Source organism: Cynocephalus volans, chromosome 3 (genome assembly GCF_027409185.1).
Source record: "Cynocephalus volans isolate mCynVol1 chromosome 3, mCynVol1.pri, whole genome shotgun sequence".
Classification (NCBI taxonomy): Eukaryota; Metazoa; Chordata; class Mammalia; order Dermoptera; family Cynocephalidae; genus Cynocephalus; species Cynocephalus volans.
In genome coordinates, this window is record NC_084462.1 from 158,363,434 (window position 1) to 158,507,612 (window position 144,179).

Here is a 144,179-nt window from a genome sequence, read left to right on the forward strand (position 1 = left end):
GCCACACCTGGGGCCAATTTACCACAGCTGGAGTAGCCAAAGCAGCTGGGGTGCTAGTGCGGGATGCAGCTTCCCGAGATGGCTCTGGGCAGTGAGCCCAAGCCTGTTCCCCAAGACCATTCTGTTTCCCTAGGTCTTTGGGCCTGAAATGGAAGAGTTGGCCCCAGAAACTTCTGCAATGCCTTCAGGGCCTTTTTCTTTTCTTGATGATCCCTTTTTTTTTGTACTAATCTTCTTAACTAATGGTCTCTGGGCTGCACCATTGCATGCTCTCTGCTTCTCTACCACATGGCCAGGCTGCAAATTTCCCATCTTTACACTCTGCTTCCCTTTTATATTCTGGCTTTATATCACGCCTTTGCCACCATAACTCGGTGTAGGCTGTTGCAAGTAGCCATACAGCTTCCTGAGTGTTTTGCTGCTTAGAAATTTCTTCCACCAAATGTTCTCGTTCACAGCTCTTAAGTTCCAACTTGCACAAAGTTCTAGAGCATTGATACAATGAAGCCAAATTTCTTGGCAGTTTACAGCAAGGTTGATCTTTGCCCCAGTTTCCAAAAACTCCTTATTTCTATCTGAGATCTCCTTAGAATGGTCTTTACAGTCCATATTTTTATAAGAATTCTGGTCACTATCATTTACCCAATCTCTAAAACTTTCCCTGGTTTTCTTATCTTTTAAACTTTCACCAGCATCTAGGCTTTTTCTAGCTTGCTTTTTCAAATTCTTCCAACCTTTCCTGAAAACACCACGTTCCAAAGACAGTTCCACATTTTTAAGTATCTCTTATATGCAACACCCCACTTCTCTGGTACCAATTTTCTGTATTAGACCATTTTTGTTGCTTATAACAAAATACCTGAGACTGGGTGATTTATAAAGAAAAATGAAATTTATTACTTACAGTTTCCGAGGATGGGAAGTCCAAAGTCCATCTGGTGGTGGCAACAGTGAACCAGAGGTCTCACATCGCAAGATGGTGGAAGCAGAGAGAGCAGAGAGAGAAAGAGACAGACTCTCCTCTTCTTTTAAAGCCCTCAGAACCACATCGCTGACCACCATTTTTAATCCATTCACTGCTGCACGGTCCTGCAATCCAAACACCTCTTCAAGGCTCCACCTTTCAATTACCATAATGGGATTTCCCACCCTCTTAACAGTCACAGTGGGGGCCAAGTTTCTAATACATAAAACTTGGCGGACACAATTCAAGCTTCAGGGAGTTTTGGGGGGACATAATTCAATCCACTACAGTGGGGGCTGTATTATTCAACTCTATACCACTGCTATCTCTGTGCTGCAATTATCTTCTCCCAGTTTGTGCCTTGTCATTTCTTTATGGTGCCTTTCGATGAAGAGATGTTCCTAAATTAATGTAGTCTACATTTATCAAAGTTTTCTTTACAGTTGGTGCTTATGGCACTTAATAAGACCTACCCTGAGATCATAATGATGTTTTCCTTTATTTTCTTTGAAAACTTCTAATTTTAAAAGACTTTAAGTAAGTAAAAGGCAAAATATATCACATGGTCTCAATTTTTATAGCTTTACAATACATGTTGCTATATGGAAGGGCAAGTCCTTGAAACATGTTCTTCAAGAGTGCTTTGGCTATGCTTTGCCCTTTTTTTCCCCATACAAGTTTTTTTTTTTTTTTTTTTTTTTTTTAAAGATGACCGGTAAGGGGATCTTAACCCTTGACTTGGTGTTGTCAGCACCACACTCAGCCAGTGAGCTAACCGGCCATCCCTATATAGGATCCGAACCCGCGGCCTTGGTGTTATCAGCACCGCACTCTCCCGAGTGAGCCACGGGCCGGCCCTCCAAACACATCTTCTAAGTCAACATTCGATCAACAGAGGTCAATGAATGAGGGCCAAAGATAAGATTAACTAGCATATTCCTACCATTCAGCAATTGTCACTAATCCCTTATTTAAAAAAAAATCTACAAATCCACCACTGCACCCTCCACTAAACACCAATCTATGACCTATTTGGAACGACTACGGAAAAAAAGTTTTCAGTAAGATTCTGCGAAGCCCAGACGAAAAACCAAGGCCGTCTGACGCAGCAAGTGTCTGAGACCCCTGGTCTCCGCTACGGGAGCGCTGCAGCAGGACCGCGGATCGAGGAACAAGAACTACAAGTCCCGGCAGGCCAAGCGGCGCCTCGGCTGCCCCCAGCGCAGTCGGGGGGTGGCGCACAGCGCCGTTCCCTATTAAGGCCCAGCTCGCCGACGCCGCGGCTCTGCTGCCCTCGGGGTGAGTAGGGGCTGCCGAGGCCGTTGCAGAGCCCGGGCGGATCGGGCCGCCAGGAGCACGGTGCGTGAAGAGCGGGGGAGCCACTGTGGACGCACCAGCCTCTGCTCCGGCTCTACAGCCGCCCGGGGAGCCGCTAGGGAACACCTGCCCCGTGACCTTGTCACCGGGCCCCGGAGCGCGGCCACGTGGGCGGGGGTGACTCGCAGTGCACCGCCCCCTCTGCAGTGGCTCTCCAGCTGGGCGCACGCTGGTGCGTTAGTATGGACTGTCCAGTTGGGTGGCGCAGTCTTGGGCGCACCCGAGTAGGCGGAGCTGGAGGAGGGCCGCAGGTGACTCACCCAGACGCCTTCACCTCCAGGTGGCCTTATGGGCTCCGAGGCGGAGGCAGCTGGGGCTGGAGCGTGGTCTGGGCAAGAACGGGGGCGACGCAGGTGGCCTGGCCCTGCAGCTGGGCTTGCGACGTGCCCCAGAGCACTACTTATCTCCAGCACTTTGCAGGGTCCTGAGCTTCCGGATCACTTAAAAAATGTGTGCTGACAACAGCCGGTGGAGAGCAAGCAGCCTGTAGAAGATACCCAGTACAGCTCTCTCCCTGGGTAACTGGCATTTACTTTCTACTAACTAGGAAGTCATTCGACAAGCATTTATCGATTACCTCCATGGTGCGTGGCACATAGTGGGTGCTCAAGAAATATTTGCGGAACTGAAGTGGATTCGATTTTATCAGTGCCTTCACGTTTTCTTTAAGAATTTTCTTAACGCAGTGGGTCCCAAACTTTAGTGTACAGCAGAATTACCTGGAGAGCTTGTTACAACGCAAAATGCTGGAGCCCCATTCCCAGAGTTTCTGATTCAGTAGGTCTGGAATGGGGACCAACAATTTGCATTTCTGTCATGCATTCAGGAAATGCAGATGTTGTTGGCCTGGCGACCGTACTTTGAGTACCACTGGTAGGGAAGAAAGCCTGTGAGCTTGAAGCACCAATCTTCATGCCTGGTATGGGTCTTACTGTCCTTATTTGCTAATTTTACTCTTAGAGTTACAGTAAACATGTATATTACATTGTACACTGTTAATTCCCCCATTATTTTGTTTTGCTTTTTTTTTGGTGGCTGGCCGGTATGGGGATGCAAACACTTGACTTTGGTATCATCAGCACCACTCTAACCAACTTAGTTAACTGGCCAGCCCTCCCCACATTATTTTATATGCAGATTCTCATGTAGTCTACACTTGTCATTTTTCCTGGTTACATCGTATTCTATCTTATTGTGTTATTATTTCTCAACAGGCCTCACGGATGTGAGATTTGACCTCAGCTGGGAGAGTTTGCATTTTATTCCTTTCTGATATACATTCATTTACTCGTCAGGCAAGGGACCTGTAAGATTAGAAGAGTGTTTGGTTCATTTCCCCACCAGGGCCTTTCACTGAATACAGCTCCTGGGTTTAGATTTCCATGTCACGGGGACTCCAGTGGCCAACCCCAGAGCTCAGCAAGCTGCTTGTTCTCCTGTGCCTTTTGCTCTCTTGGTTGGAACAGACACACCGGATTTAAGTTCTGGTTCCATCACTTACTACCTCCTTGGCCAAGTGTCTTACCTTTTCTAGAACTACTTCCGTATCTGTAGAATGAGGCTCTAATAGTATGCACCTCAGAATCTAGTTCAATTACATGTGATATTTAAAGCCTCTGGACTGTACTCTCCTTTTGGAAGCTCAGTCACTTTTTTTTTTCTCACCTACTCCTTGCTCTTTACACTTGGCTTTCCACTGATCTCCCAAAGCCCTCTTCCTCAGGGTGAACTGAATGGAGAATTTCCACTCCTTGCCTGGGTGAGATTTATTTTCCTTGTCTACTCTGGGACCTTGGCATCGATCTGGGATTCCTTTATTTAATCAGTATTGATTCAGGCACCCCCTGGGCATCGAACACTAGGAAAGGGAGTATGATTAAAATTTGGTTCCTGCGTTGGAGTACATTGCCCTGTGCAGGGCAGGACAGACTTGTAAAGTCTGCTCAGGCCAACTGCACAATGCCTGGGCATTGACTCAGCATCTTTCCAAACTTGAGAGGTGATAGTATTGCCCACCTTGTTAGCTTTTTATCAACATCAGTGACCAGGTTTCCCTGAAGACCTGATCGCTCTCTCCATGGGTATTTGTGGGTCTTTTCCAGTCTTGGGGGAAGACTAGAAGAAATAATGCTCATTTGTCTAATAGTCTCTTTAGGAAATGGGAGGAGGTCACTTTTCGGGATTAATGGAATTGGAGCCCCAAATGCCTTTTCTGTATGGTATTCACTTGTGCATTGAGCAGGGAGAGGTGATTCCAGGCCTATAGTCCTGGAATGTGGCATGGGGAGGGGACTGCCAATGGGTGGTAACCGAAAGGTTTACCCACTTACTGACCTCACAAACAATAAGTGCTTGATTTCCCATTTAGTTCTGTCCAGGGCATAAACATTTCATGTGACCATCAACTTCCCATTTGTAGGACTTCCCAGACTCTCCTGTTGCCTTGTTTCATGACTCACAGGGGTGTTTTCTATGGTCCAACAAGATGGAGTCCATTCTTATCACTGATTTGACAATAGAATAGCTGTGTCAACTTCACAGCTCTCCTAAACAATTCACAGACTGAACTGGGTTGTTTCTAGTGAGGGGCATTGGTTGATCTTGTGATATGCTGTTTGTTTCCAGGGCTCCAAACAGCTCCTTCTGGTACTTTGTGTGTGGTAGAGGGTCAGAAATCCTAGTTCCTGCTGATGGTGATGCTGCATTTACCTTAGTGAATGGTGGGTCCGAATGTCCCTATCAAAGAGGTCACGTGCCACAAAGAGAAGGGCTGAACACTTGGAAGGCCGTGTTCAAGCTTGTACTCTGCCATTTTACTTGCTGAGCCACCTGGGGCAGGTCACCCTCTCTGCTCCCTGGTTTCCTCGTTTATCCCTGGGGATGGCTGGGGATGGTAATAATATTTGTCTTATCCCACTGGGCTGGGTGGAATATCTCATGAGATGAGTGTAAAGGTTAGTTGTTGCCAAAATGGTTATCTAGTGATTTGATGTTAGGCTCTTGATGGCCTCAGACCCCCTGCAAGGTATGAGTGGTTACAAGAGGTAACTCAGGTGAAAGTCAAAAAGGCAAGTAAACAGAACAGGGCAGGTGATTCATTAGCAAAGAGTTTAATAATGAAAGGTGTTTTTCATCGACAGACATATTTCACGGCTGACAGGGTCTTTAAAAATACCCCGAGGGAAGCAACTCATTTGCATGTTAAAGACTCACTCACACCTGATGGAGAACTCTGGCTCCTGTCTATTTAGACACAGTTTGGGTCTTATCTACTTTATATATTTCAATTTCCACCTCTTTTATTACTGAGGACATTTGCAAGGAAACCGGGTCTTGGGAGTTGTGTCTGCTTTGCTGCTACTTCCCACCCAGAGGTGGCCTCAAGGGTAGGGGTGGCTTCATGGCCTACTGGGGACAGGTGTGGAGGATGGTGCACTGGAGGATAGGGTTTTGGGGAGGCAAGGCCTGGGAGATGGTGTTGGGGATGACGGGGGAGCATGGCCATTGAGCTGTCAGCCCAGGGTGTGTAATTTTCACCTGGGGACCTGCCTTGTTCCTGGCTCTTTAAAGTCCTCATGGGGTGTAAGTTTATCCACTCAATAATTCAATCATTTAGTAAATATTTTAGGAGCATCTACTATGTGCCAGGCCAGGGTTTGGCAAACTACAACCTGAGGGCCAAATCTGGCCAGGCCCATCACTTGACATGGCTGTGCTACGATGTAGAATTGAGTATTTGCATCAGAGACATTATAGCATGCAAAGACAAGGTCTCTCAGGAGGCGGTTATATAAGGCAGATATCTGCATTGGTCACATTGAGGAGTGGGGAGGAGATGGAGAACTGGAAACTGTCTCAACGGTGACTAAGCGCTGCTTCTGGCAGGAGAGAGTTAAGCCTGTATTCAAACTGGATGCCAAGACAACATAAAATTATAGGAATTCACTACACTTATTTATTCATTCATTTATTAACAAATTCTGCCCATTGCATCTAGTGGAGGAGGCAGGTATAAGACCAGATCCTTAGTGATAAAAAGCAGTGCCTAAGGAGACCAGAGAGGAAAGAACATGAATTATGAGTGATTGGCTCACAAAAAGCTTCATGGAGGGATCATGAAGGATTAAATGTGGAAAGATATTGGGAGATAAAGCTGGAAAGATGGGTTAGGATGAAAATGTCTTGCTAGGAAATCTGGACTTTTTGGTAGGTGGAGGGGTGATAGGAGTGATATGAATACACTGGAAGATGATAGTGTAAGTTGAGCAGTGGAGCAAGGGTTGGATGGGATGTGGGAAAGTTGGTTTGGAATGGGGAATGGTTGAGTAGTTGAGGAAATATATGATGGCGTACCTCCACCCCCTTTATTGATTATTTAAGGTTGTGCCAAATCCTGGTCCCTGAGGTGTGAGTAGTTCTTCTGCTAAGCTCTTTGGCTTTTTAGAGACAAAGATATGAAATTTAAAATGACAAAAAGGAAAAGAAGTCTTATTCACTGGGCGTGTTAGGTGTTATGTTAAAGCAGCATTTCGTTTAATTCTCACAATGACCCTATGAGGTAGACACTCTCAAAGCTCCCCTCTATAGAGGATTACCCAGAGGCTTCAAGGGATTGTGACTTGCTCAAGGTTACACAGGAGGTGAGCAGGGGAGCAAGGCCTCTGTCCAGCTCCAGAGGCTGGTTCCTAACCACCAGTCACTCTGTGCTGCCTTCTTAACGTGGGCTTCTCTGGATGCCCTACAGGAAGGGCCCCTGGTTTACCCTGATGACCTTGAAGAAGGAAGGTATGTAAGGAGCTGAGGTCACTCAGGCTAATTTAAGGCCTGCTTCTGGGTCTGATTAGGAACCTGTGTCTTGGTGGAAACAAAGTAGAGGGTGAGCTGAGCCTTTCCACAGAAAATACTGCAAGCTAGGCCAGCCCGTGGCTCACTCGGTAGAGTGCGGTGCTGATAACACCAAGGCCACGGGTTCGGATCCTATATAGGGATGGCCGGTTTGCTCACTGGCTGAGCGTGGTGCTGACAACACCAAGCCAAGGGTTGAGATCCCCTTACCGGTCATCTTTTTAAAAAAAAAAAAAAAAAAAAAAAAAGAAAATACTGTAAGCTGAGGCTGTAGAGAGCAAGGTGAAAAGTAGGGTAAGGTGGGGGCCTGCTGGAATATTAGAAGTGGGCATGCAGAATTCTTCTGGGAGCTGATAAGGGATCATTTGCCAAAGCCTGGCAATGGGTGGGGAAATAATGATAGAGGGCAATATAAACTGCTACTATTGAGTTCTCACTGTGTGGGTGGCACCTTGCTAAACATTTTACATGTTTTATCTCATTCCTCACCACTCCATCAAGCAGATTCTGCTGCCATCACCCACATTTTATGGACAGGATCACAAGGATCAGAGAGTTTAGCAGTTTGCCCATGGTCACCCACTTTGTAAGGGGCCATGTTAGGACTCAAACCTGGGCCTGTTGGACTCTAGAGTGCTTGTTCTCAACCACCATGCCCTCCTGTCTGAAAGGAACCCCTGGCTTGTTAAAATATGGACAAAATGAAGTGGGGATAGGGAGATTTTTATAAAATATAATATTTTCATAAGATATTATGAGGCATGAGTCAAAGTGGACTTTAAAGAAGATGAAGACAAGGCTGTTTGTAACAATAGCTTCCATATAAAGGGGAAACAGAGGCACAGAGCAGGGAGGTGATGGCCATAGACTCAGTCCAGAGCAGAGGCACAGAAGGTGACCACTTGAGTCTTCCTGCTGTGTCTGTGGAGGGTTTGCACCTGCAGGTGGCTTGGTGGTTCACTTCTGTGTGGGACCACTCCCTTGGCAGCTGCAGCTGTGGTCAAGGATTTTAGTCTGATGTAGAATGCTCAGGAATTAAAGGGGAAGTAGCCCATTAGGTGCAGTGTCTTCAAAGAATGACTGGGCATCCAGTGAAGAAAGGTGTCAGGGATTGGGGAGCCCATTTGGTTGCACTGATTGGGAATGTGAGTTTGGCTAAACGGATCAGATCAGCAGGTAGACATTGAAGCCCTAAAGCACTCTGTAGGACTGTCAGTGGACAAAGTGGTAAGTCATGGTGTTTGCCCTCAAAGAGCTTACAGTCTAGACAAGGGCCAGGCTACTCTCACCAAAGTAAATATTGAAAATCAACCAAATGTGAGGGAATGTGATAGTCTGTTTTCTGTTACTTATAACAGAGTACCTGAAACAGGGTAGTTTATAAAGAAATAGAATTTATTTCTTATACTTTTGGAGGCTGGGGAGTCCAAGGTCTAGGGGACACTTATGGTGAAGGCCTTCTTCTTGGTGGGGACATTGTACAGAGTCCCATGGTAACACAAGATATCATAAAGTGAGGGCTGAGTGAGAGCATTTCCACATGCTTTCTTCCACTCCTTATAAAGCCCACAGTCTACTCCCTGATAACCCATTAACCCATTGTATTAGTCCCTTTCTGTTGCTTATAACAGAATACCTGAAACTGGGTAATTTACAAAGAAATGAAATCTATTTCTTATAGTTTGGAGGCTGGGAAGTCCAAGGTTCATGGGACACACCTGGTGAGGGCTGCCTTCTGGGTGGGAACTCTTTACAGGGTCCTGTGATGACTAGAGTGTCACATGGTGAGAATAGGCTGAGCAAGAGAGCTAACCTTCTCACTTGCTCTCCTTTTAAAGCCATCAGAACCACACCCATTACTCCATGAATGGATCAATCCATTCATAAGGGCAATCACGATCCAATCACCTCTTAAAGACCTCACCTTTCAAATACCATATTGAGGATTAAGTTGCAACATGAGCTTTGGAAGAACAAACATTCAGTCTATAGCAAGGGCTTACCCAGCTGCTTCTGACCAACTTCCATTTTGGCTCTGGCCTGACCTCTTTTGACCTGGGCATAGAGGGCTAGTGATACCTGTGCATGCATGATAGTATGATAATAGTTACCAGTAGCAATGGTTAATATGCTGTTCTGCTTTTCCTATCTAAAATAGCATCCTTCATTGCCCTGATCCCCTTGTTTTCTGCTGTGGAATATATGATAAAGCATATGTACTTCACAGGGCCTGGTTTTCCAAAGCCTTGCAGTTTCAAATATTGACCTGGCAAGGACAGGAAATTTCCCTCAGGCTATAAGTCTCTGTTGCAAGATAAGGATTGTGGCACAGCAGGTTTCTGGCTCAAAGACAGACGAGTTACTGATTGTTATGTAAAGATACTGAGAAATTGCTATAGGAAGGAATGTTTGCTAATATCAAACCGTTGTTGATAGGACCACTTAATTGTCTACTGGAATGTCATCCGGCTTGTTTCACTGAAAATTACCAGCCTATATTGTTAAACTATAACCCCACCTATGTCTCTTCCTGTAATTTCCTGATCTGGAAAATAAATGCAGGAAGAGAACCCCAATTTGGTGTTAATTTCCCAAGGAAGGGATCCCTCTCTCTTGAGAGTTCCTGTGGGAGATTAACCACTTCAGGGTCTCTCACTGCTCAGTAGAGATGGGCTTTGAGTAATCCTTTGCATCTCCGTCACCCAGGGGAAGTGGGGTGACAAATCTGTGGTGGGTGAAGCAACACAAAGCAGCACTCTGCTTTTCTTCTCAGCACTTAATACCAGGTGTGATATTCTAGTATATTGTATATATATTTGCTTATTATCTGTCATCCTCTCTCAAGTGTAAGCTTCTTGTGGGCAAGAACTTTGTTTTTTTCACTTTCTCCCATGTACATGCCTGGCACTGTTGAAGGAAGAATGACTTTGAGAATTGACTTGTGGCAGGTGCTATGCTAAGCATTTTATGCACATTATCTTATTTTATTCCAACAACTTTTGAAGTTGATATCATCTGTTTTACAATTGAGAAAACAGGCTCAATGAGAGTAAGAAAGAGACCCAAGGTCATACAGTCTATAAGTGACAGAGCTGGATTTGAATCCTGGATTGACTAACAATAGAACCCTTAACTGCTCCTCTTTCTCAACCTTCCTTTCTTTTGCAGGATCTGGGGACATGGCCAGAAAGGCTCTCAAGCTTGCTTCATGGACCAGCATGGTTCTTGCTGCCTCTGGCGTCTACCTCTACAGTAACAAGTACTTGGACCCTAATGACTTTGGCGCTGTCAGGGTGGGCAGAGCAGTTGCTACGGTAGGTTTTTCTCATTCGGGAGGTAGCAGAGGAACTGCAGTATTACATGCAAGTGTTCATAAATATGTGGAGAACACATGTGCCCTTACATGTGCCAAAGCTCCCTCTACACAGTGGCACAGATGTGGATGTGCACATAACCTCTGTTATCCTGAAGTTAAGTAGAATGGGATTGCATGGGGTCTCTGTCCTGAAGCCTTTTCATTTTAGGTTTCGTATTTCATTTTAGTGAAGCTCAGAGGGGTGGTGCCCCTCAGCAAACGTGCATGGAAGGAAGATTTTTGCAGCTCTGATGAAATTTTACCAGAAAACTTGATCTCTCTCCGATGAGCTGGTGTGAGTGATTCCTGATGCAGGATGCATACTCAGTGTCTAGGCCTCAGAGAACTTTAAGGATCCCTTCTAATCCCCAATCTGACATAGAATCTGAGTTGAATATTTGATCTTTAGAGGTTTTCTCCAGTGGCTCAGTAGGAATGTCATCCTGGTGTGATCATGTCCTCAACTTTGCTGACAGTGACTCTGCCAGACACTGCTGTAAATTGTCCCACTGGTGGGTAGATTGCCACATGCTCTTGCTTTCTGTCCTCCTTTATCTGCTGCAGGATGAGCTCATCCTTTCTTCCTCTTGATGTAGATACACTCTGATGCACAGTCTGTTTTGGTTGTTGTCTACTTCCTTAACTCTCAGTGTTAGGTGTTCTCTTGAGCCTGGCTCAGAGGCGAGGCCACTGATATGGTGCCTATCCTCAAGGGTAAACTGGGTCATGGAATCAAGACAGGCAAGTAGACTTTGGGATAAATAGGCTATGGAATATGAAACAATTCCCAGATGTTTACTGAGTGTCCTTTTTTGGGTCCTTCATTCTCTTATATGCTTTGAGGGGTAGAAATGAACTGTCCCACCTAGACCCAGCTTTGAAGGAGCTTCTGGTTGAGGTGTGCACACTCGAATGGGTTAAAAAACAATCTAAAACTATGCATTGAGTCAAGTTGAATGAGTTGGATGACTGCCATTATGGTCAGATACAGGAGTGAGCACTGTGACCTGTGAGTCAGGATGAATGTCCCAGAGGAAGCAGGGTTTGAATGGAACCTTAGGGATTTGAGTAGAGGAAGGGATTACCAGTGCTTTGCAAACCAGCCATTCAGCTATACATTCTTTAAAGGCCAGGGTTCTGGTCTTGATCATCCTGTACACTGCTCAGTGAACGAGGTCTTACTTGTGGTTAGTGTTCAGCAAGTGTATGTTGAATGGAATAAAACTTTGGGGGTGCAGACAAAGGAATAGACTCTTTTTAATATCAATCTTGTAAACTCCTTAATTTCTAGGGTCCTCAGTTGCCTGATTCTAGAAAGGAAGATTTAGGCTAGGTAATCCTCAAGGCTCCCATGCCTGGGATAGCTTGGAGCCTGTCATTTTCTGATTTGCTAAGGATAAGGGAATCTCTTCAGGAGTTTTGGCTAGGGAACCCAGAATCAAAGCTTATGGTATTAGAGCAAACGTAAATATACTGTTTATTTGTGATACAGAGAAGTGGGATAAGTTTATCTAATAGTGTTCATTCAACTAGTATTTGTTGAGCATTTACTTATATGTTTGGCAGTATAAAAGATGCTAGGGGTACAACGATGGACAGGAAGGACTAGCCCCTGTACACATAGAGCTTAAATTCTAGCAAAGGAGAGACAGTCCATAAATGAGGAAACAAATGAGCAAGATAATTTTGGATGGTGCTGTGCTATGATAAACAATTGAGAGTTCCTGGTGGGTGGGGAACCTTAGATTGGGCCTCTCTGCAGAGGTGGTATTTGCACAGAGCCTTGAATGCCAGGAAGAAGGCAGCCAGGCTAAGATCCAGGGGCAGAGTGCTTAGGGTGGGACTGGCCTCTCCCTTAGGCATAGCAGCTCGTGTCAGGGGCCTGTAACTGCAGGGCTTGGGCAGAGGAGTAATACTTGCTGTCTGGGTGCTAAGCTTTTCCCTCCCTTGGTTCACAGACAGCTGTCATCAGTTATGACTACCTCACTTCCTTGAGGAGTGTCCCCTACGGCTCAGAGGAGTATTTGCAGCTTCGATCGGAGGTAAGGGACCCATCTGAACCAGGCCAGGACTGGATAAGTCCTGAAGCAGCTGCACAGCCAGCAGGCTTCCTGTGTGCAGCTAGAGGTGGGCAGAGGGCAGTGTGGCGATTGAGGCTGGGGCCACTGGCCATTGGGAGTTTGGAAGGTAGGAGGGGAGGACCATCTCTGCCTTCATGGGGAGGCCTTTTAGTGCTGATTGGCGGGGCTGCCAGACCAGCATCAAGCTGGATCCCATGATACTGAGGTCATTAATCTACGAGGTGCTGTCACAGAGGCCGGAGTGTATTCTTGGGCAGTGCCAGTACCTGAGATGACTCAGGAGAGATGTAGGCTCTGTCCCTGAGATAACTCAGCTGGCTTCTAAACTGCTTTGTCAGGCACAACCCAACTGAAAGAGGTTAATTGCTTTCCCATCCTCTGAAGGCTACTCTTGGGCCTCTTGTAGGCCTCTCCGTGGAGCCGTCTACGCCAGCTCTCTGTCTTTATGAGGAACAGGGTAGTTTATGTTGATGCTACATCTAGATAACCCAGAAAGTTGGGGGATCAAGTGCAAGGGCATTTTGTACAATGTAGGTTGAGTCTGGGGTCAAGTGTAGATTCCTCTCCAGGGAGATGTTTGTGATAGATTGGCATGTCTTTGCTCAGGTGGTCCCGTCAGCCTGGAATGGCCTTTGCCCCTTAGAAAATTCCTATTCATCTTTCTGGACTCAGCTCAAATACCTCTCTTCTGTGATGCTTTTTTTCTTAGTCATCCTATGTGGATGGAATAATTAATTTTTATATTTTTATTTAAACTTTTCATTATGGAAATTTCAACCATCCACAAGAGTAGGGAGAATAGTATAATGAACCCTGTGGAACTGTCTTCCAGCTTCAGGAATGATCAACATTTTGCCCGTATTGTTACTCATCTGTTCCTCCGTTTATTTATTCATTCCTTCATTTATTTTTTTTTTTTCTGAAATATTTACATGCAAATATCAAGTATCATATTGTTTCATTTGTAAATACTTTGGTATGTATCTCTAACTGATAAAGACTTTAAAAAGAAACATAACCACAATAATATGTTTATTCCTAACAAAATGAACAATTCCTTAATAACCTCTAAGAGCTGGTCCATGTTCAAATTTCCCATGTCCTGAAAATGTTTTTTTTTTTTTTTTGTCTTTTTTGTGACCGGTAAGGGGATCTCAACCCTTGGCTTGGTGTCATCTGCACCGCGCCCAACCAGTGAGCGCACCGGCCATTCCTATATAGGATCCGAACCCGCGGCGGGAGTGCCGCTGCGCTCCCAAGCGCTGCACTCTCCTGAGTGTGCCACGGGGCCGGCCCCTGAAAATGTTTTTTATAGTTCGTTTCTTCAAATCTGGATTCAAACAAGGTACATAAATTACAGTTGGTTGACATTTCCTAAATTAAAAAAAAAAATAGAACATTTCTATTAACATTTCTACTCCCTCCTTCTTCTTCTTTTTTTTTTTTTTTTTAGTTATTTGCTTGTTGAAGGAACCAGATCATTTATCCTGTAGAATTTTCCACATTCAGGATTTGGCTGATTGCATCCTCAAAGTGTTGTTTAATGGGAAATACATTCAAATGGTACACAATTCAAAATATATAGTATTTGAAACATACAAAATGACCCTCCTACCCTTGTTTCTCAGGTACCTAGTTTTCCTGCCTGGAGCCAATCATTATTTCTTGTGTATCCTTCCAGGGACATCTCCCTATTTGAATGTAATCACTCTATCTTTACTCTGGCCACAGATAGGTGATAGTTGGTTACATGTCTTTCTCTCTTTTTAGACTTTCAGTTTATTTAGAGCAGGTATTGGGCCTTTCTTTTTTATATCTTCTACCTCTAGTGATGATGCCAGGACTGAGTCGACTTAATGTTTGTTTTAATTGCCAGGCTGCATCCTGCTAGCTCCTTGCCCAGAAATAGCACAAGGTTTGTAGTCAGAAGACCTGAGTTTGTGCCTTGGCTTAGAGAGGTTCATTTAGCTTTTCAGATCTGCCATTTTCCTCATCTGTAAACTGGGGATGGTTATATCACTTACTGAGGATTATATAGATAATATCTGAGTTCGTGCCTTGTGAAATGTAAAGCAGGTATCAAAAATAAGTCAGCTGTCTCATAGAGGGTATGCTCCATGAGGACAGAGACTTGTCTGTGCTGTGTCCTTCCATGTCTGCAGCAATTATACCAGTACCCAGGACATAGTAGGTCCTGAATAAAGGTTTGTTGAATGAATGAGTTTTCATTGGAGGATCTCAAAGGCCCTGCCTCTGAGACTTAATGCCCCCCTGCTTTCCTTCATACCCCCTTTCTCCACCAACCAGTGCTATGGGCCTTAGAACCCACCAGAGTGACATTCTCCAGAGAGGTCCAGGCCAGGACACAAGGGCAAGGCCTTTGCCTTGGAGAATCTCCAGAGCATGTGGGTAAAGAGTGTTGTGAAAACAGTTGCCCATCAGGAGTAAGTCTTCTGAAAGGCAGTTGTGTCACAGCTCCTGGAGAAGTTGACAGCTTTGGGGGATGCAGTAGGGAAAGCGCAGCGTGGCAGTTGACAAGAGGGCAGCACGTGGTGGCTGGCACCAGATAACAGGTGTAGGCTGGTCCTTGGGCATTGCGCCTAGGAAGGGGGACCTGGCTGGCACTATAGAGCACTAGTAAATACCTCAGGAGTGTGTTCTTCCATCCGAGCACTTATCCATTCTTGTCAGAGTGGCTGATAAAATGAAGGGTAAAACATAATTATCTCACCTGTCAAGCCAGCATCTCCAGGTCCCAGAGTATGTCAGAGCCAGAGGCTAGCTCGGCAGGCAGTGACTTTGAGAAGCACTTCCAAGGTTGGCGTTTGCAGGCTGGGATGACAGTGGCTCAGATCTGCATCGGGAGGATTGAGAGCCAATGTGAAGAAGCATGTTCTAGGGGCATAGTGGCACTTTGCTGGGCAGCCAAGGGGTTGGAGAGGGGCCCAGGGGCTTTGGAGGACCAGACTCCTGGCAGAATGCTTATAAACTGAGATGTGCATGAACTGGCCTATTCATAAAGCAGAAGGAAATCACTGCTGGTGTGGATATCCAGGCAATGGGCTGGAAGAGGCAGGATGGAGTAGACTCTGACCAAGAGGTTGGGATATAGTGGATAATTATTAATTTTGCAGCTCAAGAGCCAGTCTCATTTTGGGGAACAGCATCCAAACTTTCCTTTGTGAAGCCACCTTATCTTATTATACTCTACATGGTTTGAGTAGGGCTCATCCCACCCTCATTAGCCAGGCAATCAGTGGAGTCTATTCGCTGGCCCTAGGGATTGATTCAGGGATGAGCACATGCGCCAGTTCTGGCCACTGAGCATCAAGTCCAGGACTCTTTTTGGAATTAGCAGCTCTCTCTTTTCTGCTGGGATAGCTGAGAGTGTAGGATGTTGACTTAGAGCTGTTGGCAGCCATCTTGCCACCATGAGGGGAAAGCCCATTTGTGAATGGAGCTAGTATTGCAAAGAGATGCGTCATTAGGGTCCCTAGACCTAGCTGAGCCTGAAACCAGACTACCACTGGATTTTTGTTATGTCTTGCAGGAAATTCTCTTTTTGCTTAATGGTGGTTTGCCTTCAGTTTGTGGTTACTTGCAACCAAATGAGTCCTAATATACTGGGGACTCTTAGAGAAGCATGCCAGGTCTTGAAGTATAATTAGAATTTTGATAGGTCACAAAACTCAAAGGAAGAAATTAAATTCAGAAACTATATGGCTTAGGGCCGGCTGGTGGCTCACTCGGGAGAGTGCGGTGCTGAGAACACCAAGGCCCCGGGTTCGGATCCCATATAGGGATGGCCGGTTAGCTCGCTGGCTGAGCGTGGTGCTGACAACACCAAGTCAAGGGTTAAGATCCCCTGACCGGTCATCTTTTAAAATAAAAAAAAAAAAAAAAAAGAAACTATATGGCTTAAAAAGGGTAAGGAGAGATTTGGATGGAGCTGGATAGAATTCGAGCCATATTAGACCTGGAGCTGGGTCCTCAGGCTCCTAGTCCACTGCTTTCCTGTCTGCAAAGTGGTGGCAGTAGTCTTTGTCCCAGCTGAGTTTGTCAGAATGAAGATGCAAAGCTTTACTTAATTAAACATTTTTGGTTATTTAAATCAGCCAGAGAGGAGATCCGGAAGCACGTGGTTTGCCTTGATAACTCCTTATTGTTTTAATGAACAAGTTAATGATTTTCTATTTTCCTCATTTCTTCTACATTTATTAATTAGAATTCCTCTATAAAAAAGAGCTGTCGCTTCTCCCCCAGTTATTTATTTATTTATTTATTTATTTATTTAATCAGTCTGAACTCTTGGATATTTATTCTGTGGGTTATATATCCCTTATATAATCCAAACACTCCTAGGGGCTGGCCTGTGGCTCACTTGGGAGAGTGTGGTGCTGATAACACCAAGGCCAAGGGTTCAGGTCCCTATATAGGGATGGCCAGTTAGCTCACTTCAGAGAGTGTGCTGCTGATAACACCAAGTCAAGGGTTAAGATCCCCTTACTGGTCATCTTTAAAAAAAAAAAAATCCAAACAATCCTTATCCTTTATATCCAAAACAATCGTTATTTATTTCATTGCTCAAATGGTTCCAACTTGGGCCATTAAGACCTCCTTCAGATTGGCTCCTGTGTCATTCTCATATGCTCCCAGAACTTTTTGAGCAATGTTACTTTCTGTACCACAAGGTGCTCCAGGCTCATCTTGTATTTTCCTTGCTCTGGCCCTGGATTCAATCACTTCTCCAAGGAACTCAGGTTCTTTTTGTTGGAGAATGGTATTTGGAAACCAAGATGTGAAGGTGAGGTATGCTTGTTGCTACTGAGGTGCCATTGCTTTAGGTCCTTCCAGGAGACAGAGCGAGGAAATATATGTATGTATACTAACTCGTGTATATGCACACATTTAACTGTCTTCCTTTTTTTTTTTTTTTTTAAAAGATGACCGGTAAGGGGATCTTAACCCTTGACTTGGTGTTGTCAGCACCACGCTCAGCCAGTGAGCTAACCAGCCATCCCTATATAGGATCCGAACCCGCGGCCTTGGTGTTATCAGCACCGCACTCTCCCGAGTGAGCCACGGGCTGGCCCTTAACTGTCTTCCTTTTAAAAACCATGCATTCACACTGTTGTCTCCAATTCCACAGAATCTAATTTCAGGCTTCCCCCTTTCCTTGTATGTAACTTCTATCTCTGACAGTGAGAAACCTGCCTTTTGTTATCTACAATATATTTACTTATTTGTTCAATCCTAGTATAACCTAAAACAGTTAAAACCCCTGAGGCACACAAGAGCAGAGAGAGTGGCCTCAGATGGGTGAATGAATTAAGGTGGTTTTGGAGTTGAATTTGGAAAGGTGGGTAAGGTTGAAACATGTAGCATTGAGGGCAAGTTGATTTTGGCTGAGGGTGATGGGTAAAATTTCTGGGATTTTGTATAAGAAACAGATTAGTTCCGTGTACTGGAGACTAGGGTATGGGCGAGTGAATGGGGGGGCATACTGACAAACAGAATTAGGGCTAAGTCACAGAGGTCATAGAGACCAGGTTTTATACCATAGACATTAGGGAGCTGTGGAAAGTTTTTGAGTAAAGTTTTATTCAGCCTCCCATGGATGAGAATGCTTAAAGTTATCAGTTACTGAATATTTTTTGAGCTTCTACTCTGTGTGAGACAATAGTGAGACAATAGTTCTACTCTGTGTGTGTGTGTGTGTGTGTGTGTGTGTGTGTGTGTGTGAGTGTGTGAGTGAGTGTGTGAGAGAGAGAGCACGCATGCAAGAACGTATCTTTTCCTTCCTTAGTCATAGTTGTAATGTAGGAAGGGACCTTGTCTGCTGCTGTGACTATGAAGCTTAGTTGAGCTCAAATTATTATTATTATTTTTTGATTTTTTTCATTGTACATGTTTATGGGGTACAGCTTGTTGTTTCAGTACCTGTATGCATTGTATAATGAGCCAATCAGAATAGTTAGCATATATATCACCTAAACATTTATCATTTCTTTGTGATGAGCTCAAATTCTAGTTACCAAGTATGTCACTGGTGTCCTGCACTACCAGGTGCTTCAGGTGAGCAGTATGTGCGTGTGTCCTATTAGTTACTATAGTACGTAATATTTGAACTTGAGGTGATGATTAATACCCTTCTCTTCCTTCCCTGTGAAGTAGAACTGAGCAGGTGCAGGACTCTGCCAGGTGGAGATCAAAATGTCAGCTTTATTACTGATAAACACTGACCTGAAGCATGTGGTTTTAGTCTGGAGCAACTAGGCTTGCTGAACATCACCCCCGAATTAGGTAGACTTATCTACCAGGCACAGACCTGGCTGGACAAGCCTCCCAGATGGGGGCCTGCCTCTTAGGGCAAGGGAAGAGCTGAATTCCAGTGCTCTGCAGGTAAGCATATCCTGGAAAGGGAGGAAAGAGAAAGGGGGGGTGAGCCGATCATGCTCTGTTTCTTCTTCCAGACTCCGCAATCTGGTTGGTGATTCCTCTTCCTACAAAGAGAGAGGGAAGGAGGAGAGGTCAGGAGCATTATGCCTCTAATGGGGCTGTTCCCATGTGCACCCATGAAACTTAGGGACAGGAGGTTCACCTGTAGTACTTACTGTGAGAAGGGGAGGTAGCTGTAAATTTGCTATAAGAACCTTTCATGCCCACCAAATTCTGTGAACCTTTATATATCGTTTTGGGACATAGGCTGCTTTGGGTTGGAGTATAGGACAACAATTTCAGCATTACTGAAATCTGCATTTAGAGGGAGGGGTCAGATGCTTTTAATCTTTAAGACCATGGGATTGTTAGGGTGTTTGGGGGAAAAAAGGACTCCCTTTCTGACCAGTGGATTTGTTCAAAGGGTAGAGTAAGGGGCTAAGGTTGGGTGATGACTGTATAACTACTCCACTGAACTTGAGAAAGATATCTTGCATATCAGCTAGCTCAAGCCTATAATGTACAGAGGCAGAACTGGAGGTCCAGAGAGGTGATATGATTTCATCCTTGATCTTGACATCCAGATCTTTCCCAATCTCATGTTCTTTGCATTTTATGCTCTTATTTCTCTATTTATCTGCTTCCCACCTGGGAAAAAGCACCAAGTTGGACAGGGTGGAAACAAAGCCAATCAACTGCTGCTGCTGGTGTTGCTGTTCCTCCTGTCACCCCCCTGAGCTGGGGGCTGTGCTGCTGCCTGGGGACGGGGTTTGTGAAACACAAGGGAGGAGGAAGAAGGGCAATAGAGCCTCCTCCCTGGAAATTTCTTTACTCATTTAATCAATCAATCAACCAAACAAATATTTGGAATTTACATTTCCACATGGAGGTAAGTATAGACCCTCCAAAGGAATTGGTAGATGCTTTTACGCTTCCCCCTGTGTAATGGAGATGTAAAAAAGAATTACTCGATCACTCAAAGCACTGTGAATGCATTGAGAAGCCCTGAAGGACTGCACTTCAGTAATTTCTCCATTAGGAGGAGAAAGCTGAATGTGACAGCCCCGATTAAAAGTTAGCTTCTCCCTTTTATTGTAAAGACAAGGAAGTTTCACAGGAAAATTCAGTTGATTTAATCATTACAAAGAACACAAGGACATGGGCAGAGTTATGGCTAAGTATAGTTTTAAAAATGGAAACTAGTAACATCAGTGAAATAAAGTGACATTCCATAATGCAATTTGCAAAAGGTTAAGTTGATCCACCAACAAAAGCTTGTTCTTAGTAAACACTTTCTTTTCCTACAGCAATTTCCTCAGTGTGTTTACATAACAATCAAGTAACTTTCTCTAGGGTAACCTGCGCCAAGGACATCTGCCCTTTGAGCCAGCAATTTTGCTGTGTTACAATTCTTTATCTACAACAGAAACTTTAGCCTGGGGAAAGTTTCCTGTTTTTTGCAAGCTTAGCATTTCTATGTGTAATTTTAAAAAGTTAGGTCCTGTGAAATACATTTGTTTTATTAATGTTAGTACTCTCCACAAGATGCTAGCTTTTCTGCTTTGGGAAAGAGTTTCAATTCTTTAAGCTATTGGACAACTGTCAGTTTTGAGGATAACCAAACTACCAGCCTAGTGCAGGTATAATTCAATAAGCATTTTGAAGATCTTGGGGTCTGCAAGGGGAATTGTAGCAGTGTCTGGCTCTTCAGGAATATTCTCTGAAACCTGGGGACTGTCTCAGCCAAACCAGGACATTTCTTCACCATTCTTCCATCCATATATTATTTTAGCCAATTTTAACTGAGCCTGCTCTGTGCCATGTACTGTGTGAAGCTCAGAGGATATAAAGCGAAATAAGACTGAAGCTCTGCCCACAAGGTGCTCACAGTCAGGGGTGGGGGGTGGGAGGTGGGGGCAGTTAGCAGGCATGAAATCACTAGCTGCAGGACTGATTTGTCTTCATTACAGCTTTGGCCCCTGGTCTGGAATTACTGCTCCTGACCCTGACAGCACCTGACTTCCAGCCAAGAGGAGCAGGGGCTGGAGCCCTGCTTGTGGAGTGGGGTGCATGCTGGGGGAGGCTTGCTCTGGAGTAGTGGGATCTTTCTAATTGTGCCCCAGTTCTTTTGCATGTGCACCATCTGTTGACCTTGCAGGGAAACATTTCAGCAAGTTTCCTCCACTGTGCCCCTCAGATCCCCTTTGGCTACTTTTGTTTGTCATCACGGAATGCTTGCCTAGGAGTGTTCTGCATAGAGTAAGAAGGAAATTGAATCCTTGCTATCTTGGTGACTGGCTTTCTCAGAATTTGTGATAATTTTTGCAGGAGCCTGAGCTGCATTTAATTTGCTCTGGTTGGGTCATCTAAGGACCAGGCCTCTGTGTAGAGCTAGGGCTAGGGTCTGAAGCTCACAGACCCCTTGAGCCCATTCACAAACCCTTCACATGTAGGTCTTTGAGCTAGGTAACCAGCAAAAAGTTCTTTGGAGCCTTGGTTGAAGAAGGAATAGTCTTTATTCAGCACATACACATCTAGAAGCTAGGCAGTACAAAGGAGAAACTCGGAAACTCAGCTGCTATGGGCAAAGTCCACAGAAAAACTGAAACTGAGCAGCTGCCAGCAGAGTAAACATGCTCTATTGTTAGACGGGAGCTCTCTGAGGCCAGCCTGCTTCACAAACTGCAAAACACACAAAAGCAATAACTAGAAAGATACATGGGTGCACATGCACATTAACTCCACCCACACAACTTGTTTACAAGAAATGTGCTACTTGACCCTCCAGCCAGACCTGAGCCGAGGGAGCCTGACTAAATTATTCTATTTTCCCCACACTCTGGAATAAGGGAGATGGTCTGTGATTAAGTCTGGTGCCTCCTCTCTGACCCTAAACCTTTCTGAGTAATGCATTGCAAATCTGTGCCATTTTCTGCAGTGACACTGACCCCAAAACCTCTCTGATTCTGGGAGAGTTCCCTAGGAGTCGGTTCTTGGGCCTTGGTGTATTCTGGGGAGAGAATTGGTGGTGTCTACTCCCATCAGTGGGGGTCCTGGATAAATTGTGTGACTGGAGCTTCCCCTTGGAAATTGGGCTCACCGTGCACTGGCTTCTCTGTAGGTCCTAGGCAACCAAGGAAATGCAATTACCCTCTTAATTGGCCTAGATTTGTCAGTAACCTATGAACACAGCCAATGACAACATCCTATTTTGCCGTATCTGAATACACCTTGTATTTTAAAAATCGTGTGAAATGTGTAAGACCTAAGAAAAGGTATAAAAAATAATTAAGTGATCACTGCCCTATTTTGGAAATAATATGTTGCCAATAGTTTTTAGCCCCTGGGTACTTCATCCCTGATTCCAGCCTTCTTCTGATATAACCAGAACAAGCACTGTCTTGAATTCATTGTTTGTTATTTCCATGCACTTCTTTATAACTAACTATTTAGGTATTTCTGTAATTTTTCTTTCTGTTTGCTCTTTTTCCTTTACTTGGTTTTATTCTAAGTAAAAATATCTGTGAAATTACAGGTTTGATAGGCCTTCTCTCTTTCTCCCTCTGTCTCCCTGTCTACCTAATGTATATGCAAACAATTGTTCTGGATACCACCCAAAATTAACTCTTGTACCACTTTTTGTATAGAATCCCTGGGACGGAGTTACACTTTAAGAAAACAAGGCTGACCATCTGTAGCAGATGCTGGGCCAAACTCTGGCTTGCACCCACCATTGCCTAGGTCTTTCCCCTGCTGGGTTTAGCCACTCTCTCTTCAGCTGTTCTCTTTTCTCAGCTCACCCTGTTTATCTCCTGGGAATGCTTTGGGCTCGAAGATGCCTGATGGGATGGTATTTGCTGCTGCTGCTGCTGTGAAACAGTGATCCCTTTCCAAAGGCCACAGTTGTAATGAAATAAAACAACCTCCTGGGTTTCTGTTGCTGTGAGGCTGTTGCTATGTGTTGGGCATCTCTCCATTCTGACCACCATTAGCCAATTCCTCCTTGGGCATGTCTGTGGCTCCCTTGCCGGTGTGAGCTGCCTGGACACACAGGGCTGGCTTCTTGCTGCTACAGAGCTGCCCTCCAGCTGCCCTACCTGGTTCTGTAGGGTGGCTGGCAGCAAGCAGAGTGCCCTGCTCCCCAGGGACAGTGCTGCATGGAGGGTTTAGCCTGTACCTAATGCCAGGCACTCAGCGGGGTAGGAGCTGGAGAAACCCCAGCTTAAGCCTGTCCTGGCTCATCTCAGACCCTATCCCAGGCTAACCCTGGCTGCGCTTCCCACTGAAAAACCCTGCAGTTTCCTGCCCTGCCCAGAGCTGGGTGCTTCCACCACGTTTGAGCTGTTTCCACCTCTGCTGAGGAGAATGAAGGGAGACAGGGTGAAGCTGAATGATGAGGGATTCAGGGTGGATGTAAGCAAGGAACTCCTTGCAGCTGAGGTAGTTTAGTACTGGATAGGGTTACCAAGGACAGTTGTGAAATCTGTACCCGGGAGGGCAGCTTTCCAGAGACAGAAGAGATTCTATGTCTGGCATGGAGGTGGGAAGGCAATGGTACCCTGGTAATTCCCAACCTGTCAGATGATCGGAGTCACCTGGGGAGCCTTATAAAGTACAGATTCCTAGACCCAATACTCAATAAAGATTCATTGTCAGTGATGCTGGGGTGAGACCTAGAAAGCCATATTTTAATGAGTTCCCAAGGTAGGCTTCTGATGCTAAGAACAAGTGTTTACATTTACTGAATATTAATTATAGGACAGGCACTTTCTAAGGGCTCTCTGTTTTCTCATTTAACTCTCACAACCCTATGAGGTAGATAACATTGTTATCATTCCCATTTTACAGACGAAGAAACTGAGGCACAGACAGATTAAGTGATTGTCCAAGGGTATTAATTTCCTGTGATTGCTTTAACAAATTACCACAAATTGGGTGGCTTAAGACACTAGAAATTTATCCTGCTGCTTTTCTGTAGGCCAGAAGTTTGAAGTCAAAGTGCGACAAGCCCCCATGCTGCTTCTCACAGGCATTCCCTGTGGCTGCATGACTCCCATCTCTGCCTTCGTCCTCTCTTCTCTTTCTTGTAAGACTTGTCATTGGACTTAGGGCCCACCTAAAAATCTTACTTTAATTACATCTGCAAAGACCCTTTTTTCCCCCCAAATAAGGTCACAGTCACAGGTTCCAGCAGTTAGGACATGGCCATATTTTTTGGGGAGCCACCATTCAACTCCAATTATAGGAGTTAATTACAGGATTTAATCCCAAATGGTGTGGCTCCCAAGCCTTTGTCTGTAACCACCCTATTTCCCAGCTTGCTATTGTGGACTGGCTGAGCCCCCGGGGTTTTTCTAGTCCAGCTGTCCACACTGTGGATTTCCTTGTATCAGGGAGTTTGAGCCATTTGTCAAGGCTTGAGAAATCAGTGTTTTTCTCCACCTCTCTTCCATCCTCTCAGCCCTCTAACATTTCTCCTGAAACCCTTTGGGCTGTTCATCTTGGACTCAAAAATTCTCATACCTTAGTGTGTTCAGGAGGTTTGGCTGCAGGGGCTGTGAGGACACACTCACACTGGCTTGGATGAGATGTGTTTTTCTTGCTTCAGAGGCCATGTCTTCAAAATGGGCATCGCTGGAAGAGCAGGGGTAGATGGAAGGCCATAATATAACTAATAAAGTTGATGGAAAACACTCTGCAGCTGTAAGGGTGATCGAGATGCTTGTTAACAACAGTAATAATCTGATAGACTGTTCTTGATTTCCTGATTCTCACTGTCTTGGCCCCAAGCAGCTATTTTCTACCAAATTAAAATCCACTCAGCTCCCTTCCTGTCCCTGAATAAAACTACCCTCAAAGCTTTTCTCTGTTACAGCAAGACTTTTTAATAGAGTCTTCCTTGTAGAAGCATGAGACATATGTCCAATTAGCAGAATAATTTCACTTATCTATACAAATAAATTGTTGACTGATAATGGCAGGACATATGTGAGGCTAATTTAAGGCAAGGTGGTTCAGGAATTGGGGTGCTGCCCCCTACCGTACCCCCAGTCTGTCTATAGGCCTCTCTTCCCTGCCAGTTTTTTTGCTGGCTTTTAAAAAATTTCTATCATTATTATTATTTTTGTTGCTCAGGGGCTAACCGGTGTGGGGATTTGAACCCTTGACCTTGGTGTTATCAGCACCATGCTCTAACCAATTGGGCTAACCAGCCAGCCCAACTTTTTGCTTATGATACTGAGCTTCACCCTCCTCCCCCAACTCTGTGTGTTGAAGGGGTATGTCCTTATGCTGTGCCTGGTCATAGTGGAGTATCTAACCCACTATTCATACAGCCAATTGTGCAGCAAGTATTTATTGAGCACCTACTATGTGCCAGGCACTTTGTGGGGTGCTAGGTATGCAATGATCTATTCTTGAAGGGAGAAGAGATAATTAACAGTTGATGGAACTCACAAGAACGTCAGCTGCAGGAGGGTAAGGACTTAGTCTGTTTTGCTTGTAGCTGTGTCTGCAGCAGTTAGCACAGTGCTTGACACACAGTGGGCTCAGTATATGCTTTTCAGTGAGTAAATGAGATAAGTAAACAAGATAATTTCAGCTCTTGCCAAGTGCCCTAAAACATAGTCATGGGATAAAGAGTGATTGAAGGTGGGGCTGGGGAAGGGCATCTGATGTGGGTTTTTCAGTTGAAACTGAAGTGTGATGGAAGAACCAGCACAGGAGGAGCTGGGAAGACTGTTAGAGGAAAAGGCAGGGCCAGCTGTGTAACTTATGGGGCCAAGTGCAATATGGAAATTCGGGATCTGACTGGGGGTGGGGAAGTCAGTCTCCCCGTGATGCTGTTGTCTCAACCCATAGGCGATGGGCCGCTCCCAAGAGTTGGCAACCTCTGTGCTGTGTTGTGCTAGGGATCTGGATCAGGGATGGGTGAGAGGTTCTTGCCAAATTGCATGTTGAACTTGCTGTGGTAATTCTAGCCTGGGATGGGGATGAATACCACATGGCACCTGTAGGACCCTGACCCTCCCTATGCCTGTGTCCAGGCTCCCTGCAGGGACAAAGAGCAATAGCAGAATGCAGGGCTCCCCCTACCAGTGTGACCCAGTTGCCACCCTGGGCGGAGAACAGTAGTGATGGAGGGTGGAGGTTGGGAGGCTGGGTGGAGTCAGGGTCCCAGGGCCAGGGATGATCAGCCAAGAATCCATTCCAAGGAGTGGGGACTGCTCTTGAGCTGAATCCCTCAGTGCATGCTCCATTGTCCCATCAGACTTCACTTACAAATTACAAATTCAAAATATAATTAAGAATTTCCAGACGGCTACTGTATTAGTTTTCTATGGCTGCTGTAACAAATTGCCGCAAACTTAGTAGCTTAAAACAGTACGAATTTATTCTCTTATAGTTCTGGAGGTCAGAAGTCTGAAATGGTTCTCACTGGCATAAAATTAAGGTGTCAGCAAGGCTGAGTTCCTTATGGAGGCTCTAGGGGAGAATTCATTTCCTTGTATTTCCCAGCTTCTGGAGGCTGCCCACATTCTTTGGGTCATGGTCCCCTTTGTCCATCTGCGAAGCCAGCAACAAATGGCCAAGTCTTTCTCATGCTGCCACCTCTCTGGTTCTCTGCCTCTCTCTCCCACTTACAAAAGCCATGGTAATTATGCTAGGCCCACCTGGGTAATCCAAGGTAATCTTACCATCTCAAGGTCAGTTGATTAGCAACCTTAGTTTTTTCTGCAATTTTAGTTTCCCTTTGCTATGTTAGGTAAAACATTCATAGGTTCAAGGGATTAGGACATGGACATCTTCAGGGGGCGGGGGCATTATTTTGACTTCCACTGTTACCAGAGAGCATTGAACCACAGGTGTGGGGCCCTTCGAAGTCCAGGGCCAGATCGCATGCCCAAGAAGCTGGCCTTGGGAAGATAGAACACAGCCTAAAAGCCCTGAGCTGGCAATGAACTTGGCTTTTTCAAGGACCTGGAAGGAGGCTAGTGTTGTGTAGTAGAGCGAGTGACAGGGCATGTGGTACAAAATGAGAGGAGGGAGACCTAGCACAGGTGAGAACATAGGGCCTCCTAGGCCAGAGTGAAGTCTGGGCTGGGATCTGCTATTAGGGCTTTAAGAAAAAAACATTTCTATATGAAAAATTCCAAATATAATTAAAAAGTACGGAAAGTAATATGATGAACCCCTGTACCTGACACCTAGACTAAAATATCTTGCCACGTACCGGCCAGCCACCAAAAACAACAGCCACCACCCACTTCCCCGGCCATATCTCGCCATAATTATTTATTTATTTATTTATTTTTGCTGAAGCATTTTAATTTTTTTTTGGCAAGCTGGCTGGTACAGGGATCTGAACCCTTCATGCTCTAACCAACTGAGCCAGGTGGCCAGCCTACTGAAGCATTTTAAATGATAGATATCATGGTATTTCACCTGTAATTTTAGTGTGCATTTCTAAAAACTGACATTTTTCTAAGTAATCACAACGGGATGATCACAACTGATGAAATTCACAGGAGTTCTTTAGTTCCAGTGAATTCCCACATGTGCTCAGTTGTCCCCAGAATGTCCTTCCTGTTGAACTTCACGTTGCACCTGAGCTTTGTTCCTGTTCTAGCTCTCATTCTGAGGTTAGAGTGAGGATTTTGTTGTTTGTTCCTTCCCACCAGCCCCCAGGAGCTCATGGCTGTGAGGAAAGGAAAGAGGCTCCTGCCCCACATTCCGGCTGTGGCCTGAACCAGCCTGATGGGGAAGGGAAGGGAAGCAGGCTGGCTGGGTACGTCATTCTGCTCGTGGCTTAACATTTGTTTTTCTTGTCTATAATTGCCATTCCAGAAATGCCCCCACTCTTCTAGCCACAGAGCAACTGTTGAGAACAAATTAATTATGCATCTTCTCAGTGTGTGATTAAGGGGCAGATGGAGGGAAGGGGTCTCTTCAGCTTTCTTGGCAGCTAGGTTCCCAAATAGATGCTTTCCAGACCAAAGAGTGCTTGTCCTGGGCTCCTGTGGGCATCTGGGGTTGTCTGGGTGGTGGCAGGCTTGCTCACTGGCGAGCGTAGTCACAAGTTGCCAGCAATAATATTATCAATCCCTTGAATTTGCAGCCCATTTGCTGTTTGTGGAGGGTTTGCACAGTCACATCAGCTCATTTGTTGGGATTTCAGGGCCACTGGAACAACTTTCTCTGCTTAATATCTCCCTAAATCATTATTGATGCTTGTAATTTCACCATTAGAGAGTAATTCCTTTGGCCTAAAACTGTTTCCTATTAAAATGCAAGTATCCCTGGCATCTGTGTAGCATGTTTTATTCATTAAGTATTCTCTGCCACTAGCAACTGTCCTCCCCAGATATCCCTTCTAGCAAGCTTCCTTTTAGAATGGCCTTCTCTGAAATAGAAACTATATTTGGAACCTGTCCCATTCCATAGAACTCTCTGCTCTAGATTAGTTACTGTGGCTGGAAAAAGAGAGGTAAAGAAACTCCTGCCAAGGTGCCAATGACTGATCATAATTTCCTGTGTTACCACCTCTAGAAAGTGTTTTCATTTTGATTGGAATGTTCAGGAAACACAGTGCTAAATACAGACGAACCTGTGCCCCTTCCTCCTATCGTGCCTATGGCTCTGGTCTTAGATCTCCCCTCTATTTGGCTCTCTTAGAGAGGTAGCGGGTAGAGAGGGCCCTGGCAGGACCATGTTGGGTGTGGATCTAGTCTGTGTAACTCAGATTGATGTTGGCCAGGTGTGTGGTTCATTGGGGTTAAGGGAGAAAGTGGAGCTGACCGTATAATATCATAAGTTAGTAATATACTCATTTTGTAGAAAGAAGACTGAGGTGTAAGGACAACAGTCTACTTTGGGGCTAGAATTAAAATTTTGTCTTTAGAACTGTAGTAACAGAATAGTAGGTTTTTAGAATCAGAAGACACCTTGGAAACAATCTAGCTCTGGGAATGCAAGGACATTTCTTTTACCAACTCCAGTTGACAAGTAGTGGTTGTCTGAGTGCTGGATGCAGAATAAGTGAGCCTTCATCTGGGCTCAGTGAATGTGCGTTGTGGTTGGTGAGTGACGTCTGATGTGGGCCATGGGTGTAGTAATAGAGGTGGGGCATGTTTGCCACATACTTGCTGTTCCTGATTCTGCCTGACCTCTCAATTTACGAATGAGCCAGGTGAGATCCCAAAAGCAGGGATGGTTTGTTCAGGATTTTATAAGGAGGGCCAGCAATTGGCAGAACTGGCCAGAAATCTGAATCTCTTGAGTCCTGGTTCAAAACCTTTTCTTCTGAAGTACATGGTATTCTAAAAAGCATTTCCTTGTGGTTCAAGAGCACTGTGGTCTTGGAGTCAGACTGTGTTCAAATTCCAGCTCTGCTGCTAATGAGCTGTGTGCCCTTGGCCAAATTACTTAAACTTTCTGAGCCATAGCTTCTTCATCTGTAAAATAGGGGATAATTGTGCCTACTGTATAGGGTGGTTATGGAATTAAATGAGATAGTACATATATAAAGTGTTTAGATTGGGGCCTAGCACATAGTGAATACTTAATGTTAGTAGCTCAGTTAAAATGAGACTACTTTTTTTTTTTTATCATATTGTCCTTCTAAATTCTTGCTGGATAAAGACATAAAATCTTCCCATGGTCATTCTCTCTGTAGTATCCCTCGGAATTATCCCTTGGAGATACCTGCTTCTCTTTCTCCCCTATGGAATGCTATGGAATCTTCTGGGTTTGAAGTGCTTCTGGAATTTGGCGATGAAAGTCCCACGGTACTAATAACAAGTGTGAGATGGTGCTGGATCTGTTAACGCCTGTGGTTTGGGGGCAGCTTCTGCTGTCACATTTCACACTCCACGGAAGTTCATCTTAGTTAGGGGCATGAGGCACAGCCCTGGAAGCCTGAATGTCTTTCCCCAAGGACCAGCTCCCAAATGGGGCCACTGGCTCTCCTCCCAGACCATCCTAGCTCTCAAGCCAGTGTGTCTTCTCCTGGCCACCGCTGACCTGGTTTGCAGCCTGGACCTCAGTGCCCAGCTGGTGCCATCCCATCCCCTCACACCTGCCTCTCCAGTGTGTTTAGAAAGCAGGGCACAGACTGTAAAGCTGTGCTGTGGTCCTTTCCTGTCTTAGCCATGCAGGGCTCTCAGAAATGGTTCTCTATGGGTGACCCTGAGAGGGATCTAGGGAGGCCTTGGGAGCCAGGAATCCATGGTAGTTCTGGAAGCCTGGCCTGGGGTGATGGGCTTCTAGCTGACTCCTGCAGGATGAGTGGTCTGCCCCCTGCATCACTGAAGGCGGCGCGGGGGGGGGGGCTCTCTAGGTGCCATGTGATGATGGGTGTGTGGCTCTTGTTGAGTGACTCATCTGTGATTCCAGGTCCTGACTGGTTGTGGTGGTAAAGCCTCTGCTCTGGATCCTCAGATAGAGGTCTTCTTGGGGTCTGCCCATCTGTTCCCTGCTGAAAAAGGAAGGAGTAGGGGCTTGTGGGAAGAAGGCCCTCCCCAGTGGAGGATGGTCATGTCATTGTCCCTGACATTTGAAAGCTGTGTTGCTCTGGGCCTCTCACCTTGGGCCCCAGCCTAGTGTGGTTACAACCTGGCCATGTCTGGGCTTCCCGGCTTTTTCTTCTCTGGACCTGGAGCTCAGCAGGTGATCACAGCCACAGGGCTGCAGCATGGGCAGAAACCCAGTTTTCTCCAAGGGAGGTTCAGACAAGAGGAGGATTGAGTACCACATGGGGATGGAACTCCTGGCCCTGTCGTTAGTTCTGGGGTCACGGGAGGTGGTAGCATTATCTAGGAGAGGAGAGGAGAGGAAAGGAGAATGGGCCAGGCCAACACTAGGAAGAGGCCAGGGGATGGAGGCCTGGGTCCAGTCTGAAGAGGATTTTGACAGGTGGGTGGGGTTATGTAGATGCTGCAAAGGCCTGGGGGTAGGAGATGGTGCGGGAGGGGACTGATCACTGTGGTTGGAGGCTAGCGAGGAAGGTGGGGAGGGCCAGACATGAGACCAGAGGATGGCTGAGCTGCGTCGTGGCCGGCCTGGTAGCAGTTTGAACTTCATGCTGAGGGTACTGGGGACCTCTGAAGGGTTATCGTTGAAGATTGTTCTGCTTTTCCTGCTATGGCCAGTGTCCTGTTCCTTCCTGGGCCTGCCTCCTTGGCTGTACAGGCCTCTGGCCTTGTCCAGTTGCTTCAGTGAGAGACCTTGTGCTCCTGGGCCTCCCTTGCTTCAGTCTCCCAGTGGTTCCTGGTCTGTTTGTGTTGCTAATGCTTTCCAGGGTCCCTGTGTGTTCATGGATTTGTTCCTAATCTCAGTGTCATTTGCAGGCTAATCGGAACAGCTCTTGGGAGCCCAGACATGGCCAGGGCCATGACGGCTGTGTGGCCCAGCCCTGGGAATAGCTGAGGCTCGGCCAGGGTGGGTGGGTATTGTGACCAAGTGAGGAGGGCAGCACCGAGGGCCCACAGCAGGCACCAGCCACCTGGATGTTTTTCTTTTTGTTCACGAGGAACGTTTATTGTTGTGGAGGGAAGCAGAGTCTAGTAGAAAGACAGGGGTTTTGGAGTTAGAAGACAATGATTCAAACCCTGGGTCTACTATTTACCGGATGAGTAACCTTGGCAAGGTCCCTAACGTTTTTGAGCCTCAGTTCCCACATCTGTGCAATGGGGAGAATGATAGTTTCTACCTCAAGGGCTCTTAACCTGGATCAGGTGAGATAATGTGTGTGAAAGGTTTAATGCATTGTAAAGGTCTGTGCACTTACTACTCAGGACCATTATGACAGAGCATGTGATGAACAAGATTTTGTTTTCCAGTAGCTTATATCCTATGCCAGTATAGTGGATCAATAATTCAAATAGAAACTAATGATTATAGGGAAGAGTATGCAAAAAGTATAAATCAGGGACCTATTTGTAGTTGCATTGTGCTGACAAGGCATTTGGTTACTTAAATCTGATCCTCATTTTCATATAAAATTTAACTGAGTTGACTGTTAATAAAACGTAAGATAACAGGAAAGTCAAACATACCTGGACGTTCACAACATTTATCATCTATGAATGAGTACTGATCAATTTGAATGAAGACAAGGAACTTTTGTATCAAAGACTCAAGGTAGATAAAGTGTGACTAAAGTAATACAATTGATTAAAAAAATATAATTTATGTGTTCTGGAATTAAATAGTGGTGATGATCACAAAATCTAGTGAATATACTAAAACCCACTGAATTGTACCCTTTAAAATGGTGAATTTTATGGTATATGAATTACATCTCAAAAATCCATTAAAGTAATAAATGTATTATAAAAAATTAGGGATTTGAGAAAAAATGATCATTTCACCAGTTTGAACTCATTACAATTTTAATATACTCTTTTTAACCCTTTCTTCTTATATCCATTGTATTTCATCAATAAAATTAACTGTTTTTTCTCATTTAACATGTTATCCTTAGCATTTTTCCATGTTACATAGTCTTCATAGTCTTCACTGAAACTGGTTACTTAATACTCCATTGTGTGACTGTTCCATAATTTACTTAACTAATCCCTTTTTCCACTTTTAGGTTGCATCTACATAAGATGTTTTTCTATTATAATTAGCACTGTGATGAATGAACATATGCATATGGTTTTGTCCATGTCTTGGATTATTTCCTCAGGATAAATTTCTACAGTGATATATCTGAATCAAAACATTGCTGAGAGAAATTAATGAAGATCTAATAAATGGAGGGATATATCACGTTCCTGGATCAGAAGATTCAATACTGTTAAGAAATCTGTTTTCCCCAAATAAATCTATAGATTCACGGAAATCCCAATAAAAATTACAGCAGGCTTTTTTTGCAGAAGTTGTCAAGCTGATTTTAAAATTCATATGGGAATGCAGAGGGTCTCGAAAACAACACTGAAAAAGAAGAATGAATATGGAGGACTAGCACTACCTGATTTCAACACTTATAAAACTGCGGTAATCAAGACAGTGGTGGTATTGATGTAGACAGAAAAACCGATCAATGGAACAGAACAAAGAATCCAGAAATAGAGCAAAAAGATGTGCAGGCAATTCAGTGGAGAAAGATTAGCTATTCAGCAAACAGTGCTGGAACAATTAGATATTTATATGCATAGTTGAACTTTGATCCCTTCCTATAGTATGTATTTAAAAATTCATTCCTAGTAAATCACACACCCAAATATAAAACTATGAAAGTGCAAGAAGAAAACATAGGAGAAAATCGTTGAATTTGGGTTAAAGATTTCTTAGACACAACAACAAAAGCATAATCCATAAAAGAAAATGTGGTAAATTTTACTGTATCAAAATTAAAAACTTTATCTTTTTGAAGGATGTTGTTAAAAGAATGGGGAAAACATTTGCAAATATATATCTGATAAAGTAATTATTTATAGAATATATAAACAACTTCTGTAACTCAATAAAAATAAAAAAACAAGCAGCCCATTAAGAAATGGGCAAAAGATTTGAACAGACATTTCACCAGAGAAAATATGTATAGAGATGGCAAATAAGCACATGGAAAGATGTTCAACATCATTAGTGATTAAACAAATGGAAATTTAAGCCATGACGAGATACCACCTCACACCTATTAGAATGACTAAAATGAAAAAGATTTATACCAGGTATTGGGAGGATGTGGCGGAACCCTCATAGGCTGTTACTGGGAATGTAAAATGGTGCAACCCCCTCAGAAAACAGTTTGGCAAGTTCTTAAGAAGTTAAACATATACCCTGCCCTGGGACCCCGAACCTGCTAGGGGAAGCCGAACCCAGCCACAACCAGGTAGAGAGCACACCAAGAACACCGTTTTCACGTTGGTAGCCCACCGTAGCCACCGCAATTGCCACGACTGCCGCAAAAGCAGCTGGTCTCTATAGCAGCAGTCACAGCCACCGTGCAGGTGGCACACCAGACTCTCAAATGCATTGACACAAAGAGAGGCACCAGCAGAGACCAAAAAAAAAAAAAAAAGAAAAAGAGGTCCCCTCTCTTCACAAAGCACACTCCAGAGTAACAGAAGAAGCATCTGATTTACAATAATAGGGGAGGACTTGATCACACCTGTCTCAGTACTGGACAGATCATCTAGGCAAGAGATCAGCAGAGGAACAGTTAATCTATCAGATGGAGAGAACAAATCTATGGTTATTAGAGTGGGGAGGAGGAAGGGGAGGGGAAAGGGGAGAGTTTGGATAAGGGGCATAAAGAATGTGTGATTTGTAACAATGAATATGCTAATAAAAATAAAAAACCCTAAATATCAAAATATATATTAAAAAAAAGTTAAACATATACCTACCCTACAATTTGATCATTGCATTACTAATCTACTGTATTAGTCTATTTCTATTGCTTACAACAGAATACTTGAAACTGGGTGATTTATAAAGAAAACAAAATTTATTGTGTACGGTTTCTGAGTCTAAGTCCAAAGTCCATCTGGTGGCGGCGGCAGTGACTCAGGGGTCTCACATTGCAAGATGATGGAAGCAGAGAGAGAACATCCTCATTCACTCTCTTTTTAAAGTCCCAAGAACCACGCCCCTGACCACCATTTTTAGTCCATTCACTACTGCAGGGTCCTACAATCCAATCACCTCTTCAAGGCTCCACCTTTCAATTACCATAATTGGACTTCCCACCCTCGTAGCAGTCACAGTGGGGCCAAGTTTCTAATGCATAAAACTTAGGGGACACAATTCAAGCTTCAGTGAATTTTGGAGGGACAATTCAGTCCACTACATCTACCATAAGAAATTAAAGCATACGTTCATACAAGGACTTATATATGAATGTTTATAACAACTTGTATTTGTACTCCCAAACTGGAAACAATTCAAATGTTCAGCAACAGTGAATGATGAATAAGCAAATTGTGGTATATTCATACAATAGAATTCTGCTCAGCAAGGAAAAATAATTGACTACTGATATATGCAACAGCATAGGTGGATCTCAGAATAGCTATGTTGGATGGAAAAGGCCAGACCACAGAGGCTGGGCCGGTTAGCTCACTTGGTTAGAGTGTGGTGTTATACCACCAAGTCAAAGGTTCGGGTCTCTGTACTGGCCAGCTGCTGAAACAAACAAACAAATGGCCATACAACAAAAGGAATATATGCTATATGATTCCATTTATATAAAACTCTAAAATATTCTAGTTTGTTCTGATAGAAAGCAGATTAGTAGTTGTCTGGAGATGAGAGGTTTGTGGAGGGATGGGGCTGGAATTTCAAAGGGACTTGGGGAGCTTTTGGGGAGAGATGAATATGTTTACTGTCTTGATTATGGAGATGGTTTCATAGATGTATACATACATCAAAACATATCAGATTGTACATTTTAAATATGTGCATTTTATGTATGTCAGCATACCTCAATGGAGCTATTAAAATAAATGATAATAGTAATGGATTACTATCTGCTGAAAAAAGTAGAAGTCAGTGAGTCCAAACTGATGTAAATAAACAAATAAATTGAAAAATTGATAAAGAATGAGTTATTTACAAAATTTGGAAGTACTTCTCCACAAAATACTTAATTATAAAGAGCAAACAAATAACTTTAAGTGAGGAAGCCAGGTAGATAGCCATCTTAATGAAGTGATTAAAGTAAACATTGCCAGTAGGGAGACAAATCAAAATTGCATACCAATTTGAATATATTGAATATATTCAAAAAGCAGTCTTTGAATATATTGTTAGATTTGATTTGCCTTTTTTTTTTTTTTTTTTTTTTAGGATTTTTGCATCTGTTCACAGTGGATACTGGTCTGTAGCTTTTTTTCCACTTCGTAATGTCTGGTTTTGACATTAGGGTGATGATGAACTTATAGAATGAATTGGGAAATATTCTGTCTTTAATTTTCAGAAAGAGTTTGTATGGAATTGGTATTATTTCTTCCTTAAATGTTTGGTAGAATTCACCTGTGATGATATCTGGGCCTGGAGTTTTCGTCGTGGGTAATTTTTTATTTTTTTTAAAATTTATTTTTATTGTATCAAAATTGATTATACAAGGGCTGGCCCGTGGCTCACTTGGGAGAGTGTGGTGCTGATAACACCAAGGCCACAGGTTTGGATCCCTATATAGGGATGGTCGGTTAGCTTACTTGGGAGAGGGTGGTGCTGACAACACCAAGTCAAGGGTTAAGATTCCTTTGCTGGTCATCTTTTAAGAAAAAAAAAATTGATTATACATATTTTTTGGGGTTCAACATTGAGATATGTTGATCAAATCAATATTACTAGCATATATATTGTTACAAATTATAATTATTCTTTATGCCTCTTGTCCAATCTCTCCTCGTCCCCCTCTCCCTCCCCCTCTTCCCTCTAATTACTGTAGATTTCTTCTCTCCTTCTGAAAGAATAGTGGTTACTGTGTTGATTTGTTGCCTAGATGATCTATCCAACACTGAGAGGTGTGATCAGGTCCCCCAACATTATCATAGAACAGATGCTGCTTCTGTCACTCTGAAATGGGCTTTGTGGAGAGAGACATCCTCTTCTTTTCTTTGGTCTCTGCTGGTGACTCTCCTTGTGTCAGTGCACTCCAGTGGTTGGTGGACCATCTGTGTGGTGGTTGTGGTGTTTAGCCATTTCACGGCAGCCATGGTTATTGTGGTGGCTATGGTGGGCCACCCATATGGAGGTGATATTTTTGGCATGCTCCTTGGTGCTGGTGGTGTGCCTGTTTGTGGGGTGTGTCTGATCACCACTCCATGCCTCGGATCCCTGGGTGGGCCCCGAGGTGCTGGTGTGGTGTGCTTGGTTGTGGGAGGGGGGTCTAGTCCCCACTCCATGCCTTGGGTCCTCAGGTGGGCCCCAAGGCACTAGTGCAGTGTGCCTGGTTATGGGAGGGGGGGGTCCAGTCCCCTTCTCCATGCCTTGGGTCCCCAGGTAGGCCCTGAGGTGCCGGTGGTGTGCCTGGATGTGGGAATGTGGTCCAGTCACCTTCTCAATGCCTCAGGTCCCCAGGCGTGCCCTGAGGTGCTGGTGCGGTGTGCCTGGTTGTGGGAGTGGGGTCTGGTCCCTGGCTCCAAGCCTCTGGTTCCCAGGCAGGCCCCCAGGTGCTGGTGGTGTGCCTGGGATGGAACTAATTTTTTGTCCTTTGCTTACTTCTAAAATGGGGGAACTTCCTGTGGGCACCAGTACTTGAGCTGTGTGGTTGAGCTAAATTGCTGTTTTGCTGCTGTTTCCCTAGGGAAGGCTTTTTGTGCAGCTCAGGGTTTAATGGTTGACCTTATAGGTGCTTCCAGCTTTCCATAGAGCCGGTGGATCTGGGTTGTGTCGAAACTCTGATCTGGGCCTGAGTTTTTTCATCAAACTGCACCCCATGCAATTCTGCATTCCTGGCCAGTCTCCTCTGAGTGGTCCTGCGGTGATTGGGGGGTGGATCGGCTGTCCTTGCTGTGTCCCAGTGTTCTCCCAGTGGGCTTGTTTCCCCCACTGCCTGTGCTCCAAACACTTCCCATGGGATGGGCCCTACCCCGGTCCCTTGTGATGACTCACCGGCCTCTTAATGGCTCCCTTTTTTCAGTCGTTCCGGCTCCTTGCTCCTGCATCGGTCCATGGGAACCCTATTAGTGGTCTTGCCATTCCGGGGGCCACCAAGGCCCTCTTCTCCCCTGCCACTTCCAGGCAACTCCATCCGAAGGGCACAGCTGTGGGTTCTGCCGGCTCCTGATCCATGTGCTCAGCAGCTCCAGCATTAAAGCGGCCACGGCCCGAAATGCTCAGAGCAGTTTTTTCTTTCTCTTATCATGGTTTCTTCTGCCTTCATGCAGTCCGTAGGTCTCTCCTCCTCTTCCTTGGAGCTCCAGCAGCCCCGGCTTGGCTGATATTACATTTTTGTAGTTGTAAATTGGTTGATTTGTGGGAGAGAGTGACACTGGGAACTGTATATTCTGCCATCTTGACTGGAAGCCCTGTGGGTAATTTTTAAACTAGAAATTCAGTTCCTTTAATACATGAGTATAGACGGCTCTTCATGTTATCTGATTTTTGCATGAGCTTTGGTAGTTTGTCTTTCAAGGAATTGTCCGTTTCATCTAAGTTGGCAAATTTAATGGCATAGACTTATGGTTAATAGTACCTTATTATCCTTTTAATATTTGTAAAATCTGTAGCGATATCATCTCTCATTCCTGGAACTGGTCATTTGTGTCTGCTCTCTATTTTTCCCTGATCAGCCTGGCTAAATGCTTATCAATTTTATTGCTCTTCTCATAGAATCTGTTTTTGGTTTCACTGATTTCTCTCCTCCCTCTCTCTCTCTTTTTAGTTTTCTTCTCCACTGATTTCTATTCTTATCTTTATTATTTCCTCCTTTCCCCCTGATTGCATAGGGTTTAATTTATTCTTTTTCTAGTTTCTTAAAGTGGAAGCTGAGATCATTGATCTGAGACCTTTCTTCTTTTTCTCATACAGATGTATAGTACTATATGTTTCCCACTAAGTACTGCTTTATACCATCTCACAAATTTTGATATGTTGTATTTTCATTTTAACTCAGTTCCAAATACTTTGTAATTTTCCTTTTGATTTCTTTTTTGACCCATGGGTTATTTAGAATTGTATTATTTAGTTTTCAAATATTTGGGGATTTTTCAGAGATTTATCTATTATTGATTTATAATTTGATTCTATTGTGGTTTGAGAATATATTTTATATGCTTTGATCTCTTTAAATTTATCGATACTTGTCCAGAATATGGTCTCTTTTGGTAAATGAGGTATGGTCTCCTTTTACACTTGAAAAGAATGTATATTCTGTTGTTGGGCAGAGTGTTATATAAATGCCAATTAGGTCAGGTTTGTTGATAGTGTTGTTCAAGTCTTTATATCCTTATTCATTTTCTATCTATTTTTTCTATCCTTTATTAAGAGACACATATTGAAATCTCTGATAATATTTGTGGATTTTTCTATTTCTTCTTGCGGTTTCATTAGTTTTTGCTTCATATATTTTGAAGCTCTGTTATTGTGTCCTTTGTTGTTATGAAATGAGCTTCTTTGTCTGTGGTAATATTCTTTTCTCTGAAATTGATTTTTGTTTGATATGAATATAATTGTTTCAGCTTTCTTTTGATTAGTGTGGCATGTTATATCCTTTATCCTTTTACATTTAACTTATTTGTGTTTTTATATTTAACGAACATTTCTTATAGGCAGCATATACTGGGTCTTTCTTTTTTATCTAGTTTGACAACCTCTGACTTTTAATTGGGGTGTTTAGACCATTTACGTTTAATGGGATAATTGATATGGTTAGATATATGTCTTTCATCTAGCTATTTATTTTCTATTTGTCCTATTTGTTCTTCATTCCTTATTTCTTCTCTCATGGCTTCTTTCAATTGAAATTTTTTATGGTTCTGTTTTATCTCTTGGCTTATGAGTTATTATTTTTGTTACTTTAATGATTATTTAGTTCATAGTATACATCTTTGACTTGTCACAGTCTACACACAAGAGATATTATAGCACTTCACTGAGTATAAGAATCTTAAAATATTATACTTCCATTTCTTTCTTCCCTCCTCTTATGCTATTGATGTAATACATTTTGCTTTTACATATTACAAATTCCACATCACATTGTTATTATTTTTGTGTAAGTAGTCACTCATTTTTTAGAGACATACAAAATAAAAGAAAAAATTCTCGTATGTTTACCCATAGGGTTACTATTTCTGGTCTCTCTGTTCCTTTATGTAGATCCATATTTCCATCTGGTATCATTTTCCTTCTGCCCAGTGGAGGTCCTTTAACATTTCTTGTAGTGCAGGGAGATGAATTCTGTTGGCTTTTATATGTCTGAAAGAGCTTTTATTTTACCTTTGTTTTTGAAAGATGTTTTTGCTGGGTATAGCATTCTGGGTTTTCTTTTAGTGCTTTCAGAGGTGTTGTGGCACTAACTTCTGCTTGTATGGTTTCCAGTGAAAAATCTATTGTCATTCTTATTTTCGTTCCTCTGTTCATAACGTGTCTTTTTTCCCTGGGCGCTTTTAATATTTTTCTCTTTCTTACTGGTTTGAACAATTTTTTTATGTAGGTTTTTTCATGTTTCTTGTGTTTGGGGCTTGTTGAGATTCTTGGATCTGTTGGTTTATAGATTTTTTAAAAAATCAAATTTGAAAAGTTTTCAGCTACTATTTCTTCAAATATATGTTTTTTACCCCTCCTATCTCTTCTCCTTTGGGGACTACAACTACATATTAACTAGGCTGCGTGAATTTGTCCCACAGCTTACTGATGTTCTCTTCATTTATTGAAATTCTTTTTTCTCTGCATGTTTCATTTTGAATAGTTTCTATTGCTAGGTCTTCAAGTTCACTAACCTTTTTCTACAATGTCTAATCTGCCATTAATCCCATTCAGTGTATTTTTTTTTTTATCTCACACATTACGCTTTTCATCTCTAGAAGTGTGACTTGGATCTCTCTCTCTCTCTCTCACTCATATCATCCATGTCTCTGCTTAATGTTTTAAACATACAGAATGCAGATATAATATCTGTTTTAATGTTCTTCTCTCCTAATTCTAACATTGGTTTCAGTTCTGGGTTGGTTTTGCATTGTGTGTCATTTTTTCTGCTTCTTTGCATGCCTGGTAATTTTTATTAGGTGCCAGACATGGGGATTTTAGCTTTTTGAGTGCTAGATATTTTTGTGCTCTTATAAATATTCTTGAGGTTTGTTCTAGGCCAAAGTTAATTTACTTGCAAATAGTTTAATTTTTTTCAAGTCTGTTTTTTAATATTTGCTACATGGGAATGGAACAGTGTTTAGCTTGGGATATTCCCCATTACTGAGGCAAGACCTTTCTGGGTATTGTAATGAATGCCCCATGAATTATGAGATTTTCCAGTCTGGCTGGTGGAAATAGGCCCTATGTGAGTGCTGGGTACTGTCAACCCTAATCTTTTGGGTAGTTCTTTCCCTGGACTCAGGTAGATGTTGCAAATGCATGTGCTGACCAGTACTCAGCTGAGTACATGAGGTGGGCCCTCTACAGATCTTCTGTGTTCTTTCTCTGTACAGCACTCTCTTCTCTGGTAGACTGTCCTATGAATTCTTCCTGGACCCCCAGCTCCATCTCTTCACCTCGGGAGCCCTCTGGTCACTGCCTGGGTTCCCCTTCACATCACTGCACTCTGGAAACTCTCAATTCAGTAAACTGCGGCAGTCACAGGGTTCACCTTGTTTCTTTCTTTCCCATCTCTCAGGAATCACTGTCCTTCATTGCCTGATGTCCAGTGCCTTGAAAACCATTGTTTATGTATCTTGTCCAGTTTTTTTTTTCCTCCCAGATGGGAAAGTAATTTTAATCCCTGTTTTAGGGGAGATGTCAAGGATTACATCGAGATTTATGGCCTGAGAAACTCTAAGTTTGGAGCTGCCATTTCCTAAGATGGGGATGCCTGGGAGGAGCAGGTGTGGTGGTGGTGGGAATAGTGGGAAATTCATGCTAAGTTTGAGGAGCCTTTTGATCATTGGAGTGATGTCAGAGAGGCACTCAGATCTGTCACGCATGAGTCTGGGGAGAGGTCTGGCCAGGGGATACTCATTTGTGTGTCATCAGTATGGATGGTATTTACAACCGTGATACTGGATGAGATCCCCAAGGGATTATAGCTAGAGCATTGTATTAATCATGTTTTTTATTTTATATATTTTCGGATGCTTTGACATCTTGGAGCCTTGCTGGCATTGGAGGGACTGCCCTTCCCAGGATTAACTAATTCCTAGAGAGAGCAAGCAACTCTCCTGAGAGTGTGCCTTCATATGCAAACCAACCAATTCAGAGCCCATAAGCCCCAACCACCTCCTTTATCAGGTTCTTATACGCGGGGCCACTATCCCCTTCCCTAATTGCTCCAGGGCCAGGTATCAGCCAACTAGGGACAAATCCTGTGCTCCAGAGCCTGCTGAAATGATTCAAACCAGCCAAGCCTAAGCCGGTTTATCCTGCCTCAACCATTCCTTTCCATGGAATCCACAACAAAGATTCTGGCTCATGTCTCCCCCCTCTCCTTCTGCCTCCCAACCAACCCTAGCTTTCCCATGTGGCCCTGCATGGCATGCCGTGCCTCCTGCTTGTAGGGATTTGTGAGTCAACACTTCCTCCTTCATGAGCGTCATCTCTGTGTGTGTCTTACCATACCTGATTAAAAACTAATCCCAGATACCCTTGCAATAAGTATAGAAATGCCGGCTCTGGCTAAGGGGAGGACATATATTACCTTACCTCATTTATCTTCACAGCAGCCCTGTGAGATAGTTACTATTACTATCTTCCTTTCATAGATGAGAAGACTGAGGTAGAGAGAGGTTACATAACTTGCCCAAGATGACCAGCTTCTAAGTGGTGAAGCTGGGATACGGACCGGGGTGCTCTGACGCCCTGTGCTCTTAGTCGTGGAACTGTCCCACACATGGTCAGAGTGGGGTTTAATCTGGGGCCAGACTCCTTCAAAATGCTTGTAAAGTTCTTCCTCCGAGACATGGTAAGTTTTACTTCGTTGCTTAAATGACAACTTAAAGCAAAAGAGACCTTGGAGACAGTCCTAGTCTGGTTTCTTGGGGATGAAGGAAGAGTTACAATTGCATTTTCATGATGGAAAAGGCACACGTGGACCACAGCACCCTGCCAGATTAGGGAAGAGATGCTGGTTTCCTCCCTCTGACCAGAGCTGATCCAGTCTTCATGGTATTCAACGTTAAAAAAAATAATAAGTTGGGCTTTTCCATTCCCAGAGGATGCTGAAGGATGATTCAAAAAATTCTCCCACATTAGTGGCATAATATATATTAGTTATAAGGAATTTTGGAAATATGGAAAAACCCATAAAGAAGAAAAAAATACTCTTATTTCATAGCCTAGAGATACTACTGTTAAGATTTCAGTCTTTTGAAACTGCCGAAATAGCTCAGTTGGGAGAGCGTTAGACCGAAGATTTCAGTCTTTTGAGACTTGAGTTTTTGACTGGAAGAATTAATCAAAGGTCTGTTTTGGGGTCTGTCACCTTCTCTTTCACTGTCTCCCTCTTTTTCCCTGTGTTTGTGGGGTATATGTGTGTCTGTCTGTCTCTTTCCTCTCAGTCTCACAACGCCTCTAAACCCCACTGGAGATACTTCGCACTTCTGATGGGAAGCCCTGTTGACTCAGTCTGATGTTGATACCTTTCTGCCAAGTTTGGGGCTGGAGCTTCTGCTCTGGGGGATCTAGACATGAGTAAAGAATCGCCCTCCTTGGGCCTTTGCCCCTTCTGGCCCAGTCAATAACTAATCAGCTCTGAGTTGATCTTACTAGCTGTTCACCTCCCCTCCCACACCCCAAACCAAGCTGGCTAATGACAGTGCTTTCAATTAATATGAGGCAGATTGAAACTCATGACAGCAAGGTTATTGGTAACGAGATAATCATGAGGCAAGTTACTGAGCTGGGAGTGAAAATGAAGCTGGGTCAGGAGGACTATGCGAGCTGTGCCTGTGATATTTTGACAGGGATGCGATGGGGAGTGAAGATGTACTGTGGTGACACACAGTACAGGTGACACACAGACAGGGCAGGACTTGGGTTCGGTGAGCAAATGGGTGGTTGGTGTTAGGGTAGGAGCAGAAGGAGGGAGACCTTTGGGGAAGAGAAACTAAAGTCGGTATGTTTAGAATAACACTCTGTAGTTGTTGCGTTTCTTATGCACTGATGCTTTGTGATTTAGATGACAGAGTGGAATTAGCTATTGTTTCTATCAATTAGATGGTGGTCTACACCAGTTGGACTGAACCAAGAATAGGGAGTGGATGGGCTTGGAGTGTTTTTTTCTTTTTTTAATTTCATTTTTCTAGGAAGAGCGATTTTTTCTCTCCTTCTTGGTCTCTTTCCACTCGTTTATTGAGCATTGGCTATGTGCTGAGTCTTTTTTTATGCATTACTTCATTTAATCATCACAGGCACAAGTATGATTATTATCCCTTTTTTACTGATGAGGAAACTGAATTAATTAACTTGTCCGAGGTTATATGACAAGTGAGTAACAAGACAAGATTTGAACACGTCTTTCTGATTGCAAAGCCAGTGCTATTAACCATTAAGTTCTATGATTTCTCCTTGTTTTGTTTAAAGCCATCTACAGCTTGAATACACTTGATTTTAAACTGAATACGTTTGATTCAACTTCCATGGCCACCCAGTGCCTAGCCTGGTGACCACTCCAGCACATATCACATGTTGGAGTGACTGGGCAGCTACCTTTACTGTCTACTATTGGTAATTTTGGTTTTATGGGTGTGTGTCCACCTCTCAGTCTACACTGTAAACTCCTTGTACATGAAGACCATGGCTATCCCCCCCACCCCATGCCTTGTACATAGAGAGATTCACTTAATGCTTGTTCCCTGGCACATGTTGCACATTATACAGGGCTGGTATCTGACAGATCAAGGTTTGAGCACACTGTGGTCTCACCAATATTGGCTGTGGGACTTTGGGAATGTCAATGAACCTCTCTGAGATTATTTCTTTATCTTTAAGGACATATAATAAGATATCTTGTACAGAGATATTGGGCAGATTTAAAAACAAAAATCATCACCACCACCACCTATATTTGAGTGATTACTCTAGGCCAAAAGTAGTACTTAGAAGAGGGCACTAAATAAATCTGTATGCATTTGCTATAGTTGTTGCTAATTTATAAACCTGAGTTGTCTAATGTGGTAGCCACTAGTCATATGTGGTGATTTGAGTTTAAATTATTTGAAATTTAATTATTTAATTAAAAATTCGGTTCCTTAGTTACACTGGCCACATTTCAACTGTGTAGTAGCCACTTGTAGCTAACAGCCACTGTATTGAACAGTACAGAGCACTTTTCTCATTGCAGAAAGTTCTACTGGACGGCACTGTTACAAACTGACTCATTTACCTGCATGTCCCTCATGGTGCTTATGCTTACGTAGGTGCTGGAAGGTATGCATGACATGAAGGATGAGAATCAAGGGGATACAGAGCTCAGGAGATTCTGGAGGCTTTGCTTTTTTCATTGTGTACACTTGCATGGCTGGGGAAAGGATCCTGGGAGGAGGGGGTTGTGAAATTCCTGGAAATATTTCCTGCTGCCAACAGGCTTAGCCCCTTATGGTGCTGAGTGAAGGAAGTGCATGTTGAGAGAGGGAGTTTATACTGAGCCAGCAGTTTCTTGAAAGTCTGAATGGGGCCTGGCTTCTGATCCCAAAGGACAGTGAGCCCATACGAGCTGGGGTTGGAAAGGGACCCTGGAGGTCAGAGGGCCTACTCTACACTCAGCATTCATGTCTTTTGGCCTTGGAAGAACATGTTAATTTTTCTGATGAGTGGCAATGTTCCTCATCTGTGTGTGTGTGTGTGTGTGTGTGTGTGTGTGTGTGTGTGTGTGTGTGTGTGTGTGTGTGTGTGTGTGAGAGAGAGAGAGAGAGAGAGAGAGAGAGTTGAGTTAGAAGCTGGTTGGAGGTGACTTTGGGCTTCTTTAGTGGAAATGTGGGTGCTGTTTGCAGTTGATGCTGACTCAGTTTCATGGACGATGGTTTTGTGAGCGAATGACGCATAGTTGCTATCAATATACGTTATGGTGCCTGCCTGGCTTGCCCTGAGGTACGCAAGTGGACAGGGGACACTGTCCCAAGAGCTGATGTGCCATGTAACTGGTCAGTCAGGTGTAGACCGGCCTTCTTGGGCTTGTGTGACCAGAGAGGACTCCCTGCATTGCCCAGACAGTATCTCAAAGGTGACCGTCACTTTGTGTCAACAGACACCTGACCTGAGACTGGTTCAAGCCACAGGTGAGGGACAGTAGAGCCCCAGCTGTGGTCCCTGGTGTGAAGAATTGGCAGGATGAGGCTGATGCTTTCTGAGGGCTGCCAGCAGCAGAGACAAATGCAGATGTAAATCCAACGTATACAAAGTGGTGGAGCAGGTGTTTCAGCAGCACACACACAACACACGTGTGTTCACACACAGCAGCACATGCACACAGCAACATACGTACACACACAGCAGCATATGCACACACACCGATACATGTACAGCACACAGCAGCACACACAGCACCACATGCACACACACAGCACACACACACAGCAACACATGCGCATACAGCAACAAAATGCACACACACACAGCACACACAGCAACACATGCACACGTGGGCGCGTGCATCTTTGCTTACATTGTTCTCTTGATCTGAAGTGCCCTCCTTTTTCATCTTAATCCATTCAGATTCAGTTTCAAGGCTTACCCCTGTGTATCAGTCAGGGTGCAGTCACTCCAGCTATTTGAACAGGGAAAATTTAATATACAGAATTATTAACTAGTAAAAGGTGGTTGACTCCTGACAGGAGTAAAAGAAGATTCTAAGGCTACAGAAGCAGAAAACACATAAAGCAGCTACGCCTAGGGCCGAGGGATAGTGAGCAAGGATGGGACCACGGACACAGCAGAAGTCCTCCCACCTGCAAGGCTGACAGCTCCCACCCGGGGCTGCCTGGGACAGACTGCCACCGAGGGGACATGGTGGAAGGCCTGAGCCAGGGTGGGCCCCTGGGCAGTCTGTGGGTGGAGGGTGTGGGCCAGAGCCAGTGTGTACCTGCTGCCCCGGGCTGTCTCTGCTGTGTGAGTGACTCTGCTGGGTCTCCCCAGGAGGTAGAGGGCCTGGGCCTGGGTCCACAGTAGGTCCCCAGTGAGCATGTGGTGGTTGATGTCTTTACTGGGAGGGGAGGAGAACATGGGCATGTCCTCACCCCTTCTTCCTCCACTTCCTCTTGGTGTTGACTGTGACATCTGCCCAGCTGGATCCTGGCACAGCTTTGACATGGGGTTTGATGTGCCTTTTGTGTGAGTGGGCAGCAGAGACCAGTGCAGCCCCCACTGGAGAGCGTCTGCTGGATCTGGGCTCTGGTGGCATAGGAGCCATAGGACTGATGGACTGTGGATGCCTCTCTGGCTGCTCCTTATTCTGCTGTTGATGGAGCCTTTTCTCCTCTGCTGGGTTGGGGGTCAATTATTTGAGCTGCAAAATGTGGTTTGTCCCTAATGGCCTGAAGCCTTGTACTGACCACAGGGAGGTGACCAGCTCTGTGTTTGACCCTGTTTGTCTTCTTTCTCATGTCCTTCAGTGTGGCCTCAGCCAGCTGTGGCACTGACTATACCCAGCTCTTTGTGACCTTCTGCCATTGCCCAGTTTCAAATTCTTAAGAGAATCTCCCCCTTCTACCGTCAACCCTTTGGCTCATCTAGGGGCACTCTCACTCTCTCTCTCAATTAGGACTAATTTCCTTCTCGATGCCCCCTCCTGCCAGGGAGAAAAGACTCTCATTGGCCCAGCTTGGGCCAGGTGTCCACATCAAGGCTAGAGGACGCTGCTCAGGGGGGTGGAGTCTGAGAATGGGATGGGGTGGGAAGCCGAGATATCCAGCAAAGCCAGAAGTGGACAGTCTCCGAGGGCCTAAGGACAGACAGCCTGCTAGGGCCCAGAGTCTGGGGCATTGCTCTTCTGTGGTGGGAGGTGGGCCGATGGGCCCCCAGTTGCTAGGACAAGGGCATTGAGGGCTGCAGTGCTCTTAATTTCTAAAGTAACGATTTACGCTGCGGTTTGCTTGGCAGCTAATTATGTAGGATATTTGAACATTTCTTCCATCTTTGTTGCCAACTGTTATGTAATTCTTCGTGTGGTTTTATTGCCCCCAATATGTGCTTAATGACATCCACATTCTTTGTAGCTCTCAAGAGAGTAAACTGTCTATGGTCAGTGTTCACTCTCTTGGTTAACTTTGTTGGTGGAAGCAGGTGCCAGGTTCCCCCGGGGCATTGGGATCCCTTGTCTTCTGTGTGTGCCCATGGCACCATCCTGCCTCAGAAGCTGTAGCTCCTAGAAGACAGGACCCTCACAGTAGCAAGACCATCAGCTGGGCTTGGGATGATGACTAGGAATACACAGCTTGGGAGCAGTTGGGGCCACCTCTAGCTCTGGAAGGACAGGTGAGCATCAGCGTGTAAGTTCAGGCTGCCTTGTCCCAGATAACCTGCTCAGCCACCTACTCCATGTGCCCAATACCCTCAGTATAAGGATTCCTCTGGTTAATAGGAGACTGCTGCTGAAGTTTGCTGTGTTAAAAGAGCCTTAGATTTGGAGCCCTAGATTTTGGACCATCCTTTGACATGTGTTAGCTATTTCTTTATAAGCAAAACAACTGAGTTTCTCGTTCTTAAAAATACTGACACCTGCCTCCCTGAGCTGCTGTGAGGATTAAAAGATATAATGCATATGAGCATGTTTTATAAATTATAGAGATCCAGACAAACATAATGTATTATTAGTATGTCTGAGGGGTGGGTGCAAATGTTAACTCAGTGTACCCTTGAATGAGTCATAAGTAGATTAGAGTTGGTTGGTTATTTCTGAGGAAGTGAGACCCAGACCAGGTAAGCTTTGATGGAGAGGAGGAGATGGGAAGCATCAGGCCATGCATAGAGGCTGACCATAGTGTGAGGTTGGAGTTGACTGCTCTGGGTACCAGGAGACTGAAGGAGGACATTGAGAGGGAAGGTGAAGGGAGGGGTGCGTGTGTGTGTGTTTGTGTGTATGTGCTTGTGTGTGTGCATGCATACACCTTCCCTGGACACTAGGGAGTAAATGATATTCAAGCAGAGGGAGCAGGAAGAGGGACCAAGGTCCAGGGAACAGTCTGCACTCACACCTCTCTGGCCCTGGCCTATCTCCCTGCAGGTGCACCTCCGCTCTGCCAGGCGTCTCTGTGAGCTCTGCTGTGCCAACCGGGGCACCTTCATCAAGGTGGGCCAGCACCTGGGGGCTCTGGATTACCTGCTGCCAGAGGAGTATACCAGCACGCTGAAGGTGCTACACAGCCAGGCCCCGCAGAGCAGCATGCAAGAGGTCCGCCAGGTCATCCGTGAGGACCTGGGCAAGGAGGTACCTGCCTCTGCCAGAAGGGTGGACTGGGGACGGTACACTTGAAGAGGTCCCGGCAGAGTTCTTGCTGCCTGGGCCCAGGGTGCTGGGGATCTACCATTTATGTAGAACTAATGTCATAGCAACTCTCAGTGCTGAAATCAAAGAGCTCAGAAGAAACCTCAGTGGCCCTCAGTAAAAATATTAGTTGAACCATATGAAATTGTTCATATTTGATTGTTTTTGACCTGCAACCTAATATGATTCATATGGTTCAACCTAGTAATATCTATCAGTTATTGAGGGTTTACCACGTGCTGACAGCTGTGCTGTGTTCCCTGTTTTATCTCATTGAATGCTCATGGCAAGCATGTGAGGTAGGTGCTGTTATCAACCCCACTTTGCAGATGAAGGCTGAAGGCTTAGGATGGTGTGGTAATAGGGCAGTGTTGGTGAGTGTAGCCAGCACTGTGTTCTATGATGCCATCGGTCAGTGGTCCAAGGTGGCCCATTCTAAGTCAGTAATCTTTAATTGTTCCTCTGCAAGCCATAACATCTTTGAGGATGAAGACCATGACAATCATTTTACCCTGTGTCCACAGTACCAGGACAGTGAGGTATACATAGGTGCCCAGTGTTTGTTTAATGAGCATTAAACATGAACGAGTGACAGCTTCCTCAGGCTTCTCATGGGGGCCGAGAATGGTGGCAGATACTAGTTCCATTTTTATTGATCTTCATGGAGCAGGCCCTGACTGTCAGCCCTTCATGTGGAGCTGGTGCCAGGTGCCCAGCGCCAGCCAAAGATGTCTCCCTCCCCAGTAATAACGTGGCCTGGAGGGGGCCTCATTAACTGATGCTTGATGTTGGGGGGGCCCGCATCACACAGGAGGTGACTCCCTTGCCACCGAGGGACATTTCCTCCAAAGGGAGAGACTTTGAGTGAAAGGTAAACCCAATTTGGGGCTGGGGTCAGAGAGCAGGCTGCATGCAAGGAGGAGCAGGGTCAGGATGACAGGACCCCAGGCAGAGGGGACAGGATCAGCTCAGTGCTGGCCTGCATAGGTTTTTGCTTCTCACCAAGACTGTTGGCCTCTGACTTCCAACAGCATGAGAGTCAACCCCAAATTAAAACTAAATAAGTCATTGTAGTAACAGTGCCAAGTGCCACACACCCGCCCAGAGGGGGTGGATGTGAGGGAGGGTAGGGCAGGCAGCAGGAGATTGGGGGGGCAGGGCAGGAGCAGGTTAGGGGCTCCTCTAAGATCGGGGGGGAACAAGATGGGAAGTTTGGGGTGTCAGAAGTTGTGGGGGGCCCACCCAGCTGGCTGAAGGATGTTTGGGGTTCGAAGACATTGCCTGCATCTTCAGGGCCTCTTCTCTAATTCCCCCGGCCAAGTATCCTGAGCATGGTGGCCATGGAGCTCCTATCCCCTGTGTGTCTGGAGCTCCCTGAGAGAGGGAGCCTAATGTCAAGGACATGGTTCTGAGGGGGCATCCCTCCCAGCTGGGAGGCTCAGAAACCTCTGGTTTCTTATTGCGGCCCCCACAGGCACACAATCAAAGTCTTCCCTCCCCCCTTTTCCTCCCTCCTGGGAAGACAGCATTTGTCCCTGATGACACACTTTCTCAGCCTGTAGGTGGAGGGAGGGGAAAGGGGCTGTGTGGGAAGCAGGGTAGGTGGGCTCGGGGGCGTGAGGGCGGAGAAAAGTCACTCACTTTGCACTCCCCTCCTCTTCTAGCCCCTCCCATGATGCTTCCCGGGGAGCAGCTCTCACCCCCAGGACGATGTGGCTCCCTCACCCCGGTCTCTACACCAGCCCTAGGGCCTTCTACAGAAAGCTCCGTCTCATCCCTGGTTTCAGGACTGTGGTTAAAGAAAGTGGGGTCTGTCATGTGTCACCACCTCCCTAGGCCCCAGTCCTTGGGTAGGCTCTGAGGTTACCCAGCTCAAAGATTGCAGAGGAAGTGGGATGGCAAGAAGGGGCTCTAGAGGCATTCTGGCCTCTCGAGGACACTTCACACTGACAGAGGTCTGAGATGGTCACTAGTGTCCTCAGACCAGTCCCTGTCCCAGGCAGATGTCCCAGCTTGGGAATGGGGGATGAGATGGAGGTTGTAGCACTTCTGGACCCCTTTTTAGTTCAGGATTAGTCAGAATCCCTGGACATCTGCTGGCACCATCAGTGCAGAGGCAAGGGTGAGCAAAGGGGCATTATCCTCGTGTAGGGTTGGCTTAGCAGGGAGAGTGCCAGGGACCACACAGCTGAGGGGGGCAGTGACAAGCAACAGGACTAGACCTAGGCCTTCTGATTCCCAGGCCAGTGATTTGTCCTCTACATAGCAGAGCTTCTGTTTGGCAGGGGAAAAAAGCAGCTTTTGGTGTGTGTGTCTTGGAAGTTTCTCTGCTAGTATTACCAGAAAGAAACTTACTTTTTTCCTTTTCTTTTAATGTTAGGATTATGTCCCAAAGGACACGTTCTGGGAGGCAATCAAGAGGCCAAACTCTAGGGAGTGGGGTCATTTCTGCTGCCCCCAAAGTGACCTGGGTCTGCAATGGGTTGGAATGGTCTCGACCTTGATACCCTGAATGCCCTTGGGGCTGTGGGTTTGAATGCAGTGCTGACCTTGGCCAGCAGATGGCGGTTGAGCTTGGGAGTCAGGGAGGGATGTTGAAGGCCTGGATGTTCCGTGCTGAGGGGATCCTGACCAGGTGGATGGGACCCTGGTTCTTTCTACTCTTGGGCATGGCCCATGCTGTGGGTGAAGCCCAGGCTGATATCTCTACACCCTGAATTGGGCAGCTGTAGGCCTCAGCCCTGAGACTGTTGACCACGCTGGCCCCCATGATCCCTTAGCTCATTGTTGGAGGACCTGGCATGGTTCTTCACAGCAACTACCAGCCCATCCTTATACCTTCCTCAGCTGGGTTAGGAGTCCTCTGAGGCCCCCCGCAGGCCCTAACAGCTTGCATTTCTGTGGTTCAACACCTTTTCCTTCATTCTTTCATTGCTTCTCTTGTTTGTCCAAGCAGCAGCTATCTAGTGAAAAAGGCACAGTGCTGGACACTGTGGATGCAGCCAAGAATGGGTGCGACCTCATTCTAGCCCCTGAGTCTGGGGTCATGGGGAATTACACTCGTCGCAGTAACACCTGGCCATATAAGTGCCGAGGAGTTTGCAGGGGAGACAGAGGTTACATTTGATGGGTGGAGGCTTGCTGAAGCAGGTGGCATCTGACCCAGGCCCTCAGAGATGGGTGGGATTGGAGGAGGTGGGGGTTGCAGTGGGTGATTGCTGATTAATGAGATGGGCTCAGTACAGGAGCAGGGACAGGAAAGCATGAAGCAGGAGGGTGAACCATGAAGTCTCGTTGACTAGAATGGCCAGTAGTGGAACTGAGGCTGCAAAGTTGGGGCTGATACCACTTTATGAAGGGCATGGAATGTTCTTTTTGGAATGTAATCCTGAGGGAGGGGGAGTCTTTAAAAGGGACCTGAGCAAAGGATGGATGAAGAGACTGAGATATACGAAGTGGAGAGGGGGGTAGGATGGGGGTGGTTGAAAAAAAACAGGCCTAATAGCCTGATCATCTTAGTAATAAGGGAAGTGAGGTCATCTTTTACAAGTGTACAAAGATGTAGGTGGGTAGAGAGCTTGGGGATAGGGTTATGTTGGGACTTAAGAGATGATCAGTAGAATCGTCAGCTGCACTGGTGTAGTTATCTTTGGTCATGGAGACACACGCATGCACACATACACTCACACACCTATACCTGCCTTCCCTAACACATTCAGACAAATGAGATCTTGTTACAACATATTTTAAGAAATGATCCAGTTTTGTTCATTGTCCTGGAATATCATTGTAGCAGATAAGGTTCTTTCCACCTCTGAAATTCTAGGAGAAGCTGGAGGAAATGAGGGCAGCTGGTGGAGGGGAGCACAGCCATTCCTTTGCTAGGGATAGTGTGGTTTGGCTTGTGTACTCTGAAACATATTTTTATCAGTCTTTTACCCCCTGAACTCTCCTCCTGGGGTGGGTGGGGACTTAGACTCAGCCTTACTTTATGGCTTCCCATAGTACCCAGGACATTCAGGTGCTCAGTGTTCTTGATGGACCACCTGGCTGGAGTTTCCATGAGAATGCAGAAGAGAAGATGCGGGGGTACCACTGTGTGGCAGATGGAAGGACGTATACACTGTCCTTTTGTAGGAACCCACAGGTGCAGGGGGAGAGCGACTTTTTTGTCTCATTCAGCTGAAGGTTTAAGCAAAAGTTCAGAAAAGAGATAAAGAAGCTCTTCCCCCAAGAACACCAACTGTCTATCAAACTTGGCAGTGGTGGCAGAGGGAAGGCACTCACTGTGGGTGTGAGGACAAGCATGGGCAAGGGCAGAATGGGGGGAGGTGAGGCAGGAGAATGCCTGGTCTGGGCCAGGGGCACACAGCACCTCTGCTGGCACACAGAGAGCTGGTGAGAGCTAGGAAAAGGCAGCTGTACCTTCCTCCAGGCTGCGGCAGCCGTCAGGGCTGGGCTGGATTCATTCCTATATTAATCAGGGTTCTCCAGAGAAACAGAACCAATAGGATATGAATGTGTGTGTGTGTGTGGATGTACGTATATATATATGTATATAGAGAGAATGAATGATTTTAAGGAATTGGCTCATGTGGTTGTGGAGGCTGGCAAGCCCCAAACCTGCAGGCTGGAGACCCAGGAGAAGCTGATGCTTAGCTCCAGTCCTAAGCTGTCCGAGGGCCATCCACTGGCAGAGTTCCTTCTTGCTTGGGGGAAGGTCAGTCTTTTCTTCTGGTCAGGCCTTCACCTGATGGGATGAGGCTCACCACATTACAGAGGGCAATCTACTTTACTCAGAGTCCACTCATGTAGCTGTACATTTCATCCAAAAACACCCTCATGGAAACATCCAGAATAATGTTTGACCATATGTCCGGGCACTGGGGCCCAGCCAGGTTGACACATTAAATGAACCATCGCAAGTCCCCGTATGGCCCTCGGCCAGGACTGCACGTTTGTATCTTGGTCCTGCTTTCACACGGCACTTGCGCTTTGTATTGAGCCTTTGAGGTGGGCGGGGGCCAGACCGCCTGCTGGTTTGTTGCTTTGTGACCTTGGGCACATTACTCTCTGTCCCTCAATTTCCTCATCTGGCCTGCTGTGGGGCTGGAATGAAGTAATGAATGTGGAGCACCCAGAGTGTGCCGGGCACGGGGCAAATGGCCACTGAAAGTTAGCTATGGTTTCTGTGCGTTATGCCGGATGCTTTATGTGAGCAGGGAACTGGGATTCTGAGATTCTTGTAAATGGCAGAGTTGGGTCTTTAACTAGATTTTCTGATACCTAATGTGTAGTCTCAGCCAAGGGCCACCGGGGAATTGGGATGGTTCATTTAATGTGTCTGTATGGTTCTCTGTCCCATACGCTATTTTGCTAGAAGACTCCTTTCTCTTCCCCGTGAGGACGAATACTCAGCATTCTATCCATCAGTCAGCCCCTTCCCTCCCACTGTTGGAAATCTCTCACAGGCTGCCTGGGGAGCAGCCTGGGCTTCTAGCGTACTGTCCCCTACCTTGGGGGGCTGCTGGCAGCTCAGCTGATTGTGCTTAATTGCTGCAATTTCCAGAGGCCCTTCAGCAGTGACTCCTCTGGGTTAGGGACTGACTTTTGTGCTCTTGGCCCCCAGGCAGGGCTGACTCCATGGATGAGGGGGTAGAGGCAGAGGTCTGGCTATTGTCAAGGAGGAGCCACAGGTGCCCAGGTTCACGGAGTTGGTGGCTCTGCTGTATTCAGGACTCATCACCAGCCCTCCTTACTTGCAAGTTGGCAGCTGGACTCAGTTTCCCTTACTGTGTCCTGGTGGACCTGGGTGTGGGGTGTATGCAGGGATGAACATGCCCAGAGTTGGACTATGGCTAGAGGAGTGGCTGGGGCCTAAGGGGCTAGGGGAGCCCCTCCTACCCTGAGGGCCAACTCCACCTGTGGCCCGAGGCTGGCAGGAAACTCTCCACCCTCCCCCACTGGTGACAGACGCCTGCAGGCTCACGTATTCTTTACTGCCTCCTTTCTAGTGTTGACCCAACTTCTCCGCATCCTTCCTTACTCACATACGTATATTGAGCACTTCCTCTGTGCTACATACTGTGCCAGCCCCTGGAGTCCCTGCCCTCTGGAGCCCTGGCCCCTGCTTGCCCACACTGGAGGAGGTCAGCTCACCCCTCACCAGCACCAGGCTGCTCCACTGGCCTGAAGCCACCTTGAAGCCTTCCGCTGTCTTTAGATTTACTTCTTCTGATCCTGAGCACAGCCTTTGTTTATTCTGGTGGTGTTTTTTTGGTATCACCCAGACTGTCCCTGAGAAGGCCACCAAATGAGTGTTCTGGGAATGGAACAGAAGGATCTGGTGGCCATGAAACTGTGTATGGGCAGGACTGAGGGGCTGGGGAGAGACGAGCCCCCTCCCAGCTTGGTCTCGTCCTGCCTTCCCAGCAGCTCTCAATAAAAAGTACATTTATATTAAAAACATAAAAAAACATTTTTCCCCCCAATAACGCCAAACATCAAAAGGAGATCTTTATCAATTATGAGAGAGATTTTGGCCATAAAATGGTAATTTAACGAGTGGGAGAGGGATGGCGGGAAGCATTAATGTCAGCTGGGACCAATGGCCTGCCATTAGTCACCGGGGGAGAGGGGAGGCGGCAGCCGCGGTGGCCCTGGCTGGTTCTTGATCCCCACACCCCATCTGGCCGGCCCCCTCCCTGCGGCCGCTGCCCTCCCTCAGGCCTGCACACCTCTGCTGGCCCCCAAGGCTGTCCCGGTAGGGGCCCCCACTCCAGTCTCTGAGGCGCCTTCAATCCGATTGTTCTGCAGCTTCTGTATGAATCTTACACTGTTCAGGTCACGTCCCTCTTGTGCCTTGGAATAAAGCCCCACAGTGAGCACATCAGGAGCTGCTCCCACTTTCCTTCCAGCCTTGTGGCCACTCCAGGTTCCCGCCATTAACCTGCGTGTACACCTCAGGCCTTTCACGCTGTCCTCTTGTTTCCTCCTTTCCACTCGTGGGACCCATTCCCACCCTTTAAACTCCAGGTGTCACCACCACCACACACACATGCACATTCTGAAAGTTTGCCAGGGGTCAGGCACTGTTTCAAAAGGTTTCACATGGATCAAGTCATCACTGTCTGAGGTAGATGCTATTATTAACCTAATTTCACAGATGGGAAACTGAGGTACAGTTTCTGGTAAAATTTTCTTCCTTGGTTTTCTCACGTTTCCCCAAGTCAGGATGAATGGCTCTTTTGCATTTCTCCAGGATACTTCCTGTCCCCTAGTGTAGCTCTTACCCAGTTACTTGTTGCTATGGTTGGTCCTTTCCTCATCTTGAATCCCCCACAGGGCCCAGTTTGGGCTTAGCACATGGTAGGTAATGGTACATGTTGTTGAATTGAATGGCAGAACTACCTCGAATATCTCTGCCCTCTTGTAGCCTTTGATGGCCTCCGTGCCAGGTCGAACTGACCCTGTTGTGAATCCAGAGCACTTGGCTTTGATGGTGGTGGTCCTCTCACTTCACCCTGGCTCTGTGGTCATCTCAGGTGGCTTAGGTTCTCAGGATGGCAAGTCTCCTCCCCCTCTCTTGAGGTTCCCTCAGTGTACTGCTCAGGGTCTACACTCAAAAGGTGCTCCATGAAAGATTATCACTTGAACAGAGATACTCCATCTGACTCAGGGCATTGTGGCTGAGGCCCCAGGAGTGTTATGGGGCTTGGAATCCTCAGGGAGGCCAGCTCTGCCTCTGTCCTGGGTTCTGCTGTTCCCAGGGCATTCCTGTAAGAGTCTGTGGAGGGCTTTGTGGGGGTATGACTGGGACTATCTAAACTAGAGGCTGAGGGCAAGGCCAGGGCCTGGCTTCTAGAAGGAGCAAAAGGATCATTCTGAGGCACTGTGGCATACAGGTTAGTAAAATAGGCTTTGGAGTCAGAGAGTCTTGCTTGAATCGCAAATGCCATCATTTTCTAACTGTGTCATGCTGGGTAAGGTTTATGAACTTTCTGAGCCTTGGTTTCCTCATCTGTAAACAGGCTGTGGTGAGGATGGAAAGATACATCCCATCTGTAGAGCAGTGCCTTGTGTATGGCAAATGCCAGCAAATGTTAGCTGTGCTTGTTATGAGCAGAGTTGTCTTGAGGATGAAATTTGGCAGTAAGAACAGAACCCCCATATGACATCCAGCACCTCGCTCGGGGCCTCAATCTTCCATGGGTTTGACAACTCGTTTTGCTCATCTTCTAGTGTTTGGTGGCAAGTGTTTTAGACAAAAGTTATCCGGGAGAAATACTAACTCATGGGTTGTGAGGGTTTAGAAATCTAGTGCAACCCCTGCATTGCACAGGTGCGGAAACTGAGGCTCAGAGAGGGTGAGTAATGGTCTTGAGTGGCACAGCTGGTTGGTGGTAGAAACAGGATTAGAACCAGCTCTCCTGACTCCTGATCTTCCTCTTGGGGGGAAGCTTAGTGCCCAGAACGAGAGGGCCAGCACCTGGGGATCAGGCTGGCCTTGCTGTCAAAGTAGCTCTCATCGTCCTTGGAACCTTGTGGTTTCCTATGGACTTTGAGGAAGCCATATTTTCATAAGTCCACTCCTCAAGGCAATAGGATTCTAGGGTGTTCTTTATATTCTTCCACTCGCCAGTAGCTTGGGGTGATCAAACCAATGTGCTCAGCACATCACCCTCAATCCACAGACCACACTTGGGGTGCTTCCCCCTCTTTGCGATCCAATGTGTAAGGTGGTGCTCAAGCCCCCTGATCAGCTGGTGTGTCTGGGCTGTTCCGTGGGCACTTCCCACAGATAAAGAGCCACAGCTCATGGTGGCCCCATTCGCTAACTGCAGGAAGGTTGGGATCCACCACTTGCCGGTTTGCTTACTCAGAAAATACAGGTTTGTTGAGCAACTGATATGTTATTACCTCTGTGCTAATTCAGTGGGGGATATAGGAAATGCCAAAGCGTGCCTTTCCCTCCCAAAGCCAAGCAGAAAGAACAATACACAGAGAGAGTAATTAGAGAGCAATTAAGAGAAGTGGTGGACTAACAGGTACAAAACTATGCTGTCTACCCTAGGTGCATCATTGTGTGGTATATGCATGTATTGAAACAACATACTGTACCCCACACAAATAAATATAACTAAAATTGAAGAAGAAAAGTTCAGGGGAAGTTCAGAGGAGGGTTCCTGGAAGAGGTGGGCTTTGAGATGGCCCTTGAAGGGTACGACTGAAGGAGGGCACACACAAGGGTATGCAGGGCTGGCAGTGTGGTGGTGAGCAGGGAATGCAGTTTGCTCAGTACCCAGAGAGCAGACCAGCTGGGCTGGAATGGCAGCAAACTGTGGGTAGATGGTGTGTTCATTTGCTAGGGCTGTGGTTATAGAGTTCCACAAACCGGTGGCTTACATAACAGAAACATATTGTTTCACAGTTCTGGAGGTCAGAAGTCCGAGATCAAGGTGTCAGCAGCTTGTTTTCTTCTCAGGGCTGTGAGAGAGCATCTGTTCCGGCCTCTCTCCTGGCTGCTGGTGGTTACTGGCCATCTCTGGTGTCCTTGGTGTGTAGACACATCACCCTGATCTCTTCCTCCATCTTCACATGGTGTTCTCTTTGTGTGTGTGTCAGGATCTGTCTCTAAATTTCTCCCTTTTATGAGGGCACAGTCATATTCCAGTATTTTACTCCAGTGTGACCTCATCTTAACTAATCACATCTGCAATGACCCAATTTCCAAATAAGGTCACATTCTGAGGTACTGGAGGTTAGAACTTCGATATATGAATATTAGGGGGACACAATTCAACCCATAAGAGATGGGTGCATTAGGTCTTTTGTGGTTATAAGGATTATAACCCCATCTTGCACTAGCTGAGGCAAAAGGCAGGTGCACTGTCTCCTGCAACCGTATTTTGGACAGGACTGGGGTAGAGTCGGGCCTTAGAGGTGCTCTTCCAGGACTCTTCTCTCTGCAGGTCAGTTCCACTATCAGTCATTTCCCTCCATGACCAGCTGCCACTGGCAGCTCTCAGCCCCACCTCTTCCCAGCCTCACCTCCAGGAGGGACTGACCTTGCCCCCCAGTTTCATTTTATAAAATTGCAGATCAGGACTCTGATTGGCTTAGCCTAAGTCAGATGTTGTACTGGGACGAATAGTGTCCCCTGTACCCCCACCCCCTCCTTTAAATTCATGGTGACCTAGAACCTCAGAGTGTAAAATAAGGTCTTTGCAGATATAATTAGCTATTGAGATGAGGTCATACTAGAATGGAGTGGGCCTTAAATCCAGTGACTTGTGTGCTTCTAAGAAAACCATGTGACAACAGAGGCAGAGATTCGAGAGACAAAGCTACATACAGGGAACTGCAAAGACTGCTGGCAGTTACCAGAGCTGGGAAGAGGCAAGGAAGGATCCTCCCCAGAGGCTTCAGAGGGAGCGTGGTCCTGCCAACACCTTGATTTCAGACTTCTAGCCCCCAGGACCATGAGACAATAAATTTCTGTTTTAAGCCACCCAGTTTGTGGTAATTTGTTACAGCAGCCCTGAGAAACTAATAGAGAAGTCCATTCTCAGACCCCTCACTGGCCCAGAGGGTGTGTGGGAAAGACTGATTGGCCCATCCTGGAGCAGGTACCTGTCCCTGGACCAGTCATTGTGGCAGGGGGGTGGGGTCTGCAGGAAGATGTTGCCCCTCTTCATTAAATCTCAGGGTTAGAGCTGGAGTGAGGTGGGAATCAGCACAGGCAGAAAAAGGCATAAAGGTAAATAAAGGTGACAAAATCGTAGATATTCATGTCAGTGGATAATGTCACGGTTTCTGTTTATTTGGCACTTGCTATGTAGTACCCATTGGCTGGAGGTTTTAAATACATTGTTTCTCATCTTCTCAATAATTCTGCAAGGCTGGTAGATTTTACCATTTTAGTTTTCCATATGAGCAAGCAGAGGCCCTGAGAGGTTAAGTAATGGCTACAGTCATATAGCTAAGAAGCAGCAGAACCAGGATTTGAACTCTGATGACGAAATCCCCACCCCTCCTGCCATTTCAGCTGCTGGCTCTGAGGAGGGCTGGTTTCTGGAGGCTGTTAAAGGGGACCACAGGCCTTGGACCTTGATGTGGCAAGTTTTAGGGAGTTGTCTTAGGCCCCGGTAAATCAGTTAGTATTGTGTGTGTGCATGCACGCGGGTAAGCCCGTATGACTGATAAGAGACATTTTAGGCAGAGTCAGCTCTCAGTTCAGGATGGATGGAGGGGACCAAGGCAGTAGCCCTGCAAGGAGGCTCTTTCCATCATCCCGATCTGGCAGAGGTGAATTCTCCCTATGGAGCCTTTTCAGCTGTCTCCCTGAGCTGGGGCTGCGCCAGAGCCTGTGTGTCCCAGGCTGGACAGTGAGTCAGGAGGCCACCAGCTAGAGGACAAATGCCATGGTCACTGCTCTTGAAGGAGCTGCCCTGGCAGCTGACCCATACCTTCTGGGACTGCCAGAGGGGCCACAGGGTCCTCATCTCCTCCTCATACGGAACTTGTGGCCTTCCTTCCCCTCCTGGGAGAAGCGGAGTGGGTCTCCTCTTGCAAGCTGCTCAGTGCTGGGGTTTGCGGCATGGGCAGGGTGGATGTGATTCTGGTGGCTTTTGATGCCTTATCCCCGTCTCCTCATGAGCCAGAGGATTGTCGTTACTGGTGATGGTCCCAGTAGAAGGGATGATGTGGAGGAGTCTCAGGCCTCTCCAGTCTCACAACAAACATAATTGCCAACACTGACTGATTGCTTTTGTGACAGCAGCTCATCTTAGCTTGGGTTGTCCCAGAAGCAGACTCCAAGACAAAAATTGGAGTGAAAGGGGTTTTGTGGGAAGCTGAGGTGTTGCCAGCACGGAAGTGGGGATGTGATTCAGGGAAGAGGAGGCAGTTGGTGACTCTGTGCTCTTAAACCAGCTGCCACTGTGGGCGTAGGAAACTTAATGCCACTGTGGGAAAACTGGGAAATGGAGCCAAGTACTCACCTTAGAATTGTCCCACCCAAGGGAGAAGGTAGGGTATTTATATGCTAGTGTCCTAACTTTTTCAATTGATGGCTGCCCCTGGGGGCTGTTAATTCCCGAGACTATGGGGAAAGAGCCCTCGGGCACAGATGCAAATACTGTGAGTTGCAAGTCAGGCAGGAGCAAGAGGAAAGATCTGAAGGGAACTGGCAGGGCACAGCATACTCCACAGGCATCATCTCATATAATCCTCTCAACTGCCCTATGAGGGAAAGTACTATTATTCTCATTTCCCATTTTACAGAGGAGCGAACTGAGGCCAGAGAGGTTAAATTACATGCCTAAGGTCACACAGAGAGTACGAGGCAGAGTCAGGAGCACAAGTCAGGGCTGACTCCAGGACCCAAGTGCCTAACCCCAGCATCCCGTTGCTCTCTGTAAGGAGAAACCTTTCCCAAAGGTTCCCGACCTAGCAGCTTACAGCTCCTCTCAGTATTCCCAAATGGGAGGCAGACGAGGAACTCTAGCAGGTCAAGGAACTACATGTTTGTTGTTTCCTCCATCCCAAGTGTGCATGAGATGTGTTCAAATGCATGGTTGCATTTAGTCCACACAACAGCTCAGCAAGTGGGTATTCCTTTTCCCATTGTTTCCAGATGTAGAAACCAAGATTCAGAGATGTTAAGTAACTTACCCAGGATCACACAGCAGGACAGTGGCTGAGCTGGGAATGGAGCTCAGGTGTCATCAGAGACACACACCTTCAATTCCACAGGCCCTCTCAGAGGCAAGTTACCCAGGAGGAGGGGCCGGCACTGATCCTCTGACCTCAGCCAGTCCTCCATTTCACCTCCAGCTCTGGCAGTCCCTGACCGAGGTGGCCTCAAGCCAATCAGATGATGGGGAGGTGCTTTTGGAAGCAGGAAGTGAGGTTGTCAGGCTCTCCTTGGTCTCACCTCTGGGAAAGGTGCTGTGCTTGCAGGCCGTGGCCTGGCAGTGGGGCCAGCCTTCCCTCCCCGCAGAGCAAGGACAGGGCTGTGTTCTTGGTCTCCTGCTGACCTTCTTAGAGCTGCTCTGTCTCCTTCTGCCACCCCGGGTCCCCTCTCCCCCTCACTCTCTACCTGATGCTGCTGCTTGGCAGCCGAGGGAGGGGAGTCCTGCAGGTCTAGCTGATTTATGTTCACTGTTGAAACAATAATGTTTAATCTGGAAAGGGCTAATCAATTTTTTATGCTGATTAGGAATAGGCCAGCTGTGCCTGCTTCTTTATTCATGGAGCTTCAACAACAAGCCCATTTCCCAGGCCAGTCTCCCTTGGTGATTTATGCCACGAGAGGCCCTGCTTCAAGGAGAGCCTGTTGGTGGCTTTGCCTGTGCCACTTTGGAAGGGAAGCTGTGGTGACTCCTGGTGTGTGTGTGTCTCCAACCAGGGAGGGTAGCCTGACTCCAGTGGAGAACCAGACTTGAATACGTATGTATGTTTGTATGTGTGCACATGTGCGTGTGGAGAGGTTGGCTGGTATAAAGCTGGGGCACAATTTAGGGAGTATAGGATGGAAGGTCAGAGTTACAGGATCATGGAATTAGAAAGGCTTACAAGGACCAAGAACGCTGGGCCGGCCCGTGGCTCACTCGGTAGAGTGCGGTGCTGATAGCGCCAAGGCCCCGGGTTCGGATCCCATATACGGATGGCCGGTTCGCTCACTGGCTGAGCGTGGTGCTGACAACACCAAGTCAAGGGTTAAGATCCCCTTACCGGTCATCTTTTAAAAAAAAAAAAAAAAAAAAAAGGACCAAGAACGCTAACACTCTCCTTTTACAAGTGAGGAGTTAAGACCTAAGGAAGGTGAGAGGATTTCCCTAAGGTCACACAGCTGGTTGGTGGCAGAGGGAACTGGACCCCTCATTCCACTTCAGAGTGCAGAACTCTTTGCACAGTAGTGCGAACGGTCTGAGAGGGTCAGAGGAGGGACCACGTGGGCTGCTTTGCTTATCTTATTGGTTCATTACAACTCTCTGACATCTGTGAGGTGCTTATATTTTAGGTAAAGAATGAGCTGTAGACATAAGAGGTTAGGATAAAATGAGAGGAAGTTATTTGAAGTCTGGGCTGCAGCACTCAGGTGTTCTTGGAATCCATGAATAGGGTCATAGAGAGGGGGAATGAGGGCTTTCTGGAGGAGGTGAAGCTTGAGCAGGACTTGCGTGGTAAAGTGGAGAATGAGCAGAAAGGCATGGAGAGGGCCCTTTGGGCAGGAGGAGTGGCCTGAGCTGAGTGGGGCAGGACTAAGGATGTAATATCTGGTGGGTGCCACCTGGGAGGGTGTAAGGAAAATGAAAAATGGTCAGGCTCCTTCGGCTGTTCAGAATCTTGCCAAGCATGACTTAGCCTGTCAGATACAAATATGTTAACTGCGCATGTGCACCCAGGTGTTCTTTGGTTATCTGACTTGCACCCAGGTGTCCCTGGGTTATCTGACTTAAGTATAAAGGACAAACGGCTCTGATCCACAGCGCCCCCAGGACGCCCTGGGAGGTCACCGAGGTGGCTGCTGGATCTGCTGGAGACTGCTGTAAGCAGCTGCGGCTGCTGCTGAGGAAGCCAGGGGTTGAGCTCGTGTTCGAGTAAAGCATGTCAACCTTGTCAATGGCTCCCAGGATCTTTTCCAATTACCTAGCTAGCAACCTGCATGTGAGGGTTCTGTGACCCAGTCTGTACAATGGGTTTGAAGGGTCTGTGACCCAGCCCGACAGACGGGTATCTGAACCTTGTTCCTCCAGGCCCAGGGCTGGAAGCACGGCACCCAGGCTGGGGTGGGGTAGGTGCTCTGCCTGGATGGCTTTGTATCCCACAGGCAGGGGCTACTGGGTGTTTGGACTTTCTGCAGCCCTTCTCCCTTCGGAGACTTCACCAATCTTTGTTATTTATTTATTGACTTTGCAGGTGTTTATTGAACTTCTCTAGTGTTGGCCCCAGGGATTATGTGGGTGGACAAGCTGCCATCAAGGTGCTTTTGATCTAGTTGTACGGAATGGCAGCTGTTCAACAAGTGATCAGAAGAATAAAGCTTTAATGACACTTGGGATAAATGCCACGAGGAAAAGTATAGGGTGCTCTGAGTTTAGGGGGTTTGGGTGTCCTTTTTTGAAGATGTGGTGTTGAAGCTGAGACTGGAAGATCGTTAACTGGTGGGAGGGCAGGGCAGAAAACTGAGAATGCAGAGGTGGGAAAGAGCTTGGATCTGACCAGGGACAGGAGAGGGCTGGTGGCAGCAGGGTGGGGGTTTGGGCTACTCTGCAAGGTGAGGCTGGAGAGGTGAGCTGGGCATGTCAAGGAGATCTGAGGCTGGCAGCCACTGACAGGCTCTATGCAGAGAATGGCACAGTCCAGTCTGCAATGGGGATCAGGTATGGAACTAACTGGACCACTAGTTAAGAGGCTCTGGTGGTCATCCAGGCAACAGGTGACAGTGGTTTAGACCATGGTCAGGGAGGAGGAGAGGAGTGGATGGACATATTTTAGAGACTGAATCAACAGGACTCAAGGTTGAATTAAATGCGGAGGGGCTGAGGGAGGTGGAGGTGCCATGATTGACAACCAGGGTTCTGGCATGGATTGTGGGGACCACCTCAGAACTGACCCCAGCTTGGAGATGTTTGGTCTACTTTCTGCTGCTATAAGAATATCATAAAAAACACCTCCCCACCAAAAAAAATATAGACTGGGTAATTTATAGAGAAAAGTTTATTATTGTTCTGGAGGCTGGGAAGTCCAAGAGCATGGTACCAGAATACAGAATACTTGCTGCATCATAGCACGGCAGGGGGCATCCTGTGGCAAGAGGGCAGGAGCATGCCTGTCAGCTCAGTCCTCTCTTCCTCTTTTTATAAAGCTACCAGTCTTATCACAAGGGCCCTTCCCTGATTACCTTATCTAATCCTAATTACTTCCCAAAGGCCCTACCTCCAATCAGCATATGAATTTAGATATTAAGTTTCCAACACATGAAATTTTAGGGACACATTCAAACCATAGTAGAAGGGGACAGAGGGAGTTGTGTGTTAGCAGGTCACCCTGCTAGCAGTTGGGGGAAGCAATTTTCTACAGACCTGGGATTTGTAGTTGCCCTCTCTTTCTTCAGGGTAGGACAGGTGGGTTGGTGGTCAGAAGGCCTGTGGGTCTGCCTAGGACCAAGCAATTTAGGGGTTAGCATTGAGAGGCCGAAGAGCCTGAATTCCCCAGTTTCCAGATATTAAAAAGCATCATCAGCATCCTGATCTAACTAGAGCTGTACGGTGTGTATCCCTGTAACTGGGTTTGTGAAAGGAGAAGGCTGTTACTTCAATAGCTAGAGCTACTTCTGCAGATCAGCTATGAAGTTGTCACTGCAATGGGAAGTCTCTCATGGGTCCCACTGCACTTCCCATATTTGGTGTGGGGCCTGGTGGTTCTGTGTGAGGTTGCAGAGGAAACCAAGCCTCTTGGGAAGAGATGTCATTTGAACTGATCAAGTTTTAGCATTTGACCCAGGGACTGGGAAGGAATATGTTTAAGAGGCAGCCAGGGGAGCAGAGGACCCTGTACCCTGGGAGAGGAGACAGGTGTCATTGCCTGTCATGGCAGGACTAGGGAGCTGTGATGTACTATAGGGAAAATGAAAAGTAAATGGTCCGGGTCCCTTGGGGGTTCAGAATCTTGCTGAGCATTTGATGTAAATGATAACTGTGCACATGCCCGCAGGTGTTCCTTGGCTATTGTCTGTGGATGCACGTGGGCACCCAGGTGTTCCTGGATTATCTGACTTGTACCCAGGTGTTCCTCAGTTATTGGACTTAAGCATAAAGGACAAATGGCTCTGATACACAGTGCCCTTGGGATGCCCCTGGAGGCCACTAGGGTAGCTGCTGCTAGCTACTTGAGCTTGCATCTGAATAAAGCCTATTAATTTTTACCCATGGCTCCTAGGACCTTTTTCGTATTACCCAGTCTGTGAACCTGCAGGTGAGAGGTTTGTGACCCAGTTTGTACAATGGGTTTGAAGGGTCTGTGGGCCCGAGCCCTAGCAATACATGTACTCCTTCCTGGTCCATTATATTGGGGTTCACACTTGGCCTATGTTCCCCTCATTTTATTCTCCAACTTTCCAGTCCCACCAGTTTCCTGGGAAACAAAGCAAAAGACTAGAAAGTGAAATACTGAGAGTATGACCCTAATGCTGTATGTCAGGGGTCAGCAAACTTTGTAAAAGTCCTGTACTAGGTTCCTATGGCTCTTGTAACAAATGACCACAAATCTAGTGGCTTCAATCAACACACATTTATAATTTCGCAAGTCAGAAGCCATAAAATTCAGGTGTTGGCCAGGCCACATTCCTTCTAGAGGCTCTAGGGGACAATCTTTCCTTGCGTTTCCCAGCTTCTAGAGGGTGCCTGCATTCCTTGGCTTGTGGCCCCTTCTTCCATCTTCAAAGTCAGCAGCATAGCATTTTCAATTCTCTCTCCCACCTCTGCTTCTCTTATCTAATTCTGGCCCTCCTATCTTCCTCTTATAAGGACCTTTCTGATTACATTGGGCCCATGTGGGTAATCCAGGACACACTCTTCCCACTTTGAACCTTAACTTCATCACACCTGTAAAGTCTTTTTTGTCATTCACAGCTTTTGAGGATTGGAACTTGGACATCTTTGGGGGTGGGGGGGGGGATATTTTTCTGCCTACCACAGGGCCAGATAGTAAATATTTTAGGTTTTGCAGGCCATATAGTCTCTGTTGCAACTTCATAATTGCCACTGTGGCACAAGAGATGCCATAGACAATGTGTAAATGAATGAGCATGCTGTGTCTCAATAAAACACAGCTCGACATTGGCAGGTAGGGTTTCTGACCCCAGAACCGATGTTCGTAACCACTGCTGTACTTCACCGGGGTCAGATAGTAGTGTTTGTTGTTTCCCCCAAGTGTGGCCTTTGTCTTCCCAGTAGATCCATGGTGTAAAGTAAGGCAAATCATAACTAAAGCCAAAATGTTTCATTATTTTAGTTATACTAAGTTTCCATTTATATTGTCAGAGCTAGGGCTCAGACCCTCCAAACCCATTGTACAGACTGGGTCCCCAGACCCATCACATGCCAGGCTGGGTCCCCATACCCCTCACATGCAGGTCCATGCTAGGTAATTGGGAAAGATTCTGGGAGCTGTTGGCAGATGACATGAGCTCAATCCTCAGCTTCCTCAGTGGCAGCAGCTTACAGGTCTGGTAGCTTACAGGTCCGGTAGTGGCAGTAGCCTTGCAGAGTATCCTAGGGGCACTATCAGCAGCAGCCTCCAGCAACAGTAGAGGCATCCTGGGATGGGAGGTGCCGTGGATCAGAGCCACTCATCCTTATACTTAAGTCCATAAACCAGGACACCTGAGTGCACGTGCGCAATTACACTAGATGATAACCAAGGAACACCTGAGCGCATATGCCTGTTTACATCAAATGCTCGGCAAGATTCTTAACATCTTAGGGGCCCTGACCATTTTTCCTATATTTTCCCAGCACATGGAGTCTGGGTTTTCCTTCCCCTAATGTTCCTGGGGCAGCACTGCAGCTAACACCTGCAAAGTGGGTCTGGAAAACTTCTTACTGGCTAAAACATACTCAGGTATAATAAGGGCTTTGGTACCTGAGCTCTTGTTTTTGGCTCTGAGGCGTGGGGACATAGCTTAGGCTCATTTGCTGTGTGGCATCTTGCTACCTCCTGAAGCTAAGGAGTTTGTCCTGATAGCAAATGGAACTGCTAAAAGCAAAGGATGCTCATGCTTTATCTTCTCTCTTCCTAGAGTTTTGGGTGTAGGAACATCTGAAGGTTGTTGGAAAAAGGCCTTTGGGGTTTAGTGAGGGTGAGTCCATTGAGTCTTTGAATTCTGGGCCTCAGCAGAAGTGGATGTGAGCCTTTGTGGCCAGGCTTTCTCCCAGTGGGTGTGAGCTGTGATGAGGACCCTTTCCCATGGGGAGCCTGGGAAGCCCAAATCTGCTTGTATTCTGGTTGGCAGTCGCAGGCTCTCTCCTGTGGCTCTATCTCATGCACCTTATTTATGGTTCATATGTGCTGTTCCCTCTGATTGGAGGCCTTCCCTGTCTTCCTTCAGCTAGTTAACTGGCTCTTCATCCTTCAAGCTCAGCTTTGTCACCTCCTCAGAGAAGCCCTCCTGCCCTCTCTGCCCAGGTTCAATCCCCTGAACATAGGCTCTTATGGTACCAGCTCTCCCTTCATTGCACTTACTGGAATTAGCCATTTATTTGTGATTACTTGATTAACTCCTGTCTATCCCCCTGGACTTTATCCTTCAGTAGTGACCCCAGAGGGTGGTGGCTGTACCCAATTTGGACTCACTCCCTGTTGAGTTGCCAGTGACTAGCACAGTGCCCTGCACATATTAGTTACTCAGTAAATGTTTGTGGGATAAATACATGAATGGCCTTTAGCGAACATGTCCTCCTCTATATCAAATGGGGGCAATAATATCTCCTCCAGCTAACCTCAAGAGAGGGTTGAGAATTACATAAGAGCACTTCGAAGGCACAAAACATTATGCAAATATAAAGAATGACCCATGGTTGAGCATTCAGTCCCTGTAGAGCAAAGATATCCTGACATTCCCTGTGTCAACCAAGCTCAGATTCAGGGAGGAGGTGATAAGTCCTTATGTGGGTGGGCTTGCAGTGGAGGGTGCAGAGCTCAACCTGCCACATTCCTGGGTCTGATCTGGTACGACCTCTCTCTTGGCCTCTGATGGGGTGTGAGCAGTTAGCCTTCTGAGCATTGTGTGGCTCCAAAGGGCTCATTGCCTCTGTACTTCGATCACCCTGGGGATATCTGCACAGGCTGAGTCCTAGACGTGGGGGTCTCTGGCTTTGTTCTGCACTCGGTCCAAGATCTCTGGTCTCTTTTACCCCAGAGATCTCTGTTGCAGGCAGGGGCAGGGACATGGACATGGACATGTCACCCTTTGAGGCTGTAGGTGTTATTAAGATGGGGAACATTGAAAGATTAGATTTATGACAGCCAGCGGTAGATTATGAAGAATAATTTATCAAATGTCAGTGCCTGTAGCCTACAATTTACAGAAGGTATGCTTAAGCCGAGGAAATCTGATTGGACTGCCCCCTCCCCCACCACTAATGAATGACAGCTCTAATGGATGGCTTTCCAGGCTGGCCAGTCACACTGGCTGTTTATCTGTTTTTTATTAATCATTATTATCACAACATTTCCTTAGAGTCCCTCCACCCACAGCTCTTGAAGTGCCCAGCACCCAGGAGGCTCCCTCGGCCACCTTAAAGGAACTGTGTAGCTATTTCTGGGAGGTGTTTCAGCTACCCTGGGTCAACTGGGAGGCCCAAAGTTGCTTCTCCATGAGAGGATAGGGAAAGTCTAACCTTAGCTCCACTTATTCATTAGGAAATGCTTACTGAGCACCAGTTCTGTGTCAGGCGCTTCAGGACAATGCTGAGCAAAAGCAGAAGTCTCTAGAGTAGAAGGGAGGAGGAGATTAAGCAATTAAAGTGGAGGTTAAAGTGCAGCTGTGGCCATTGCTCTCAAAGAGGGCCCACGATCTCGGAGAATGTACCAGGGGAGGCTACGCTGAGGAGGTGACAGTTGAGCTGTGATTTGCAGGATGAGTGAGGAATGGGAACATCCTGGGTAGAGAGGATGGCTGTGTAGAGGCCCTGCGGGGTGTCACGAGGGAGTGTGCTGGTGGCTGAAAGAGGTCATCTGGTTGGAGCAGAGAGAGCCGGAGGGAGGGCAGAGGGAGGAGATGGCACAGGAGAGGTAGGCAGGTCACACCCTGTGGATCGCGTTAAGGACTTTGGCCCTGGGAAGTGATTTAAGCAGAGAGAAGTGACATGATCTGCAGATGTCTGGAAAACTCACTCTAGCTATCTGTGGAGGATGGGTTGGAGGAGATAGGAATGCGGGTGGGTGGGCCACTTAGGACGCCCTTGCAGCCTCCAGGTAAGTGAGGATCGTGGCTCCCACTCACTGACAGAACAGGACGGTGGTCATTATACCACTCTGCCCTCTTCCCTGGAGGCATCACGTGAGGAACCCACTACTCCTCCTGCAGTCATGGGGCGTCTACAATGGGCTGTATTCTTGACCCTTTATGTGTGTGGTTTCATACAATAATCCTATGAGGTTGATATTAGAATAACCATTTTACAGATGAGGAAACTGAGGTACAGAGGGGTATGTAACTTGCCCAAACTGGTGCACCCTGAAGCCAGGGTTTGAGCCTGGTCGGTCTGACCCAGAGCTTGCATTGGAATCACGATGCTATGCTGGCTTTCAGGCCCAACTGTCCTGCCCAGCTGTTGGGCATATCCTGGGGGGCACACCCACAGCCATCCTGAGTGTGGCTACCCCTGGCTTCTTCTCTACCTGTCAGCTGCTTGTCACCATCCCTTGGGAGGAAAGAAGCTTGGGCTGACCTGTGATGCCCTTGGCAGAGCCTGGTGGACGACTACCTTGTGGCTGGAGGCTCTTCGGCAGTTGGTAAGAGCTGAGCATTGTGCCAGCCTCATGCAGGAACTTAGACAGGAGCACTGCTTTGTATTTTCTGGGGCTGACCCCTGTCACAACGGCCCCAGGTTCTGCTGCTAGCTCTTTGTTTTCTTCCCAGCTTGGCAGTAGCAATGGCTAATGGCTGTTCAGAACCCACAGTTTGATCCTTCAGAACCCGAGAAAGAACACAAACTCCATGAAAGACAAGGTCTGCGTGTCCTTGAGCTGTTATTGCTGTTATTATTTTTATTATAATAAATTGCTCTGAGTGGGAAGCTGGGGGTGGAAGCCTTCCTTTGAGGCAGGGCAGCTGTTGAGTGGGGCTGAAGCCCAGACTTGGGGTGGGGAGGGAGAGGCACTAGGTGGCTTGTCCTCTCCTCTGACCACCCAGGGTCTACATGGTCATATTTGAGAGTTTCTGCTCTTACCTTGCCACATGTTCGCTTGAAGACTGGGAGAAGCAGCAGCGTGCAGGGGGCTCTGTCTCCAGCAGGTCCTGCTGAAATGCAGGTGTGCTCTTCAGAGAGGTGGTTGCCTTCTGAGGTCTCCTCGTGGCTGAGACTGTGTCTGTTTTTGTTGGTGCATGTACCTGACATGGCTTCTGTCACATGATGGGCCTGCAGCGGGTATTTGTTGACTGGTTGGCTTGGAGTAAGGAATAGCAAATTGGTTTCATTTCACATATTAACTCTGGTCAGTTGGTAGTGGCTGCCTGGAGGACTGTGTTGAGAAAGATTCCAAGGTGTCATCTGGGCTCAGCAGGAATGCGTGCAGTGATTGATTAGTGATGTCTGGCATGGGTGTGCTTGGGATGTATTAGTTAGCTACTGCCACATAACAAATTATCCTTCAAACAGTGGTTTAAAGCAACACACATTTGTTGTCTGACAGTGTTTGTGGGTCAGAAGTTTGGGACTGGCTTACCGGATGGTTCTGGCTGAGAGCCTTTCTAGGGCTGGAGGATCTGCTGGAGGATCAGGTTGGCCCCCTATTGGCAGGAAGCCTTGGTTCCTTGCCATGTGGACTTCTCCACAGGCTGCTTGAGAATCTTCATGACACGGCAACTCGCTTCCCCCAGAGCAAGCGATCCGAGAGAGCTAGGAGGACATCGCAGTGCCTTTCATGATTCAGTCTTGGAAGTCATACACTGTTGCTTATTCAGTGTGCTGTTTCTTAGGAGTGGTCATTAATTCCAGCTCACACTCGAAGGGAGGGGAATAGGCCCTATCGCCCAAAAGGAAGAGTATTTAAAAATGTGTGAACTTATTTTAAAACCTCCACAGGGGAAATGAGAATGCATGGGCCACTTATTTGCTGCCACTGTCAGGTGTCACCTTAGAAGGTACAGGAATGACCCTGAAAAGGTGGGATAAAACCCAGACATGTTTAAGGGGGAGGAGCAATAATTGCAGCAAAATGGGGTATCAGCTGATAGGGCTGCTATAAGATAGAGGGGTGCGTGGGGCAGGTCCCTGGGGAGTGGTGCCAAGAGGAGTGGATGGGTTCCAAGCAGAGGCATGTGAGAGGTAGTCGTGGGTTTTCTGCCCAAGGCAGACGTCAGAGTTTTGCAGAGTCCTAGCTAGCTAGAGCTATCTTGTCTGTCTTAAGCTGGGAGTTTGGAGGGGTGTGGGTAAGGTTCACTCTAGCCACTTCCACTAGTGAAGAGGGGGACTTGTCTCTCCCCCCTCAGGCACTGGTGGATGGCAGCTGGCCGCCTGTTAAGCAAGTGGTGGGCCATCTCAAGACCTGAGAGCCAGATGTTGTTTGCTGCTGATGCCATGGCAACCTGCCTCAGGTGCCCTGGGCAGTCTCCCCAGCTCCTAAGTGGGAACTGCCTGGCCTTGGCATCTAGGCTGGACTTACCTGCTTCAAGACAGGTTCCTGTCGGCATCTGGAGCCAGGCAGTTCGGGATTTGTGAAATGCATTATTGATATGGTAATGTAGTTTCTGAAAACAAAATCAGTCTGATGTGAATGAGTATGGGGACAACAGGATGGAATATTTGAAACTGGGCCATCTTAGAAAATCCAGGCCATCCCCCATCCTGTGATTGGTGAGCTAGTCACCATGCGGGGACCCGAGGCTGGCTAGGCTGCAGACTCCACAGGGGTTAGCTAAGACACTCCAAGTGAAACTGCCCCCCGGCTTCTCCAGAAGATCCTGATTTCCTGTTGCCTTATTTTGGGCCGAATGAAGACCATGGCCAGTGGTTGTCTATTCAGTTTGGCATTTGGAAACATTGCCCAGTAACCTGGCTTCGTGGGAATCTGCTTGGCTGACTTTCTAGAGAATCACTCTGCCCTGTGGCTCAGGTATAATGTCATTTGGTCTCCTGATTCCCAGACCCCAGCTGAAGCCAGACTGCTAAAGACTCAACTGGCTCCAGTCTGACAAGCCCTTAGGGGATGACACATTTCTTCTTGCCCTCTGATGTTTCTGTGCTCATAAAAAGACAAACACCTCTCCCATTCCTTTATACACACACACACACAGAGAGAGAGAGAGAGAGAGAGAGAGAGAGAGAGAGAGAGAGAGAAAGAGAGAGAGGGAGAGAGAAACTAAACCGTATAAAGCCAGGGAAACTTTTTTCTTGATTATTTTTCCTTTTCCAGTCAGGGACGTCGATATATTTGAATCATGGGCCGACAGTAATTAAAAAGCACATAACTAGTCATTTTAAAATGCAGTTGTTTTACTTAATTGATTTTGCTGCCAGATCCAGAGGGAAGAAAAAGGAACAGGGAGAAAGAAAGCCTTAGAAAGGGAGACAAGTTCCTGTGAGTGACTGGAGGCAGCTGAGGGCCCTGCTTGAGTCTAATTGCTGCAAATGCTGCAGTTTGTTTCTGCTAATGGTTTTCTGCTGAAAGGGCTGGGGGATGAGGCCTGATTAGAGGGGGTTGGCGTTTGTTTCAGCTGCATGGGGGGTATAATTCTTTTTGTGGGACGGGGGTCTTTTTTTCCTTACTATCTATCAGCATAAAGTACTTCCACTGAACACTTCGAATCAAGGTTCCATTTAGAGATACTTTATTCATATTTAATTACAGGCTGCAGCACCAATCTTTAATTACCTTTTTTATAAGCCAGCTAGCAACATCCACTAGCAATCAATTATTGCGTGTGTATATGTGTGTGTGCCCACACTAGCACAGGAGGGTGTGGGCGTGTGGCTTGCTTCCTGATGCAGAGGGAAAGCAGGGCTGTGGGGACACTGGGGTGGGGGGATTGGTGGGGCGGTGTGCTTGACAGGCTCCCTGTACCGAGTGAGTAGTGCATCTTTGCTTCCCATGCCAGTCTCTGCTTTCACTGGTAAAATTGTCAATTTGGGAAAGTCCATACAGCTGGGCCTTGTTTAGGGTGCTGAGGTGGCAGCTGGGCTTGGGTGCTATCTTGGGGCCCCCTTGATCCCCTGGTGGGGGCAGGGAATTGTGGGAAGCCCCTTCCTGTCCCCTGGGGATGTGGCTTCCTCTGGCCCTGGAGATTAGGATGTGCTTGCTTCTGCCTTTCCCTTCCTCCACCTCTCCGTGGGGTGCTCTGGCAGCTGTTGTTGCTTGCCTCGCAGCCCCAGCAATGCCATGTCACTCTTCAGTTGCCATGACTCTGCAGTGCTCCTGCAGTGACACCGGTGAAGACTGGTTGTCCTTTGTAGACAACAGCAGAAATTCCTGGGAGCCAGGTAGAGGCTTGGGGTAGGGAGCGAGGTCAGATGACCCCCAGGTCCCTTTGCAGCAGGAAGGCTGGGCCATTCTAGCTGCCTGGGAGATGAGGGTCTGAGTTCACAGCTCTCTTCAGAAAACGTTCTCCTTGGTGTTCCTTCAGGAACTACCAGAGGGTTTCCGAAGGGGCTTGGTGTTGATCTCATTATGTAATGGCCGTGAGCATTGCTGAAGCTCCACCTTCCCTTCTTTTCCTGGACCCTGTCCCAGCAAGAGGGCAGGGAGGGGATGGAACTCACACTTACTGAGTGCCTTGGGGGTGCTGGGCACCAGGCCCATGTTTCTTTCATTTATCCCAGCTGGGGCCTGAGAACACACTGTATCTGTCAGAGCCCCTTCAGTTGTGTGTGACAGAAAACTTAAACTGACATAAGCAAAAAAAGGAATTACAGGGTGGGTAGTCAGGCATGGCTAGATCAAGGGCCCAAACCTGCCCAGGATTCACTCCCTCTGTCTCTTGGCTCTGCTTTCTTCTTTGTTGCTACTCTGTGACCCTTGGTGGCTCCAGGCTTACATTTTTATGTTCAAATTCAACAGAAAGAAACTCTTCTCCTATAGTTGAAACAAAAGCACAACAGTTGAGGCTGATAGGGCCAGTTGGGTCACTTGTCCATTTCTGAACCAATCAGCGTGGCCAGGGTACTCAGGGTTCTGGTTGGCTGGGTTGGGGTCTCACACCCACCCTGGAGGAACAGGTGGAGTCTGCCTAGGTGAATCCCATGCATGATGTGTGGTTTTGCTGTTTTGCAAAGTTACACATTTGAGGTCTTTGGATTAGTAGGATTGTGGGGGCAGCAAAGTCTAGCCACTTCAAAGAGAAGAAAGAGTTGATTCAGTTCTTCTGCAATGGAAAGAATAGCTGATTTAGTCATTCAACAACTCTTGTGTCTGGCACTGACTAGTTCCAGCCCTGTTCTAGGTGCAGGGGATTCAGCAGTGAACAGAACAGACAAAAATCCCTGCCGGCTGGGAGCTGATGTTTCACTGGGGTTTACAGGGGTGATGGTCCTAGTGGTCTCCCATCCCAAGCCCAGGTCCAGGATAAAGGGTTCCTGTGCTGAGAGACTCAGGGTGATTGGGGTGGGTGATGTGGGAAGAATCTTGTCTTTAGGGAGCCTAGAACTCACCAAGGAGGGGAAAAGACAAGTGGGTTGTTGGGGAGGCAGGGAGTACTAGGCACTGGGAAGGGTACAAATGAAGATTTCATGAGGAGGAAGGGGACAGGGAAGCCGATCCCATGCTCATCTCTTGTGACAGAGAAGTGTAGTCCCCTCCCCATGTTGTCTGGGCCTTTGGCCTCTGCAGAATGTTGATAAATGGGATGGAGTTTAGTGAAAGCCACAAAAATGATGACAGGACTGGAGAGAGTGATTTATGAGACCAGATTAGCAAAATGATGGTACAGCCCAGCAAACGGGGGGATGGGACGGTGGCTGTGGGTCTTGTGACTTCCAAAGTCCTAGTAGAGAAAAGGGGTTGAAGGGCAGGACAGAGTGGGAGGAAGGGAGCACAGACTGAGTAGGCCTCAAAGCATGAGAGCCTGGGAGGGTGGGGAGGGAGGGGACTAATCAGGTACATACACATTTATGCGTGTGTCTGTGTGAATTACTGGACTTTCCAGAATTGTGAGACCAAGCAGGGGCTTAAAGAATGGAGATTAGGATTTCAGCCTCGGCCAATCTAGAGAAAGGCATTTGGAGGCCTTCCCATCAGGTAGAATATTCACATCTGGACCATGTAGGTATGACTACTCAAGCCAGAAAAAAGTTTTCCTTTGGGAAAATTGGTATGGAATTTCGGAGAGGGAAGGAGGGAAGGAAGAAGGGAGGAGAAGACGGAAGAGTAAAGAGAATATTTTTTCACTTCGTAGAGAGCAAAACTGAGGCCCAGAAGGGCCAGGGATTTGTCTAAGGCTACCTTTGGGTGGCACTGGAGATGAGGACCTGGGATCTCTGCCAGGGTGGCTGGGCCAGGAGTGGGTTCAGGGACCCATGTTGAAGCTCCTGCTCAGCAGGAATAAGAGGTGGTTGTTGGGTTTGGAGCCTCTGGACCAGGGGTCTTTGGGCTCACTCAGTTGGTGGAAGTGAAACAGCTTCCATGCGATCCCTCTCTTGGGCTGCCCTGGGCCCACGTTCTGTTAACTTTTGATTATGCACATGTGAAGCCCAGGAGGCACAGCTGTGGGTAATTGAATGGGCAGATGATGCACAGTTGTGAACGTTCTAGACAGCACTTCCTTGGCCTTTGATGGAGGTGCTTAGGGCACCGTGCACATGTATGCGGACACACCCTCCACATGCCTGGTGTGAATCCACGGCAGCAGGGGGCCCAGGCAAGGCCCTGGGTTGGCACACAACTGATGAAGCAGAGAACTGTCAAGGGGGCATCGGGCAGCCCTGGCTCTGGGCCCCTCACGGAATTGGATCATATTCTCAATTGCTCTCTCCTCTCTCCACTCCTGACAGATCCATGATTTGTTCATGAGCTTTGATGACACCCCTCTGGGAGCGGCCTCTCTGGCCCAGGTCCACAAGGCAGTGCTGCGCGACGGGCGGATGGTGGCTGTGAAGGTCCAGCACCCAAAGGTGCAGGCTCAGAGCTCAAAGGACATTCTCCTGATGGAGGTGAGAGTTTCCCCTTCTCCTTGCTTCATCCTCAGCCTACATTTTCCTGGGGTCCAAGCAGCCTCAGTGAAACTGGTTTAGGCTAGTGGGAGGAGCATCATCCTCTGAGCAGTGAGTGGGAGAGGAGAGACCATGACACAGGCAACATTGTGACAGTCCTGCAACCATAGGACCCCATGGTGGGGCTGGTCAGTGCTTCTTGTTTTGTGCCTGGCAATTGCCTGTGATGGTCTCAGAACATGCAGAGCAGCTGCTGGGGCCAAGGGGACCTCGGGGGATGTTGTAGAAGTGACATGAACCAAAGGTGATTTCCATGGCAGCAGAAAAAGTTACATTGTTGTTTGTAAATTATAACAGAAGGGACCATGGTCAACCAAAGGGTATGAAAATGACATACAGATCATGGCAAGTTTGCTTATCTCATATTTGTTTTCAATGAATGAACTCACCTGCCTGAAGATGGCCCTGGGAGAAGCCCCAGTGGAGACTGTGCTCCTCAGTTTTCTCACTCCATACCCAGAGCAAGGGAGAAAGAGGGTGAGCCGGCCACTGCGTGGGGCAGCAGCCAGAGCTCCCCACAGGGAGGTCAGCAATCTGTTTAACCTGCCAGCATGTCCCTCTTCTTCCTTTTCTCTTTCCCTTTCCTTTGTTCCCTTTTCTCACTGGACTCTTAGTTTATTCCTTCAACTCACTTTAACTAAACTTAACGCAGATATTGAGGGTCCCTTCTGCACTGTGCATGAGGTGGGCGCTGGGGACATGACAGTGAGTAACTCCGTCTTCATCCTTAGGGAGCTCCCTGTTTAGTGGGGGAGACAGGTATGTAAACAAATAGCCACAGTGTGGGGACATGAGCTCTGTCTAAGGGATGTTTGCAAAGTGCCCTGGAGCACTGTGCCTGGATGGATGAGGGTGTCAAGGGGGCTTCACCAAGGAGATGATGTTTGAGTGGGCTTAGAGCAACAGGGTGTGCTTGGAGAACTTCAGCTAGTTCAGACGGTCTGAGCTGGGAGTGGTTGGAGATGGGGCTGGGAAGGTAGGCGAGATAGACACAGAGGGCCTTGTATTCCAGGCTGAGGCGGAGAATGGTATACATAGTCAATACTCGATGCGTATCTGTGGATCTGATTTTCTCCTATAGTCAGTGGGGAACCATTTAAGAATTTTAATCAGGGGACTGTCATGATCAGATGTGCATTAGAAACAAAAATCTTGGCAGTGTGGAGGATGTATCGGAAGGCAGAAAGACTGTAGCCAGGAGACTAATTGAGGGGCTGCTGCATTGGTCTGAGAGAGAAATAATGATGTGAAGCAAGACAGTGTAGTGGGGGTGGAGGAGGGATGACTTCCAGGAGTAGAATCGGCAGGACTTTGTGACCATCTTTACACGGGGAAGGGCAAGGACTGGTACGAATGAGGAGATGGAAGTATCTTAGGTTTCTGGTTTAAATGATTAAGTTCAGTGTCTTTGACCATATATATCAGTCAAGGTTCAGTTGGGAAAAAAGAAATTGCTCTAGGTATTTGAAACAGAGAAAATTTAAAATAGAAAATGGGGTTTACAAGGGATGGAATTGCTGAGAAGCCAAATGGGATGGTGAGATGGTCACCAACAGCAGAAGCCACTGCCGCCCTCAAGGGGGAGGGACAGAGAAGAGGTGGTTCTCTGCAGCCCAGGAGCTGGGGCCACCTGGTGGAAGCTAGAACTGTGGTGAGCTGGTCCATCAGGAGCTGGATCACAGCCGTAGGACCTGAGAGTTGGAGCCACAGCTGCTGCTGAGGCAGAGGGTTTTCCAGCTGCTCCTGTCCTCCAGTATTCCACCAGTATTGCCCATTGGCCAAGCCTTGCTGGGAGCAACTTGGCAAGGGAGCCTGGGAAATGTATGTTCTGCTGACAGTAAGAGGACTGGGATGGATCTCAGAGCAGAGTGAAGTGGGCGATGGAGAAACCGCGCCGGGGAAACATTGCTGTTGGAAGTTTAGGATAAGGATATCCCCGTTGGTCTGGAGTTCAGGTTGGAATATAGATTCAGGACTATAAGCAAGGACACTCATGGTAGCTGAATCTGGGGGAGTAGTTGAAGTCACTTAGAGAAAGTTTGTTGAGTAAGATAAAAAGAGAGGGGAGGAGGGCAAGGGAAGAACTGTGAGGAATCTCATCATCTGGGGAGTGAGCCCAAGAGGATAAGTACACGAAGGGGATGGGGGTACGCGTGATGAGAGAGACTGGAGAACTAGGGTTGAGCAAAGCTGCTACATCCAAAGCAGAAAATTTCAAGAACAGAGCACCGTATCAGTTGTCTAATGCTGCATAAAGAACCACCTCAAAACTTAGTGGCTTAAACAAGTCATGTGTTTTGCTCATGAATCTGCAGTTTGGCCAATGCTTGGGAGAGACACTCACCTGTTTCATTCAGCACTAGTGGGGGTGGCTTGACTAAGCACTGGAGGACCCACTGCTGAGGTGGCTCACTCATGTGGCTGGCAAGTGGGTGCTGGCTGTTGTCTGGGAGCTCGGTTGGGGCTGTGGGCCAGGGCATTTGTTCCTCTCTATGTAGGCCTCTACCTGGCTCTCTGGGCTTCCTCACAGCATGGTGGCTTAGTTCTGAGAGCGAGTGTCCCAAAAGAATAAGGCTAAAAGTGCATCACAGTTTTATGACCTAGCCTTGCAAGTCCTATAGCATTACTTCTTCCTTACTCTATAGATTGAAGCAGTCACAAAGGCCCCCTTAGTTTGGGGGTGGGGAATGGAGGAGTGGCAAAGTTCTAGAAGCATATTAGAATGGGAGATATTGTTGCAGCCATTTTGGAAAATATAGTCTGCTGGAATTACTCAACGTTGTCAAATGGGAGATATTAGTAAGCACTGAAAAGGGTATTTTGGATTTGGTGATTGAAAGTTGTTAGGAAAAGCATCTACCGTGGCGTGAGTGGGGTGAAAGAGATTTGGGACCCGGGGAAGTGGAGACACTTAATGTAGCATATACTCTTTTCAAATGTTTAGCAGGGGACTGCTGGGGAGAGTTAGGGTAGTGGTTAGAACAGAGAGATTTGGGCAGGCTTGTAGCTGATGGGAAGGGAGGTAGGGAATTGGAGGTTCATCAGAAAGAAGTTATTGCTAGATCGAATCCAGAAGGAGATTCCAGAGATTGGACACCAAGGACATAGATGGAAGCATTAGCTTTTGATTGGTCTTTGTTTTGAGACCAGAAGGAGGCCGTAAGGCTGGGTACAGATGAGTGTGTGGGGCAGAGGGGACAGGGGGAGGGAAAGTGGGCAGTGGAGTGTGTTCCAGCCTGATAGCCTCTATTTTTTCTCTGCAGTAGGAGGCAAGACCATCTGCCGAGAATGAGGGGGTGGGAGGTGGCATTGGAGCCTCAAGGGGAGTGAAGGTTTGGAAGAGCTGCTGTGTGCCATGGCAAAGAGAGCTGGCCAGGACAAGGGAGCAGAGATGCTGAGTGGCACTGGGCATCCGCCTGGAAACCTGATTTTTCTGGAGCACCCATTGGTGGCTATGAAAAGGCCATAGATAGGAGTGAACTGGGAGTCTCAGAGGATCCCTAGATTTCCTGGTCCCCAGCAGCTGCTCCTGAGTCAGGCAGGACCCTGCCTCTGCCTGGCAGTGCCATCAGGGCATCCTTGGGCTGGGAGGATGGCTGTCCCCTTTTCTCTGTTCAGCCTCACTAGCTCCCTAAGTAATGGTGGCTGTGAGGTCAATAGCAATAATAGCAGTAATAAAGATTTGGTATCTTCTTTCCTGAGATAAGGATCAGATGCTTTTCTTGGGAAGCATGGTCTGACAGGTCATGTGCAGAGTACAGAATGGCTCCTTGGCAGTGGCTGAGGCAGTGCTGGGGCTAGGATCATGGACAGACCAGAGACCCACGCTTACAACCATCAGGGGAGCAGCTGGACAGGAGGTCTGAGGCCACGACTGTCAGGGACCCATCAGCATTAGCAGCAGCACCAGTGGCACTGCCTTCTCACTGGGCATGGACTCTGGTGGATAACCTTCTATCTGGGTTACCTTCTCTATTATAAAACCAAGAAGAACCCAACTGGAAAGCTCATTTCAATTGATATTTGAAATAATTATTATTTTTTCTGACTACAGACCTAAATGGTGTCTTGGTTTTGGAAACAACCACCCCAGAAAGGTGCTCAGGCATACTTGGCAGGAGAAGAATGATTTCTAGAGGACGTTAGGGCTCCCTTAGCCACCAGAAACTTAGGGACAGTGGGGAGACAGCTGCTCTTCTGCATAGCCTTCTGGGCTTCCTTTCATGCTAATTCCAGGTGTTGTGTGCCCTCATGCTTTTCCCACTATTGCACCTCCCTCCCCTCCAACCCTGTGATTGAGCACAGCCTGGTCTTGAGAGGAAGGCAATTTGATTAAAGTAATTCACACTAAAGAGAGAGTGACTGATAGGCTTAACCTCTGGATATTTGCAATTTAAGAGGCAAGCTTGTAAATTGAAACACTTATCTGCTGTAAGGTAGAGAGGGATAGAGGTCTATGGGAGTGAAATTTTGGAGAGTGAAGAGGTGGGGACTACTGGTTGTATCAGTTAGGATGCTTTTGGCTGTAAGAATCAGAAAATCCTACTTAAAGTGGTATAGATAATAGTAACTCATATTATCTCACATGTGAAGATACCACACCTCATTGTGGTTTGTAAGCCCAGGTTCTTTCTAGCTTTACTCTGCCATCTCAGCTTCCTGGCTTGTCCTCTAAAGCCAGTGCCCCTCATGGGCCCAAAACAGCTGCAGCAGTTTCTGGTGTTACAAGTAGGTGACATCTGGATGCCTAAGAGGGAGTTTTCCCCTCTCCTATTTCTTATCAAAAAGGAGTTCCTGCCTGGCTAGTTAGCTAAGTTGGTTAGAATGCAGCCTTATAACACCAAGGCCATGGGCTTGGATCGCTGTACCAGCCAGTTGCCTGCCCTGCCCCCCCCAAATTATTTAAGAAAAAAAAAAAAAAAAAAAAAGGAGTCCCCTAGTAGAATTCCCTGTATTTCTTTTTAGCCAGAAATAATGCCCATGCCTAAAGTGGTTTTGGCAAGAGAAATGAGACCACCTTGATAGGCTTAGACCATTTGCAATTCACCTTCATGAATGATGCACAAAATCGGGGATCTGTTGGCCAGGAAAGAGGGGGAGATTGCTGTTGGGTTGGCACCCAATAGCATGTACCTTGCTAGTGTTGTGTGTCTCCTGCGAACCTAGCACTCCTCTTGGGGCAGGGGGACAGTCTCTGGGACAGACTGTTGACTGATGACAGAGAAGTGGAAGCCGACTTTCAGTAAATGGTGTTTGATGGATCTGATGGTGTCGGTGACTTTGCACAAAAGGGAAAGGCACAGCTGAGGATGTTTTTCAGCTTTGTCATTATCACCTGATATTGTCCCTTTAATAGTTGGGGCAACTCTACTTCTAGATGCATGGCCGGTGATTCTTATTGATTTGAGTGGCTGTCCAAAGCCAGACTAATTGGGCCCAGAGATTGGAACAATGATTCAGCAGGAAGGGGTGAACTGACGAGGTCTAGTCCACCTGTCTGCTGGCTTTGCAGCAGTTCTTTTCTGCTCACAATGGTGGGGAGCTTAGTGGGCTATATCTTGCTGCTATTCTCAGTGATGGAGAGCAGAGTAGGACTCACATGATCTGAGCCCGTGGTAAGACCGTAATCCCCAGGTCCCAACCACCCTGTATCACTCCCAGTTACCTCCTAAGCTTCTGAAGTCGATGATGAGCAACCCTTGCTCTATCACCCTCAAGGAATCTAACCATGGCCATCTACTATGCTCTCCGTGTACCATGAACGAGGTGCTTGGCTATGTTAGAGCAGAACTCTGGCCTGAGCACCAGAACCTGACCACAGCTTGATGTTATCTGGCCCATCCCAAGGGTCTCTAAAAATAAAGACCTATGATAGTCATGTTTTTGACTTTTTTTGAGCAGCATTTTCAGTGCATGCTGTCTGTCATCTTATTTCTTTTCTAAATGTGTTGCTTGAACAGTGGGTGGCTAGGTAATGTTCGTCTTGGCACAGAATCCAACAGCTGATTTTGTTTTTTAAAATATATATAAAAGATAAATCCAGAGACATAGGCCATCCCATGGAAACTTCTCTTTACCCTATAATTCTGTTTTCCAGAAAATGTGCTCTTTAATGAGTTATCAGAACAAAGATAAACCCCATGAATGGCAAACTATTTACATCACTCTGAATTGATTTTCGATCCTTGCCGAACATTCATTTTTACCAGTTTGGATTGGTGCAGGTGTTCTATCCAGTGTGCTACTTTTCCATAGAACATTATTTCTTTTATAATATGTAATAACTCGATAACAGCAACTCACATTTCTGTTGCACTCTGCAGTTTACGAAGCTCTTTCCTATGCCTTATCATGAGCTTCTTATTGTATTGTTTTGTATTGTATTGCACGAGGCAGAACTGCATAAAGAAAGAACAAGAGAAATGTGGGTCCAGATCCTGTTTTGACAATTACAAACAATGTGACCTTGAGAAGTGCTTTAACCTCCTGGAAACCGTTTCCTTCTCAGTAAAATGAGCAAGAAGAGAATTAATGAAATGTATCTATATAAATGCTTGTAACACTGTGCTTGGCATGTCATAGGTACTAAATAATAATTCCCATTTTTTTTTGCTGTTATAAATAACAGTCACTCATTTTCAGACTTTCATATGACTCTCCTTTTCTGTGTGGACCACAACTGATTTTTCCTCCTGTGAGCCAATGACCCTTTTATTATTTTACCTTGAAGGAACAATGAATTGCTGAATATACCTTGATTAATTCATAAGGTTTCAGATCAAGTAGAATTCTCAGACATTCTGAAACTGCGATTCCCCAAAATTCAGAGATAATTGCTTTTCCCTCCAAAAGCTCAGAAACAGAAAAACTCAATCCATTTAGATAACAAAAATGTGAACACATGCGGGAACTTCAAATGGTTTGTAGAAAAATGGAATTAAAATATAATATGAATCTTTCCATGAACATTTTGAATATAATTATCTCAGAGGAGAATACAAACCCTTGGAAATATTCATTTGTTTATTGATTCATTTATTCACTCATTCATTCAAGTGAGTATTCAGTAAACATCTGTTGAGTATTGAGTATGTGGGAGACACTTTTGAAAACATTGGCTGTTTTGAGAATTTTATGGAGAAAATACATTTTGGGAGAAAAATCAAAAAGTCAGATTGATAACACATGTTTTTGGTTGATTATGCCTGTTGTCAAAAAGAAAAATCGAGATCAATCTACTTAGGGCAGGCTCTTAAGAAGGGAATTGAATAAAAACAGAAGGTGAAACTTGGGAGTTTTATTTTACTCTCCACATCAGGAAAAGCCAAAAATGGCAGCAGCCCAAACCATTTGGACCAGATGACTCTTAACCTGACCCCCTCTCCACCCAGTGAATTTCAAGGGATTGGTGCATCCTGTGAATTACGTGCAAAATTCTGTTGAGTAGGTACATTTTCTGGGCTTCATAGCTGGCATCAAGTTTTCAAATTGGTGACCTATAAAGTGGATGGTGACCACCGCCCCTCCACCAAAGCTAAGAACCACTGACTTCCGTTCAGACAGACCTTCTCATTTTAAAGGAACCAAGGGAGTGATCCATTACCCACAGAATGCTTTAGAAACCAGTTTTATGAGTACTGAAAAGTTTTTTGAGTTATGAATTAGTCTACTAATTAGTTATTAGCAGTTAATATTAATCAATAAAATCTATGACTGCTTTTATGATTAATAACATTAGGTATTAATAATAACCAATCATGCTAGTGATGACTAATTACATAATTGATCAGTAACAAAAAAATCTTTAATGTGCTTTTCAGTGCTCTTTGGATATTAATGATAATTAAAAATTTCACAACTAACAATGACCATACAATAAATGATGAGGGATTAGTATTTGGCCAGAAGCTTTACCCCCAGCTATAGACCTCACCAGGCTGCAGGTAGCATCTTGTGTGTACCGACGGCTGGCCAGGATAATCACCCGTAGGGTAATCAGTCAATATTGATTGAGTCTCATTGTGGCTCCTTGCCTTGCCCCTCCTGGGCAGGCCCTGTGGAATTTAGACTGGACAGAAATGCTATAGAGCTTTTCTTGCCTGAACTCAGAGCCCAGAGAGTGGAATTCAGGTGGCTTAGATGATGTGTGTGCCCTTGGCCCAGGCCTGAGTGAGTCGCTTCTGTTTCCTGCGTGCCTGCTCTGCCCCCACTTTGGTGCAGCCAAGGGCCATCTCAGGGCACTGTGATTGGATGCGATGCTGGGTCTGGTACATGTGGTCCAGGCCTCTCTGCTGCCAACTCTCCCTTTCAGTTTTGTATGACACAAACAGAAACAAAACATAACTAAATTGATTATCATAAGGTCGTAGGTCCAGCCCAGGCAAGACTAGACAAGACTGAAAAGAAATTAGACTACAGCCTAATGTAATTAAATAGGGTTTTGGTAGAAATTGAGTATAATAACCCTCTGTGTTGATACTGTTAGAGTGGAATCTGGTACTTCACCCAGGACATAGAATTTAACAACAAAAGCTGTTAAGTAATGCCTTGCGGTTAATGGCCTTGCTTGAGATTTATTTCTTTTGTATCCTATGTGCTTAACACAGTGCTCGACATGGTATCCTAGACCAGGGCAAAAAGAAGCATAAGACCAGGCTCTTAGTAGGGGCTCAGTAAGTCCTTCTGGGGAGGTTGGAAGGGGAAGGTCTTTTGATACCAGCTGGCCCACAGTTTTTAGTTCTTGCTCATTGCCATCTGCTGTGGCCAGGAGTGGAGATGGGTATCCTTGGAGAACTCGGACTGTAACCTATTCCGAGAATTACTGATCAGTCAGTGGTTTTCCCCAGGCCTGGCTTTAATGCCAATAGGAGGGCTTATAGGAGAGCAGGAGTGTTGCCTTCTGTATTTCCCTCTTGGGATTCTGAAACACCTGTCATGTCCCTGGTACACCCATTGCAGAACTATCATCCATGAACTTGTGAGACCATCTCAAATCCAGGGCCCCAGGGGTCTGGAGGGGACTATGGTGTATTCTATACATGTCACTGGGTTGTTGTTCTCTGCCCATGATGTTTAATGTCACATCATGAAACTGACACCTGAATGCCAGACAAGTCTCCTAAAACCCCCCTTTTTCATCATGTCATCACTGAAGAATCCACATTGGGGCCAAATAGCGAAAAATCTGAGCTTTTAATCTGGGTGGTCAAATCCCTTATCTCTTGTTCCTCTTGTCTTGTCCAGCCTTGTTTTCTTCTTCCAATTTATTTTTTTATCCTGAACTATTTTAGACATACAATAAGTATAGAAAATAGTATAGACATTTAAGTACCAACCACTCAGCTTAAGAAATAAAAAAAATGACAGTCACAGTTGAGGCACTCCCTCAGCATGTTGTAAACAGGACTGTGAAGAACAAATTTGGGGGCAGCAGTTTAGCAGAATGCTTAGGAGCAAGGGTTTTGGAGTTGGGGAGACCTAAGTGCAATTCTGGCTCTGTACTTCCTCGATAGGCAAATTTGGGAAAATCATATAGCCTTGCAGAGCCTTGACTTCCTCATCTGTAAAATGGGGGTGACAAGATGTACCTTCCAGAGTGGTTGCAAGGATCACGTGGAGCAGTGAGTGAAGTGCTTAGCCCAGTGCCATGGATGGAGCTATGGTTACTGCTGGCGGCTGTTGGGCTGTCATTGCCTTGGACTTGGTGCAGACTATAGAGATGGGCCCCAGCAGAGCCGTTTCCCTTCCCACCCTTACTCCAGGAGAGACCCAGGCATGAGGGTAGGAAATGTACCTCCCTTGGTGGGTGCCGTGAGCCAATTAATAGGGTGCTTGGTGGATTTCAGGTGCTTGTCCTGGCTGTGAAGCAGCTGTTCCCAGAGTTTGAATTTATGTGGCTGGTGGATGAAGCCAAGAAGAACCTGCCTTTGGAGCTGGATTTCCTCAATGAAGGGAGGAATGCTGAGAAAGTGGCTCAAATGCTCAAGCACTTTGACTTCTTAAAGGTAGGAGGGGCAGGACAATGGGCAGATGTGGTCTGGGGGAAGAGTGCAGGTGGAGGGAGCATTGGTCTCTGCCATGATCATCTACCTTTCAGGACATGAGTTAGGTCATCACCTTCCTTAGTCTTCTTATTGAGGATGAATGGTTTGTCACTAGTGATGCACATTAAAGCTTTTGGAGGCAGTTTACAAAGAAGAGACCAAGTGTGATTGTTGACCTGTCAATCAATTAAACAGATGTTTATTGAATAATCTACAATTGTAAGACACTGAGCACTACCCAAGGGCCTATATGCCGTGGTCTCTGCCTCCATGAAGCATGGGATGATGATGCTGATGATGATGGTAGCTAACACTACTGTACCCTGGCATTGTTCCAAAGACATGTATATTGCATTAGTTCATTAAATAACATGGTTAGCTCTGCTATAACACAACATATATGTTCCTAGAAATCACCACAGTATGCAAAATTGCACAACAGAAACCACAGGGATTATGGGGAAAATGGTGTTTTTAGACCCCATTTTGGAACTAATAAAAACAGTAACATAGTTTTACACATGTTAAAGGGCTAAGAAATACATAAGATCACAATACACATGGCTCTTTACCTTGAAATCTGCTCATGGCAGTGGCATAAGAAAGGTTGCTGCTTGTGGTTATTATGAGGTGGTATATGGAGGGTCATCTGAAATGGGATGGAGAGTTGTAACACTAGATGTGTGTGACTCACCCACACATGCTGATATTTGATGTGTGTGTGTGCTTGGGGCACGGTTCAGCTGGATGCAGTTTTGTGTGTTTTTCACAGGTGACAGTGCACATAAGCAATTGCAAAATTTGCTTTATAATCAAACTGTTCCCTAATATATCAATCACATTGGAACAAATTTGTGTTTTTAGAACAAGTATTATAGCAGAACTGCCTGTATATAATAGAAGACTCTTAACATGGGAATCAGTGCCAAACAATACAAAGTCAGAGCTGTAAGTGCCCCGTGAGAGAAACCACTCCTAAGTGCTCTGAGGGTTCAGAAAGAGGGACTCTGTGGTCCGTCAGGTCAGGAAAGGCTCTGCTGGGGAGGTGGCACTGGAGCTGGTCTTTGAGACTGTCCTGATGTTCTCCACGGGAGACACAGGGGTTGGAATGAGAGAGATGCATGCAAACACCATTGTTCTTCCAACACATTTTGTCCTTAGTGGAGTTTGTACTCCCTCCAGGGCAATGATACAGGGGTTGGAGGGACACTCTGTTAGTTTGCACAGAGAGCTTGGCTTTCAAATCTAGAAGAGATCAGCTGGTCTCTCTTCCCTGAGGAGGCCTGGCGAATGCAGGAGGGAGTCACAGAGCCCTAGGGCGCTCCATGTGCTAGTTGCAGAGCAAACAGTCATGTAGCCCTTTTCTTGGGAAGGGTGGCTCAGAAGGTTGAATGGAAAGGGCTCTATTGTCTGTACTAAAGTGTTCATGGGGCTCCTGAAGACATCATGAGAAACAGAGGTAGTGTTTGTACTTCTCCTGTACTTCTGTTGCTGTGCTAGGAGCTGGGGGTTGGCCTCTGCCCTGGAAAACTCCATATCTAGTAGAGGAACAAACACACAAATGTGTCTATAGTACAGGTGGCTTAGTGCCATGACAGACACTTGCCTACATTTCTGTGCATTCCCAAGAGGAAGTACTTAATTCCACCTAGGATAAAGATCTCAGAGAGGGCTTCCAAGAGTGTTGACTGTACACAGGGGTAGGCAGTATTTATCGACTTTTTCTCCTGTGCCAGGCATGATGTTGAATCCCTCCAACAGCCATCATCCCATTTTACAGATGACAGTTTTTAAGTAAAAGAGCTAGGGCTAGAACTCAGATTTTCTGACACCAAGTCTGGTGTTCATCTCAGGATATTCTATTGCCTTTTACCCAGCAGGGGTGCTTCTTAGAGCCAGAGCTACGAGTCAGACAAACAACCATTTTGTCTACTGTTTCCATGGAAACAGCAAAATTGTCCCCTGACTGGGGCCAGCTAGCAACTGCCAGACCAAGACACATAATAATAATAATAACACAAATTTTTGAAATGAGGACACCAAATGGGTAAATAATTAATGTACCGATTTGACCCACTGCTTCTAAAACTTGCACACCATTCCTAAGACAATGGTGAATTAAGGCTCCTGAGTAATTAATTTTGCCTAAACACATAACAAGTGGGAAGTGAATTTTGCGCTGTGAACCCAGTTCAGCTCTTAAAACTGGAGATGGATTGCTTTTGCACACTGGCACCCCATCACAACACCTGTGCGTAATTAAGCCTCAGCAAAGAGTTTACCTCTCAGTGTGTGCTGCATCTTCCAGTACTTATGTGGGTTTAATAACCTCAGCCCTGTGCTGTAAATCTCTGAGCCTCAGACAAGTGTTGAATGCAAATATGGTGTCAGGGAGACTGGGAGAAGGTGAGGGGCAGCCAGCCCGAACAGTGAAGATCAGGGAATTAGTGGATTTCGCATCAGAGTGTGTGTGCTGGGGGGAGGAGACAGCTGGGGACAAGGTAGCAGGGGAGAAACCTTATCACTGCAGGGGTTAGGACTGGAAGAGATGAGAGAGTGTTTGTGTGTGGAGGTGGAAATGGGCATGGGTCATCTCATGAGCAGGGCCACTCCAGGGTTTCTTAGAGATAAGGAGCTTGAAACTCTCAAGAAATTGTGGACAAACCCTAATGGGATGTGCATGCTTTTGGGGAAATGTCATAGCTTCCTAAGAATCTCAGAGATTAAGGACCACTGATGTATAACGATGAGTACTTAACATTTTTTGCATGCATACACTGTGCTAGATACTTTTAAAAGTGCTTTATATGTATTTAGTCTTTAATCCTTGTAACAGCCTGTCTTAGTCCATTTTCTGTTGCCATAACTGAATACCTGAGACTGGATAATTTCTAAAGAAACAAAATTTATTTCTTACAGTTCTGGAGGCTGGGAAGTCCAACGCTGAGGGGCTGCATCTGGTGAGGGCCTTCTTGTTGGTGGGGACTCTCTGAAGAGTCCCGAGGTGGTGCATGGTGTCACATGGCAAGGGGCTCATGAGCGGTGGCAAAACTGGCTTTTATGACATATCCACTCTCCTGAGAACTAGCCCATTCTCTCTGTAACCCAATAATCCACAAATGGATTAATCCATTCATGAGGGCAGAGCTCTCATGACCCAATCACTTCCCAAAAGTTCCCTCTCAACACTACTGCATTGGGGACCAAGTTCCCAATACATGAACTTTGGGGGACACATTCAAACCATAGCACAGCCCTACAAGGGAGTTGCCATTATTAGCCCCATGTCATCAATGGGGAGACTGAGGTCCAGAGAGATCAAATCACTTGCCCAAGGTTACACCGCTTACCAGTAAAGGGCACAGGCAGGCTTTGAATGGAGGCCATCTAATTCCAGGTCCTGCATGTTAAACCACTGTGCCGTTCTGCTTTCATAATAATTTATGGGGAAGATCTGAATTATAGTGAGCATAACTCTCAGCCCTGGTGTGTCCCAGAACCCCCTGTGAAACTCTATGTGGCTGTCAAAATGGCAGCTGATGTTTGTCCAGCAGCTGCTGAGTGTCTGGGACTGTGTCGAGCAGAGTTCTCTGCTCGTGCTGGTGGGAAGTGGGGGTGTTGCTTCCACTGTAACTGCTACCACCATTTTACAGTGATGGGGACACTGGCACTCAAACTTACGCATAGTCACACAGCTTGTAGATGGCAGAGCTGGGTCTCCAGCCAAGCAGTCTGACCCTGGGTCTGTACTGTGCTCTGCTGGGCTCGGGCTCCCAGAGGACTGCAGAGCTGGGGGATGGGCACTGGCCTGGACCAGTCAGCGCCTGCCTCACAGGCACATTGTCCAAAGCACGGGAACAGAGTGGAAGCACAGGGTCAGCCAGGCTGTGAGGCTGAGGCCCAGGGTCCTGGGCTGGAACTTCCATAGTCTGTGCCCTCCTTCTTGGGGTCAGCAGTGGCTCAGTGTGGGGGGCGGGCAGAACCTACAAGAGTGGGGCCTCTGTTCTGTGGCAAAGAGGTCAACCCTGGACCCGGGGTCCTCATGGCTAGGATGTGACTTTGCCTGTGGGGGTAGCAGGTATCCTGACCACGAGCCTCCCAGAGTTTTGTTTTGTTTGGGGTGGGTGTGGTTCTTATTGGCTCTGTAAAATTCGCGTCTTTCATTTTTCCCTTCCGTGATGGAAGAAGTGGAGGAAGGGGCAGTGGTGAGCATGGTGTGGAGCATGGTGGTGAAATTCTACCTAAGCCTTCTGGAAGGTGGGAACACATGGTGATTTAGAGGCAGGTCCCTTGTCTTAACTGAGTCATTTCATGTTGCATTTGCTGAGGGACACCTGCTCTCCTCCTCGAGCTTCCATGACAAGTGCCTCTATTTCCCAGGTTTGACATTTTGGTCATTTCAGATCTAAGCAGCGGAAGTTGAAGCAAGGGCCACATTCCTTGTATTTGGAGAGAGACTGGGGGAAGGTGGAGGAGGGGACGCCAGCACACCCCGGACCGTGATTCACAAGCCCAGAGACTCTCCAGCATTTGGGTTCCTCTTTCCATGTGTGGCTCTTTCCTGGCTGTTTTCAAAGTTGTCCCCGGCAGGCCCATCTTGGGGTTTGACTTCCTTTCTCCAGAGCCTGAGGGGCCTACTGCCAAGCTCAGCTTTCCAAATGAACCCGATGGAAGAACTTAATCCAAAATATGAATTCTCTTTCACTTGGAAACCATGAACAACAACAACAACAACAACAACAACAACAACAACACCACCACCACCAAACTTGCACTTTTTTTTTTTTTCCTGACCAGTAAGGGGGTCGTAACCCTCGGCACAGTGTCGTCCGCACCGCGCTCAGCCAGTGAGTGCACTGGCCATCCCTATATAGGATCTGAACCCGTGGCCTCGGTGCTACCAGCGCCGCACTCTCCCCAGTGAGCCACGGGGCCAGCCCGCACTCATTTTTTTTAAAAAGATACTTTTTGAAAAATGTCAAGCAAGTCTACATTTTAAGTAAATTTAAGTCAATTTTCAAAGTAACAGAGCGTCACTGATTTCTCTGTTGGCCCAGATTTTCAAATGGCAACACTGCAGGGCAGTAGCAAACTAAACTAATACTTTGAGTTCGGTTGGAACCTTTGTTCTGACCAGAGTGTTTCACTTGTGTGTACAGCCCCGTGTACTCTCAGAGCTCCTAAATGAAATGGGGCAGAAACAATTCTCCCTACCAGTGGGGAAGATTGAGGTGTGAAGCAGTTTAGTGGCTGGTCTAAGACACAACAGGGCAGAATTAGGAACAGGCAATAGGTCTCTTGACTTGAGAGTTACAATCTTATTGCTAGATGAATTTGAGGGGTTAGGGAGAGGGAAGATCTCATTCTCCAAAGCATTTGAATGAGCTGACCTTGCTTCTTGATTTGCAATAGGAAATAAACCCATCAAAATTTAGGGGGAATGTGACATACTGAAAGGCCAGTAATTCTTCCCTCCTGGCTGTTGTGGCACTGATGGGTCACTTACTCATGTGGCAGCCTGGAAGCCCTGGGTGCAGTCCTGTCTCTTGCCTGCTCCTGGGGAAATCTGTTCACTTTTTGTCTTTTGGGTGTTCTCCGAGTCAAAGGGGGTTAGAGAACGTATCAGTTTTTAATGCATTTATCTGTGTGGGTAACTGAAAGCCCCCTGTAGAGTGTCTTAACCAGAAAGGATTTATTTTCCTCACATAGCAAGAAGATTTGCAGCAGTTTCCTGCTGACATTGTTTTAGTGGTTTGACAGTGTCAGGGCTGGCATCTCTGTGATTTTCTTGGATTTTTCTTCATGGTTGCAAGATGGCTGCTGCAGCACCAGGAATCCCATTCACTTTCAAGGCAAGAAGAGATGAGAAAGAAGAGTAACAATGTACAAACATCCCTTTTTATCAAGCAAACCCCAGAATCCTCTAGCAGACTACCACTTAAGTTTCATAAATCAGAACTGTGTCACAGGACCATACCTACTATGAGGCAGGCAAGGAAAAGTGTTTAGTATTTTTGTCTCTGGGGAAGAGGAAGATTGGGAATAGATGTTGGTTTAAGATCCAGCATTGTCTGCCACAGGGGGCTTGTAGGAAACTGGCATGAAAAATAATATTTATCATCTGGTACAAATTTATTTATTCGCTCAATACATATAACACATCCATTACACAGGTGAACAAACTGAGGCAGAGGGTTAAGATTCATGTGAGGAACCTGAAATGGTCCTGGTGGTGGGATGGGGAGAGGGAGATCGCTTTTAACACCAATGCCCAGGTTTGAGGCATTTCACACATTTTCATCCCAATTCCCAATTTTAGGTTTGGTTCTTTACTGTCTGGAAGGCATTGAGGAGGGTAGAGGAAGCCATTCTCTGGTCCCAAAACGGGAGGGGGTCTCTAGAGGAGTGGGCCAGGGCCTGCCTGGCAGAGGCGGAGCAGCCTGAATTTCTCTCTTGGCCTGGCCCTCTCCTCTGGCTCCCCTCGTCCCTGCTGTGGTCCTTCTCGGGCCTCTCCTGTTATAGGCAGTAGCGTTTGCTATCCTCTGACTTGCTGAGCCTCATTGTGGTTCATATCCCTGACTCCCAACCTCCTCGGACTGTTCTGACCTTCCCTTTCCTATTGCAGATCCCACGAATCTACTGGGAGCTGTCCACCAAGCGGGTCCTTCTGATGGAGTTTGTGGATGGTGGGCAGGTCAATGACAGAGACTACATGGAGAGGAACAAGATCGACGTCAATGAGGTGAGGTCGAGAGCTCAGGGCTGCTTTGCGAGGGGATATGGGCTTGGTTGGGGCTGCCCAGCAAGGGCTGATGTGTCTAGGTGAGGCCTTGGAGTCTGGCCTGTCTTTAAATGGGGTGCATTGTCTGAAGATGTATAAACTCTGAGCAAGAAAGATCCTTGCAGGTCAACTAGTCCAACCCTGTACACGCCTGAGCGAGACATGCTGAGCCCTTCCCCCTGCATCTCCCACCTGGACAAGCCATTACCTGTCTTTCTTCCTGAACCATCTGAGCCCCGCACAGCTGAGTATTCACAGAGCACAATGGTGCGAAGTCAATGGGACCTAATGCTTCTGCCTCTGTGGGGCCTGTTCACAGTCTCCTCTCTCCCTGCCACTATCACCTGCCCTCCCCTCTCCCTGCCACTACCCAGATCTCAAGGTATCAGGCAAAAAAAGGACAGCAGTAGCCAACTGTATCAACTTCAAAGAGAAGGAAATAAAATGGGTGTCTCCCACCTCCCATCGCCTTGGTCTTGGAAAGCTGGCCAGTGGCGGTGGGGCCTGTACCCCATATTCTGCTTCTTGGTCACCACAGGGTCCCACAGGAAGGGGTGGAGTTGTACTTTTCAACACCTATCAATTTTATAGTCCCTGCTATGTGCTAGGTGTGGGGGTTCAGAGGGAATGAAACGCAATCCTCAGAGCCCAGCATTGGAGTCAGACACACAACTAAATCCTACAGCCGTATCTTGGGCAGCAAGAGGGGTGTGGGCGAGACCCTGGGGAGCCGTGAGGAAGAGGCTTGCACCTCTGCCACGGGTGGGCTTCCCCAGCTGGACAAGTAGGAACTTGTTGAGGAGCAGCATTGCAAGGAAGGGGAAGGGAACAAATGAAGTTTGGCAGGGTTGGAGCAGGGTTCCTTGGGGCATGTGGGGAGATAAGATGGATGGGCAGATGGTGAAGGTCATTGGTTTGGTCCTGGAGATACTGGGGAGCCATTGAAGGGTTCTGAGGAGTGCAGTGATGTGATCTGCCACTCCAGTGGGTGAGAGGGAGGAATGGAAGGGACCAGACCCAGTGGAGGTGATCTTTCCTGCTCCCCTCTTGCCAGGCAGCACCCCAAGATGAGCATGTGGTCCCAGTGGTGAGATGGCCTGGAGCAAAAGGCACACCTTGGCTCAGCAGATGAGCCTGGTGGAACGGTTGGGGGTGTGGTGGCTGCACAGGCTCCTGGAAGCTGTGTGGCCTCTGTAAATGGGATGATGATAGTGCCTGCCTCTGAGAGGGTAAGGACTGCGTGAGTTAGTGCACAGGCAGTGCTTAGTGCACACAGTGCCTGGGGTGTCGTTAGCACTCCGGAATGGTAGCCAGATTGTGGTCGTGGTTTTCATTATTATTATCTTTGGGCCCTGTCCTTTCTTCCTTTGTCTCCTTTTACCATTAGCGTTTACTGAATGCCTCACTCCCTGCATCAGGCCCTTTTCTCCGTAGTAAACTTATGAGGGAGGTCTTATTGTTTCCATTTTGCAGATGAGGAATCAGAGACTCAGAGAGGGAAGGTAACTTGGTGAAGGTCACACAGCGAGTAGAGCTGGGGTTGGGACCTGGGTTTCTCTGATTCCCCTGCTCCTCTAGGCCACAGAAGGAGGGGCTGCATCAGAGCTCACGGAGCTGCTGCCAGGTATGTGGCTGGGGAATGTACAGCTGTGGCCAGCTCAGGCCTTCTGGGAAAGCTGTTGTCCCCTGACTCGGGGAACAGTGCTCCAAGAACACATTTGGGGGCCGTGGGAGCTGTGTGTGGGGGGTGGGGAGGCTGCATGGCCACAGGCCCCACCTGTTTTACCCAGAGCAGCTTGGCCATTGCCTGAGCTGCCTATTGGGATTTCCTGGAGGAGTTCTTATGCTTGTGGGGAAAAGGATCAGAAAAAGGATAATTCAACCCTCCACTTTATAGATGGGGAGAAAAGCTCAGGGAGAGCAAATGTCTTTCATGAGATCGCTTAGTCACAAGCACAACTAGGGGCTTCTAACTGTTTCCCTCCCTATTGGCTTCTAGGTAGGCACAGGGAGGATGTCCGGGTAGAGTACAAAGTCTGGCTCCAGTGAGGAAGGAATGGGATGGGATGGGAGATCTGCTCTAGCTTTTCCTGACCAGCCTTAAGGAAGAACAGGGTCTCTGCCTGCTGATCAGTAAAGATCCTAGAGGCCTCACCTCTGCTGGGTTCCTGGCATTTACTTCCAGCTGTGGTGGGATTTTCATTCCAGCAGCACCCCCAAATCTATTAATCTCTTTGGATCCAGTGACCCCAGGGCATAATGGAGTTTAATCAGAGGCAACTGATTTTCCAAGACAAGTACAAACACAGAAGGATGTGCTCTCCTGTACTTGCTTGCTCATGGCCGAGTGAGGTGTCCGGGGGGAAGGGGCAGTTGGGCTGGAGGTGGGCAGTAGAGCTGTGGAAGGCTGTGCCCTCTGGAGGCCTGGGCTCCTCTGCTCCTTCCTCCACCCCTCCTTACCATACCTTGCAGATAAAGCCAGCTTCTGGGCAGAGCAGACCCTCAGACATCCTTAAATTAGTGAATGGGAACATAAACCAGCCTTGTGCCTGTGTCGGCCTCTAAGAGGCAGGGCTAGCAGGAGTGTTGGTGGTTTTCTGCGGACATGCAGAATGGGGCCTGCTGGTATCAGAGTTACTTTGAAAAATCAATTACAATAATAAGTACAAGTAACTAATACGTGCCAGGCACACATACACTCTCTACTCCTTACAGCTATCCTGTGAAGTATATGTTACTAATCCCATTTACAGATGAGAAAGCGAAACTTCAGAGAGGTTAAACAACTTGCCTGGTATCACACAGCTAGCAGGGGAAGAACCAGGATTTGAACCCAGGTCTGCATGACTCCTTGCTCCCCCACCTTCTCCATCTCCCTCCCTGGGATCTATCTTGGGCTGCAGTGGAACCCGGAGCCACCTGGTTGGCAGCCATCTCAGTAACTACACAAAGGAATTGGAGTGACTGACTGAGACGCTTTGTCCGGTACCCAAGGCACTATCTGAATGTAGTCCCTCTCTCCCTAGCTTATATCAAGGGTCATTTTATCATACCTAACTCTATGAGATGTTGTGAGGACTGTATGGGTTAATGCAAAAACAGTGCTTACACAGTGCCTGGTGTGTGGTAAGTGCCCCAAATGGTAGCCAAATGACTGTTGTTATTATTGTTGGGCCCTGTTTTTTCCTCCTTTACTTCCTTTGACCATTATTTCCTACTGACTGTCTGACTCTACGTGCCAGGCCTTTCTGCACTGTAAACTTAGGAGGGCGTCTTGTGGCCTGCGTTTTGCAGATGGAGAATCAGAGACTCAGAGAGGAAAGGTAACTTGCCTAAGGCCACGAGTCTTAATTGTACATGTCTAAGTTTTCATATGGATCTGCCATGTAGTCAATATCCAGATGAAGACAGATTATTTCAAGACCCCGGCAAGCTCCTGCATGCCCCCTCCCAGTCAGTCCCCTCACCGTACCAGAGCTAACACTAACCTGACTCATCACCATAAATTACTTTAGCCTATTACTGAACTTTATGTAAATGGAGTCATATGGTTTTGGGATCCTTGTGACCAACCAGCTGTGAGTCTTTCCTAGAATCTTTGCTGTTCCATTGGTCTGTTGGTCCAGTCTTGCAATACCGCACTGTCTTAATTTCTTAATCCCTTGCCCCTGGCTTCTGGGGTTTGCATGATGAGGGAAGCTCTTTGGTATTCTGTGATGATGTTGTTAAGTACTTACTTCCATGGAAACCTCCGGCTGGGCAGTGGGCCCTGGGCTACAGCAGCAGTGCTCTACAGTGCTGCCACTGACCATCGGTGATGTTGGGAGTAGATTAGGGACAGGCCTTACTCTGTAGAGATCAACCTGTTATGTCTCTTACCAACCAATGTCAAAGCAACAGGCCTCCTAGAAGGCTAGTGGGTGTGTGTGTGTGTTGAGGATGAAGGACTCCACATTCCTGAATGTTTCAAGTAGACTCCTGAGGTTCTAAAGTCTCTTGAGGACCATGGGACTCAGCAAGCCAGTCCTGGAGTGACTCTTCTTCTGAGGACAGCCTGGCATGAGCATTCCTCAGGGAGGGAAGTACAGAGACAGATAGAAGTGACAAGAGGCAAAAATCTCTCTCCTAATCCTGTAGGTGATTAGTGGCATCTTGGCTGCTACAAGCTGGTGACTTTGCTGGAAGTGGCTCTAGAGAAGCCCCTCCTGAGGTGTGGGGAGGCTCAAGGCCCCTACAAGCAGTCATCAAGTCGGCCCCACTCCACTTTGAGGAGGCTCCGCACCCCACAGCATCCTCAGGCCTGCCGAGTGTGGACCTGAAGACCAGTCTAAATAGCCAGTTCCTGATAGACTTGGATAGGAAAATCCCAGGTTAGGAGGCAAGAGACATATGTTGAAGCTCTATCCCTGCCAGTGGCTTGCTGTGTGACCTTAAGTAGATCATGTCCCCTGTCTGGTGCTCAGTTTTCTTATTGAAGGCATTGTACTAGCTGGACTCTGAGTCCTTTCTGCCCAAATGTTTTATGGAACAGTGATTCTTCAGCTTTGTAGTAGCTGAGACTTGCTCATGAACCATCTGTTTCAGAATCACTAGGGGAGCTTATTTAAGAATGCAGATTCTTGGGCCCCACCCCAAACTTACTAATCAAAATATGGGGTAGGAAGGATTGCAGAAGGTTGCAAGACTTTGTGTTTTAATAAACCCTTCAGGTGGTTCAGACACTCACTGAAGTTCAGGACCCCTGTACCCCATTCCAACACAAAGCCAGGGGGCCCAGGCCACCCCAGGTGAGCCATCAGGGCTCACCCTGCTGTTTTGTACCTCCAGGCGTGAGGCTGCCCTGCACAGGTGTGCTCAACTGCCAGGGAGCACAGGGCCTTGAGGAACTGGAAGCCTTCAGGGGCCTTTATTTGTTTGTATCTCTGAGCCCAGAAGCAGATATTACTGAGGGCCTGACCCGATGATCATATTTGCCAGTCACTTTAAGAGCTGGCGACAGTGACTGTCACTAATCTCATTAAAAGTAAAGGTCGTGCAGGAGTCCGGTTTCCCAGGCGGGATGGAGCCTCCTCAAGCCACAGAAAAACTATTGATTGCAGGACCTTTATCGAAGGTTAATTGGATTTCAGTGAGTGTGTGTCTAAGACCCTGCCTGGGCTGAGGCCCAATTTAATTCACGTGAAATTAGCCGAGAGAAAGGTGACAAGAGTCGGTAGTATAGGGGCAGCAGGGACAGATGACTGGAGGCCTGGTGGGCAGACGTGGGCCATCTGTGAAGATGAGGTGGATCCAGGGAGGGGGCTTGGAAGAGAGCCAGCCTGACCACCCCAGAGGAGTGGGAGCCAGTGAGGGCAAGAGGGCTGGGGCTCCTCAGCAGTCATTATGTGGACTTTGAGTCAGTCCCCTGTCCTCGAGATTGCATTCCCTGTGTGGTGGGGCCTTTAGACCCTGTCCTTTCACCTATCCAGAGAGTAAATCTCTGTCTTTTGTCAGGGCTGGGAGGGGACCTGGGGATTTAGCTGATACTTTTAAAGTCTTTCAACCAGTCCTTTTTCTTCAGGACGACTAAATCCCATTTTCAGAGGTGCCAGGAGCCCTCAGTTCCTATGTCTGCCTGGGGCTCTGAGATAAGCATAAAGTTCCACCACTGCCGGCCTAGGGTTCCATGTGTCCTAGCCTGCTAAATCATTTCTCAGTAGCCATCTGCTCCCCTAGCAAACACAATTTTGCTGATCTCATTTTGTCTGCTGGTGTTGACCCTTCTGCTCTTTTTGTTGTGGTGTGGGGTCTTTGCCTTCTTTTTTTCCTTTTAGAGTTATTTTAGTGGGGTTTCTGAAAGAGTGGATTTAATGGCATGGGTTCGATCTGCCGTGTTTAGCCAGAAGCCTTTGCTATGTTTCTTCTTTCCAGTAGTTTTGAAATTCATTCTGTGTCATTGTAGGAGCAGTGAAGGTACCTCAGATTCACCTTTCAGCAAATGTTCATTGAGCGCCTGCTATGTGCAGACACCACATGTAAGTGCTGTGATAGAGGTGTGGATGGTGTGTGTGTGTGTGGGGGGGTGCTTCCAGAGGCTGGATGCTGCAGCAGGAGGAGCAGAGGTTTCAGGTCAAGGCACCGGGGTTTGTCTGGCTTGCTGCTTATTGGCCTGGTGCCCTTTGGTAAGTTATTTAGACTCTGAGGTTGAGTTTCCTCATCTGTGCTGTTGGAGTGATAATGGTACTCACTTCACAGGGCCGTTGGATGAACTTTGCAAGCTATGAAGTTCTATAAAAAAATTATTCATAATTATTCCTAGGGGCATGTTTTCCTCCATAGAATCTTTGGGAATCTTCTTTGCTCCCCTACCTGTGCACCTACTTCTGTTGTCTGTGAGTAGATAGACTTGGAGGCTGAGTAATAGCCCTGGATTAAACATATGGTAGCTCCTGCCTCCAGTCAAAGCCATGCCAAAATTTCTACCTTTCCCCTTCTTTCTGCCACCACCACCTCCAGGTTGAGTGGGATGTGTACATTTTTGCTCAGCATCCTTTCTTACCTGCTAGGCCTGTCTAGCTCTCTGGTAGAAGATGCTCAGAGGACCAGGATAGCATAGCCCCAGAGGTGTGAAGACCCTCATGGCTGAAATCACTAGAAAGAAAACATCTCCTTCTGTTGTCCATCCCTCCAAAACATAAATCTGTAGAGCCTCGAGATGTTAGAGGGGTCCAAGTGCACAAGATGGGTTCCAGGAGATGTATTTCCTTGAGCAGAGATGTCAGGAGCCAGTAGAGTTGGCTTCTGGGTTTGGGTGCTGGCTCTGTGCTGTGTTGTTGGAGCTGCTCATCTTTTGAAGCGTTGGTTTCCTTTTGTAAAGTGGGTTACGAGAGAGTAACCCATGGGATTGCTTGGTGATCGAAGCATAAAGTGCTTGGTGCAGTGCTGAACCCAGCATAGTTCTCCATGCGTGCTGAATTACGCTGGAACCCCAAACCTTGGCACACTCTGTGGTGCTAGCAGTACAGTATTTGCCCAAAGATGGGAGAAATGAGGAAAGAAATCCTTTCCCCACTTTTCATATTGACCTGGGTAAGGTGGAAGAATATGAAGACTCTCCTTTGGAGTAGGTTGTTGCCTGAGGCAAGAGATGTCAGAGGCCAGTAGCTTTTCCTCCATCTCTCTGTGTCTTCCAATAGCCGTTGCCCCAGGACTCACTCCCTCTGCCTCTGCTGACCTGGTAACTTGCAGTCTCTGGCCAGAGACCTGAGGAGGCTTGATTGGCCTCATGGATACCCCACATTCTGGCTCTCAGATGATGTCTCAGTGCAAGCCTAACCTAGAGAGGCTTTCACCAGGCAGCTAGAAGCTCCAAAATTAGAGTAACTTCCCCAGGTTCCTGTGATTAACCAGCGACTCTTCTTTCTTGCCCTCTACCTCTCCCAGTATCATGTATGGTTGAAGAGGATCACAGCATCTCCATGTTCAGGGACTTCATCTCACTGTTTGCTAGTCCAGGATTGCCCCATGCCTCGAGTAAGCTTGGTCTCAGAGCTGGTCAGCAGCAAGTGGTCTGAGGTTTATATATCCCAGAGGTGGTTATTGGGGATGGGGCGGGAGATGCGATTATCGTAAAACGCTCTAGGCAGTGGTCTGGTCTTTCAAGCGGTTCTGCCTCAAGAAGCCTAGTCAGAACCTGGGGGAAGGGCAAAGAGAATGTGAATTATTAACCTCCTTATACTTAATATCGGGTTACTTGTGTGATTATTAATACCCTGCATCACCAATCTTCTCTTTCTTTCAGAGATCTTGGCCTTGCTTCCAAGCTGCCCCCCAGGAATATAAATAGACTTTCCCTTCAGGGTGGGAATAAATTAATCCATGCAATTATAGAATAATTAAAGTACTTTCAGCCAATTCAAATTTTGAGAAAAATCCAAAAATAACTCGACTTAAATATTATTTACTAAATTAATCTTTACTGAGCCTTTTTTTTTTTTTTTTTTTAATAGATTCCTGGGCTTTTTTTCCCCTTCCCAACTGTTAGAGAATAAAACTGTGTAATTACCGCAATCACCTACATGAGTGGCACTTTTTTTTTTTTTACTTGGAACAATTAAAAGATCTCTCAGTGATATTTTTTCTAAATAGCATGTACCATGGCTTTAGTTAACAGTGTGGTTTGGGTCAGCCAGCAGTCCTGGATTTCCCATGGAGAGACTTTTCTCCAAATGGAGCCCCTTATTGGCTGCTGCGGGGACCTTCAGAAGTCTTTGGTGCAGCCTCTGCCGCTAATTCCTGTGAGTGACAGATGGGATGGACTGGAGTTGAGACCTGTTCTCTGGAGCCAGTCCATGTGGGTTCAGATCCATCTTTACTAACTGCTAAGTGACCACGCTTCTTCCCCTTTTTGGGTCTCACTTCCTTCACCTGTTTACAGCTGAGGATGGCTGTGAGTGCAGAATCAGTCAGTGTAAAGGGCTTGGAATGGTGCCCGGCATAGAGCATTAGCTATTACCATTCTAAAAAGGTAGCGCTCCCTGCCTTTTTGCAGATGCCACCATCAGTGGGGTAAGGGCAGCATTAGGGATGCAATTGCCTATTCTTAAGCAGGAGACACAGCTAAAGTATTATGGGAAGGATGGGAGAGTGGGTTGTGTGCCCAGTATGGCCTTAGGTTTCCCTTGGAACCCCCAGTGCCTCTGAGTAGGAGAGGGCTAGCTGCCCTTCTCAGGGAGATGTTAAGAAAAATTATCCAAAACTTAGAAGTAAAGCCAGGAGATTGTGCTGTGTCCTTTCAAAGTCATCCTTGGGCGTTGTTCAGCCAGCCCACTGGAGAATTTTTTAATATCTAGGGAAATGCACTTTTGTTTGACATTGGTATTGACAGTTAATTAAGGGCTCAGACTGAGTCATACGTCAACTTGTACATTTTATCCAGTAGATATGCAAATAATTTCTGTCCAGTAGAAAAGATAACCCCAAAGGTTATGATTTATTTTATGCCCATAGGACAATAACCAGTTTTGAATCTAATCCAGGAATCTTTGTCTCATATTACTGTTTAAATGCCATAAATGCCCACTTCCTCCAAATTCTTTTTGAACCAGCCCTACCATCTTACGTGCTCCTTTATTAATGAGTTAAAAAATCTTTGACGTGTTCATTCTTTAATTGTATGAGCTGTGTTTTAAACTTTTTGAAAATTACACTTTGATGGTGATAATGGGTATATAATATATATTTCAAATTTAAAATAATAAGCTACCCCATGAAAAACAAAAACAAAAATGAAACAACCACATTTGTGTTTTAGTGTGTTAAGTGCTTTCTCATATGTGATCATATTTTGACTTTGAATCTCGAGGTTGTTCTGGGCAGATGTAGAGCAGGTGGGGTAAGTCTCACTTAACCGCTGAGGGAACTTAGACCCGGACTGAGAAGGGAGGTAACTTATCCCCCGGGTCACCCATGCCCAAAGTGGTGTGTAAAGCTACATGACTATACCAGCTGTCGAGTAAGGCAAATCATAACTAAAGCTAAAATGTTTTGTTATTTTAGTTAAACTAAGTTTCCATTTGTATTGTCAGGCCTAGGGCTCAGACCTTTCAAACCCATTGTATAGACTGAGTCAGCAGACCCCTCACACTCAGGTCCACCCTAGGTAATTGGGAAAGATTCTGGGACCTGTTGGCAGATGACACGAGCTCAGTCCTCAGCAATGGCAGCAGCAGCTTACAGGTCTAGCATTGGTGGCAGCCTCTCAGAGGGTCCTGGGGGCCCTGGCCAGCAACAGCCTCCAGCAGTAGTAGCGGCCTCCCCATGGCCCTCCCTGGGGCATCCTGGGGGTGGGGGGCGCCATGGATCAGAGCCACTCATCCTTCATACTTAAGTCCATAACCCTAGGACACCTGGGTGCACATGTGCAATTACATTAGACAATAACCAAGGAACACCTGGGTGCACGTGCATATTTACATCAAATGCTCGGCAAGATTCTGAACATCTGAGGGGTCCTGACCATTTTCCTATATTTTCCCAACATGGAGGAACCGAGATGGCTCCAGAGTGGAGCCATTGGCATAGGCTGGCTCCCCCTCCTGTCTCTGCCTTTCTACACCTGTCTATCCGGGTGAAATCTGGTTAAAATGAACATCAAGAGCAGCCCCCAAATGGAGAGACACCTTGGGGGGAGGCGGCTGGACTGCGGTGCTGTAATGGGAGGATGGCGCAGGGGCTCTGCACGTGTGTGTCAGCGGCAGTTGGTAGCGCCCCCTCTTTCTCCTCCTCCGGCAGCAGCAGCTCACTCCCCAGGGCAAGGCTCCTTCCTCCCCCGTCCTGAGTCCCCAGATCCCTAGGGGGCATCTTTCAGTGTAGTAATAGGGGACCCAGAATGATTAGCAATATTTCAGAAAGCTCAAGGGAGATCATACATCTCCCCATGACAGGTCTGCCCAGACTAAATGAAATGTCATTTCTCTACTTTCTGGCTAGAATTCCGTCAGCTCAGTCTGGCTGTGCTGCTTATCTTGGCTGATCAGGAGCCCTGATTGGACCTTATATGCATCCTTGACAAATAAAAATGAATGATTACTTAATAAATGCAATTGGTTTGGCAGATACAGCCTTTCAAAGCATGGCTCCACAGAGCTCCAAAGAGCCTAACAAAAAGGGTTCTTGGTGGCACAGAGGTGTGGACTTGCTGGCTCATCCAGGACCCACTTTGGCTGGGGCCCTCTCTGGGAAACAGGAAATGGTGGCCCTGGGACAGCCAGCATCTCAGCCTGAGTCTGAGAACTTGACCAGGGGCAAAATCCTGTTCCTAATGTGAACAGACAGTGAGTACTGGGATGTCTGTGTCACCCAAGGAAAATGGCAGGAGCTGGAGAGCTGGTGCTATAGCAGGGCACAATGTTTTAAGTGTCTTCATGTCTTAAAAAGGTACAATGAAACCTCAGCTGCCAACCTCCCAGGAGTGGTATGAGGAATCAGTAACAACAACAGGGGCACCTGAGAGAGTTCACTTGGTCACAAGCACTGTGACATGCTCATTTACCCTACAGTAAACCTTGAGAGCAGCTCTATTATTATTTCCATTTTACTGAAGCTGAGAGTATAAGCAAGTTGTTTAAGGTCACAAAGCTCCATTGGGAAGTGCAGCAGCAGGTGTGAGCCATAGAATGGCAGGTACTAGACGGCTGGGGGTCATACCTGGTTTGAACCCTGGCTCTCTCTCTTTCCATGGGTAAATTATACCTCTGTGAGTCTCTGTTCCTCATCTGCAAAATTGGTAATCATAATTGTACCTATCTTTAGGGCTGTTAATAAGGATGTCAGCTATGGTTACCAAAGCGGGGTTATTCTTGATGATTGAATTTGGAGCCAATTATAATTGATTGGGATTCAGGAGATAAATGGGGTAGGTTAAGCTTTAGAGGCAGGAACCACAGCATCTCATAAAAACTTGGAGAGATGAGGGTCTCACTCACACTGAATACACTCTTACGTTCACATGTTTGGCACTGTTACAAGCAAGGACATGCGTAATAGAGCCAGTCTAAGGTACATAAATTATACCTCAATAAAGCTGTTTGATAAAACAGAGCCAGTCCCTGCTATCTTGGCAGTTTGTGATACTGGTCTAGATGGTCATTAATCAAATAATCACACAAATAGTGTGCTAGTGCCATGAAAGAAAAGCATGGCATCCCATGGGAGTGTATGGCCAGAGAACCTCATGGAGCCTGGGAGGTCAGAGAATGCTTCCCAGGGAGGTGATGCTGCCCTGGGGTGGGAGGGAAGAGAGGGAATGAACCAAGTGAAGGGGAGATGGCAGGGCTGCTCCTGGCAGAGGGAATAGCACGTGCAAAGGCCCTGAGGCAGGAAAGTATAGGGATCACTGGAGAAAAGAAAGGGTGAATGTGGTTGGTGTGTCAGGGTGGTGCAAGGTGTGGCAGGGGGGGAGTCAGGGCCTAGTCATGCAGGACTTTGTAGGCTGAGGAAAGGAGTTGAGTATTTACCTTAAGATCATAATCCTGTGTTCCCCACCCCATGGGCCCCATCTTCTCTCCTCTGGCTGGGATGTGTTTGTTAATGACCGCCGGGTCCAGCTGAGGCTGAGAGGAAAGCCAAGGGCGCAGAAGGTGTCCTGGGGTGTCAGCTTTCTCGGCTGAGCATCTCTGTCTCCTGGAAACCATCGACAGACCATCTATGGTCCCAGGTCTGGCTCTATCCAGCGGCTGTTCCCTAGCTGGGAAGAGACTTTTAGATTTAATAGAAAAGGGAGTAGAGATAAGAAGACTGCCTCAGCAGGGACACTAGCAGTGACAGGATGATTTAAATGGCCTCTCCAGTGTCATTTCTTCTGTGCAGACATCATAAATCAGATTAGCATTGAGATTTGTCAGGGAGGGAAGTAGGGGGAAAGGAGAAGGGTCTGCCTGGGACTGGCCTGGAGCCAGTGGGACAGCCCCAGAGGATAGTGGTGGGCTCAACTATTCCTGATCCTCAGCCCCCTAACCCTGTTCTTTGCAGAAGTATTGGGTGGAATGATGCCCTACCCCACTCCAATGCAGCTCTTTAGCCCATTCTCAGATTTGGGGGAGAAATGAAGAGGGACTGATAAGAGTGTAGGGAAGAGAGAAATGGGGGAAGAGTGGAGGGGTGGGTGTCGGAGGAGAGTTACAGCCATCAGAAAAAGTAGAAGCAGTGATTCTCCTACCTGACTGTACATTAGCATCACCTTGGGGACTTTAAAAAATACTGATGCCTGGTACCACCCACATTGTTTCTGAATTCCAGGTGATTCTAATGTGCAGCTAAGGTGAGAAGGACTGGATTCGAGCTAAGGTCTATTTTAAACTCAAGAACTGCAGCATCTCAAACCATCACAACCACCATGACCGCTCAGGCCCACCCTGTCCCTCTGGTCTCTAGAAAACGACCAGATTGAAGGACCAGAGTAGAAGTCCTTGAAACAGGTGTGAATGGAGTGGAACTCCCACCTGCCTTCCTTCTCTTTCAGATCTCACGCCACCTGGGCAAGATATACAGTGAGATGATCTTTGTCAACGGCTTCGTGCACTGCGACCCCCACCCGGGCAATGTGCTGGTGCGGAAGCAGCCGGGCACGGGAAAGGCAGAGATTATCCTGTTGGACCACGGACTCTACCAGGTAGAAGAGGCCTTTCCCTCCCAGCCCCGTGGTCTCTGGGATTAGAGCATTTTAACCTCCCTAATGGGCTGCAGAAATGGGAGGCAGATAGCCAAGGTAGCTGGAGAGGGCCCTGCCCTTCTCTAAGAGCAGTTGTTTTATGCAAGTCACTGTCAAAAGAACTCTCAGAGCTTCAGCTTTCTCCTCAGTCATGTGAGGTTGATAACACCTCCTTTATAGGCTGTCATGTGAAGTAAATGGAAATATGCTTGTGTATGTGATTGTGCCTTCCCGGGGAACCCCAGGTCAGTCCAGACCCTGGGAAGTGAACTGTCTTTTGCATGAGCTGAGGCTTCAGGGGGAGAGGGTGACTGCATGCTCAGCCTCAGTGAGGATGTAATAAGTGGTAGGAAAGGGGACAGACAGCTCATAGGAGCTGGATGGTCCCAGACTCTGTCCTCTGGAACTTGGGATGCAGACCTGGTTTGAATGAGCCATGAGCTTTTACCTGAAAGTTGGGGAGTTTGCTGCCCATCTGAGACCCAATGCTTGGCTTGATTCCATGACGCAGATGGTCCTGGGGAGGTTTCCCCAGTGGTCTTCCGCTCCTTCCCTCAGGGCTCTGATCCCACATCCTGAAATCTTGGCCTTCTCTGAAAGGCTCGATAAAGTAGGACACATTAGTTTAAGGTCCACTAGCTGTTGTCACATGTAGGCCCCAAATGAATGATGGCCCAGACACACAGAGGTTTGATTGCTTGCTCATGTGCCAGTCTTGGGTGGGTGGAGGAGTCTGCAGGGCTCTGCTGCCTGGGCCTCCCTGGAGGTGATGGTGCTGTTGGCCAGCCCGAGGCGTGAGGGCTTGGAGGAGCATGCACAGGAAGGTTTCTGTGGGCCAGACCTGGAAGTGGAGCTTCTGCCACTTTCCATTGGTCAGAACTCAGGAAGAGGGACACATCTAACTTTGAGGGAGGCTGAGAAAGTAGCCCATACCGGGAAGAAGAGGAGAATATAGATGTTGGTGGGCAGCTAGGTGTCTCTGCCACTCAGGACCAAGGCTTGCCAGATAGTGGCTTTAAACTGGGGCCTTCAGGGATGGCTGAACTTTGGGGGAGAAGCAGACATCATGGGGTGCCACAGTCCTCATTGTCCCCCTTTGCAGTGGTCCGTGCCAGCCAGGGACTTAGGTCTTTGGTGGGGAGAGGAGGCTCAGGTGCAGCCACTGCTGTCCCCACCGCAGGTGCTCACGGAGAAGTTCCGCCTGGACTACTGCCAACTCTGGCAGTCTCTGATCCAGGCTGACATGAAGAGGGTGAAGAAGTACAGCCAGCGCCTGGGGGCCGGGGAGCTCTATCCCTTGTTTGCCTGCATGCTGACGGCCCGCTCATGGGACTCGGTCAACAGGGGCATCAGCCAAGCTCCGGTCACTGCCACTGAGGTAGGTGGTCCCATCCAAGCCCTGCCTTCTCCCAAATGCAAGGCACAGGGCCAGGGATGGCCTGTGGACCCTTTCCAACCAGGGTCTGAGATTGTAAACTGGTGGATTGTGTGTGTAGGGGGAGGGGCAGAATTGGAGCTGTCTTAGGTGAGGTGGAGGGAGGTGAGGAGGATGCCCCTGGATGGAAGGAGAGAAAGGGAAGATGTCCAACTGTGTCCCCTCCAAGCCTTCTCAGTCTGGAGTAGGAACAAGGTCGTGTTGATGTAATAACCCAGACTTCTGTGGCTTTAGCTCCAGCCTGCTCACACAAGATTCCAAGCTTCCTCCAAGTTCTGCCCCAGGACTGTGGGAATCCTCAGGGACCATCTTGTAAATAGGTCTGGCAACACTTTGGCTGTCTCCTGCCTGGCATTGTCTTCCATTGCACGGTCCTTTTAAGGCACCATCTCCCATTGCACGGTCCTTCTAAGGCACCATGCTGGGGAGAGTCCTTCACCTCCTCATGCAGTATGCAAATAGTTCTCCTCATCCCATGTCCTCCAGATGCTTCAGTGAAACAGCTTTGTTTTGTCTTTATTTGTAGCTCATTTCTCCACTGGACCTAGAAAGGGGCCCATGGAGTCTGGGCTGGGAGGCAGATCCTGGAAACACCTCTTCCCATACTTGCACCCACCTCTGCTCCTATGATGGAGGCCTGCTGGGGCGAGCTCATTCTTTCTGGCTCAGGGCAGCTTCCTTCAGGAGGCTTCTCCATCCCTCAAGGAACTGATGTCCATCTTCCCTGTCTGTCAGTTTGCCAAACCCATCCAGACTTGCCTGTATCCAGGTGGTGGATGGACAGACTCGAGCTCCAGCTGAGGACCATGCTCACTGTAAGGGACAATGTCTTGCTTGTGCATTCAGAAAGCCCTGGGCTTTGTTCCAGCACCTCGTCTGCCTAGTAGTGTGACCTTGGGTGGTTCTTGTCATCTCTTTGAGCTTTCAGGGTCCTCCCCTGTAAGCTGCTTTGTGGTAGGTGGCTTTAGGAATGGCTGGATCCAGATTCTCAAATGATGTCATCTCTTGGCTCCACTTTCCTCTAAGTTGACATCATTCTTCAGCAAGCTTGGTGGCAGTGGTGACCACCAGCTGCTCCAGGCTTCCATAGCCTTAAAGCTTGTCATCTCAGATGAAGAGAGACAGTCTCCCTCCTTTGAAAAATAGGGGTGATAATTTCTGCTTTATTGATGATGCACGTAAAGTGCTTGCCCATGGTTCCTGAATTTCATTCATTCAACAAACACTTGTTTTTGCTGGAGCCTGGGCCAGGTGCTGAGGATCCTGTGATGAACAGACGGACAGGCCTTTTGTTTATTTTGCACTTTGGTTGAGAGAGACAGACAGTAAACAAGTGAATGGACAGGGACGTGGAATCATGGCAGGTTGTAGGTACCAAAGAGGAAACAAGCGGAGTGCTGTGGTGGTCTGTGTGTGGGGAGAGGTTGGTGCTCAGAGAAGACCTCACCGGGAAATGGACATTTAAGCTGAGGCCTAAAGGACAAGAAAGGCGATAGCCACAGGAAGAGCTTGAAGAAAGATTCCAGGCACGCTAAGGCCTAGGGGAAAGAAGGAGTTTGGTGTGGTCCGGAGTGTGGTGAAGAGGGTGGTGGAATGAGAAAGAAGAACATGGAGTGTGCTGGGTGGGGAGAGCCTCACTCAGGGCCTTATAAGCCACAGACAGAAGTTCAGACTAATTCTCAGTACAAAGCAAAGCCTTTGACAGGCTTTAAGCAGGAGAGGGAGGTGCTCAGACTTGCTATATTTGTGTCTCTCTGGAGCAGGGTGAGAAGCAGCTGGTGATTGTGTAGGAAGCTCGGTCGGGACTCCAGGTCGAGAGATGCCAGGAGCTCAGACTATGCCGGGGCAATGGAGGTGGAGAGAAGCAGAAAAAGCCAAGGTGTATTTTGGAGGTGAGATTGAGAGGGCTCTCTGAAGGCTTGGAGGTGGAGAGGAGGAAAAGGGAGGAGGCAAGGTTGCATAATAGCTTTTGGGGGTGAGTAATAGGCTGGGGAATGGTGCCACTTCCTGATATAGGGAAGATTTTGGGAAGGACATATTTGGGGTGAGGTAGTCACCAGTTCTCTTGAGCAGATAGAGTGTCTTGGGCAGTTGAGACCAGAGCTCAGAGAAGAGGTCCAGGCTCGAGACATAAATTTGGGAGTCCTCAGCATATAGATGGTATTTAAAGCCACAGGGCTAGATGAGATCACATGGCACAGAGTAGGTACTTAGTATATGATATCTGTTTTTATTAACTAAAAATTTTGTTTTTGCATTCTTATTCATTCATAAAGACCCACTTTAAATGCCAGTGCTTTGAAGAAGTCTTTTCTCCAGGAAGCTTCTCCTCACCACCCTTGCTGAAAGTCATTCTAATACTTGGGGCAAGTACATCATAGTCCCTTGCAGAGTAGTTATTTGTCTGCCCACTGTGGACAGGAGCCCAGATAGAGAGTAAACTTGGCCACTCCAGGCCAGCCCAGTCTCTAAGATCTGACAGCTCTTTCTGAACCCTGCTCTCGCTGAGAATTAGGGGAGCCACCAACGTTGTATCAGGGAGGATGTTTTCCCCAATTAACGTGGCTTGAACAGTAAGTTTGTTCTCTCCACCACAAGGAACCTGGAGGTAGGTGGTCCAGGTTGGTTAATTCAGCAGATCAATAGACCCAGGCCCTGGGCTCACTCTCATGATTCTCTTGGCTTTTTGTCATGATTCCAAGATAACTGCAGTGGTTCCAAGCTTTACATCTTCATTCAGTGCCAACCAGAGGCAAGTATGAGGGGCTATTTTTTCTCTTATTTCTAAAGAGCAAGAAAACCTTTCCTGGAAGTCTCAACAGCCTCCTCATGTCTTGCTGGCCAGCATCAGGTCATATGTCCACGCCTAAACCAATCTCGTGGCAAGGGGCTGAGATCAGTAAGACTCCGTCCTTGGGCTAGGGAGGGGCTCTGCCTACTGGAAGAGCATGACCCCAAGGGGTCAAGTGAACAAAATTTGGGTTCTTTTAACAAAGGAGAATGGGGGGAATGGCCATCAGCTAGGCACCCAACAGGGTCTACTGCAGACACACAAGATCAAGATGTGTCTAAGCTTCAAGGCTTAGCTGCTCTGAGAGGTGCCCCGGGGAAGTTGTTTGGGTGGGGAAGGTGTGTTTTGTTTTGGGTGAGAAGGGCTGTCACCAGGTACTCCTGACTTTGCTGAGGGGGGTCCCTGTGGTGAGCCAGGCCTTGGTCTGGCCTAACCCTCAGGCAGGTTGACCTGCAGCTGTGGCAGCAGACAGCCTTGGTGTCTGGCTTCGTGTTGTGATGTTCCGGTCTGATAGCTCCTGCCTGAGGGACATTTCAAGTTTCCCAGCCACTTGGTTATCAGCCACGCACACGTGCTCCTGAAAGGACTGCAAGTTCTGCTGCTGCTGCAGAAAGCAGCCGGGTGGTAAAACCTTTTGGCAGCACTGTCAGGTGCCTTGTTATGACTTTGATCGGCACTGAGCACTTCCTCATCCCTTGTCTCTGATGACCCTCTTGGCGCTGCTGGGTGGTGGGCACAGAGGGTATCAGCATTCCCATTTTTGGGTGAGGACACTGAGTTGAGAAAAGTAAAAGCACTTAGGGCCACGCAGCCCTGCTGTGAGGTGGAGAGGCAGTGTACCCAGGTGGTGAGGACACAGGCTTGGGAGCTGGACTGCCTGGGTTTAAATCCCGACTCACCACTTTCTAGCTGTGGACCTTCGGCAGGTTACTTAACTTCTCAGTGCCTCAGTTTCCTCATCTTAAATGGGGGTAATACTCAACCTGATAGGGTTGTTGTAAAGATTAAATAAATTAATACAGGCAAGCATTTTCAAAGTGCCTGCCTGACTTAGTAAATGCTCAATACATGTTGGCTATCATCATCATTGTCACCACCACCACCACCACCACCACCACCGTAATCATCATCATCAGCAGCAGCATTTTTCTGAGGACTAAAAAGGGGTCAGAGCCACACTATCATGCTCAGAATTCTGGCTGGGGGCAGTTATTTGCCTGGAGCTGTGCAGAGCTCAGGGACAGAGAAGGGAGGGAAGCCAGACCCCAAACTTAAGCACCAGATGGGGCAAGGGCTATGGGATGACCGTATCAATGGCCAGCCCTGGCTCCTGCTCTGGGGGCATCAAGACCTTGGGGAGTGGGTGGGATGAGACTAGCTCCAGCGTGGAGAACAGTGACAAGCAATGGCAGTGTAGGCAACAGGGGACTGGTGGGATGCAGGGTATGGGGCAGAACTTTGGAGTTGGGTTGGGCTCAGGAGCTCAGACCTATGAACTCTATCAGCCTGAGCTTGGCGGGAGGGGAGGGGGACGTGACTCAGCTGGTATCAGCTTACAGGGCTCCTTCCCGGCCTGGCCTGAAATTGGTGGTTACTGAAGAAGCCTTGGAGAGTAACCCAGCCTGTCTTGATGTGCTCCTGTGGGCTGAGACATGCCATCCAGGTTTGTCAGGCTGCAAAGCCCCTTGTGCCAGACTTCTCTTTGGGGAATGCTTCTAGTGGTGCCAAGACAGCTGTGCTAGAAGATCCCCCCTGGAGGTCTCCTGCAGCCCCTTGGGGCACAGGCTGCCCAGACCCTTGCCAGCCTGGGCCTCACTTCACACTCTGTCCATCCATTTCTGTTTCCCTGTTGCTGCTCAGGACTTGGAGATCCGCAACAACGCAGCCAACTACCTTCCCCAGATCAGCCAGCTCCTCAACCATGTGCCACGGCAGATGCTGCTTATCTTCAAGACCAATGACCTGCTGCGTGGCATCGAGGTCGCCCTGGGCACTCGTGCCAGTGCCAGCTCCTTCCTCAACATGTCGCGGTGCTGCATCCGGGCGCTGGCTGAGTACGTGTGGCTCCTGCCTCTCCTCCTTTCCCAACTCCTTGCCTGCCCAGGGGTCCCACTTACCTCCACTTTTCTCCGCCCTTCCATAGGGCCCTGCATGAGCTTCTCAATCTCCAGATCTGCCTGCAGGAAAATTTGGGTGCAGAAAATGGCTCCAGGGAACTCCCTGATGCCTCGGGGCAGTGTTTTGGGGAGGTCCATGGAACCACTTGTACTTGTTAAATCGTGGATTCTAGGACCTCAGCCTCCCAATGCAGCCTTCCAGGCAATTCTTGCTCTTAGTAAAGTTTGAAATGTTTTCCAAGAGTCTCAGCCCCATCCAAGTGTCCCCTGTGCTTAGGGCCAGGAAGCCCGGATGTGTATTCCATCTCTACCTGGTCCTGGAACTCAGCTTCCACAGTTGGCCAGCCAGTAGACCTCTGTTCTTTCTCCTGCAGGTGTGACTGTGACTCAGGAAAGTGTGGCCAGCAGGTTCTCTTGGGATCTCAGATCTTTTTATTTTTGTTTTTTAGTTTTAAAAGATGACTGGTAAGGGGATCTTAACCCTTGACTTGGTGTTGTCAGCACCATGCTCTCCCAAGTGAGCTAACTGGCCATCCCTATAAGGTATCTGAACCCGTGGCCTTGGTGTTATCAGCACTGCCAAGTGAGCCATAGGCCAGCCCCTCTCAGATCTTTTTAGATGCCTCAGCACCCTTGCGGTATTAATGAGGAAGAGATATATGCTTCCTCATGGGGATAGTTCCATAGGAGCAAGTTTCTAGGCCCCTCAACTGAGTGTGGCAAATACATTGGAAGGGCCAGCTGTGACGAAATGTTATCACCCAAGAGGAGGCCTAGATTGTGGCCAGCTCCCAGTGCATCCATCCTAGACAGGGAATGGACCATTCTGGGAAACTACCTATTGAAGGGAGATCTGACCACATATATCAGGTGCCCACTATCAAATATCAAATTAGTTTACAACAAAATATACTGAATGCTGAAAGGTCTGACTATGATTTATTCCTCTGAGGATTCAGGAAATGAAGTTTTGAATAGGTCATCATCATAAACACCAATTTTCATCATGTCCTTTTGTTGGTGTAGAAGGGATGGGGCTGAACTGAATCCATAATGGCCTCAGCCTCCCTGGACCACCTGACCAGGTTTCCAAGTGATTCTTATCCTCCGAAAGTCTGCTTTGGTATAAATAAACATTGGAATGTTCTACCCAGTGGGGTTTTCAGACATTTGATGCTCTGTGAAACTACTGCTTTTGTTTACCCCACTATTTGAAAAACTTCTTTGGAATATTTGAGTTTCTCTGGTCCCTGATTGGGCAGTGGTATGATCATGTGACCAAGAGTAGTCCTCAGGGCAGGGAGCTGGTGAGTTGGCCAAAGCCACCATCTTCTGTTTTTTTAAATGACACCGAGCTAGTGTTTCTTGCCTCTTTACCTCTCCTTCCTTCTCGCCCCTCCTTCAGGCACAGGAAGAGGAATACCTGTTCTTTCTTCAGAAGGACCCAGATCTCCTTCTGCGAGGCCTTCCACTTATGGCAGATCAGCCTTCACGAACTCATCCTGCGTGTGCAGGGTCTGAGGCTGGCCAGCTGGTTGTTGGCCCTGCTTTGCTGGCTGTTTCCTACCCCGCACTGAGTGGACTTGCTGTCCCTTGCTCCTTTCTGGTGTCTTTTCACTCCTCAGTGTTTGGCCCTGTTGCTACCCGGTTGCCCTGTTCCTGCCACATGGTTGTCTGCAGCCCCAAGGCCATTGTCCGTGGCACCACTATACTCTGCCTTTGGAATTCTGTCTCATACTGTGGCCCTTGTCTCAGGGCCCACAAGCTGCACCATGGAATGGCCTTCTCTCCTTCTCCAAGGAGAAGACACAGCAGCCGACTTTCCCACTCCTGGTGTGTGCCATTGGGTTGAATGTACCCTCTCTTCTGTGGACCCTATCTATTGTCAGGATGGACCACATGGGCCACTGAGGGCACATTTAAGTCATTGGAAGTTTGATTTTGTTGGAGGTGAGCATTGTCTCTGAACTTGTTAGGGGACAGGTTCCCTACCCTTGCCATACCACTCCCCAGAGGTGTCACACCTGAGCAAGGTGGTTTGGCATCTGAGGGTAGACTCAGTTTCAGTCATAAGTTCACTGCTGTCATGGTGACCCTTTGGTATTTTATGTACTGTGTTTCAATAAAAACCCCTTCAAGGTTGCAGGGTGTGTCCATCCTAACTCACTGGCCCACAGTCTCACCCCAACCACATGCCCATCCAGAGTGTGCCATGATCCCTGCCAAGGGCTCACAGTTCCTTTTGGTTGCTGTTTTCTTGGGGTTTTCCAGGAAGATCTAGGTTGAATAAGGCCAGGGTTTGGTTGGTGGGCTTTTTATTCTAGATTGGGAGTGAACCCACACTGGCCATGAGGGAAGAGTGGACCTGAACGCTGAGTGTCAATATGATCTTCTGGTTGGCTTCTTGCCCCTGTATTCCTTCCAACCAGTAGGCCACTCCAAGACTCTTAGACCTTGGCTGCAGGAGTTAAGGAGCCCTCGGCCAGGAACTCAGAGGCTCAGCTGCAACCTCAGACTTCGGTTCCCCTGGGTTCTCAGCTCGTTTCCTGTGACCTGGGCAACGGCTTTATTCTACTGATTGTTTCCTGACTTACCCCTTTGGTTCTCATTCAGTGACCCCAGTTTCAGGCCCGGGATTCTATGTGGTTCCCCTGTCCTTATGGAGACTTTTGTCCTGTTGCTGAAACCTCAGTCACTGTGGCTGGGTTTCCACTGTGGAGCCTGTGTCACCTGTCTGAACTCTTCTTCCCTATTGCCTGCTGCCAGTGCAGCCCCTCCCCCAACTCTGTCATCTGCTCCTGTGTCTGGGACATCCTCAAACTCCTGCTCTAACTGCTGTGTCTGCGTGGTCTCCAGGTCCTCAAGATCCCAGATTTAGCAGGTCCTAACTCTCCCTGAATACCCGTGCTCACAGACAGTAATTATATTGGAGTCTGTCCCGTCTTACTTTACCTCATTCACAGGGGCAGAAAAACCTTGAATTTGAGACTCATTTTCTGTTCTCTTTATTCATAATACAATGAGCAGATTTTCTGATGACCAGAGATGATTTGCAATCCTTTTGTTTCCTGAAAGAATTAATTGTTCTTAGTGACCAGTTGGATGCACCCAGGGACTTGAGAGAATAATTTGCAATATCTGTTATTAATCATGAGGATGCATGCTGCATATTATATTTTATGGTGTCTTTTATAGCCACTGAAGTAAACATAAATGTCCTTTCTGTTCAAGGTAATGGTTACTTTTCACTTTTGGTATAACAGTTGGCCTCCTGCTGCCCTGGGATCTGAAACATTGGCACCTTGCCAGTGGGCCCAGCACCCAGCACAGTTATCCAGGGAGAGCAGAGCAAGGAGAGTTGGAGTACAGGGCAGTTTGAAAATAGGACGGGAGGAGGCTGATGTTTATTGAGTGCCTTCCATATATGAGAGGCCACGCTAGGCTTTGTAAATGTGTTACATCACTGAATTGTCCCATCAGCTCTACAAGGGAGAGGCTATTAGCCTCATCTTACAGAGGTGGGAACCAAGGCTCAGAGGGGGCTAGTAATTTGCCTGTGATCACACAGCTGCTGAGTGGCTGCCTATGCTTTGTTTTTTATTCCACAGTGTTGTAGATATGGATTACACTTGCTCCTTGGGCTGTCCTATGTACCTGAGTTGAGTCTCTCAAATACCCTGATTTCATAGGAAATTGGATTTTGTGGGGAGGGAGAGGGAGTAGATGGGTAAAGGAGACAAAAAGTCTGGGAAATGCAAATGGAGTCCAGTGTCTTCCCCAGGGCCTAAGACAGGACGGACCTGGATCACTACAATACTGCAGTGCATTCTGGCTCTAGCCACCTGGAGTTAGTGCAGACTCCACAGACTTAAGGGCACAGGTCCCCATAAGACTGTCCTCACTTCAGATACAAGCTGCAGTTTTGGGGGCCCCCAGACTACCTGTACTTCTGATCAACTGACTATAAATTTGAGTGTTCCCATAACCCCCTCATGTTCAATAAGTTGCTAGAATGACTTATTACAGAACTCAGGAAAGCTTTATACTTGTGATTACAGTTTTATTATAAAGGATACAACGCAGGACCAGCCAAATGAACAGACATGTAAAGTGAGGTCTGGGGGGGTCCCGGACACAGAGCGTCCATGTCCTCTCCTCGTGGAGGAGGGGCATGTCACGCTCTCGGCACATCAGTGTGCTCATCAAGCTTCAGCGTCCAGAGCTTTTATTGGGTTTCGTTATATAGGCATGATGATGGGATCATGGGCCACATGAATGAACTCAGGCTCCAGCTCCCTTTTCTCCCCAGAGGAGGTTGGGCTGGTAACGCCCCCATCCAGAGTCCTCTAGTTAGTGTGAACTCAGGTGGAACCCAAGGGACACACCACGAACAACAAAAACACTCCATCACTTGGGAAAATCCAAGGATTTACAGGAACTGGGAGAAAGGGACAGGAATCAGGACAAGAACAGAAAAATCTTTGATCATATAACAGACCTCTGGTGTGTTCTTGTCCTGTACTTGGGCTGAGATGTGCCTTTATCGATTGACTGCTGGCCTGGGCCTTGCTTAGCCTGGGTGGAGTCAACTCTGGAGCCCAGATCCAAAGGAGAACACTCTTCTAGGCCTCATCGTGTGGTTCAGAGAGAAACCGAGTGAGCTTCTATACAGAACCTTCACCCTGATCCCTTTTCTCTCCTGTGGAACTTGCCATGAGGGTGGTGATGGATTTGGGTTTGGTGCTTTCCAATAAAATCCTGCAACTTTTTCCCCGCAGCAATGACAATGTCAGGAAGACACCATTAGCTTGCTTTGTAGGATGTTTTCTCTTTAACACTTGGATACTTATTTCATTTGGGTGTTGGCTTCGTTGATTTAGGCAACTTGGCTCTTACCCCCTTCTTAGGTGGAGGGAAGAGGAATTCTGACTCTGTGGCCCGTTTAGCCTAGAGGCTCTCAGATATGTGCCGAGCATGTAGTAAGTATAGATGTACTGGTTAATAGCAATGTGCTTGATAAGCATGCAAACATTTAGCATCTCAGCATACTTAACTATTTTCTGGGATGTTGAAATCTGTGTATTTAAAAAGCTGCACATGTGCCCGTCCCCATGAGGTGCTGCCTTGTTTGATCGTCAGTTTAATTTCTGTGGTGTTCCTAGCCCACTGCCAACATCCAAGATGCTTTGTTTCAGCACAACAGGCTGCCCGGGGCCCTCCTGCCACAGATGCAGGGCTCCAAAAAGGTGAGCATCTGACGACTTCTCAGAAAACAAAAGTGGCTCCAAGAGGCATGACACAAACCTGGGGAGTGGGATTTCCTGGGAGGTGTGGAATGACCCTCAGTGAGGCAAATATGAGGAGAGACTTCAGTGGAGCAGTGCAGAGTGACACTTCGGCCTTGAGCAACCAGGAAAGGGTAGCCATGAGGAACCAGGATCTAAGTTGGGAGCTGGTGATTGGGCAAGATCTTGACAGGATGAACAAAACCCCGGAGTGGCGCATAGCCGGCAGCCTGCCATGATGGAGCCATGATGGGCTGGATCAGGAGTGCCCATAATTAACCTGGTAATCACCAGGTAACCTGGTGTCACCGCTGGTGGTAACTGGCCCAAGGGGAACTGTGGGAAGCTCATCTCCTCAAGCCTTAAGTCTGCGAAAATTCTGGTTAAAGCCAAGTTTGGTAAAGAGCCATTTGTGCCAAAAGCCTCTGCTCTTTTCCTTTTCCCCTTCTTCCTTTTCTTCCCTTTTTCTCCTTCCTTCTCCTTGTTGCCTCCTCTTTCTCTCTCCCCAACTCCTTCCTTCCTCTGAAGCAAAATGTAGGGAAAGTGAAAGTAAATGGTCAGGATCCCTCAGATGTTCGGAATCTTGCCGAGCATCCCCTCACCTGTTTGATGTAAATGTAATTGCACATGTGCGCCCGGGTATTCGTCGGGTGTCTGACTCCACCCAGGTGTCCTGAGTTGTCGGACTTAAGTATAAAGGATGAGCGGCTTTGATCCGTAGTGCCCCCTGTCCCTGGGATGCCCCGGAGAGGCCTGGGGGAGGGCTGCTTCTGCTGCTGGAGACTGATGCTGCTGCCAGGGCCCCTGGGAGGCCACTGCAGCTGCTGTGGAAGCTGAGGACTGAGCTCACATTGGAATGAACTTGTCAACTCTGTCAACAGCTCCTGGATTGTCGTCTGTCAGTCTTCCCAGTTACCTAGCTCGCAACCTGTATGTGAGAGGTCTGTGACGCGGCCGGCACAGGAGAGATCTGGTGACCCAGTCGGTACAATGGGTTTAAAGGGTCTTTGAGCCCTAGCCCAACACAAAGCCTGTTACAAAGCTGCATAGAAGGGAGGGATGGGATCAGCCCCCGGAGAGTGAATGTTGAACCCTGGGTTGGAGCTGCTGTGTCCGTTTTCCCCGTGGTCAGTGCCTCCTGGCTGGTTTACGGGGCTCCTGTGGAGTCTCCCTAAGCTCCTACTGTCAGCCAGGTCACCGTGCCCCTAGCCAGCAGTGAAGCCTCTTTCTGCCTACTGCTGCCTTTGGCTTGATTGTTGCAGAGCTACTCTAATGTTTCTTCCTATTTTTCTCTCTCCTGAGTGCGAGAGGAAAGGATAGGCTCTTACGACTGGTGAAATGATGGAGGTCAAGCCACCCTGGCCCCTGCCATTTCAGCTCCTATTTCCTCATCCCCACTCTGTGCATGTTCATTCTTAGAGCTGTGGCTCTCAAACTTTCACATACAAACGAATAACCTGGGATTTTGTTAAAACACAGATTATGACTCCATGAGTCTGGGGTGGCGCCTGATGCTGCTGGCCCCAGGACCACATGTTAAGTTGCAAGGATCTAGATCAGTGGTTCTGAAGGGGTGGTCCCAGGACCAGCAGCGCGTGCATCACCTGGGAACTTCTTAAAAATGCAAGTTCTCAGGCCACTCCAGACTCACTGAATCAGAAACTCTGGAGTGAGGCCCGCGATCTATTTTAATAAGCCCTCCAGGGGATTCTGATACACATACCTTTGAAATCACTGATCTGTGGTTGTCTGCTCTACCTGCATGTCGGAATCCCTGGAGAGCTTCAAATGCTCAAGATTCTGATTTAATTGGTTTGAATGGGGGGGTCAAGCATTTTTTTAAAATTGTTTTATTTTTGGGCCGAGCCCGTGGCGCACTCGGGAGAGTGCAGCGCTGGGAGCGCGGTGACGCTCCCGCCGCAGGTTCGGATCCTATATAGGAATGGCCGGTGCACTCACTGGCTGAGAGCCGGTCACGAAAAAGACAAAAAAAAAAAAAAAATTGTTTTATTTTTAACTTTTTATTTTGCAATAATTTTAGGTTTATATAGAGTTGCAGAAATAGTACAGAGGGGTCCAAAAAACCCTTCACCTACTTTTCCCCAATGTTAACATTTTATGTAGCCATGGTAACTTGATTAATACAAAAAAATTACCATTAGTACTATACTATGAGCTAAACTACAGTTGTTATTCAGATTTCACCAGTTTCCTCACTAACATCCTCTCTATATCCCAGGATCCCATCCAGGATGCCACTTTGTATTTAGCTGTCACGTCTCTTTGTCTCCTGTGGTCTGGGATAGTTTCTCTGACTTTCCCTGTCTTTCATGACCTTGATACTTTGGAAGAGTACTGGCCAGGAGTTTTATAGAATGTCAGTCTGGTGTTTTCTCGTGGTTTGGGGAAGGACACGAGAGAGGCGAGGGAAGTGTCCCTCTCATCATATCCTGTCTGGGGAACACGATACCGACACGACTCACTTTTTGTTCTTCAAAGCTCCCCTGTCAGGGTGGGACCTGTACTTCAGGCTCATACACCTTCCAGTTGTCTTCCAGAGAAGGAAGAAGTGCAGCTCGTGAGTTCCACATGTGGGCATTAGGCAGCACCTCCTCAAGGTTGGGAAAGGCCTGGCTACTTCCAAATTAAAGGGCTCTGGGCTAGGGATTTTGTTTTCCAGGTGTATTTGCAGTTCTAGAAGTGAAAATAACCAGTGGGGGTGGGCAGGGAGCCCTCTGGCCAGTCACCCCTGTGTGGAGGGTCTGGTGTCCTCTGCACCAGTCTGACCTAGCAGCCGCTTTATGTTGCCCAGTGGGGGCAAGTCAGTGTTACCTGGGCTGATGGCTGGCTGTGTCAAGCCCATGATGGAAGTGGTTGGTGGCTCTTTCTCTGGGTGGGCAATACTGGGCAGGGAAGGCCAGAGGGATGATTGCCAGCAGCATGGGCTTTCTTCTCTCCAAGGGTCACACTGGGTGGGACATGAAGCCCTTCTAGGCTCCCCAGGATGGTGAATTGGAGACTGGGGTCAGGGGCTAGGGCTGTTCCCTGCCCTCTTGAAGCTACAAGGGCTGTGTAGTTGGTGGGAAGCCTCCTTCCCTGAGCCTTGGGTGCTTTCTCCTTCCTCTGCCAAAGGTGAGCATAAGCACATCAAAGTACCTTCAAACATCCCTTGACAGTGGCTGCTACCATCACTGAGAGGCAGTATAGGGTCGCGGTTAAGGGTATGGGCTCTCAAGTTGGCCTGAATCCAAATCCTGTTGCCCTCAGGGTTCTGTGTGATCTTGGGGAAGTAACCCAACTTCTCTGGACCTCAATTCCTCAATTTGAAAAGTGGAGGTAATAGTACTTACCTCATAGGGTACATTGGGAAGATCAAGTTAGATAATATTTTCAGTGTACTTGAAGTGCTTAAAGAAGATAAAGCATAGTAAGTGCTCAATAAATATTGTTTATTTTTATTATTAGCTGCTGTGGCAGACACTGTTCCCAAACCCCTTAGCTCTTGCCTGCTGCTGTGGATTGATTGAATTATGTCCCCTAAATTCCATATATTAGAAGCTTAATTACCACTGTTACTGTTGAGAGTGGGAAATCCTGTTATGGTAATTGAAAGGTGGGGCATTGAAGAGGTGATTAGATTGTAGGACTGTGCAGTAGTGAATGGATTAATAATGGTGGTCAGGGGTGTGGTTCTGAGGACTTTAAAAGAAGAGCACATGAGAGATTAGTCTCTCTCTGCTCTGCCATTTTCTGCCATGTGAGACCCCTGGGTCACTGTCACCACCACCAAGGCCCTCACCAAATGTGTTCACTGGACTGTGGACTTCCCAGCCTCTGAAACTGTAAGCAATAAATTTTGTTTTTTTATAAATCACCCAGTTCCAGGTATTTTTTTGTAAGCAAAAGAGTTGGACTGATACACCTGCCTTCTCTTTGATAGACTGAAAAAGTGAGGTCTTGCTTTCCCAGCTTCCCTTGCAGCTAGGGGTGGCACATGACATGAGAGGCAAGAGGGAAGCTTATGGAGGGCTTCTGGGAAAGTTCTTCAGAAACTGGTAAGGGTACAGTTTGTAGTGTTGCCCCTTCCTCCTTCCTGCAGGGGAGGCTGGTGTATGGTTTGGGGTATCTGGAACAATAGCAGCCATTTTTTGACCTTGAGGTAAGAAGCACAACATGATGTTTTATTTGGGCACTGTTGACTGGATTATGTCCCCCCCAAATTCATATGTTGAAGCCCTGATGCCCAATGTGACTGTATTTGGAGACAGGGCCTCTAAAAAGATAATTAGGTTAAGTGAGAACATAAGAGTGGGGCCCTAATACAATAGGACTGGTGTCCATGTAAGAAAAAGAAGAAACACCAGAGCTTTTTCTCTCCATGTGCACACAAAGGAAGGCCTATGTGAGGGCACAGTGAGAAGGCGGCTGTCTGCAAGCCAGGAAGAGAGGCCTCACCAGAAACCAACTGGGCTGGCACCTTGACCTTGAGCTTTACTCACAGCTCCAGAACTGTGAGAAAATGAAGTTCTGTTGTTTAGGCCATGCAGTCTATGGTATTTTGTGTGACAGCCCAAGCTAATATAGAGACCTTGCATCCCTGGCTGGATGCTGGACAGCCCCCCTCCCAGAATTTATGAATACTGGGTCTAAGGCCACACAACTACCACTGGATGTAAAAATAAAATAAAGTTTATTACTCAAATAGTAAATAGCAAAAGGACTCCTCCAAGTTGAGAAGGGCTCAGGTTCAATCTGGGGTGAAATATAAGTGAGAGGCTGGGTGGGATGGCTCTAATTTTTACTGTGGTTGGGAGGGTGGAACCAGGATAAGGATTCCCATGTATGGGCCAGGGTTTGGATGGCTTCAACTTCCCCACTGGCACCAAGGGAGGGAGCTCTTGTGCTTTCTTCTCTGCTGGCCTAGACCGGGGGGAAAAGGGAAAGAGGGAGGGGTGGCGTTTGAAAGCTGTCAGCAGTTAACATCAGAAATGGAAAATCCAGGCCGAGCCCGTGGCGCACTCGGTAGAGTGCAGCGCTGGGAGCGCGACGACGCTCCCGCCGCGGGTTTGGATCCTATATAGGAATGGCCGGTGCACTCACTGGCTGAGTGCCGGTCAGAAAAATACGACCAAAAAAAAAAAAAAAAGAAATGGAAAATCCAACAGGGTTGGGGAGCCCACCAGGATGATGGGAGGAGCCTGGGCCTCTAATGAATCCCCTCTCCCTGCTGAGAGCGATGAGTGTGGCCATGTGCGTGGGCTATTTGTAAGAGTAGACACACAATAAATATCTGTCGAAGAAATGAATGTGAATGGGCTTTCTGAGAGTTCTTTTTTTTTTTTTTTTTTTTTTTTTAAATGTTTAATTGAATTTTTTTTTTTTTTTTTTTTTGTCATTTTTTCATGACCGGCACTCAGCCAGGGAGTGCACCGGTCAGTCCTATATAGGATCCAAACCCGCGGCGGGAGCGTCGCCGTGCTCCCAGCGCAGCACTCTACCAAGTGCGCCATGGGCTCGGCCCTTTCTGAGAGTTCTTTAATCAAACATTCCCCACACCTATGGCTTAGAGGTGGTTGTCAGAAGGCCTGTGTCTGGCAATGACAATTCTGACCATTTGTATTAGTTTGTTATTGATACTGTAACAAATTACTACAAGCTTAGTGAGTGGCTTAAAATGACACTAATTTATTATCTTTCAGTCCTGGAGGTCAGAAGTCCAAAAATCAAGGTATCGACCAGGCTGCATTCTTTCTGGACAGTCTAAAGGAGAATCCGTTTTCTTGCCTTTTCTAGATTTTAGAGGCTGCCTGTATCCCTTGGCTTGTGGCTGCATCACTCCAGCCTCTGCTTCCTTTGTCACATCCCCTCCTCTAATCCTCCTGCCACCCTCTTGTAAGCACCCTTGTGATTCCATTGGGCCCATCTGGATAATCCAGGAAAATCTCTCACTCTCAAGATTAATTTAATCACATCTGTAAAGTCTTTTGACCATGTAAGGGAACATTTAAGGATTCTAGGGATTGGGAAGTGGATGACCTTGGGGGGAAGGGAGCATTATTCTACCTACCACACCACTGAACCCTGTGCTAGGCCTGGGAATGCTAAGGCAGGCTTTGTTCTAAGTGGAAGAATTAGCTATCAATAAATGACAAAATCACAATAATAAAAATAATAATGATAGCTAATTCTTACTGAGCACTGACCATGTGCTAGCCTTTTTGCGGTTTCAATTTCACTTAATTCATGTGACAACTCTATAATTGCTTGCTGGTGGGCTCCTTTCTAGGGAAATCCTTATAAGGGGAGTGAATGTTGGCAGAAATTCAGTTCTGCCCCATGGGAAGTAGAAGACCAGAGGAGGTTCTATCTTGTCTCTGCTTCCTCTCCCTTCCAAGTTGGTTAGGGAAAAGTGACAAGATCGTGAGGGGATTTAGGAGAGAAACCATAAACATTCAGGACATTTTAATGGGCTGATTAGAAGTGAGTTGTGAGTTGTAATAGTTTATGTTCATAACAATCTGATGGTGAGATATGCCCAGAGGAGGCTCTGGGTTGGATTCTCTGGGCAGGAGCCAGTACCACCAAGGGCCCAGCAGCTGCAGATCAGGCCTGTCATCCTAGTTTTGCTGTCACTGGGCAGGTTGCTGTGGTCCCTGAGCCTGTTTCCTCTGCTGTGAAATGGCAGTAGTTGTCTGCAGGTCGCCCTTCTCAGAGGGCTGTGGTGAATATGAATAGATTGTGCCAATGGAGGTGATGGGGAAAAGCAACACTAAAAACTAGCAGATACAGTCAAGGTAGTGGATAGTTGATCTACCTGGCATCCCTTGCAGCTTTAACAGATCTTCCTTTTCCTACAAGGCCCCTTTCCTGCAAATGTGCTGACCCCTGCATCTCCCACAAGCCAGTGCGGTAGACAGAAGGCCACCCCTCTGGCCAGAGAGATTGGTTCTAATATGGGCCCATGTCCCCAAGAGCACCTTCCTGTGTCTTTCAGCTGGAGCTATGGAGAATAACCACCTTTCTACTGGTTGCTAAGCTCTAGTGGCTATCTTGCCTGCCTCATCCATTGAACACCTGGATCCAGCCATTCCTGCAGGCCATATTCATCCCTCATTTTTAAACTATCAAATCTGTGGTCTGTTCCCTGCTCCCCCCACCATTTTTTGTGTAAATTACTTTATCTGATTTTTAACTGAAAGAGTCCTGATCACTGCAGCTATTCTATTTAAGGGCCCTGGGTCCATGTTTGAAGATGTGAAGAGCCTAGAGAAGTCTAGAGGAGAATAATAGAGATATCTGCAGGGATAGAAAATAAGGAGACATCTACAGACTGGACCCTCTCCAGAGAGCTGAACAACAGCAAACAGGGCTAAATTGCAATAAATTCTTATTGTTTTTGCTGTTATTGAGATAGATAAGGGCTGCTGAATGATTATATGCAATTTTCTGGTCAGAAACAACCAAAAGGCCCATGTGATTCTGGCCAGATGCCAGTCATTGTGGATATACTTTGTCTAATAGTCATGCCTGTTTCCTAGTGACCCATGGGGTTCTTAGAACAGACTATTTGGCTGAAATAGGCTTAATTTCTCTTATTGGTTCAGCTAGTTGCTGTCCACGCAGGTCACCCCCAGAGAGCTGGCAGGAGCTGTTACCTTAATCACAGTATTCATTTGATACAGACATCTTGGGAGCATTTAAGATAAGGACAGTCTCACATGGGTGTTCCCCATCTGCCTGCGAGCTAGGCTGGCCAGTTCATAGGACCCATGTTGAAGTTGGGAACTGGGACTGTGTGTGAGGAAGCCTCTCTCTCCTCTCTGTTCCTCCTAATTCCACACGTCTGGTTGAGTGAATTGAGAGCTCGTGTGATGGTTGTCACCTCTCCCTCCCTGTCTGGGTTGTGTCACTGTTTGGAGATTCGTAAGCAGGCTGATCTTGATGGCTTATGGACCCCAGGCTCAGCCCGTGTGCATGGACTCTGCTTTTCCATATAGCCAAGCCCTCTGCTCTCTACCTTGGTGACAGGTCTCATGTCCTGCCTTCTGTAGGGACCTTCCCAAGACCTCTCCGCCCTCGCTGACCTGCCTCCCCTCCCAGTTCTCCCAGTTCTCCCCCACTTCTCTCCACTCCCACCTTCTACACTCAACTGACTACCTGTCCTGTGCAGTCCGTGGAGGGCAAGTGTCATTTCTCTTGTCTTTTGCATGTCTTTTTACACCGCAGTGGTGGAGGCTATAGTCAGCCTTTCATTTGTTATATGGCCATTTACATACGCCTTGATCCATGTGTGTAGCATGCGTTCCTTCATGCCCGTTTATGGGGAGGGGAGTGGAGAGACAAGATCAGTAAGACATGATGCCTGCCTTTAAGTAACTGTAGTCTCTTTGACAAAGCTGGCTTTGGGTAATGACGGGAGCTGTTGCTGGTGGGAGTGTGGTGAGTTGGGACTCTGTGCTGTGGACTGGGAGGAGAGAGAAGGGGATTTAGGCATCTCTTGGGGACCAGTGGTGCCAGTTTGCAGCCCCACCTAGAAGCAAGATTTGATGAGACCATCTCTATATTTCTCTTTGGGGCCAGGATTTCCCAGAATTTCATTTTGACTGAGGGGCCTGCATTCACTGTTTCAGTGGATAGTGCCACCAGCAGTTGCCTGGTCCAAAAGCCAGGAGTCAGCCTGTACTGCTCTTTGACCTTCATAGCAATACCCTCCCCTCTTAGACTCTACCTCCTTATATTTCTCCTATCCAAAAACTCTCCTCTATGTCTCATCACCTCGGGTCTGATCTGTCTCCTCATCTCCCCTCTTGTGCTCCCTTATCCTCCCCCGACCACCACCACCAAACTGGGTCTTGTTCTATTCACCTAAAGCCAACTTGCCTTACAGGCACATTGCCAAAACCCTGTTTGCCTAAGGTTCAATTCTCTTAAATAAATTTACTGTTAGGTAACTTTCAGTTTACCTGAAATTAGATATTCTTGAATGTTTCCAGATCCATTTGACCTTCCTATTGTTTCTTGCCTTTTTCTTTCTTTCCTTTTTTTTTACATTTTAAAGATTTTTCAAACTAATTCATGAAAGGGCATTTGACTTAATTTTGTATTTCTTTTTTATTTTTATCTTTTTAAAAGATGACCGGTAAGGGGATCTTAACCCTTGACTTGGTGTTGTCAGCACCACGCTCTCCCAAGTGAGCCAACTGGCCATCCCTATATAGGGATCTGAACCCGTGGCCTTGGTGTTCTCAGCACTACACTTTCCCAAGTGAGCCACGGGCAGGCCCTTAATTTTGTATTTCTAATAAGTATTTATTAAACATGCAGCCCTTTGTGAAGGATTATTTTGTATTCTTATGGATGTCTTTTTCTAGGTTACCTACTTTCATTAACTTTAAAGATAACCAATATTTAGCCATCTTGTCAAAAGACACTTTTCTCAAAATATAGCTGTCCCAGCAATAAATATTCAAGAAATTAATTACAATCAGTAGTTATGTACTGTGTCATCTTGATCCCTTAACTAAGGGTACATTAATTTCACATGGAAAAATGGTGGGTATTAATGTTGAGTTTTGTGTGGTACATATTGTTTTATGTAATTAGAGACCTTGAAAAATGATGATTCTTATGTTCAATACCACACGTTTGCTAAATCTCCCCACTGCCAATGACTTGCACTTAACGTATGCTCAACTCACGTGTACTGAGTAAATGATTGAGTGAGATTCTGCGAGGCCCTAGTACTACCATTTGTAGCAAAGCAATTTATCTCACAATTGAACTGTGTCAACTCTCAGAAGGAGACATTCGCCTCAAGTATTATACAAGGAAACTGATGGAATGAAACAGACTGGCATCGGTATAATGAATGAACTTTTATTTCAGAAAAGTAGATCAGATTTGTCTGGGGTTCTAAAGCAGATTGGCAAATATGTGGCGTGGTGCTACCACCCCTACCCATGGTCAGTGCAGACTCCACAGACTGATTGCTGCATTCTTTCACATTGAGCTGGGATATGGTCCCAGATCCTTCTTAACATAGCACACCAGTTGACAGCTACTGACTGAGCAGTGCTGGCCTGTGATGCTCAGTTGCTGCTTTTGCTCTCTAACTGGTCCGCAAGAGATGCCTAAATCCCCTTCTCTCTCCTCCCAGACCACAGCAGAGTCCCATCTCACCACCCCGCCCACCAGCAATAGCTCCCGTCATTACCCAAAGCCAGCTTTGTCAAAGAGACTACAGTTACTTAAAGGCAGGCATCATGTCTTACTGATCTTGTCTCTCCACTCCCCTCCCCATAAACGGGCATGAAGGAACGCATGCTACACACATGGATCGAGGCGTATGTAAATGGCCATATAACAAATGAAAGGCTGACTATAGCCTCCACCATTGCGGTGTAAAAAGACATGCAAAAGACAAGAGAAATGACACTTGCCCTCCACGGACTGCACAGGACAGGTAGTCAGTTGAGTGTAGAAGGTGGGAGTGGAGAGAAGTGGGGGAGAACTGGGAGGAGAACTGGGAGGGGAGGCAGGTCAGTGAGGGCGGAGAGGTCTTAGGAGGGTCCCTACAGAAGGCAGGACATGAGACCCGTCACCAAGGTAGAGAGCAGAGGGCTTGGCTATATGGAAAAGCAGAGTCCATGCACACGGGCTGAGCCTGGGATCCATAAGCCATCAAGATCAGCCTGTTTAGGAATCTCTAAATAGTGACACAACCCAGACAGGGAGGGAGAGGTGACAACCCTCACGCAAGCTCTCATTTCACTCAACCAGACGTGTGGAATTAGGAGGAACAGAGAGGAGAGAGAGGCTTCCTCACACACAGTCCCAGTTCCCAACTTCAACATGGGTCCTATGAACTGGCCAGCCTAGCTCGCAGGCAGATGGGGAACACCCATGTGAGACTGTCCTTATCTTAAATGCTCCCAAGATGTCTGTATCAAATGAATACTGTGATTAAGGTAACAGCTCCTGCCAGCTCTCTGGGGGTGACCTGCGTGGACAGCAACTAGCTGAACCAATAAGAGAAATTAAGCCTATTTCAGCCAAATAGTCTGTTCTAAGAAACCCATGGGTCACTAGGAAGCAGGCATGACTATTAGACAAAGTATATCCACAATGACTGGCATCTGGCCAGAATCACATGGGCCTTTTGGTTGTTTTTGACCAGAAAATTGCATATGCAGAGACATGAGTAGTAATCATCTCACTATCTCAACAACAGATTTTTCACCTGTAAATGAAGGAGACTGGGTTAAATCAGTGGTTCTCAGTGGTACTGCTCCCAGGGGCTTTCTGGAAATGTGTGGGGACATTTTTGGTTATCACAATGATGGGGGATTGCTACTTGCACAGAGTGGGTGAGGTTGGGGATGCCAGATGTCTTCCTGTGGGCAACACAGCCACACTCAAAAAAGGATTTTCCTCTGACCTGTGTAATTTCCAAATCAGGATATGCACGTAGTGAAAATCCTATTTATGATAATCTGAATCAACAACGTAACTCTGTTTTACATGTAAAGGAAAAGCATTTTTTTTTTTTTGCATGGTTTTAATACCCTTTGAATTTTCCAGGAATGCAATTACCCTAAAAGTTGAGGGACGATTTGTTTCTTTAGGAATTATCGTTCACCATTTTGGGAAACACATAACCAGTGGCAACGTGCTGTCTGCATTTGCATGGGCAGTGCAATCCACCTGTATCAATCTGACTTTTAAAATTTATGCATGTAGGTAGATTATAGCTTTTATGAATGTAATTTCAGGATAGTAAAGGGGCATTATTAAACATTTGTTGTAAAAAGGGTGTGTTAGGTCTGATTGGCTAAACACCACTGGTCTAACGATTCCCCAAAATAATTTTTAGCTCTAACACTCTCTGAGTGTGTGGGAATCGAGGGGGAGATTCAGATGGCATGAATAATGGAAAACATGCGGCAGTAGAAATGGGTCAAGGCAAATTAATGTTTCCAAATTGAGCTGTGTCCACTGCTGGGGATGACCACTGCTGAGAACAACCCAGGTGTAGTACAGTCCTTAATTTTGGACTCTGTCCAAATAGGATTCAGGATCAAAACTCCCTAGTTATACAGCCCATGTGAATTTTTTATTGTTGGCAAGTGTTATAGACCAAATGTTTGTGTCCCCCCTAATTCATGTGTTGAAGCCTAAATCCCCAACGTGATGGTATTTGGAGGTGGGGTCTTTGGGAAGTAATTGGCTCACGAGAGTGGAACCCTCAAGAATGTGGTTAGTGTACTTACAAGAAGAGACACATGAGAGATGAGTTTTTTCTTGGCCATGTGAGGATACAATGAAAAGGCGGCTGTCTCCCAGCCAGGAAGTGGATCCTCACCAGACACTGGATCTGCTGATGCCTTGATCTTGGACTTCTCAGACTCACAAACTGTGAGAAATAAATGTTTGTTGCTGCAGCCACCCCGTCTATGGTATTTTTGTTATAGCAGCCTGAACTGACTAAGACAGCAAAGGATCCAACTCAGACGTGCACCGTGTATGGAAGCATTACTCATAGCTCCTTTCCCTTTAATCGTAATCCTTCCTCATGTCCTGTTTTCATCATGTAATTTTAGTGGAATTAAACTTGAACAGCCTCAAATTATATAATTAATTACATTCAGCTTCAGTTACAATCACTAATTGATCCAAGCCTGCTAGCACAACGCTTTCATTATTTGGCACACAATTATTGAGTGCTTATTTTGTGCTGGGAATAAAGCAGGAAATGGTCAATTTCTCCTGAGGAGGGAGAATGGGGGTGGGGAGTGAGGTGGTCAAGAAAAGCCTCCTAGGGACAGCTGGTGGTGGGGGAAGTGGCAGGTGGATAAGTCCTGCTGGCCTTCCAGGTCATCTGTGAATATTTGCATGCTAAAAATCTCCAGTGGGCTGCACTCTGGGATCGGGCAGGCTGGCTTTGGCACCAGGTGTCACATGTTGTACTCTAGGTCTCTCTGGTTTTCTCTTTCACTGATTCTTGAATAATAAAGTTAATAGATACAATGAACACCTGCCACCCAAGGTACTTAATCTCCTCACTAGTCTTCCCACACCTAACCCTGTCTTGGGGCTTCTCTCTCCCCACCACACTGTAATCTAAGGCCTTGCTCCTCAATCTTGAATACGCATTTGAATTATCAGGCCTCTTGTTAAATGCAGTGTGTTCAGCAGGTCTGGGGTGGGGCCTGCAAGCTCTCAGGCGATGCTGATTCTGCCAGTCTGCAGACCATACTATTAAGTCACAAGGTGCTAGGGCCACTAGGTTACCTTTCTTTTAGGAGTTGTCATTCCTTGAAGGAAAAGCCAAAACAAGGTTATTAAACACAGAGTCTTAGTCTTTCGGGATGCTATAACAAAATACCACAAACTGGGTGACTTATAGACAACAGCAATTTATTTCTCACCGTTCTCACAGGCTGAGAAGTCCATGATCAAGGCACCAGCAAATTGATGTCTCATGAGGGCTCATTTCCTGGTTCTAAATGGTGTTTTCTCCCCTATCCTCACATGGCAAAAGTGGCAAACTAGCTCTTTGAGATCTCTTTTATAAGGGCACTAATCCCATTCACGAGGGCTCCACCCTCATGACCTAATCGCCTCCCAAAGGTCCCACCTCTTAATGCCATCACCTTGGGTATTAGGATTTCACCCATAGGTGCATATGAATTTCAGGGAGACACAAACATTTAGACCATATTGCTGAACTTCTGTCATGGTGCTCGGTGAGGAGATCGTACTGTCATGGTTCTCCTGGAATGGAACAATTACTCTCTAATTGTATTGGGGGTTACTTTCTGCCTATCCTTCTGTGTTCTCTTTTTGAGGCAGGGCATGTTTCTTCTCCTGGTAGTAGCTGTATTAAGCAGCTCACCAAGTGAGTTCTGATGAGGTAAGGATGATGACGTGTCCCAGAGGTTGGTTAGGCATTTAAGTGATTTATTCATGTAGTACTTCCTGTCCACCTAGGAGGAGCTGGATCCTACAGAAAAAAAAAAAAAAAGTGTAGACAAAGGTAAAAAAGAAAACCCTGAGGGCAGGAGAGGCAGGCATGTGAACAGACATATGGCATTACAATGTGGTCTACACCATACATAGAGCAACCCGTCCCGATCGCTGTGTTCCAGGGGATGCTAAGGACCAGGGACGCCCAGAGTGAGGGTGATTGTACACGCACTTCAGTAGGGATGCGGGCAGGCTGGTCTGTGTGAGGGTTGGAGGGCCCTCTGGGAGCTGGCTGGCCAAAGGGAAAGGTCCTGCTCCCAGAGGTCTTCCTCCTTGGTCTCTTTCCCTATTTGCCTTGCTTTTCCCCTTGTCCTTTTTTCCCCCGCCCCGCCCCCCAGCTTCCTGTAAAACCAAGGAATCGAGCTGCTGGGCAATCAAAAAGGAAGGGGGGTTGGTGATTGGGATGTTTCTGGAAGAGGAACAAGGAAGAGCTGTAATCATGTCTATTGTCATCACAGCCGGTGTGATAAGGGCTCATCAGCCTGAGCATCCCAGGAGCTGCGGGACCTCCTCTCCTCCTGCCTGTCCCTTCCTGCAGCACAGACCCGTGCATGTCACCCTCCCTGCCCCGGCCTGCTTCTGAAGCTGTGCTCCAGGGCCATGCTCTGAACCTCTCACGGTCGACACTGTGGTCGGGAGGCCACTGGGTCTCCCACAGCAGACTCCAGCCCCTTCAGCCAGGAGGGAAGGATGTCCTCATAGTCATGTCTGCCCCCTCTTCTTTTGGATTACTGTCCACATTCTGAAGGCTTCTGTGGAAGGGCACCTTGTCCTTGCTGCCATCCAGCTGTCAGGCACCCACTGGGACGGCCTGCACCTCGGTCAGTTTGAGCCACTGTTGTACCTGCCCTGGAGAGACGGACCTCATAGATCTCTAACATCATGTTTGCCTGGGGACATTCCTCATTCCTCTCTGCTCCGCCTGTCCAGGGAGAGCAGGTGTGCCATGACTTCTGTGCACAGCAATCACAGGATCCCCGGGTCCCAAACTACGCTGGAGCACAGAGAAGCTCTGAGACCATAACCTAGACATGCCACATGACCATTTCTTGTCTGGGTCTGACCTCTAGTCCAGAGGCAGCTTCACCTGGGAAATGGTCACAGGTGTCCTACAGCCTCACGCTCCTGTGGACTCCTGAGAGTGGAGCAGGGAAGAGGGTGTAGCATGCCTTCTCTACAACCTGGTAATGTCCCAGCTTTCATAGTTTTCTCCAAGTCTCCCTCCTCCCAGCTTGAAAAAAAAAATGTGTGTGTGTGTTTGTGTGTATATATGTATGTTTTTAGCTGGGATTGGAATGGGGGTGGTGGTGGAGGATATAGGGAGGAGGAAGGAATCTTGCTTTTACTCATCAAGTTTTCTCCCACATCCTTTGCTCACATTATGAGTCTATTCCATTCCCTTAAGAAAGATCCAAATAACTAGCCTTTTGAAATCAAAAGCCAGTAAGAGGCTCCTGCCAATTCCCCCTCCCCCCACTTCTGCAGTCACATCTCTTCCCTGAGGTAAAAGCAAAGCCTGGTTGCTGCTTGGTGGTCAGGGTGGGGAAAGGGAGGTTAAAAAAAAAAAAAAAAAAAAAAAAAAAAAAAGTTGGGGGTGGGGGGATGTCTCAACTGAATAGTGAAAAAAACTTGATCTGTCATAAATATATCAAGTCTTCCATTTACTGAAGAATCTACAGTGAGATATTTCTGATTTTTTTGGTTCTCTTTTGGCTTGTGGGATCACCCAGCTGCCAAAGGATGCCTCTCCCTTCCTTTTTGCCCTTTTCCTCTCCCGGGAGAGATGCCATGCTCTGACCTAGCAGGGCACAGTTTATTTATTGTATTTGCCTGTTCTTAGCAGCAGTTTGGGATCAGCCCTGTGGTGGTCCCTAGCTCTTCCTTTCTGTGTCCCCCCAGTTTTTCTAGGTCTGCCCTGGCTCACAGCAGAGCCTGCAGTGGAGAGGCGGGATGACTGGCTGGGATTTCTTCTTCCTTTTTTACCCACAGTTATTTTGAAGTTTAGGCATTCTCTGTCTTCAACTTATGTTGAGGGCATAGCTTTAGTTTTCCTTCCTGTTCTCTATTGTTTTTGGAGGAAATGTTGGGAGACATGGACGTGCACAGCTGCCATTGTCTTATTTAAATGGAAGAGGCATCCCTTGGAAGTGGAGGAATGAAGGGGTTAAGAAGGAAAAGGGGATCATTTAAGATCCCACAGGACAAAAGAGAACCCCCCAAATCAAAGGGCATATAGCCCCCCCCCCACCAAAAAGAATCCACTAAAAATCTGGACTTTGCTATACTGGCAGAAAAAGACTCTCTTGAACTAGGAATCTGGTAAACTGCTCCGAGACTACTAAAATGAACAGGGGTAAAAAAATGAATAAATCCACACAGAGTTATAAAAATCAGAAAACTAGATCCAACATGCCTCAACTGGTAAAATTTATCCCTGAAAAACAACTATGAGTCAGAAGAAAACTGTAAGACACTGTTAAATTAAACACACTCAAACCAGCATTTGGGGATATGAAAACCCACTATGAATCAGAAATTCAAAAACTAAGAACAAAAATGTACAAAAACAGGACCTTTCTATATAGCTCTGACTTTTAGAATCATTTTAACATTTCACCTACTCAGAAAAGTAAGAAATTCAAACCAACTAGGATATGGAGAGACCCAAAATGGGCCAGAAACAGTAACAAATGGAACTATCTCTATTATAACTGAATAATATAACCACACTGAAGCGTGGCAAAAACAAAGCAAAACAAAGCAAAACAAAACAGAACAACATAAAAAAACTTATGACAGAATTCTGACTATATATGACTACAGATTAAAAAGAACCATGCAGAAATATAATGCTCTAGTTAGTAAATTTATTTTTCACAGGAGGTATAGATTAGTAATTCTAAAACTACTAGGATTGAACAAATAAGTAAATATATCGTGGATAATGAAAGCCAAGTTTTTCACTGTCAGAGAAAGACATTACAAATAAGAAAAGGGGTAATGTGAACATAAACTCTGAAACTGATTGGGGGTATCAGTATTAACTAATAGTTGTCACCTCAGTAGCAATGAACACAGCTGATACCTAGATGTTGGTTTCTAATACCATTCTCCAGTGAAAGAAATCTGGGCTTTTTGGAGTAGCAAGTGATTTCAGTGATGGGACAGCAAAAGAATAGAATAATACGGGAATAACATTTTGATGCCAGAAAGTAAGAAGTGCTCTAAAAAATGATGAGGGTATGTTGAAAGGACACAGAAGCCAACTTGAAGGAGCTCCCAATGGCCAAATCTGGTCAATTTGAGCAGCCAGGTAAACAACGATAGTATTGGATTATAATTTATAGAATAAAATACATATCCACGAGTTCATACTGATATAAATAACTGAATAAAGAAATAAATGGAGGAAAAAGGACAGCTCTTATAGCAGAATTTGAATTAATTGTTATATACTAATTGTTTGTGTCCCTTAAAAATTCATATGTTGAAACTCTAACCTCCAATGGATGGTATTAAGAGATGGGGCCTTTGGGAGGTAATTAGGTTTAGATGAGGTCATCAGGGTAATCTCCCATGATGGGATTAGGCCATGTGAGGATACGACAGGACGACAGCCATCTGCAAAGCAGGAAGAGGACCCTCACCAAACGCAGGATCTGTGTGCACCTTTATCTTGGACTTCCAGCCTCCAGAACTGTGAGGGGTAAATGTTTGCTGTTTAAGCCACTCAGTTTATGTTATTCTGCTGTAGCAGCCTGAACTAAGACATAAATGGAGAAGGAATGACGGAAATAGAAAGTCACCATGTTGTAAACATCACAATAGTAACTGTTGCAGGCAAGAATTATCAATAGATGCTAATATCAGGAGGTGAATGAGGAGAAACAGGATATTTTCAAATTCTCAAAATATTTTTCTACAAGATACTTATTAATTACAAAGGGAAACACAGTAACTTCATAGTGGAGAAACCTGGCAGATGCCACCTTAACCTAGTGACTTAAGTTAATATCACCAGTAATGAGATGTATGTACATGATGTACTTCCTGAGACAATGACCCGACTCTCAAAGATTAAAGATCTGTCACATATTGGAGAAGACATGACAACTAAATGCAATGTGAGATCCTGGATTGGATCCTGGACTAGAAAAAGGCCATCTATAATTAACAATGGTTTGTATATTCTCAAATGACTAGTAGAGAGGAGCTTAAATGTTCTCATCACAAAGAAACGATAACTTGTTGTGATAATGAATTTACTAACTACTCTGATTTGATCACATGCATTATATACATGTATTGAAATTTAACTCTGTATCCCATAAATATGTACAATCAATACATTTCAATTAAAAAATAAATTTACAAAAACCATACAGTAGTTAATAGTGTGTATCAATGTTAATTTTCTGATTTTGATCATTGCTCTATGGTTGTGTAAGATGTCAACATTTGGGAAAGCTGGGTGAAGATCATACAAGAAGTCTTGTTACTAAATCCTTTTTTAAAATCTGAGATTTGTTTAAAAATGGAAAGTTAAACTACATAAAAGCAAAGTTGAAAAGTACAGAAAAAGTATGAAGAAGAAACTATCCATAATTTTACTGCTCAAAGAAAACTCACTGTTATCATTTTGGTATATTTTAACCCAGTTTGATTTTTTTCCCCCTTAAATATCTGCATACAATTTAATTTTTTTTGCTTCCTCCTTCCCCCTACTATAGCATAGGGACTTTGCCTCCTATTCTTAGAAACCTTTTATATACATATTTAATTTCTATAATACTTCTCATCAAATAAGTGTAATATGTGACAAAAATCTTTTAAAAAGAGATAATCCTTTAAAAAGAGACTCTTTTAGAAATGACAAAATTTGACCTAGTGTCTTTAATGCAACTGCATGTTTTTGTTTGATTGTGCTATGTTCTGCCTATCTAGGTCATACTTGAGTTTTATTTTCCTTAAAAAAGATCCAATGCTCCCCTCCACCCCCCAAAAAAGGGTCTATAGTGATTGTTGTGAACTGAATTGTGTTTCTCCAAAATTCATATATTGAAGCCTTTACTCCTAATATGACTGAATTTGGAGTAGAGCCTTTAGGGACATAATTAAGGTTAAATGAGGTAATAAGGGTTGGGCCCTAATTCTATAGGACTGGTGCCCTTATAAGAAGAGGAAGAGACACCAGAGAGCTCTCTCTATCGCTGAGAGACACAGAAGAAAGGCCATGTGAGGACACAGCAAGAAGGCAGCCGTCTGTAAGCCAGGAAGAGAGGCCTCACCAGACAATGGCCCTGACAGCTCCTTGATCTTGGACTTCCAGCCTCCAGAACTGTTAGAAAATAAATTTCTGTTTAAATCACCCAGTCTGTGGCATTCTGTTATGGTAGCCTGAGCTGACTGATACAGTGACTGTGCTCACTCCTGTGCTGTCCCTGTTGCCCATCAAGCTGAAATTTCTGCCCCTGATTTCAAGGCTCGCCAAAAGGGCCACTCCCTGTCTTACACTTTTGTTGACCTGCTCCCTCCCGCATACACACAGTGCCTTAAAAAGTGGTAGCTGATTAGTAGGCACTTCTGTGTTCGGCTTAGGACTTGGCTCCCCTACACATTGTTCCCTGAATATGCCTGCCTGGTCCTCCTGCCATGCATTACTTGTGCTGGGACCTCTGTCTTGATGGCCTCCCTAACCCAATCACTGCGTGTTCATGTCCTGTCCACCAGCCAGCACCCATCTCAGATCCCATCTGCTTCATGAAACCATTCCTGATCTCCCCTCATGCTCTGCCCACCCTCTGCAACAGTGAATGTGAGTCTGCTCTCCCCTAAATGCTTATAGTCTTGGCATCTGTGCAACAGCTTTTACTTCATTCCACTGTGTATTAGTTATTTATGTGCTCATCTCTTCCACTACACTGGGAGTCCCAAGAGGTTAGGTCCCATGTCTGATTCTTCTCTAATTCCCCCACAGTACCTAGCATAGGACTTTAAACATAGTAGGTGTTCAACAGATGTTCGTTTGCATGGAATTTGCTAGATGAAACTATTAAAATTCTGGCTGTCCCTTCTACCAGCTGTGTGAGTCCTTGGGCAAACAAATCATTTGCCTTTTATATTCCTCTGCATACTGTATTCCTCTAGAACATGGAAATAATAATGGTACTGACTTCCCACCCTCTTATTGGTGATATGAGGATTAAATGAGAAAAGGCACTTAAAGTGCTTAGCACATGCTTGGCACACACTAACCACCTAACAAATTAGCTATTACTATTATTATTACTATTACTACTATTGTTATTTTCTCTATCTCAAAGAAAGCTTTATCCTTGACAAGTATAAGTTATGATAAGAATGGTTTAAGGAGACCTTATATTTCAACATTACACATTTTTCACTTTAGTTCTCTTAGGTAGTACCAGTAACAAGTTTCCAGTTTTGGTTTCAGATTCCAATTAAATTCCCAGTCTACTGCCTTGCATATAGAAAGTAGGTGCTCAATAAATACTTGTTGAATGAATGATACCCCGTGTTTTTAATTACATTCCAAAAATGTTTTCAATCATATTTCCTCTCCCTACCCACCCAGCTCTTAAACAGAATTCAACAAGGTTTTTAAGCAGTTATGGAATATATATTATTTTCTATTGTTGTGTAACAAAGCACCACAAATGTAGTGGCTTAAAACAGCACACATCTATCGATAGTTTCTGTGGGTCAGGAATCCAGGCACAGCTTAGCAGGTCCTCCGTTCAGAGAGGGTCTCACAAGGCTGCAATCAATGCTGAACACAGCATCAGCCTGATTGTATCCTCATCTGAGGCTCAGAGTCCTGTTTCAAGCTCATTCAGGTTGTTGGCAGAGTTTAGTTCCTTGGAGTTGTAGGATCGAGGCCTTCAGCTCCTAAAGGGTGTCCCCTTCACAGGTACTTCACAACACGGTTGTTTGCTTTTCCAAAGCCAGCAGGAGAGTCTTTCTAACCCCGGGAAAGACCTAGTCCCTCTCACCTGATTAACCCAGGCCCACCCAGGATAATCTCTTGCTTCGTTAAGTCCAAATCAGCTCTGTAGCAAAATCCCCTCACCTTTGCCGAGTGACACAACCTAATCACAGAGTGACATACTATCATATTCATAGGTCTGGCCCACATTTAAAGGGAGGAGAGTATACAAAATGTACAGGGGTGTGTGAGGGGGGTGGGGAGAGTGGAGTGGGAATCTTGGGGGCCATCTTAAAATTCAGCCTATTACAGAATGAGTCTTCCACATGTCTATTATGTGTCTATTTCAGGCCAGGAGATATTTTTACAAATAGAAACTCCAAAATGTGTTTCTATATCCAAGTTGGTATAAATTCAGAGATGGTAGGGACCATGTTGAGGGCAATTCCTGACTACAGTTCCATAATAGTTTCTACATGCCAGGCGGTAAGTACTTTAATATCCTTTTTTAAAAAGTTTGACTCTCACAGTTACCGTGTTTTACAGAGGAGGAAACTGAGGCACGAGAGGCTCAGTACCTGTCTTGAGTTTGCTGGCATATGGACCTGCACGCTCCAACTCTGGGGCCTGCTCTCTTATCTCCTGTGTCCTAAATAGAGTTCAGAAAAATACTATTCACCGGACAAATAAATACATGATAAATGATTTAAAATGACCATCTTAATGGCAAATTTTATGCCCGAGCTTGATTTCTCTCTCTCTGTCACCCTCTCTCCCCCTTTGCTCTCTCCTGCTCTGACATTAAATGCTTGGTTACTCAAGGCCACAGTGACAGGATGTTAAGTAAACAGCACCCCCCCCCCCCCCCCCCGCCCCTTTATTTCCAAGATAAGAAAATGGAACAGAACGTCAGGGAAGGAGGCTTCGTGGTGTCTCAGCAGCGGCTGGTCCTGGCTGGGGCTGCGTGGGGCCTGGCCCACCCCTCCCCGTGGTCACATCTGCCACTCCAGCTCTGTGACTGCAAGTGGTTCGGTGTCCGTAGCCAGCTCTTCCCTGGGCGCCAGGATGTTCCTGCCTGCGGGAGTGTCCAGAATAGCGACTTTAAGGAACTCTCTGACACTGGGGCCTCTCCCAGGACCCTCCGATGCTCAGAGGGTCACAATGTCAGCAAGACAAGGCTCATCACTTCCTCCCTGCCCTTTGCGTGCCACTGTTTCCCCTCAAACCAAGGCTCAGCTCTGACCTACCCCAGACTTCCCCTGACCCTGTCCTAATGCGCTTTCCTGCTTTTCAGAGAATAACTGCAGCCCTGTGCCTGCTCACCAGGGGTGGCAAAGTCCTGCTGGCTTCCCCGGAGCAAGCAGCCCCATTTCTTGAGTCCATCTGCATAGGGAACAGGCATGTGCGTGTGTGCACAACACATGCACACACGCACTCACACACACACGCACGCACACACACACGCACACACAAAAATCACACACACACGCACTCACACATGCACGCACACACACATGCACTCACACAAATCTCACACGCACACATTCACACACACATGCACACACACGCTCTCACACATGCACACACATGCGCACACACACTCATGCACACACACATCACACACACACGCACACACACTCATGCACACACACATCACACACACACGCACACAGGCACACACAACACACACTTTCACATTCACACGCACACACACGCACACACTATCACAGCACACACTCTCACAGCACTCTCACATGAACACACGCACACACACCCATGCACACGCACACCCCCCCATCCCCCGCACGCACACACACAAATCACACACTAGCACACGCACACATTCACACATACCCACACACGCACACTCACGCACACACACTCAAGCACACACATACTCACAAAAATCTCACACTCACAGACACACTCACACACACGTGCACACACATACGCACACGCACAAGCACACGCATGCACACACACACTCGCACACACGCACACACAATCTCACGCACACACGCACACACACACACATGGACAAACGCACACACACGCACACATGCACACACGTACACACATGCACACACACATGCACACATGCACGCACACACAAATCTCACACACGCACACACACACTCACGCGCACACGCGTGCACACACACGCACACACACATGCATACACGCACACTCACAAATGCACACACACACGAACACACTCACGTGCATGCACGCACACACACACACACTCAGACACACGCACACACAAACACATTCACGGTCACACATGCACACACACAGACACACATGCACGCACACGCACACGCACAAACACACACATGCACAGACACACACACTCTTTTACACACCCACGGACACATGCACACACACGCACACATGCACACACACTCACAAACACAAAAGCGCACACGCACACACACACTCACAAATCACACACACGCACACACGTGCACACACACAGTCTTACACACACACGCAGACACATGCACATACACTCACGCACACACGCATGCACACTCACGCACACACACACTCTTTCACACACACACGCAGACACACATGCACACTCACAACACTCTCACATGCACACACGCACACACGCACACATACACACTCAACACACGCACACTCACACTCACACACACTCAGACACACTGTGTTTGCATATTAAGCCCACAGACATGTTTTTCTGCTATAAAGAAATTCGAGCTCTTCCATTTTTCCACCCAGAAACATGCAGCTCTTTTCTTCTGAGTATACAGAAGAAATATCGTGTTTTTTTTTTCACTCAGAAACTCATTTTGAATGGTTTTTGGGTGGAGCTAACCCTGCCCCCACCTCCATCAGCACAAGAGTGGGACCACAGATCAGATCATCTAATTCCTCTTGGCCACAGTGATTGAGTGAGGGATGGTTGCATGAGCTGACCTGGACCAATCAGAGTCCTCCCTGAAACGTTTCTCTTCCAATTTTTGGGAAGACTAACGCCTTCTGGGGATAAGCTAGACTCTGGCTGCTAGCGGCTACGCTTAGCCCTAGAGAAAGCCTGTATGAGAAATGGCAATAGAGGCAGAATCCTGGTGACATCAGTTGAGCTCCTGGATCCTGCTAAGCCCGCAAATCATTTCTGCTGCACTTTGGGATTATATAAATCAATAAATCTCCCTCCCCCACTTTTTTTGATCAAGTTGGAATCAGCTAGGATTCTGCACTGTGACTGAAAAAACCTTATGCAGTAATCAACATTCTGGAAACATCTACCATATGCCAGGCACTGTGCTATGTACTTTAAATACATTATCTGTTTTAATCTTCTGTTTAAGGATCTTGCATAGTAGGCATGATTACCTTAGTCTTACAAACTGGGAAGTGGAGGATCAGACAGGTACGTCAATTTCTCATGAGCATACAAATGGCAGAGCACAAATCCTGTGCTTTCTGCCCTGAACTCCTATAACACTTACCATCTTTGCTATTCATTGGTATTTGGGTTCATACTCCCTGATAGCATTATTTCACCTTTGCATATATTTGTATGTGATGAAACCATCTAAAGGATAAGATCTTGATGGCAGAGACCATGACCTGCGCTCTGTTTGCTGACCCCACTGCCATCACCACCACATAGGCCCACAGCACCTAGCACTGGGGGGAGGCACAACATAAATCCTCAACAAACCCTTGCTGGAGACGTGGGGCAGAGTGCAGGTGTGTCTACTGAAATATACATGCTCTTTGCAACCACTACAACCCAGTTCTTCTCAGGAGCTGACCCCAGTGAGTCTCCATCATTCATTCATTCAATATCCATCATCCTTATATTCAACGAACACTTTCTGAATGTTTATCATATACCAACTATATTGCAGGAGTTAGGATACTAAGTAAATAAGATATGGCTCCTGCCCCCAGGGATCTTATTTGTAATTGCCTTTTAATCACTCCAAAGCACATTTCCTAAAACATTGACAAGTTGTTATTAGAAATGTTGACCAGTCCCTGAATGGTCCATCACGGGGGCTTAAGCAGTGTCCAGGAGTGGAACATTAGCTCCCATGTTGATCTTCATCAGCCACCTGGGCTCTATTTCAACCAGTAGGACTGCCACAACACACACCTCCAGGGAGCATTATTCATATAGACTAATGACATTTTCAGAAGTTGAGTAGTGCACAGCCCATGCAGCTTGTACATGGCAGCCCTGAGAACCCAAAACGGACCCATTAATGCTACCCCCTCCCATTCTCAGTCCCATTGTTGGAGCACTTTACAGTTTACATGGAATTCTATTTTGGTTTTCATAACGCAGTCTATCTCCACTGCCCTTCTCTGCCTGGGACTGTCTGTTGGCTCCAGGAGCTCCCTGAAGCCACCTCTCCGATGGTGACAGCCCACCTGAACTGGTGATAATTACCGAACACCAAGTCACATTACCAGCCTTAGGCTTTCTTCCACCCTGCGGCATTTAC

The 144,179-nt window shown here is 46.8% G+C and overlaps 1 protein-coding gene across 2 annotated transcripts; it reads left to right on the top strand.

Moving 5' to 3' along the window:
• Positions 1–2,180: 2,180 nt before the first annotated feature.
• On the top strand, positions 2,181–115,560 carry ADCK1 (aarF domain containing kinase 1). 2 transcript variants are annotated; one of them, XM_063090741.1, is made up of 11 exons: positions 2,181–2,263; positions 10,355–10,500; positions 12,500–12,583; positions 48,885–49,088; positions 76,862–77,020; positions 86,926–87,084; positions 93,749–93,865; positions 106,905–107,054; positions 108,274–108,471; positions 113,180–113,373; positions 114,842–115,560. In XM_063090741.1, the coding sequence occupies exons 2-11, from the start codon at positions 10,366–10,368 to the stop codon at positions 115,011–115,013; spliced, it is 1,572 nt and encodes a 523-aa protein (XP_062946811.1). In that variant the 5' UTR covers positions 2,181–2,263; positions 10,355–10,365; the 3' UTR covers positions 115,014–115,560. The 2 variants fall into 2 exon arrangements, with proteins under 2 accessions (XP_062946811.1, XP_062946812.1); XM_063090742.1 differs by lacking the exon at positions 12,500–12,583.
• The last annotated feature ends 28,619 nt before the right edge of the window (positions 115,561–144,179 follow it).

Excerpts from the sequence above, each read along its gene's own strand:
- ADCK1 (XM_063090741.1), top strand. The coding sequence starts at position 10,366 with ATGGCCAGAAAGGCTCTCAAGCTTGCTTCATGGACCAGCATGGTTCTT. Across the intron at positions 87,085-93,748 it reads AGCACTTTGACTTCTTAAAG|ATCCCACGAATCTACTGGGA; the intron begins GTAGGAGGGGCA and ends TTCCTATTGCAG. Across the intron at positions 93,866-106,904 it reads ACAAGATCGACGTCAATGAG|ATCTCACGCCACCTGGGCAA; the intron begins GTGAGGTCGAGA and ends CTTCTCTTTCAG.